Source organism: Pelodiscus sinensis, chromosome 5 (assembly GCF_052426305.1).
Source record: "Pelodiscus sinensis isolate ZL-2025 chromosome 5, ASM5242630v1, whole genome shotgun sequence".
Taxonomy (NCBI): domain Eukaryota; kingdom Metazoa; phylum Chordata; order Testudines; family Trionychidae; genus Pelodiscus; species Pelodiscus sinensis.
In genome coordinates, this window is record NC_143056.1 from 89,453,605 (window position 1) to 89,597,783 (window position 144,179).

The following is a 144,179-nucleotide window of genomic DNA, read 5'->3' on the forward strand; positions in this document are numbered from 1 at the left end:
AACAGTCACCAGCTGCAATGCTGCTGGCGATCCCCCAGTGACTCATCCTGGTTCTACTTGATTGGGAGTGAGTGCGAAATGAATTTCTTGCACGCTTGACGTTATCAATAGTTAACGTTGTTGTTATGCACCAGATCGTCTATGGGCGCCACATTCTTATGGGGGGAAAGCAGGTGAGGAGTTCACCTCTTCGTTGGTGTTTCTCCTCCAGGGGAAAAAGCTTATAGAATTGTTCTCTTGGTCCCGTTTGCTTTGGTTTCCTTTTGCTTTGTGCGTGGGCTCCAGAACTGGGCTAGTGATGGGAATATTAGCGGTTACATTCTTATCATTTCCCTCCTCTGCAACACCTACCTGCTGGTCAAACCTAACGGGGGTAGGAAGATTGGAGGTGCTGATAAACTCTAGGTGATCCCGGCTGGGAGGCTGATGAACTGTAGAGTTGACCCTTGCTTTGCAGATTTTTTTATTACTCAATTCCGGATGTTTTGCATACTCTGCCTTCTGCGCCTGGGCTTGACTAGTCTCTGGAACAAAAGGTGAATCGTTGTAAAGGTGGGTACTAACCGAGGTAACATTAGGTCACATCCTCCTCGGTCACGGCTGACAGGTCATTTTTCGCCTCTTCTGCAGTATCTTGAGCCGCTTGGTACTGAATAGGAAGAGCTGGGGAAGCGGTACTTTTATTTGTAGATAATCTAAGCACGATGCACAGAATCTCCTTTTCTTTCGCCCGTGTGCGATGCAAGTTTTTAAACGTGAGCTTTAATAAGGAAGTTTAAAAATGAGCACGGGGAGGTGTTTTAAAGTGTCCGAAACTAAAGGGAGCTTTCTTCAGATGTAATGTTGTGCTATGTTGTGCTTAGTAGCAACATATTTAAACTGGAAACAATCGGGACATTAGCTTTCTTTTTGAAAGGGAAATGGAAAAGGGGCATCATGTCCCTTCCAAACAGCGGATTGGTTCTAACCGAGAATTTGAGCTTCCAGGCGTAAATCAGGGCACTGTGATCTTTAATCACATCTGTTCTTTCTTTCTTTCTTTCTTTCTTATCGTGTATAAATGACTTCTGCCTTTGATCACAAACGCTATCGCTAGGGTGGCCGTCATTTATGTATGATTGAATGATATTTGATTTATTCAGTGATCTGTCCCCCTATCCCAACTCTAAAACGTTTTGAAGGTGTCCCGCAAAGGCTGAAAACCGTCTTTCTTGGTTTTCCGCTTCAGCTTCAGTACTGAAATTGTCACTGCGGATCCCACGTTGCATAGGTTTGCACCGGTACAGATGCCTCAGACTATGTTTACACGTGAATGCACATTTCTGCCCTGCTAGGCATAGGAAAGGCTGGAGTCCAACGAAGAGAAGGATGCCTGGGTAAAGCTTTTAAGGAAGAGAGCGGGGGGAGGAGAAAACAACACCCTAGGGTGTCCCCTGTGAAATGATGTCATCCAATCAATAGTTCGGGGGGCGGGGGAGTTGTGACTGATCTAACTCCTTCTATGAAATAGTCTCTATATTGGAATTGGAATTAGCGTATCGATTGGGCTGATAACAGAGACCTATAAAAAGGCAGGGGGATTGGCTTGGCATTTACTACATCCCTGAAGCATTTCGCTCAAAAAGCACCCAGCCACTGCCTATTTGAGTGGCACTTGCGCCTCCGTGTGCGCGTGGCGGTGTGTGTGTGTTTGCCTGGAGTCATCTTGCCATTTAAATAACCTGGGAAACATGTGGAGGAGCCTGTGCAAATCTCACACGTCTCTGGCTCTGCTGGGACTCTGCTTTGCGGTGGTCGTGAGATCTCTGCCTTTCTCGGATGCAGGGCCACATGTGAACTATGGCTGGGGGGAGCCTATTCGATTAAGGCACCTATACACCGCCAGCAGACACGGGCTGTTCAATTACTTCCTGAGGATCAGCAGTGATGGCAAAGTGGATGGCACCAGCATTCAGAGTCCTCACAGTAAGTACAGCGGACAGCTGCGCGCTTGCTGATGGACAGGCTCTGGGCTAAAGGCATGGAGCTCCGCTCCGTGGCTTCACTTAGCGAGGTTAGGAGGATGCACTGCGAATAGGCGAGCGTGCGCTTCAGTGCCTGACAGCTAGGGCTCTCGTGGGAAGGGAGCAGGAAGCGTTTCCCCTCGGATTACATGGGAAACGGAGCCCGGAGCGACGGTGGGGGGAACGCGGGTGCTTACGGCTTGCAAAAGGCGAGGCGCCCCCCTCCCCGCTTGAGTTAACGCTGTCCCTCCCGCTTGAGTTAACGCTGTCCCCCGTCCCCCCGGTTGAGTTAACGCTGCCCCCGTCCCCCGCTTGAGTTAACGCTGCCCCCGTCCCCCGCTTGAGTTAACGCTGCCCCCCCCGTCCCCCCGCTTGAGTTAACGCTGCCCCCCCCCCCGTCCCCCCGCTTGAGTTAACGCTGTGTTTGATTTTACTGCATAGGTCTGCTGGAAATCAGGGCTGTGGCAGTTCGCACGGTGGCGATCAAGGGCGTCCACAGTTCCCGGTACCTCTGCATGGAAGAAGACGGGAAGCTGCATGGACTTGTAAGTTATAGGCGACTGAACTGGGTCCCGTCCCCTCCCTCCCTCTCCGGGCACTGACTCAGCATGGGAAAGCCAATATGCAAATGGGGGGAAGGTTTGCATGCCCTCGCGGGGCTGGTGATGCTTTTATCAGAAGGCTTGAGCCGACCGCATCTTTGTTCTCCCATCAGACAGCATATTCAGGGTCTGACTTCCGCGCCCGAGAAAGGACATCAAAATGTATAATGAGGCAGGGTATGGATGTGTCTCTCGGCAAAGTACATACATAGATACATACTGCACGTTTATTCTAAGCTCTCCCTGAGAGAAAATAATGTGCAGGATGAAATGGTTCGGTTCTTTGATTAAAATGTCGACAGAACTATGAGATGTTTCCTTTTTCTCCTTAGTCACTAATTACTTTTTGTCACTAGTTGTGTCTAATGAAACTGTAACGTTTATTAGTGGAAATGTAAGCGTTTAGTGTCAAATGAAAAAATCCACTTTCCAAAATTTCGAATGCAACTAAAAATAAGGAGGACATCTAACATTTTCATTCTTTATTGCATCTTTCCCTTAACAATTTTCTATCTGGCTAGGTCTACACTGTGCTTCTTGCACAATAAGCCTTTTGTGCAAGAGTTTTTGCCCAAAAAATTCTTGCGCAAGAGCACGTCCACACCTCAAAGCACATCGCAAAAGCAATCTGCTTTTGCGCAAGAGAGCGTCCACACTACATGGACGCTCTTGCGTAAGAAAGCTCTAATGGCCATTCACAGAATGGCCATCAGAGCACCTGTACTTTTTCCCATAGGGGTTTCTTGCACAAGAACCCCCTCTGGAATGTCCATACTTGCCTTTTTGTGCAAGAACTCTCATGCAAAAGGGAGCTATGCCCCATAAAAGGAGGTTTACCTATGGCCCTCTGTTCTGTCATTGTACTCTTGATTTCCTTGCACAAAAGTGCATTTGAGGTGTGGACACTCCATGGGTTTTTTGCGCAAAAGCCTTGCAGTGTAGACGTAGTCTCTATGTTTGGTTAAAACAGAAAATAGGACCAAATAATGTTTACTATACACAGCTTATTTGATATGTGGAACTGGCAATTAAATGATACGGGTATATTTGTAATTATTTTCTTGCTATTCAGTGTAGGTATTCCGCAGAAGATTGTTCTTTCGAAGAAGGGATACGCCCAGATGGCTACCATACATATAGATCAAAGAAATATGGGGTTGCTATCTCTTTAAGTCATGCCAAACAGAAACAAGAATTCAAAGGAAAGGACTCTCTCCCACTCTCTCACTTCTTACTGGTGATCAACAAATCACCTGTAGGCTCATGGGAACCTAAGGACTATAGCAATTCTCTGACATGGTGTTAACACGTGCTTTTTTTGCCTAGCTATTCCAGCATATCTGATAGTTATATCAGAAATACAGTCCTGCTCTCATGAGACACCTGCAATACCTACTCAAAGGCATGATCAAAAGTTTCAGTGGGGTAGCTGTGTTAGTTTGTCACTGGAAAAACTTCAAAAACCACAAATAGTCTTGCAGCACCATAGAGACTAACAAAAAATGTAGATGGTATCATGAGCTTTCATGGGCACAACCCACTTCTTCAGATGTGCCCATGAAAGCTCATGATACCATCTACATTTTTTGTTAGTCTCTAAGGTGCTGCTAGACTATTTGTTGTTCTTTACATTTTTCAAAGGCATGAGTTAAGGAGAAAGGTCTAATTCATTGCCATGTAACTCCATTGAAGCTTCCTGAGTTGCATAGGTGGAAGGTGTGTTTTCCCCAGAGTGCCAGATAAGGCTCTATTTTACCTTTCTTAGCGAAACTCCTGCTGATTTCAACAGGAGAGGTGGGCCCAATAGCAAAATGTCCATTTGCTGGAGAGCAGGATCAGGCCCAGTTGAATTTTCGTTTGAATATCTAGGACAGAATTTGCCTTTCAAGTCTGAATCTTCTTGCTTTTATTGTCTAAAGTCAGACCCTCAATAAATTGAAAAAGTGAGGGAGGTAATCTGGTTTTAGGCTTAGACACCCATGAAAGGAAAGTGCCAGTTTGAAGTTTTTATTGTATGTCCAATCTGAAATACTCATAGATTGATAACTATAGATTGGATATTGCTTCCACTGAAGTCAGTGGGAGATTTCTCATTGATTTCCCTGGAAGTAGGCTCTTAATAGTTGTACTGTGCATTATTTTAATAATCTTGGATGAAGAGGGAGAGAACCTCCCTTAATTTGTGACTGTTGAACTATAGCAATAATTCATTATGTGAATTAATATTCTGAATAGATACGTGTTTAACAGTTATTAGCATACAGCCATGCAGACACCTTTATATGTACTGAGTCGAATCTTGTATGTCTTCTTACTCTATGAGAAGTCCCATTGACTTCAGCATTAATCCATACAAGTGAGGTGAGCAAAATTTGGCCCACAGAGAAAATGTGTCTCTAGAGTTGCATGCACTATCCTTTCCCTGCTTCCACTCTGTTCCATATGCCTTGTGTGTATGTGTATATTAAGGGATAGAGGAGGAAGTCAAGTACTACTGGCCTATGCTAACAGCTAATTATGATACCCCTACAGTGGCTAAAATGTGCTGTCTGCTTCTCACACACTCGCTTTGGAGTGACACAGGGAAACAAGTGATGCACAATATTTGCTGACTCCTGCACCTTGACCCACTACCCTAGTAGTTTGTTCAGGGCTCAATGGGAAATTTGTTCTCTTCACCTTCCTCATTTTTATTAGTATCTTACTCTGAAGATAATTCCATTGAAGGGAATGGAGAAATGTACTACTCAGTAAGGATTGGGAGGTAGTGTGGTGGGAAGGTACAATGACTGGGAGGTAAATAAGTAGGATCTAACACATTACTCCATCAGCAATTTCATTAACTTCAGTGAGACTTTCTGTGTGAATAATCTGGCCACCTGTAGAAGTAAAGTGTTTCACAATCTGGCCCTAGAATACATTCATTCAAAACAAATAATGTCCAAATTAATAAATATTGCAAATCTCAATCAGTGAGGAATAGCAATTTTTTTTGTTTTGCTTTTTCCCTTTAACATAAAAAGTACTTTTAAAAGGTGACGCTAGCATAGACTCCATTGTTGATGGTATTTGACAAAGCTAGATTTTTTTTTTACAACTGAAAAAGAAAGTCAAATGTGCTTGAGGTTATATTTTGACAGTCAGAGAGTTCATTTGAGAACACTCTTTTTTTTTAATCAAAGACCTAGACATAGCCAGCAATTTTCCTCATTGGCCCAGAGTTCATTCACCTTAAATGACTGAACCAGAAATAGCACCAGAATAATTACTTAAAAGATCTGGAAAAGTCTGGGATGATAACATAGAATCTCAATGTACTATATCTATGTTATAAACAATGTCTAAGATGAATTCTACGAATTGCTAGGGAGGTTATAAAATATATTATCCTATATAGAATCTTTATTGCTGTCTCAGTAGAACTGTTTGATAAGTTTAATGCCTGATGACAAAGAGACACTGTTCTAATACAGTTTTAGACAAGTTAATAAAATGATTAGGAGAAAACACTTGGTTTGCCCTTTTTATTGTTTTTTATTTATTAATTTTCTTTAGTTTAATACAGCCTATTATAAAATAAATTTCTTTCTGCAGTTCTGATCCTTGCAGACCTTACATAGGAAAATCTCCTTTGGGATTCATATTGAGTTTTATATGCAATAGACTGCTGGATTGATGGGTTCCTTAGCTATCTTGTGGTTATAATTAAAACATCAGCATTCATCCACACTTATTAAATGGAGGTCCCTACCAGAGGTTACCACAGTTTTCCCTAAAGTCAGAATGGAGCAGTCTAGAGCAGCTGTGTGGTAATACATGGAATAAAGACCATTGAGGATAATGGAATTACTCCCAGTGACTTCAAAGGGGTGTGAAATCTGGCCTTTTGTGACTCCTACTGCCTTTTTAAATGACTGTTTGAATTGTTAGATTGTTAGAATTCTATGAATATTATGGAGAGCATTAATCACTCTCTCATCAAGGAGAGTAATAGGATCAAGCACATAAAAGATTTATATCATATCTGATAAGTATCATATAAGATTTGATCTGAGGAAGTGGGTCTGGCCCACAAAAGCTCATCATCTAATAAACCATCTTGTTAGTCTTTAAAGTGCTACATAGTCCTGTATTTTGTTTCATATACATACCAGTAATTGTCTTCACTCCTTACTGTTCAGCTCAGGTATTCTACAGAAGATTGCTCCTTTGAAGAGGAGATACGCCCAGATGGCTACAATGTATATAAATCAAAGAAATATGGAATCTCTGTGTCCTTAAGTAGTGCCAAACAAAGACAACAATTCAAAGGAAAAGACTTTCTTCCATTGTCTCACTTCTTGCCTATGATCAATACAGTACCTGTGGAGTCAATGGATTTTGGAGAATATGGTGATTATAGTCATACTTTTGAATCAGATCTATTCTCTTCACCTCTCGAAACTGACAGCATGGATCCCTTTGGAATCACCTCTAAAATATCTCCAGTGAAGAGCCCCAGCTTTCAGAAATAATGCTCCTGTCTTTAAATATGATTTTGAAGAAATATTGCCAGGACCAAGATATTATTTGGCTTTTACAGTAGTAATATGTAGAATATGTAAATATTTAAGGTACGGTGCTAGTATTATTCTTGCAATATACTAAACTTGTAAGATATTAACACCTTTCTAAGGCTACACTCTAAAAAGCACCTATTTATGTTTTCATATCACATTTAGAAAAAATAATCTAAACAACAACTGCTTAACTGGTTCACCTCTGATAAAAATACACAACGTGCAGAAATTCCTTCTGTTTGGTGATGGCTGGGGTGATAAGATCACTAACATTTTTCTTCACCACTTTATTACTACTTATGCTTACCTGAGATTCCTGCTGATAGGAGCAAATGCAGCAAAAGATTTATATTCACAGGGAGGTTAATGACCTCTTCGTAGCCTTTCAAAGACAAATATTTGAAATAAAACATGATTGCAAAATCTAACAAACATTATCCTGTGAACTAAGGTTAAATCTGTCTCTTCAAAAAAACTGCTGCTGATGCTCTGGGACAACTTTCCATTTTAAACATTACAGTGAAAAACAATGCATAATGTAAAAGAAGAATTTTCTTCTCTTTTTTGATTATTAAATCTAAGGGCTCAGGATGGAAAACTGGATCTTTGATTCTTAATGGGCTCACCTGTGTTTGTTGGTAAATTCTTTGGGACCTGTATTATCCTTGTCCTGAGATAGAATTCCCACTAACATTAATGATAATTCTATTTATGGACTGAAAATTGTACAGAATCCATAATTATGTTCATCTGGTAGGGAACAAGAAGTAGAAACAGATTAACGTTCAGGTCATAAAAGTCCTGTGATATGTAAATATTCATAGCAATTGAAGGAAGAGACAGAAAATAAATGTTGTATAGGTCAAATTACTTTAAAATATGCTTTTATATTTTTCCTTAAAGCATCAGCAGACCTTTCAAGACACAAAGGGGCTGATCCTTCATCCATTGACTTTAACGTTTCAGAATTTTGATATGCAGTGAAGTGATTCTTGATGGTATATGATCCATAATGTATATATGATGTTTTCAATCCTGTTCTCCTATGTTAGCATTCCACCAAGAGAATAACAAATGGAATGTGAAATAACGAGTCCAGGAAAATTATCCTTTTCCAAGACTTCATTTATAATAGGTATTTCTATACAGAAAACTGTACTGGAAATGTTAGTATTTTCTTGACCTAGCACTTCATTACCAATGCAATATTTATAATTAATTTATTTGAAAACCTACATCTGTTTATTTTGTTACTGTTATTTATACTCAAAATTCTATTTATGTACTCATGAAGGTTTTTTTAGTTTTCACAAATTTTGTGAAGTTTTGTAATCATGAAATTACAATGAAAATAAAATTTGTTAATTTTCTGTGATTATGTCAGTAGTTTAGTGTATAAATTTGTAATAAAAATAATCCTCTCCAGCATAAAATCTGACTTTGCTTTAATAATTATGTGACATTTCCTCAGACTTAAAAGAGCTTTATAGACATTATTAAGTTCCATTATGCTTTTGGAAGGCAGGTAAGTGTTGTTATCCCCATTTTGTAAATGGGGAAACTGAGGCAGAGAAAAACAAAGAAACTTCACTCAACTCATGCAGTTAGTGACAGCTAAAAATAGAATATATACAAGCAGGACTTACAGTACATCTACACTGTGGACTAAAGTCAAGTTAAAATACGCAGCTTCAGCTAGGTTAATAGCGTAGCTGAAGTCAAAGTACGTTAACTCGGCTTTTGGTCTACACAGCAGGAAGTCAAAGGAAGAACACTCTTCCTTCAACTTCCCTTACTCTTTGTGAAATGAGGGTTACAGAAGTCAGCATAACATGCCCGTTATTTCAAAAATCATTTCAAAATAATGGGCTTGCTGTGTGGACACGCACTCTGTTATTTTAAAATAACATGAGTTACTTCTAAATAAGCATTCAGTGTAGACATAGCCTTCTTAGAGTATAGTTTTCAGGATATCAACAGTCTTTCTGTGGCAAATTAAACACAATCTGATTAGCACTGCTTATGGAAACCAGGCGGGCCAGATACAATTTTAAAGCAAGGAGGGGAGAGGCTGTACTTGTTGTGGAAAACGTCCAGAAGATGATTCACTAAATGTCTGAACTTAGAGTATAGTGAGCTCTCATCCATCTACATCATTCCCATTGACTTCAGTGGCTAGGCCCCAAAATCTGGTTCTCTGACATAACTTAATGAAGCTCTAGTTTAAACTCTGCTTTTCCTTTTATGAGAAAAAGAAAGAAAAATGCCCATGATCATGGATTCAGGACAGTTAATAAAGCTCTGCCCGGGTTAATTTTGCAGTAATGTCCTTCAAACATTTCTAAATTATTGAAAAGTGTGCAGTAGTTTTTCAGAAATAATTTAGGGACTTATGTACACTGGTAATTTACCGTTCTTCCAGCAGCCACATACTGGAGCATTTGTCTTACTGGAAATTCCTAGTTTAAACAAGCAAAGCAGGTAAAAGCTGTGATTTGCACCATTTGGTTTAAAACAGGGATAAACTGCAAAGATAAAAATAGCAGGTATGCACAAAAGAGTTGAATAGCTGCCTTGATGGCTGATCACTGATGACTGTAATTAGGCAAAACTCCCAGCATAGAAAGGTGATTCCAGTTTGAGTGCACTATTGTACCTGAACCTTAAGAGACATGAAATAAAGTGAATAAAATGTGTAGTGATTTTCATCCAAAGACCTCCAAACCATTCTACAAACTTTACAAGCAGATTTATCTATTAACAAATAAAGATCACTTAATCCACTTGTGAAATGCAGTCACCTCTGGAGAGGAGTGTTCTGTCTTTTAGGAAAAAAACCTATAACATTAACCAGCAGAAAACGCGGGGGAGGGCATTGGAGAAATGTTTAATTTTTCAGCAAGAAATTAAAAACTGAACATTTCTTTTGGAAAAGCTGCCACAGTGACTCATGGGAATTGTAGTTCAGATTCCTCAGGTCCCTTCTCTCCTCTATGAACTGGGATTCTGGAGTGGATTAGTACTCTATGGCGCACCATGGTCTCCTCTCTTGTTGTGAGTCCTCAGGCCATCGTGCATCATAGGAGATATTATCCAGTTTTACCTGCTTAATTTAGCACAAAACTTCCCAAAAAATGGTTTAGTCAAAAACCTAATTTTCCATCAAAAAATATTTTGATGGAAAAATTTTGACCAGCCCTACACAACAGTTTGGGACAGGTGTTATAGCTTCTAGAAAGGTGATGTTAATTGTCAAGAAACATAGTGACTCTTCAGAGAGTGGTTTAAAAAAATGGATCATAGAGCACATTTAATATGAGAAAAGAGCTCATGAGCTACACTGTGAATAAAAGAAGGTCTGATTAGGACCATACCTTTAAGAATAAATATATAGGTGATAGGGTCAGATAGCTAAATCCTTGGCTGCCAGAAGTGAGGACACAAACACTTGAGATGTGCCTGCATTAGATACACTATTTAATTAAAACTGGGATTTCAAGTAAATAGAATGTAACTATGCATCATGTTTGTCTAGAGCACAGAGGTTAATATCCTTACATTTTTTAAAAGTATCCTGAGATTACTGACCCGTGTACTGACAGCTTTGATATTACATCTCAGACCACCAGTACAACATCTCTAATTGTAATGGCATGGTAAGGTACTGGGTCAACGTTTACTCAGAGAGAAAAATCCCAAGAACTGATTTACCAACACCGTTTCCTGTAGCACTTACGTTTCCATTGGAGGTTTCCCATCCAAGAATTGTCTAGACTTGAATGCTTGTAGCCTAAGGTGGAATGGTTCCAGGAAAATATTTTTCTTACTATTAGACATCTGATTAGATCAGGAACTTTGCATACAAAACATCTAAACAGTATTGTACTGAGATGATTTTTAGGAATAATTTAGTTGGGTGTTGGACTCAATGGTCTCCTCACGTCTCTTCCAACCCTATGATTCTATAAACAACACAATCATCATAAATTACACAGTATAAACCAATGGGTAACCATAATTTGCTAAATGCTGTAAATTGTTGGCACTCTCTCTTTAGATTTTTAATTACATTTTACAGCCTTAAAACGTTTTAAAGGATCGGTGCCTGATGTCTGAGTGTGAATTTCCAGTTACAAGCTACAATCATTGTTCAAACTATGAATAGACAATAAAAGTGGAGATGGCGGACGTTTCTGTCTGGTGTCCTTGGAAAGCATGGAGGATTATGAATAATTCCTTTCAAGCAAATACCATAATACTAGAGTGATGGATGTTTGGGTACGTTTACACTGCCATGCTTATTTTGAAATAAGCTATTTCAGAAAAAATACTCCAAAATAGCTTATTTCGAAATAGCATGTGTACACTAGAGCGAATCCTCAAAATTAGTCCGAGGCAGGCTCTCCTAATGTATGGATGTGCTACCTTGATTTAGAGCCCCAGGAGGCACTAGGGAGTAATGACTTTGAATGGCCCTTGGGAGGAGCTATTTCGAAATAGCAGCAGTGGAACATCCATACCACTGCTATTCTAAAATAGCTCTTTCAGAATAGGTGTTATTCCCCATGGAATGAAATTTACAGAAGTTGGAATAAGCCATCCACTATTTTGAATTTTTTTCAAAATAACGGAATTGCTGTGTAGACACTCGCATTGTTATTTTGCAATAATGGCTGTTATTCCTAAATAACGTTGCTGTGTAGACACGCTCTTTGAGATAGAAGTACCAAGACCACATATTTGCCAAGTCTTTTGAGATACTGTATAGTTTGCCATAAGTGCTCTGTGCATCTAAGGAAGAGGCATTGTGGGAAGGTCTAAATCAATTTTTTCATCAAAAATGCTTTCACTGTGGGCAATTGCAGGCCTGATGAAAACAAATGCACTTCCCTTTAAGTCAACATGAGTGTAAAGTCAATAGGAGTTGCACTTATTTCCATTCAGAATACATTTTATCTTTTGTGTATGTTTTTTTTTTAACCCCATCAGATGGGGACCTCTCCTTGAATCTAAGGAATAGTGTGCTAAATCTGATAATAATGTATAGTCTTAAAGTGTACAGAAACTATTCCAAAATTTTGGTGTATAGGACACATATAATGACTCCTGAAATCAGAGGAAATGTTGTCACTTTACTTCCAGGCGAGAAAAATTAAGCCAAGACTAGAATGATTTAAATTAATTACATAGACTGAGATTTTCAAAGATGCCTAAGATTTCTGGATCTTAAATTCCATTTGGGAACAGAGCACCCAAATTCCTTAAGCATCTTTAAAAATCTCTGCTATATGTTTATTTGTTTCTGACAACCATAAATGAAGCTAAGCCACTTGATAGCTTTTAGAGAATCATTCAGAAATGCTTTAATATTCCCCCAACCCCACAAAAAAAAATAATTCCAGTGCTAGATGCCAAATAATCTTGTGAAATTAAAATATGAAAGGACTGTAAATTTTATTGGAAATATTGAGAATTATCACAACATTTCCAGTCAGAAAATGTCTGTAAGTCTTGTAAAATTTCATAAAACAATCAGGCTTTGGTGATTTACCTATGAAAAACTATTCATGAACATTTATTCACATTGTTTGATTCCATTGTATTTATTTTGGCTGTGTATGTATAACATTTCTTTTGTTCACATAAATCTAAGAAAGATCTTAGATTTCTATGGATCTGCATAGATACTTTTGAAAGTGCTATCAGTTTCTTTAGGATTAGTCAGGATTTTCCAACAATGAAATGATATTCCATGTATTCATGACAAGAGTAGGTTGATCTCCTACATCTTTAACTACAGGTTGAACCTCCCAAATCCAGGACTCTCTGGTCTGGCAACATCCATTGTCTGGCAGAGCCATGAATATTGCTGGACCAAAGTGCCCCAGAGGCTTGAGCGGGAGCTAACTGAGAGAATATGGAGACTGGGGAGATCCAGCTAGGTCAGCTGGGCCACGTGGCATTTGGAGAGTCCAGTCAGGGAACCCCAGGAACCAGGGTGAACAGGCAGCCCCGGCTGGGGAACCTCCCAGCTGAAGCAGGTCTAGTGGAGGTGGCAACCCTGGCTGGGGAACCCTAGAATCTCCAGTGGGAAGTGGGGACGGTCCTAGTAGTGGGGTGGGATGTCCGGGAACCCCCAGCAGCAGTAAGGCCAGTGTCAGCCCGGTGGTGGCCCCAGCAGGGAACCCCAGATAACACCCTCCAGCAGCAGGGCTAGCAGCAGCCAAGACGTGGTCCCTGAGGGATCCTGGGGCAGTGTACGGGCAGCAGGGTGAGGAGCCATGCCAGGCCAGGGTTAGCAGGGCCAGTGGCAGGGCAGGGAGCCCCAGGGAGAAGGCCCCAGAAGCAGGGAAGCCTGCAGGGGAGCACTGACCTCCTCTGGTCTGGCAGATTCCCTGGTTCGGGACAGCTTGGGTCCCAAGGGTGCTGGATCAGGGAAAAGCGTCTGAGGCCAATCTAGACGCACTTTTCCGCAAAAAAGCCCCAATCGCCATTTTCGCCATCGGGGCTTTTTTGCGGAAAACAAATCTCTGCTGTCTACACTGGCCCTTTTGCGTCAAAGTTTTTCAGAAAAAGACTTTTGCCCGAACGGGAGCAGCATAGTATTTCCGCAAAAGCACTGACAATCTAACATGAGATGGTCAGTGCTTTTGCGGAAATTCAAGTGGCCAGTGTAGACAGCTGGCAAGTTTTTCAGGAAAAGCAGCTGCTTTTCCGGAAAAAGTGGTCAGTCTAGACACAGCCTACTAGAGTTAAAGTTTGAGATCGAGACAGAGTGCGGGTGGGCAAAGTCCTGCAAATCCATGGATATCTGTATCTGCAGATTTGGATAGTCATCTCATTTTTGAGGCTATGGATATGGATATAAACGTGTATCTAGAACCCTGCAAATTTTCTGATATCTACTTTATATCCATAGGTATCTGTATTCATGGATGTCAGTGCGGATATCTTCAGTTAATTTTTGCAGATACAGATGTGGATATGGATACAAATTTTGTATTTATTCAGAGGTCTACGAATGGGACCTTGCAGGAAGGGATGAAGTGGGGGCAAGGGCCTGGAGCAGAGGGGGATCAAGCAACCTCTAGGACTACAGGAAATTGGTGCCAATGCTCATAGGGACTCTAGTAATACAAATAGTAAATAAACAAAAGAAATAAATAAGTACCCAGTGCATGATGCATCAATAGGAAGTCAACTTTCTTCATCATCCCTAAGCTTTGTGAAAGCTGGTGTTATTCTTTTCTCTATATAAAGAGTAACTCTAGGCTTTCAGTTCTAATGACTTTATTTTAGATATAAAGTAAATTCCAAAACAAGAAAGAACAAAAAAATAGTCTATATGAGAAAATGTGAATTATGTCTCTTCTGTACCAGACTGCATCTGAGCTGAACAGAAATGTAAAAAACAATGCCGCCTTAGGACAATTAATGTTGCAGGCTCAAGAAAACAAAATTATAATCCATAATGCATACTGACATATCTGCAAACATTAATCCCAACTCATCCAAAAAATAGGCCAGAACTTTAGCTGAGAATGTGGACTGATGGCTTAGAGAAAGCTTATTACTTATTTTGATCTATAGGAGGTGAGCAGACAACTCTTGGGAAATTGTCTCTGGTATGCATGTGACTTATATCAGAAAGTTTCATGACTTCTACAAAAAGCAGTAGTTTGTAATTCAGTTGTAAACTATTAAATTAATTGCTTTTATCTAAGTGTGCTGAAGTCTGTTTCATTTATAATCAATATAAGGACAACCAGCTATGACTCAGCTACTCACATAGAAATATAGATCACACTGGAACAGACTCGTCCACTTAGTTCAGCCTCACGTGATTTAAGGTAGAAACTTCAAAGGAAGGTGCAATGCTGCCTCATGGCTCTTGACAATCATGCAATACTATACTATGGAGAAAATACCTTCCTGACTCTATGAAATACTGTACCAAAGGGGAGATTTCTTTCTGACCTTATGCAATCCTGGAGCATGGGAAATATTTCTTCTGGATTTTGTGCAATATTGAGGCATTGTCTATGCCACACAGTTTTTAGCGACACGGTTGTGTCAAATCAGGTAGTATAAATGCTGTTTGTCTGCACGTTTTCCAACAAAATACTTCTACCCCCTACCATCAGGGTTTGCTTTGTTGATAAGTGAACGCTCCTAGGCTGTGTCTAGACTGCATCCCTTTTTCGTAAAAGGGATGCAAATTAGACATATCGCAATTGCAAATTAAGCGGGGATTTAAATCCCCCCGCTTCATTAGCATAAAAATGGCTGCCGCTTTTTTTCGGCATGGAGTTTTGCCAGAAAAAAGCACTAGTCTAGTCGTGGAACTTTCAGAAAATAAAGTCTTTTCTGAAAGATCCCTTATCCCTCATTTTAAGAGGGATAGACAAACATATTCAACCTCATTTTAAGAAGGATAAGGGATCTTTCGGAAAAGGCTTTATTTTCCGAAAGATCTGAGTCTAGACTGGCGCTTTTTTCCGGCAAAGCTCCATGCCGAAAAAAAGTGTCAGACATTTTTATGCTAATGAAGCGGGGGAGATTTAAATCCTCCGCTTCATTTGCAATTGCGATATGTCTAATTTGCATCCCTTTTACGGAAAAGGAATGCAGTCTAGTCACAGCCCTGGGGTATGTCTAGACTACATGGCTCCGTCGAGGGAGTCATGTAGATTTGTTTATTGGGCAAAGAGAAATGAAGCGGTGATTTAAATAATCGCCACTTCATTTACATTTAAATGGCTGCCGCGCTGAGCCGACAAACAGCTGATCAGCTGTTTGTTGGCTCAGCGCGCTAGTCTGGACACTACGCGGTCGACATCAAAGCCCTTTGTTGACCTCCCCGGTAAACCTCATCCCACGAGGAATAACGGGGTGGTCGACAAAGGGCTTTGATATCGACCGCGGAGCGTCCAGACTAGCGCGCTGAGCCGACAAACAGCTGATCAGCTGTTTGTCAGCTCAGCGCGGTAGCCCTTTAAATTTAAATGAAGCAGCGATTATTTAAATCACCGCTTCATTTCCCTTTGCCTACAACCCTAATCTACACGGCTCTGTCAATGGAGCCATGTAGTCTAGACACAGCCCTGCTGACCAAGCTTTGTTTACCCTGCCACAGCAAAACTTTTGTCTTGGGGGGAGGGGCAGCGTTAAACCTCTGTGAACAACAAAAGTTTTGTGATTCAATTGGCATTGTAGACAAACCCTAAGAAAGGCTTACCTCTCTTTAATGAGTGCAGCATAGGCCACATGATATTCAACTAGATGGACCAGTCTGCTCCAGAGCAGAGATCCTAAATTCCTATATGTTTATGAGTTACGAGTACTATTTTTCTTTGCCCTTGTTTATTCCTTTCAGCATGAAGATTGCCAGACCTTCCAAATTTCATCCAGGGTAGAGTAACAATACTGCTTTTCTATTCTTTAAATAGTTTAACTCACAACCATTGAGGAGGTTTAGTTATTGCCTCTGACAGTAAGTTATACAATTGTTGATGTTTAAAACATTATTACCTTTTATCCTTTTAACATGTATTATCTTTCCCGGAGTGGCTTCTTGTCATATGGGGAAAGATAAACAGCAGCACTTGACTGAGCTCCTTTACTCATAGTTGTGTATACCTTTATAATGTCTTTGCTATGCTTCTCTTTTCATGAGCGGGAGTCAGACTGGCTGATTTATGTACAGGCTTGTGCAGGAGGAAGAGCTGTGATGCTTCACCCCTGGTAGACCTCAGAGAGCTTGAGCTCCAGACATTGTGCATCCTTTCCTCTGAATGGTGCAATGTATTTGTTCACGGATCCTGTTCAGCCGACTGGTAGGGTGGTGCCATTGCTGCAGCTCTTTCCTGCTCACTTTGGGATGGTATACGTGCCTGGTGACATACAGAGAGAGGTGCTCCAGAATGAAGGGACAGCAATTGTCCTTTGTCTTTCAAAGAAAAGCATGACAAAATGAGGGGTTTTTTTAGTTCTTCCCTTTTCTGACCTCAAACATTTGCTTAGGGCTGAGGATTATTTAGCTCTAAATATACCTATCTTTTAAATTTCAGAATGTACAAGACTCCTCTGAATGCTTCCATGGCTCTAATCATGCCAGATGCTACCTCAAAAGAGAATGCACTTCACTTCATCTGTCCTTGCTTAACTGCGTATTACTTTAGAAATACTAAAGAAAACCTACATGGACAGGAACCAGCAGAATCTGGCAACCGTGCATGTGGGCAATGGCAAACAAAATATCTTGTGGGCCACACACTGAACCCTTATGGGATATGACTATCTGCCAGAGTAACTCTGCTGAAGGAGTGATATGAACGCTTCTCCCTTCATCCCAGGTAGCTAAAGGGCAGAGAAAAACAGAGCCTTATTAATAGAAACTTTAAAATAATACCACGTAGAGCCTGTAAGAAGAAATCCAATGTTTGCAAAGTATTAGGGAACAGGTTACAGAACAGAAATAGGTGAAATCAGAGCGATATGAAGTGGAAGAAAGTAATTCCAAGATAGAGGAGATGTAAATGCTATTTTGGACTCCAGTAAGAGCAACTTGCCTATGAAGATTTCTGATAACAGATGTGAGATTCTACCAGTTTCAGGCAAGGAGATGAATTTCAGCTTTCATACTTCTGATAAACCAAATTCTAGAAAGTTCTAAAGGAGGAGGTACAGAAGTCAAGCTGAAATGAGATGAAACCAGTAGTCTGTGGCTATGTCTACACTCGCGGCTTCTTGCGCAAATATGGCCGTTCTTGCGCAAGAACCCAGAAAACATCCACACTGCCCGACCGCTCTTGCGCAAGGAAATTTACAGTACAGCGTGGTAAGAGAGGGCTTCTTGCACAAGAGCTACACTCTTTTTTAACAGGTGTAAGCCCTCTTGTGCAGGAGCTCTTGCTCAACGAGGCAGTGTGGATGCTCGGCAGGGATTTGTTGTGCAAGAAAGCCCTATAGCTAAAATGGCCATCAGAGCTTTCTTGTGCAAGAGAGCATCTATACTGCCATAGGTGCTCCTGCACAAAAGCACAGCTTGCACATGGTAGTATGGATGTTTTCTTGCACAAGACTTCTTGAACAAGAACCCTTGCGCAGGATGTTCTTGTGCAAGAAGCCGCCAGTGTAGACATAGCCTGAGAGTTTGTTATGAAGAATATTATATTCCTGGTACATCTTTGTCTAACTTTATACATACATTAAAATAAAAAAATAGTATCTTTGTGTAAAAAATGAGACAGCACAAACCTGTATATAGTCATATAAAAGAAAAGTGGCATGATTCAACACAGCATTATAACAGTGTAAAAAAGCCAACAGTATAAGATGAAATGTAAGCATACAAGGATGCTAAAGTGAGCTTTCCTCGGGGGGGGGGGGGGGGTAGCTTTCACCTGTGGCATAACTAATTAACTGCCTCCCAGATTCAGGGGGCAGCACTAAGGCAAATAAGATGATAATATAATGAACTTCCAAGAGGGATGAGAGAACTCAGTCTGAGAGTAGAACCAAAGAGATTAGGTAGGTTTTGTTGGAAGATCCTGAGACTAGTATGTCAGAGGAATCAACTTAGGGTGACTGTCAAAATATTTCACAAAGGAACTGGGAACAAGGCCAGAAGATGGGTCGAAGAGAAGCCCTTAAAGGGCAGAATAACTTTATTTATTGGGATTTTTTAGGCAGTCTCTTGCTATCTTAAAAAAGGATTGTCATTTTTGGCACAGAGCAATCTGTGGAGAGCTAAGTAGTTCCACCTTGGGGAAAGAAACTGAGGCAGGGAGTTGCAGCACTGCAATACCTTATTAACAGAGGGTACTATTGGGCAGTAATGCTCCCCCCATCAGGTCCAATCCTGCAAATTTATCTATGTGGAAGATGGTGTCACATTCAAAGATTTGCCCAGCTGAATCTGACTGCACTGAATGAAGACTTGGTTTGTACAGGTTCAAATAAATCTTTTATTGGAGGAATGGTTGTTGTCAGTTGAGTGCATACAAGACTAACAGAAATTATAAATCAACCCATGTACACTCAGAAATACTGTCAATTTCATGTTAGAACACATATGTAGATGTCCTCATATTGCCACAACTTTTCCTTCCTAATTAAAAAAAAAAAAACACCAACAAAAAACCCAACAACATTCATGGTCATTTTGATCTGATTTTTCCATTGGAGTGGCAATTTTCCTCATCAGCTCAAAGTTGTAATCAAAATATTGCCTATTGATGCAGATACCAAAGTTATCGTTTAAAAAACATGCAGTAAAACACCAAATGCTAACCTAAATCATTCTGCATTAAATTGCCGATTGTAATGACTGGTTTGAAGTTTCATTACAAAAACGTGTCACTATTAGAAATCTGATTTTCTGGGGTTGTTTTTTAATTTCTGGATGCAGTTACACACACACACAGGCTAACTGCCTATGAGACATGAATACATGTCCCCTTTTATAATCTGAATGTCAAAACCTATTTTTTTCCTTTTAATCTTGTTTTTTCACTAGCTATTGCTTTATATATTTATAAATGGAAATCACCCATGCACCCTCTAGTGGTTAGTGAAAGAACTGATTTAACAGAAAAATGTGTAGATGCAGATCTTTTTTATTGTGCCACCCACAGTCCACTGATTGCTTTCACAGGTGAATTTCTTCAATTGTCATTCATTCACTTCCTCCTTTTCCCAATCTTTTCTCTTATCAAGTTAGCCACATTTTCCTGTTTTTGAAGCAACTGGAGTTCCATTTGTCAGAATGAGTAGAGGTAGTTATTTTTTAAATTTCAGAAATTGAGTAACAGTAGTCTGCAGTAAACCACTGAAGTAACAATAGCTAAATAAAACCGTGCAGTGACAGCCAAATTCAAACAAGCGCATGTCAGTATACAAGAAAAACAGATACAAGACAAGACGACTATGTTCCAACTCTAGGACAATTACAATTAATATTAGTCACTCTGTGCTCTGACTACCAAGGATCATTGCACTCGCCATTCATTTGAATTTTAAATGGAAAATACAATCAAGACTGAGGCAGTAGCGATGGGGATTGACAGCATCCTGGTCAGCTGGCCATTTCTGCACTGGCCACAGGGGATGGGCTCTGTGGCACGCCATGGGATAACGGTCCCCGAGAGGCTCTCTAGTCATCAAATGTCAATGGCCAGAACAGTGTTTCCTGGCCACCCCACTCTCCCCGTGCAGCCAGCGCTGTGCGCTAACGGGGCCGAGGGAACAGGATGCAGCACACGCCGCTGGCATGAGCGCTCGCTGGCTGTGTCCGCGGTGCCCAAGCACCGAGCGAGACGCTCCCCGCTCGGCCAGCGCGACTCGCCGGCCAGCAAGGCGCAGGGAGGGAAGGGGGCTCGGGCGGAAGCATCCAGGCCTCTCGAGGCAGGGGAAGGGAAGCGCGCGGCCCGCCCGCGAGCACACCGGGAGCAAAGACCCCTAAGACCCAGCCCTGGGCTCGAACCACGAACCCAGGCAGAGCAGTGAATGTGGCCGGGCGGCGGCCCTCAGGCAACACAGCAGGGCGGGGCTGGTGCAGAGAGAGGGAGCCGCTCTCGCCAGCGTCAGCAGCACAGGGACGCTCCCCCTTTGTCCGCCCCCTCGAGCCTGCGCACTAGAAGCACCTCGGCGCTGACTCCTCCGGCTCGCCGTTCCTTCCCAGCATGCCGTGCGGTGCACGGGCCCCGGGCCCTCGGGGAGATTCGTCGCGCTATGGAGGCGGCTGCCAGCGCTTCGGATTTGTTCGACGCTATCGTGATGGCGGAGGACAGGTGGGGCCGGCAGAGAAGAGCCCTGCCCGGGTGTCCCTCTTGGGGCTTCGCCCGGTGTCTCCCCTGCTAGGGGGGGGAGTAGGGGACGAGCAGCCTTTCCTGCCCAGGAGGGGAACGAACTTATTTCGCTGTGGCTACAGGCGGGGCGCTCTACCACCCCCGCCCCTCTTTGCCGGGGCGCGAGCCCGTGCGCGTGACAAGGCCGCAGTACGTTGCGCCCCAGCGTGACGGGAAACTGCCATCAGGTGGCCGGAAGTTCCTTCTGTGGCCTTATGGGAACGTTCTGCCGCGGTAGTCTGGGCCCTTGGGGGCCGCCTCCTTCGCTCAGCTCCGGCGGCGGGTGAACAGCAGGCCAGGAACGGCTGCTCCTTGCACATTTCCCAGCGCGCGCCGCGCCGGGAAGGTGCTGCAAGAAAGACGCTGGGCTGGCTGGGCTGCCCTCTCGCGTGCGAGCTGAAGGTGGGAAACGGGAGGGGGAAATGCTAAAAACTCAACAGCAGTAAAAGTTGTCCCGTCCTCTCCTACCTTCAGGGCCGGACCGAGCCAGTCCGGCGCCCCGGGCAGACAGTTTAATCGCGCCCCAGGGCGCGCGGAGCTGGCGACAACATGCTTTTCAGCCAGAGCTGAATAATCGAATATAATGTTTTTCATCTTTAAATTGTGTGATTTTTTTTTATGATCCAGTAAATGAAATTAGCTCTCCCGTGTCTCTCTAATACTACTATGTAGCAGATAGTGATGTGTTACTCCACTTTGTCTCATGAGTAGGCAGTCTGAAATTACTTAAATTACTTTGAAATCTGTTAGCATTGTAAAGGCAATATTTTAGTAAAAGTAATAAAATATTCAGTATTTTTGTGGCCTAGTATTTCTGTATTATGCCTTAGGTGATATTTAATTAGGATTAATTTTTATATTTATTTCTCCCTTTACAGATTTCATGGGGAAGGATATCAAGAAGGTTATGTTGAAGGAAGTCATGTTGGTGTTATTGAGGGAAGAAGATATGGAGCTATACATGGTGCCAGGATTGGGTCTGAGGTAAATGCTGAAACTTTTTAAGAATCAATGTGTTGCTGAGATTAGATGGTGTTGTACTGAAGTAGTGTCTGAGCAGAGTATGATGGGTTATGTATAGGGATGTGAATGAGTAGTTGACTACTTGATCGCTCACCCCCACCCTGTTGCTGCTCTGCACTCTTAAAGGGACAGAGGAGCTGGCACGCAAAGACACTGGCTCAGTCTCTGGTCCCCTGCCGGGTCTCAGGACAAACACCTCTCCTCGCCTCCCCTCGCCCCCCCCCCCCTCCCATTGCTACTCTGCATTCTGAAAGGGACAGAGCAGCCATCCTGCGGGGTTCAGCACAAGTCCTTCTTCCTTCTCCCCAATACCACTCTGCATTCTTAAAGGGACAGAGCAGCTGGTCTACAGGTCTCAGTACAAGCTCCCTTCAAGCTCCCCACTGCCACTTTGCATTCTGAAAGGGACAAAGAAGTGGCAGCCCATCCTGCGGATCTGTCTCCGCACATGCTGTCCCCCATTGCTGCTAAAAGAGAGAGCCCCCCTCCCTCCCCCCCCCCCCCAGGGTGGGCTGCTGCTTCTCTGTCCCTTTAAGAATTCAGATAGGCAGCAGAGGGGAGGTAGCGTGGGGGCTTGTTCTGAGACACACACCCCCCCCCCCCCCACGGGACCAGCCGCTGCTGCTCTGTCCCTTTCAGAATGCATAGTGGCAGCAGGGAGGGAGGGGGGTTGTCCTGAGATCTGGTGGGGTACCAGAGACTGAGCCAGTGTCTTTGCGCACCAGCTCCGCTCTGTCCCTTTTAAGAGTGCAGAGCGGCAATGATGGAACTGGGACGTCTTGTGCTGAGACCCAGAAATGAGTACTGTATCTGCCCTTCTTAATGACTAGTTGAGTAGTTGATGGAAATTCCATCAACTATTCAACTAGCAAATTAATCTCTATTTAACATCCCAAGTAATAAAACAATAAATGGTCTGGTAGCACTTTATAGAATAACAAAACATGTAGATGGTATCATGAGCTTTCATGAGTACAGTCCACTTTTTCAGATGGGCATCATAGTTTATGCATCTTAATAGAGAACAGAAGAAGAGAAACCCACTCCAGTGCATCCCAGGCTCTAGGTTCCCAACTGAATGTCTTAAGTTGACAGGGTTGTTCAGATGTTTTGTTTTTTGTTACTCACTTTTATTACACTTCTTACTGTAATGCTAACTTCACTGGACTACCCTACAGCCTACCTTGTCTCGGTATCTTAAGGTCCCAATCTGCTTGCACCCCAGTTTTCAGCTTTCTCCCTGTGACTTTGTCAAGTGTAGTATGTTTATAGTAATTAAAGGTGAACTATGTATTTTCCCCAGTTTCATAATTAAAAGAAAGCCTTAACCATTTTTGTTCAAATTCACTTTCAGGAATTAATTCAGCTCCAAAGATCAGGGTTTCAGAAAACGGAGTGACAGAAAACTGGCCATTAGAAAGAAGACTGTTGTGTAACTGAAAATGGCAGCCATCTCTTTCAATACAATAAACAATTAACTAGGCTAAGAATCTGATCTTTCAGTGTTGGCTGCAGAACTTTCTGATTTCATGTTATTGGTCTGCCTTAGAGGGCCATTGAAGACTGAAAAGGACTAGCAAAGGAGTGATAGTCAAGACAATTGTGTCCATACGAAACCTTTCAGAATTTGCTCCCTTATTTCAAAAAATGGTAGGTAAAGATTAGGGATGTTAACTGGTTTCCCAGTACTTGGGGAGCAGCCCCCGGCCAGCCTTGGGTGGAAGACTGCTCCAGGCCTACGTGGGACTGCCTCTTCTAGTCGTGCGTGGGGCTGCTGACTCTGCCTGCCCCCTCCGGGGATGGAAGAAGCCAGACTAAAGCAGCCCACCCTCCCCCATCTAACCAGTTTACTGGTTAAACTAAACATTTAACCAGTTAACTAATTAAACAGGATTTTACATCCATAGTACAGATATCCTGCCAAATTGCTTTCTTGGATGTATTTATAGGGAATAACATTTTCAAACTCCTGTGTGGCTTAGTCACTTAAGAGCTTAAGTCTCATTGAAAGCCGGTTGGACCTACGCTTCTTTTTTCCCCTACCCATCATACAGCTGGATTTGTGATTATGAAGCAGAAGTGTAGTGATAGAGGCACAAACGTTTAAGGGATCAAAGCAGATGACTTGTGGTGGGATATTTTGCAAAACTGTACTTTATATCACAACTTAAATTGAAGAGGTTCCGCACACTCTGATATTTTAGAAATAGCATAACAAAATGTTTTGATTTTCCTTTGCCACCTCTCCCCAGGATTTCCTTTTAGTAAATGAAGAATCTGGTGAGGTCTATGATTTGACTCTTATTGATGAGCTAGAATGTATTTTTTTAACTTACTGTTTATATTAATACAGCTAAAAATGATATTTTAAATTAAATTCTTATAAATTCACAGATTGGATACTATTTTGGATTTGCATTGACATGGCAGCATCTGCTTCACAGATCTGAAGAAGAAAAGCCCAGGTATGATTTTAAAAAAATAGTATGATGTGTTGTTAATATTGCCCTCAATTTCATAGTTTCTTGTCTCTAAGAAGAAATTTTTATAGAAATTTTATAATTTTTATAAGGTCTCTGGTAATGCCTGTTATGTATTTAAAAATGTACAAGAGGGACAATTGGTAGGTTTTTTTTCCCCTTTGCTTTGAAAGACTCAAACTGGTCAAATACACTGTCATGAGTTCTATTTAATTTTATTTCAAAAGAACTCCTCCTGTAATACATGCAAGAATGCCCTCTTAGCAGCTATGATGCAGAGAAAATTATACATTGTTACAATTGTAGATATTTTTTCAGTGAAACTACTAGTTGAACGTGCACTGAGTTCTCACTGCTAAAGATTGGCGGTCAGAATCTATGCAGCATCTTTGAGGTCTGTTTCCTTCAGACATGGTGTACTCCATATGCTAAGGCTGTGATGGGATCTGAATAGGATGTCTTTTTTTCCCTGCTGCATCCTGCTTGCACTGGGGAATTCTCTGCCTAGTTGTGGGACTATATGCAACTGCCATGAACTGTGTGGGGTAGGGCAGTAAAATCCTGGTTAATAAGGTAGTTGGTTAAACCTTAGTTTAACCAATTAAGTGGGATCCCGCATCCCCCTCCCCCATAGGGCTCAAGGCAGCAGGAGCCAGCAGCCTCACCCATGGGGGGTGTCTTCTGCTCTTCCCTTCCCCCCTGGTGTGCAAGGCTCCCAGCTGCTGCTGCCAGCTCCCATGGGTGGGAAGGCTAGCAGCAGGAGCCATGTCCACAGGGAAGGGGCTTGCTTCTGCTCCCTGCTGCCGCACGCATGAGGCTCCCAACTGCCACTGCCAGCACCTATGCACGGGGCAGTCAGCTCCTGTCTCTGGTCTCCTCCTGTGTGCAGGGCATTTGACTTCCAACCCTTGGGAGGGGCTGTTCCTGGGTACTGGTTAACTGGTACCCAATAAGCATCACCTAGGAAATCAGGGGTGGGGAACCTTTTTCGGATCAGGGGCCACACACACGTGACAAGCGACATGGCCCCCAACTGAGGAGAAAGAAACTCCCCACATTCCTCTTTCCCATGAGAGCCGGGGAGGGGAGGGGACAGCCTCATAGATTTTATGTGCTGCAGTCCTGTGGTGAAGCAGCAAGAGGGCTGGAGCACCAGTGTAGTCTCCCCAATGCCAGTGGGACTCTCAAAGCCTCAGGAGCCGGATCCAGGAAGCCTGGGGCCACATCCGGCCCCCAAGCCTGAGGTTCACCACCCCTGTAGTCAAGTTACCTGTTCACATCAGTGTGAGGCCACAGGAGAGTGGTAGAATTCCTTTGTGCCTGCTTCCTCTATTTGCTTGCTCTGCAGCATTAAGTTCAGTCGCAGGAGGCATGCAGAGCTGCAATCTTGATTCTAAGGAAAGGAGTCTGTTTCTTCTTCCCTCCCTCCCCAAGGATTTCTTTTTAGTAAATGACAAATCTGGTGAGGTCCATGGTTTGAATCTATTAATCGTGCCATCCTTTACCCCGAGTGGATTAGGTTCCATGCATCCAGGTATATTTAGCTAGCAGTCTTAGATAATTCAGGTCCTTTTTACATGACAGGACTGACAGGTTTGCTAGATACTTTAAAATTTCCATTTATATACCATCTTTCATTCCAAGTCTTCTAGATGATATATAATTTTATTCATATAATACTTGTCTAACAAAGTATTACAGATATTGTGCAATATAACAACTAAAATTAAATACTATAAATATACAAGATATAAACAAAACCTATATAAAATCATAAATTAAAATCTACGTTGCTTGAAAAGCTTTCTGAAAGGTAAAGGTATTTAAACTTGCTTTTAAAATAAGCCACTTCTGTTGTCGTCTTGTCATAAAGCATGTGTGATGGGAAGGAATATTCCAAAATACAGACAAGTTTCATATTCCAGAAAACCTGTGCTTCATACCAAAGAAAGTGGGTGTAAAAGGATATTTAGGAATCCCTCAATGAAGACCTGCGGGCTGTATCTACTTTTAAAATGCTAGCGTAGACATTCATTACAGTGACTGGAAAGGCATTCTCCATCTCACTTGGAGAGGCAGGAGCTAAGTAGATAGAACAATTATTTTAATATAGCATTGTGATTAGGAATGTAAGTGAGTAGTCAAATACTCGACTACCTAATAAATCTAAGCTTATGGGGTAGTCGAGTCTAGAACTCGACTACTTGCTCCCCCCCTTGTTGCCTCTGTGAGAAGCAGCAAGGTGGTGGGGAAGAAGCCAGTACTGGGGGAAGCCAGCTTAAAAGCTGGTTCCCCCCAGCCTCAACTCTGTGGTGCTGCCTTCCCCCTCAACTCCCCATCAGAGGTGGGAGGGGATTAGGGGAAATCTGTTGCGAAGCAGCACCTGTCTGCAGCCAGCCCCGGCTGCTGCAGATGGGGGCTGCTGATGGAGCAGCCTCTGTTTGTGGTGGCCAGCCTGGGCTGCCGCGAACGGGGGCTTCTGGACCTGGCGTGAGCCAGGACTGAGCAGTCCTGTCTTGTGTTGGTCCAGGACCGCTGCATCTCTGCATTTTAAATGTAGTAAGAGCCTGGCTCTTAAAATGCAGAGCTGTAGTAGTCCTGGAGCCTGGCTCTGGGAGCTACCCTCATTGCAGCTCTGCAGATTGGTCCCCCTTATCAGTTAATTGTGTAGTCAATATAAATTGTAACAACTACATGATTAGCCAAATAACCGCCCTTTAACTTTTTTAATAGTCTATGTCTCTCAGGTATCTGGATTTTTCACAACCCTGACAGATGTAGCTGCGCTGTTGTAAGTTTTTGGAGTAGACCAGCTCTTAGAGAGAATTTTAAATTCAGTTCACATTCACCTAATCAGCTAAGAAAGCAAATACAACAGGAATATGGATTTTCCACTGTCCATTTAGCTCATTAAGCTGTAAACATTCAGCATTTATTCAAATACTATGTATAATTCTTGATCTGGGCTGACTTTAAATGAGGTACCAGCTGTAATTCATAACTGATTTTTATTTAAGTGTTTGTGAGGGGAATAATTTATATAGAAATACAGATCTTATATAGACCTTAAAAATGTAATGTTTATGAAGAGGATGCTCACTTGAAACTTCTCTGTCAAGATGAAGATTCCAGAAAATAGTTGTTTGAACTATATACCAATTTCAGAAGAGGAAAGTATTATAATTGTCTTCTTGAAGAATGCAGGTGTTGAAAGTGATCAGACGTTCATACTTATATGTAATTTTGCTAAATGTTTGTTAAACTGGCTGTTTTCAAGGGTGCTGTTTTTACAGAATTTTTATATTGAACTTTTTGTAAACTGGTGACATAATGTCATCTGAAGATCTAGCTCTCAGAAGACCATGCTAGATTCCTCAAAAGTGAAAAGTGGTCCCATGTATTTGAATTGTTTGTTTGTTTGTGGGAGGATGCTGAGAATGGTCACAGACATAGCCTCTCTGTATAATGCAAAACATATACTCTTTTTTAAATTGCTGGTTTGAGTGGGAGTTTCCCAAAGTGATGCTTGCTAAGGGTGACCTGATTGGACTAAGTTTCGTGGTTCTAAGTTAAATCTTGCACCTGATTTATCTCAACACATTGGAGGAAGGCATTGCAAGGCCGAACAAAGCAAACTTTCCTAACCAATAAAATCAAATGGAAGTCTCCAGAAACTTTCAGGTCAACAAACCATCTGTGGAAAAGCTGACCTTCCAGAATATCCCAGACTGATCATCTCGGGGAGATGAGGTCACAACATTAATTACCAGGCTGCTCCAGTCTTTGGTCTTTTGCAGCACTGGAAGAAGACTCTGTAGAGAAGTGGTCTCCAATTTTTTTTATGTCCAAGATCACTTTCTGAATTTAAGGGCAATCCAAGGTCTACCCAACCCTTACCTAAACCCTGCACCACTCACTCCATCTCCTGTCTCTCAGTCACTCATTCCCTCCCACTTTCACTCACTTTCACCAGGATGGGGCAGGAGGCTGGGGTTCAAGAGAGGGTGCCAACTCTGGGCTGGATCAGAGAGATTTGCAGTGTGGGATGGTGTACTGGGCTGAGACTGGGGCAGCTAGTTGAGGTGTGGAGAGTGATGGGTGAAAGCTGTAGGAGAGAGTTTGGGTACAGGAGGAAGCTGCAGGCTGGGGCAGAGAATTGGGGTGCAGGAGAGGATGCTGACTCAAAGAGCGGGGTCAAGGCTAGGGCAACAGATTTAGGGTTGGGGGGGTATATGAGATGCTGGCTTTGAGAGGGAGTTCAGGGCAGGGACTTGGGGTGCAAAAGGGAATATGAGATGCTGGCTCTGGGAGGGGACCCAGGATGAGGCAAAGGGTTAGGGTGCTGGCTTTGGGAGGGGGCTCAGGGCTGAGGCTTTGGTTGCAGGTAGCAGTATGAGGCGCTGGCTATAGGAGAGGGCAGGGTGTTGGTGTGCATATTTTCTGTGGGCAGCTCCCCATTGGTGGTGCAGTGAAGCTGAGGCAGGCTCCCTGTCTGCTCCAGGCCCACTCTGCTCCCAGAAAGGGCTAACGTGGGGTAAGGGGGCATGAGCATATAGCTATGTCTAGACTACAGGGTGGTTTTTTTGTGTGTCCTTTTTTCGAAAAAACGTCACCTGCGTCTAAACTGCCACTATGTTCTTTCAAAATTAAATTGAAAGAACATGATGGTTTTTTGATAGCAGTAAACTTCATTTTATGATGAAGAATGCCTTTTTTTGAAAATTCTTTTGAAAAAAGGCGTTCTTGACTGCAAACAGGGCTTTTTCAGAAGAGAGCATTCAGATTGCCTGGGTGCTCTCTTTTGAAAAAGCAGATTGCTTTTTCAAAAAAGTTGTGGCTGTCTAGACAATCTCTTTTGAAAGAAACATGTAGTCTAGATGTACTGTAAGTGTGCTGCCATTTTCAGCTGGCATTGCACCCTCAGATCTCTGTTGGCCACAGTTCCCTGTTCACCAACCTCACTAATCGCATTGGCTGGGCTTAGAGGCAGGAATAGCACGCCAAGACTCCTCTGCCGGGGCCAAGCTGAATGTTTCTGGGAATGGACTGGCGGTATAGGGCCAGAGCAGGCAGGTAGCCTGCTGATCGTGATCAACTGGAAGATTCTCCAGGATCAACCAGTGAGTCACTGCTCTAGTATGAACCCTCATTAAAGAGTGTTTTCTGTCTAAAGTCCTGAGAGACTTGAGGGTGTCATCTATAATTTTTAGTAAATAAGAGTTGTTAAACTTCTGCCAAACAAAAGTATTCTGTTAAGTCTGTATTATTAGATTCTTGGTGGGGGAAATGAAGGTGAAGAGAGGAGGTAAGAGATACCACATAAAAATTGAAACTTGAGAAGGAAACTTTATAAGTTGCTCTGAGGTCCAGACATTAAATGATGGATAGGTTTTAGTTTTTAGTATTAATGAAATTAAATAATTACAGTGATTTTATGTGTAATTTGTTTTCTTGACTTGATAGTGTAGTTCAGTACTAATAGCTTAACTTTCGTGAGTATTTTAATACAGTTTAAGAGAAGATACTGACCTGGATACAGTGCAGTCTACCTCTAAAACCTTGGCCAGTTTCCCCTAATTAGTTCTGCACAGATGTCTAATTGCAGCTGTCTTTATTCACTTGATGCACACAGTGCATGTTAGTCTAAAGTGAATGCCACAATTATATAGCTCTTTGAGTATTTTGGAATTTGCTCTCAGTAATAACTATAACTATAGATTCCCATTTTCTTTTTAAATGTGATCTGTAGTTGACCGGAATTATTTTCTCAAGCCAGTGAGATGTAAGGGCATCAGTACTATTTCCAGAAGTAGTACCAGAGTGCTTGCAATTTCTGCTTGCCCTATCTGGAGAATGGCTTAATTACTTCAATTTTTTCCTTACTGCAACATAAGTATGTCTTGCAGAATCTTCTTGATGCCAAGAATTTGATTTTCTTAGTGCGTGCCCTGCCAAGTGGACTCTTATTTCTGCTGAATAGAAACACTAAAAGAAAATCTGTATTTTCTTTTTTTTGCAGTAAAAAAATAAAGGCTCTGGAATCATTGATAGGACTGATTCAGAAATACCCTTATGAAGACCCCACGTACGACAAACTTCATGAAGATCTGGAAAAAATCAGAGGAAAATTTAAACAGGTGTAGTATTTAGTTGTCATTTTAGCACAGAAGTAGTACAGTTTCTGAAAATACTGCAGTCTAAAATGACAGTAATATAAAGCTACATTTATATAGTTCTGAGTAATTATTTAGTAATCTTTCTAAGCTACTTGTATCCAGTTACAATTGTAATGTTTGTTCTACGCAGAGGTAAAATAAGGTGCAGTTCTCCAGTCCATGGCAAATGCAATAAACTTCATTCTAAAAGAAAAAAAGGCTAAAAATCCATATAATTCTTATTTGAGAGACTGCAATGGAAGGGAGAGGAGAAAAGAGAAGAAATGGGAAGGGTATCTTGTTACAAATTTACCTGAAATTAATATACACTTTAAAACACCTATGTGTTCTTTTTTTAGGTTTGCTCATTGCTAAATATTCAATCTGATTTTAAAATCAGTACTGAAAGATCTGCACTTACTTTTTGAGTATAACAGATGAAGATAAACATATATGAACAAGGAAGAAGCTTTAAGGAACGGATATCGAGAGAAGTGATTAACTATAAGAAATAATAAAGGCAGATAAAGTCAGAGTATAAACAGGTTTTTATTTTCCATAAGAGAGGGTAGAAGAGTAATGCAGTAGTGGAAAGGTATCCCTTTAATGTTTGCTGTGTCCCAATCTTACACGATCATTGTAACACAAGTGCATGTCCTGTTGAAAACAAAAATGAAAAATCTCCACATTCATGGAACACTTAATTCTATATTCATCATCTGTTTTTAATTTCAATGGGGAAAATAAATTGCTTCTGTAATGTTTTGTTTTATGATGCTCCCATGTTTATTATCTAAAGGATACATATTTCAAAACATTTATTGATCACTATGAATTACATATTTTGGGCAAATGTGCACAAAAAAGATAAGTTATTTTCCTTACCCGGAGGCACTTACAATAAAGAGCTATATTATTTTTGATGGTGAAAAGGTGAAGCAGAGGTGGGATAAAAGAGGAGGTGTATTAAACATGATTCTCAAAGCAGCTACAGCTCAAAACATAGACTATTGATACTTTGTTGTTGATTTTTCTGTATTATTTTCATGAGCTGTGACCACTGATATCTGATCCAGTGCAGAAAAAATACATTTGCACCTGAAAAAAGATTGAGATATACCAGTACAACTTAAAATAACTAATTAATGGTGAGGAGTGTGAGGTAATGTCTTTTACAGATCACTTCACCTACTTTGTCTCTGTCACATCAGGGAACAAAATGGCTACAAAAATACTGCAATATTTAAGTGATAAATTGTTTCCAAGATGGGAAATTAAGTTTTCAATTTCATTCAGAAAATGGATGCTGTTGGAATATGTAAGTGAATATTCAACTATGTTAGTTTAAAATAAACGCATTATTTTGTTAAAAAGATTTTCTGTATTTGGTGCTAGATACATGTGTAATTTTTCACAAATAGAATTTAATGGCATTTCTAGATGACATTTCACTACAATGTAGTGTATGTATATCTGTGGAGCTGCTTCATTTATGTGTCCGGGAATAACATTCCCATATATATGAGATGAATTTGGATATATTGGATTTTAGAATGAGAATATATATATAATATAGTATGATGAATTTTGATTTTAGAATATCTGTATCTATAAAATATCTATCTATAGATTTGATTTTGATCTATCAAAATTCATCATACTACTCAAAGTAGAGGGGTACAGCATTCCTTTTAAAATGTGTCTTCATCCTGCTTTCATATTTGAGATATGAAATGGGGATATTGCATTACCATTTTAGAAGATAAATTCTAAACTGGGATATATGCCAAATCTTTAAATTTTTGTTTGACATATATGCCAATGAACAGAGGTTAATTTTAATAGCCATGATGTTTTGACTTTTTTAATATCTGTTTACATGGTAAAGCATTTCAACACATCAGATATACAGAGTAATTTAGAGCCACCTACTGGAAGATGATATTATATCAACTCAAATATAAGATCTCTAAAAAGCAAAAATTGCAAGCAGTTACAAATATATCTTCTTACTGCTAAAATTGAGATGATCGAAAATGTATACACAACTAATTTTTAAATATGTTTATTATGGTGTAAAAATTTACATTCTTTTGAAATAAAGTATTAAGTTTATACTGCTATAGTTTGTATTGATTTTAATTAAGCCATAAAGAAAACAGAAAACATTCTAAAACAGAGAATTATAATGCATCGGAAAGAATTGTATGTCTAAGAATCCTGTTTATGAATATAAGTAAATGTATAAAAACAAAGTTTCTTCAGATAAATAGAAAACATAAGGGTTGTTAATCTTCAGTTACATTCAGTCAATATCAGTAAAAGTGGTTTCCACATTGAACACGTGCAGTAATAACATTAGTAAAAGTGTTTTTCATGGGAATTTTGAGGGTTTCCCTGCAGTAACTTTCACTGACAAATTTTAGAAGCAAAATAACATCCTAGAATGGTTTGTGCCAAAAAAGAGTGTGATGATGTGACTATTCCACACAGGCTCTGAATGGGTAAAAATAGTTGATTTACCCTGTGACAGGCTGCTGGAGGAGAGCCAGGGTTTGATAAAGACTAGCAGATGATAAAGCCCAGATGGGCAGAAGAAGGTTAATGTTGTATAAAGCCAGCAAGGAGAGAGCAGGAGAGTGTGATAGGAAGGAATTCTGCAGTCATTCCCTAGAGAGGGGGGTAGTTGGTAAGAGACAGGCTACACCTAGACTGCAGAGTCTACACAGCACCAAATTTCAAAAAAAACCTGTTCTTTCGACACATACCTTATGTCTCATAGAACATTCCTTGGACGTGGCATTACTTTTCTGGGATACCAAGGAGGAGGAGTTTGAGTTTGGGACAAAGTATAACTTGACTCCAGAAAAATGGAGAGAGACCAAGATGCTAGAAGCAAAAGAAAGGAAGTCAGACTAGTTGAGAGCAAATCCCTTGATAAGCCACAAGGAGGTGTGTCAGTTATGAGTAGTAAACCGTGTGACAAGCAATTTGAGGGCATCCCTCCATTATTTAGTTTCTAACTGAGCCCTTTGGCAGTCACCCCGAGCCGTCACCTGTAAACTCATGAAAAATGCTTAATTTTAATTTTCTATTTATTCAAATTTAATATATATTAGAAACAAAATAAATTAGCAGAAATTACCAATTAAAGAAAATATCACTCAAAACCGGAAAATGAACCTAAACTTTATACATACTTGAATGAGACCTGCAACATCAGTAAGTATATACCATTTTAAACTACAATTGTGCACCAGTTTTCTTTGATATCAAATTAAAGGGTTTGTTACATGTTGACTTCACCAAGGATGAAATGATGCAAACCATTTGCTGCCTGTGACTAATTTTGACTACTGTAAAATGTGGTTGATTGCAATCTCTGTATTATGTTCACCATGAAAATTCCAGAAACCAGTGAGGGGTTTTTTTTGGTGGTATGAAGAAAAAAAATGAAAGTCAACTCACTGTTCCTGTGCAACTTGGTATTGGCAGAGATAAATAGCAGGAGATACTGGACATCTGCGATGGATGTTCTCAAGATTTGGCTTACTATTGGCTCTTTACCTTGGATCTACAAAGGAGATTTTGGTTAGAAAATCACAGGAACCATACTGAGATCCACAAAGCCTTAGTGAAGCATCTAGAATACCTCTATAGCAAATGGAGTAGATAGGTACCTTAGGCCTTATTTTTATTAACTGCTGTAGCATCAATCCACCATGTGATCCACTGGCATTTGATTTATCATGTCTGCTTAAATGTGATAATCAATCTCCGAGCACTCTACCATTAACTCTGGTAGCTCATCAGAACGAGAAGAGAAGCTGGAGTCGATGGAAGAGAAGCCTTCACCGACCTTACTGCACGGAAGACACTGCAGTAAGTATGTCAACTTCAGCTTGCATAGATGAAGTTGGGTAGGTTACACTTAACCTCCCTGGTTGATCTAGACAAAGCTTTAGAATGAAATCCACAAAGCCTGCATCTCAGGTGGGGAGCTACCAAAGCTAGCCAATAGAAGATATTGCTAAGAAGAGTACTAAACTCTTCCCCTCCCTATCTGGCACCTAAGTCCAGGCTGCTAGTGATTCAAAAATCAATGGAAGATGGACAATAACCACCTCTGTTATTTTTGGGGCCCAATCAGCTGCCACCACATTCTACACTAAATAGCCAGGGAGAAAGGAGGCACTCCCTTGAAACCTTTTGCATGGGTAGGCTACCCACTTGAGATGTGGGAGACCCTCATAGTTGAAGTCCCTGTTATGTCTGATGAACAGATCTGGACAGGGATAGGCCACCTCTGTGGTAAGTGCACTAACTGCTAGGATATGGAGTCATTCTCCATCTTTGGTGCTTAGCTGTCCAAACTGTGCTGCACCGGCCTATGGCAGCGATTTAAAGGACCCAAAACTCATGTTCCCTTTGCTCCCCCACTCCTGCCATTGGCAAGGTTGCAAGGGGACAAAGGATACATTTTGCCACTGGGTTTCCTTATTAGCAGAATTCAGAGGAAGGGTGAGACTCAAGAATCCTGGGTTCCAATCCATGTTCTGAGAGGAATGTACTTGAATAGTTATATTACAAAACTCCTGTCCCCTCTGGCCTGTCTTTGATCTGCTCTTTCAAACACATACCGCCACCACCTCCTCGCTTCCTATTTAAGCTCCCTTCCTCATTCACTTTAACATGCTCCAATCCTCCCTGAACTTGGCTTCATGTCCCAAACTCTCCCAACATTCCTCAGAAGCCCAGCTTCTCAACCTTTGCATTCCAGTCAAGCTACTTCCTGCTTACTGTTGCTAGGGCACCACAGAAGTAGTTGTAGTCTGGCTGGTCCAGATCCAATCAATCTTATCTGAGACAAGTTAACAACTCTTGGCATTATCATGCTAACTTACTTTGGGTCTACAAGTAAATTTTAGAATGCCAGTTCAATCATGCCACATTCTATTTTGAAATTAAATTCCTACTACCAGTTGGACCTCCCTGCTCTGGAACCCTTGAGACCTGACTGGTCCTGGGTGAAAGTTTTTGCCAGACCAAGGGAGGTCATTTCTAGTTCCCCTGATACCATCCCCCTGATCCCTGGCCTGGCTGCCGGTTGGAGCCTACTGCTGGCCCCACTGCTCTGCCACTCTACCGGGCTTCCCAGCTCTGCTGGGCAGCTCTGCTGGGCAGCCCTGCTGCGATGCATTGGACTCTTGGCCTTGCTGGCATCTCACTGCAGGCAACCCTTTGCCTTGTATGGCCAGCTGCCAGCCTTCCACCAGGTCTCTCTAGTCCTGGAACATCCACGGTCAATATTGCTGAGCCAAAGAGTCCTGGTTTAGAGAAGTTCAACCTGTAGTGAGTAAAAACTCAAGAGACAGTAAATTGTAAGAAAATCCATGGAACTTGTGCAAAAGAAACTTGGGCTACTAACATTACTAGCTCTTTGGAATTACTTCATTTTATTAGAGGAAGAAAATGAAGACTTCTGGTTTAAGATACTCTTTTGGTGGTATTTTTAGTGAATAAACATTGGGAATCTCTTGTTTTGGAAGGTCTAGAAAAATAATTTAATTACTATATTTCTAGATACATTGGACACGTATATTAGGTCTCATACAATACAATTACTGAACTTTCTTTCTATAGAGAGTAGATTAAGACTGTGATACTTTAGAATTCTCATTCTAAAACACCAAAATATTTTTTTAGAGACTTACAGTGTATTTGTACTTATCTACAGTTCAGCTGTAAATAGAGAGATTCCACTTTTGGAACAAGAGGAGATATGTCAGCCACAAATTCACTCACAGCCTGATGTTCCAAAGTGCTTGGGGGACTTCAGAGGAGGGGATCTTATACCTAAAAAAAAAATTAGATGAATCTGAATTTGCAAGGTTTTTTTAAATTTTAGATGTATAAATTCTACTGTGTCAATGCCGTTTTTTCTGTGGCTGCATCTAAATTAAATGTCAAATGTGTACATCTGAATTTGCCATGTCAAATGTGGAATTTTACTTTCTATTGTGTGGTATAAGGTAAACTTTAATAATGATCAGATTCCACACTCAGGCATATCAATAAAAGAGTACAGTATTAAATTCAATTTATATTTATAAAAGATGAGCAACTAATGCCAGGATCTAATATTGACCTTGTGACACAAAAAATAATTAAATCTACATCTTTTATTACATGAAGTACTTAAAATTATGATTTAATAAGTAGTTATTTTTCCCAGTCCTTTCCCAAAATATAATGCAGTACTGTAGTACATGGATTCTAGATGCCCTGTTCAAATTTTTGATTAGCTTTAATTCTTGCATACTGAAGTACACTTAAAAGGGAATGGTGGAGATTTGAACGAATAGCATTTTCTCAAGATGAAAATAGTTATCAGCACTGTGTTGGGACTCATCATTGTGACTACTACCAAAATAATTTCCACCGTGATTATATTCCTAATCGTTGGTGTAATGCTGATATTTGTTCTATAAATGCTATTTAAAATATTTGGCACATACGAATTGCCATACTGGATTAGACTAGTTCATCTAATCTATATACCGTCTCTGAGGCTACATTGAGACTGCAGGCTTCTTTCAGAAGAAGCATTTCTTGAAGAGATCTTCCGAAAAAACTTCTTCTGAAAGAGAGCGTCCATACTGCCAAAATGCATTGAAAAAGCGATCTGCTGTTTTGAAAGATAGCATCCAAACTGAATGGATGCTATCTCGCATTTAAGCTGTGATTACTATGGGCGGAGTGGCCACCAGGGCACCTGTGCTTTTTCTTCTTTCGAAAGAACTCCCTTGTCCCTGTCTACACATGCCTTTTTCTGAAAGAGCTCTTTTGAGAAAAGACTTCTTCCTAGTAGTAAGAAGTTTACCAATGTCGGAAGAAAACCCCTGTTCTTTCAATATTTTTTTTTCAAAAGAACGTGATTGCAGTGTGGACGTAAGTGAAGTTTTTCGGAAAAACGGTCTTTTTCCGAAAAGAACTCTGTAGCGTAGACGTAACCTTATAGTGACCAGTTCTGGGCATTCCAGCTGAAAGTGTAAGAACCTTGGAGTAGGCAGATGTGAAGTAATCTGCTCCCAACATTCAATTGCGTACTTATCTCTAATAGCTTCAGAGGGGTAGTCTGTAACAGGAAAAACTTAAAAAACAACAAATAGACTAGTAGCACCTTAAAGACTAACAAAACATGTAGATGGTATCATGCGCTACATGTTTTGTTAGTCTTTAAAGGTGCTACTAGTCTGTTGTTTTTAAAGTTTTTTTTTTTTTTTTTTTTTAAATCTCTAAGGCTACGTCTACACTGGCGCGTTCTCACGCAAAAAATCTTTTGCGGAAGAGTTCTTCTGCAAAAACTCTTCCAGAAGAGAGCGTCTACACTGGCTTGTGCTTTTGCACAAGAGCATCCATTCCAGTGTAGACGCTGTCTTGCGCAAGCAAGCTCTGATAGCCATTTTAACCATAGGGCTTTCTTGCGCAAGAAATTCATGTTGCCTGTCTACACTGGCCTCTTGCGCAAGAACAGTTGTGCAAAAGGGCTTATTCCTGAGCGGGAGCATCAGAGTTCTGGTGCAAGAAGCCCTGATTTTATACATTAGAACGTCAGTTTACTTGCGCAAGAACACGCGGCCAGTGTAGACAGGCAGCAAGTTTTTGCGCAAGAGCGGCTGCTTTTGCACGAGATGGTGCCAGTGCAGACACAGCCTAATAGTTAGAGATTGGTTTAAGCCCTGTAGCATGACGTTCAGTCACTTGATGCATAGCACTCTATACAACAGTGTTGGAAGGGGAAAGCACCTCTGAGCTATAACTAAAAAGGTGAGAAGGTAAGACAGGGATTTTGGAAGTTTTTCATTTAACAAATAGTACTTTGTATTCTCAGATGAAATGTGTAAAAGGTGAAAATTAGGCCATAATTATATACTGATTCTAAAACTGCATGGTACAAAGTTTGTTTTAAAATGGTCTGGGGCAATCATGTATGCATGTAATTAACAAATATGGATGCTAGCATTTTGTACACACATTTTGGCATCTCAGAATTAAGTTGACGACTTCTAGGTACTTCATAGAAGCAGCATGTAGCTTTTGTCTTGAAAAGGTAGAAAGCAGCACTTCATCTATAGAGAATTTGCTCTGCAACTAAGACAGTGGCTTACTATACAGTTTGACACTAAAGATAATCGAAGTGACAATTATTGTTTGGAACATAATCTAAAATTAGATTGCACATGTTTAGCCAAATGTTTAGGTAGAAAAAGATTAAATCATGCCAATACATGCTCCCCATCTAGACTTTGTCCCAAACAGGATCGATACCAGCCTGTTTTACTGCTTTATTTAAATACTATATATAACAAAAAATTAATCTTCAGAATCCCAAAGAATAATCAACATTGCATAGAATCTTTCTTGAATGTAGAACTGTGAGTCAGCAGCCCTTTTATTTTTTTTATTTATTTATTTTTTTTAGTTGAAGCTATTGTTCCAGCAGCAAGCTTTACTGCTATTGTCCAGTGTTTGTCCAGCTCACGTTTACTGGACTGTGGGAACGGATTAGGGTTTCATGGCTTTTTTTTTCCCCTTCTTGCATAAACTCTTGATCAAAGACATTCCTTGGATGACAAAACACTGTATACTGTGTCACACAGTCCTGACCAGACTGCACGAACGGTAGTTTAAAAACACATGCCTACATTGTTCTCTTCTAACTGGCATTTTTTACAATATATGTGCGGACACACTCAATTTTTTGAGACCCATTTTACCTGCTTTAAATCCCCTCCTTAACTCCTCCCACCCACAACTCATTCATGGTAAACAGCTGCCAGTTTTTTAAAAACTTTTTAAAAAATGGAAAACTGGATTCTTCACTGACCAAATGCAAATAACAGATCTATGTGAATAGATAATGGCTCCACTTTTTAAATAGTTTGAAGTTACATCTGCTGAGTATTTGCTACCTGCAGGAAACCTCCAGTGTGATGTGGTCTGTGAGACTTCCAGTTTGGTCAAGCTCATCATGAACCCTGTATTGTCTTGGCACATTATTTCTGGTATACCTATGTAGGACAGATATAAATTGAAGTGCTGGGACAGAATCACAGTAGTTACATGTAATGGACATACAGGGTGGCCGACAGAATTGCTGGGCCCCTGGACAAGGCGAGGGGGCAGGTCTGTGTTCTCGGAAAGGAAGGGGTGGTACTGGACGCTAACGTGCCCCCACCAGGTCTTCAGCTCCACCACAGTGCTCCAGTGGCGATTGAAAGGGCCTGCATCAAGGAAGGTTTAGAAAAACTCCTGTCGGGGAGGTTAAACCCTGGAATAAATTGCCTAGGGAGGTTGTAGAATGTCCATCACTGGAGATATTTAAGAGCAGGTTGGATAGACATCTATCAGGAATGGTCTTGATGGTGCTTGGTCTTGCCGTGAGGGCAGGGGACTGGGCTGGATGATCTCTTGAGGTCCCTTCCAGTTCTAGTATTCTATGATTATACATCTATAAATTGTTGGTCACTCCTCAATTGGTGAAGGCCTGTTGAATGGGAGTACATTGGGGCTCCCTGGGATGCATAGGTACCTACAAGTGGGAAGCCCCCAAATACAGCTCATTGTTTATGCCAAGCTGGACTGAAGTGCAGGGAAAATGTTCTCTCTCAGAAAATTTTCTCCCAGTTCCTTTTACTGAACCGGAGACAAGTCATTTCCCAGGTTCTTCGGACTCGTGGAGGACAGACAGAAATAGTGTAGTCAGGATCACTGCAGCGGAAGCACAGCTGGTGCGCAAAGAATTGTTCTTTTTTTTAAGTAGCCATATGTCAATGAGCCAGATACGGCTATATTGATTCGATAAGTGGAACGTATGTCAAGGAATCAGTATGTGGAAAAGGAGGTTTCAGGGCCCCACTTCATTCCCAGATCAATTAAAGTGTCTGTGGGTGTGTCTGTGTGGACCACTTCATCTTTGATCTCTTCCCACGCATCCCACCAGAATTGATACTGCTGTGCTGCCTCATTCCACCTTGTGTTCACAGTGAGATGGCAGAAACATGCTGCATAGGAAGCAACAATCCCCAGCCCCTACAGTTTCCTTAGAGTGGCCTCAGCCAGACATGAATGATGTGAGTCTTCAGAGATTGCAGACACAGGCTGGAGGAAGGCATTCTAATTTGACACCACCGAGGGGTTACCCACCAGCAAGGGGGAGGCCAGCCCAATGCCTGCCCTGTCAGCTAGTTAATTATTAAGTCTGTATTGGCTGGGTCAGAGGCATAGGCCTGGGGATGCAATAAGAACTGAAACTGGCATTGGTTCCTGTAGCCCCAGAATTACTATAGACTCATTGAATTGTTTTGGAAGAGGTATCACCAGTGTTCCCTCTAAGCAGGGCCAGATTAAGCAGGGGGCTAGCCGGGCAGCTGGCCGGGGTGCCTCATGGCAGCTGTAAGGGGTGCTGCGTGCCTAACTGCGCAGCACCCCTTAGAGCTGCAATGAGGTGCCACACAATCCTGGGGCACAGGAATGGCTTGAGCTAGCCCTGCCTCTAAGCTCCGCAGTAGCACAGCTTCACAGGTGATTAATCAGCCAGTCAGCTGGGTGCATGGAGCCCTGAGCCTCTGGCTGGTCCAGGCTGATTAATCACCTGTGAAGCTGTGCTGCCTTGCAGCTTAGAGGTCTTTCTTCAGAACAGGCTGCACCCAAAATGCAGTGTTGGCTTACTTGTTTCCTCAACAGCTGGCTCTTTGAGGTCTGCTCCATAACTTGGGAGATGGGCAGCTCATTCAGGTGAGTCCAGTGCCTCTGGAGGCAGTGGTTGGCCTGATGGGTCCATTCCTCTTACACTGTGCCTACTCTCTTCACCATAGCTGTGTCTAGACTGGCCAGTTTTTCCAGAAAATCAGCCGCTTTTCCAGAAAAACTTGCCAGCTGTCTACACTGGCCGCTTGAATTTCCGCAAAAGCACTGACTTCCTACTGTAAGAAATCAGTGCTTCTTGCGGAAATACTATGCTGCTCCCGTTCAGGCAAAAGTCCTTTTGCGCAAAACGGCCAGTGTAGACAGCTCAGATTTGTTTTTCTCAAAATAGCCCCGATCGCCATTTTTGCGATCGGGGCTTTTTTGTGGAAAAGCGTGTCTAGATTGGCACGGACGCTTTTCCGCAAAAAGTGCTTTTTTCCAAAAATGCTTTTAACAGAAAACTTTTCCGTTAAAAGCATTTCTGGAAAATCATGCCAGTCTAGACGTAGCCCATTAGTATATGGTCTGTACAAATTGTCAGGACTGGGACATAGATGACCAGATGTAGTGGTCAGTGTAAAGTCCCTAAGCCAGTCAGAATGCAGAACCAGAAGGTCAAGAGCTGAGGTCAGGAACCAAGTCAGATACCAGGAATCAGGCCAGGTCAAGAAGCCAGGAAGTCAGGGTTAGGTGATAAGCAAGAGATCAGAAACCATGAGCCTAATCCTAAGAACTAGATCAGAAACAGGAGACAAGAGCAAGATGCATCGGATAAGCAGTCCCAAACATGGTGAGTCCAGTTTTAGGGACATCATGATCCTGCTTCTAACTTGAAGAGGAGCACTGTCAGGAATACTGGTGTTCTACCAATCAGGATTCCAGGATGGAGTCTCCTATGTGAACGTGTCTTCAAGGAGTCCCAGTTCTAGCTCATGCCAGCAAGGAGATTTGGATATGCGAAACTGGATATGAGACTTTCAGGTCATGGCAGTGGGCCCTGATCTTGCTCTTATTCAACTCAGTGAAAACTCTCATTGAGTTTGACAGTCAAAGATCCTCACCCAGTAATTCCTGCATCAAACCTATTTGTTTTTTAATCCTTTAATATGTTACATTGACTTTGGATAGCACTACTTTTTTTTTTATCAAAATGTCATTGGTAACTAGGTCAAATGCTTTACAACAAGGGTCAATAACCTTTCAGAGGTGGAGTGCCGAGATTTGACTTATTCCGAGTGCCAGTGGTACTTTTAAAATTCAATACTAGTTCTACTTACAGCAGCTTCATTAATAAATAAATTAAGATGCAGATCTTACCTTTTAGTGCAGGGATCATCAACCTTTCAGAAGCGGTGTACCGAGATTTAACTTATTCACAGATCTGTGGGCAGACTGGGTATGGTGACCTTATTTTCTGAACCAGCTGCAACTAGAGAGACTGATTTAATTTAAATTATGAAACAGATTATGTGTTTTAACTTTCTCATGTTAGTTTATCAAACTTCATTTAAAATAAAATAAAAGATGTCCAACACTAACAATTTCTATTTTTTTTATTTATGGCAGGGGTGGGGAACCTTTTTTGGGTCAGGCAGTTACTGACCCACAGAAATATCAGTTGGGGATCACACAAGTGAGAAACAAAAAACCTTCTCCAACCCCCACCCTCATCGATGTGGCTCCCAACTGACACACCACACTCCTCTGGTGTTCCTGCTCCATGGGGAAGGGGAAGGGACAGGCAGGACTGCGGTTCGGGGCTTCCCATAGCCTAGATTTGCTTTTCTGAAGAATGTTATGGACCCCCTTAGGTTCTAAGGTGAGGACAAAAATAAGGGGTTCAGTGTGTGGGATAGGGCTGGAGGGGTGCAGGATCTGGGCAGGAAGTGTGATGTAGGAGGGGGGTAACAGTGCGGGGTCTGGGTGGGTGGTAGGGCGTTTTCATGTTGCGTGGTAGGCAGGCACAATGCAGAGGTGGCAGCGAGGGAGGCTGCAGTGCAGGGTCTCCAGCTTGCGCGGCAGCCACCGGCACAGGGGAGAGCCAAGTAGGGGTCGCCCAGCACCTTGCCTGGTCCCTCGGGGCTGCCGGCGGGCCAGGTCAGCAGGTGCAGTGCCTTCTAGTGCAGGCTGAGTGCCAAGCTCTTGGCCAGCTCCCACAGCCCTTCGGGCCATAGGCGAACCAGCTGGCTGGCAGCAGCAGTAAAGGCCTCCAGGGCCTCAGCCATGTGGCCGGTGCGGGCCAGTCTGTCCCCCTAGCACAGGCAGAGGCTGTGTTCAGGCTGTGACAGCTTGACCAGCTGCGAACCGTTTTGGCTCCATGATGCCTGCTCCACTTGCCAGCAACTCCAAGGTGCAAAGATCCCCCGGACAGCAGTGGCCTAAAAGAGGCAGCACTGCCGGACATGGGGTCCCGCAAAGCAGAAGCAGTCCCGTGTGGGGAGGGAGGAGGCTGTGCAGAGTGCAGTGGTGGAGCAGGAGGTGGCAGAGACTCGCCCACAGCAATGCACATCGCAGCCAGCTCAGGGGTACCTCCAAGCAGAGCTACTGTGCACACAGCCTAACCTGCTGCTAGGGTAGGGAAAGGGCGCCAGCAGGTTAGGCTTCACGTGCTGCTTAAAATCAGCTCGTATGCCGCTCATGGCATGCATGCCGGGGGTTGCCGACCCCTGCTTTACAAGAATCTACATAAATTTTGTCAACAGAAACACCTGTGTCAACCAGAGTTGTGATCTAATTTTTAAAAAATCACATGTCTGACAAGACCTACTTTCCCATAAGCCAGTGACTGGCAATAATTTGAATCTTACTTTTTAAGTAGTAAGAATGCAAGTAGTATAAATTAAATTAGGATAAAAGAAATCCTGTGAAAAAATAGGAGTAACGTTAGTTCGAACCAAGGGGTTTGATTCGAACTAACACGTCCCGGAGCGCACTTCGTGGTTCAAATCAGCTGGCGAGTGGAATAGCACATGAGTGAGATTATGCTGATGAAGTGGGGGATATTTAAATCCCCGCTTCATTAGCAACTTCGGTCGGCTACATTTGCATCCCTAGCTCGAACTAGGGAGCAAGTGTAGAGGTACCCTGAAGGAATCATAAGTGCTATTTGTGGTAGCAGTTTGGGTGATGAGGATGCCTGTGCATTAAGTAACTCTAGTAAGACCACATCATTTTGCAATAAACTATCAGGTTATGACAACTTTCATATAAGTTTTGGTGGTGGTAAGTACATGAAAACTGTAGTACTCTGTGAAGTTCAATTGGCAGGTGTTACACTGGCCACATGCCAGTTGCCAAGGAAATGTATGAGTCAAATTCTAGAAGTTTTTATGATGGGGTAGGTGGGAAATAGATGTCTGCTTTTAGTCCAGATTCTTTGTTTGACTGCAGTAGCTGGTGAGAAATAATGTCCCCAATTTTCAAAACAGAGATTTGGGATTAAACATGGCCATTTATAATTCAACCTAATTTTAGTTTGGTATTCATATCTATGAAAAATGCACTGGATATGCATACATATACACCCGCTTCATTTGCTAAATGATCCAGCTTGTATCTACCATTGTTACTCTTTTAAGCTTAATTCAAATCTTCTTTTCCTATTTTTGTACATTGCCCTTTGCTAGTGTTAAGCTCTGTAAACAAAAAAAATTGTTTACCTTAATCCTTTATTTGAGCTAACAATGGTAATACACAATGGATGCAGGTGAGAAATAAGAATCTAACACGCCTGTCTTTGAAATACACTAGTCATTATCTAACGGGGATATTTCTGTTACTCTGATAAACTTAAAAGCTAGAAATAATTTTGTAGCATCAAAAGCCTAAATTATTTTACCTAGTAAAATCTACCAAATAGCATTGTCATCAGCTGCTTAGTTGAGACAGAGGCATAAAAGAAAATCTTTACCAAAACTAAACAAACTTTGACATTTAATATATACATCTCTATGAATTTGTGCTGACTGACCCATTGCCAAAATACCTGTTACTTCCTAGAGATGTTGAAGAATGAATTATTTAAACTGCAAACTTTAAAGCATGGAGTGTGGCCAGAAGAAAATGCCACATGGTTTGCTCACTGCAACAGGATCCAGTTGGTTAAAAACTGTGGTGTGCTGTTAAACTGCAAATTTACATTCACAAAGCTAATAAAAAACACAGCACACAGGCATTGGGTTTTACAAATTTTATTTCTAGACTTTAGTTCTTTTGCTGGAAACTTGTCTGTTACAGGTCTGTTGGTGACAATGTGCATTTCAGACCAGTGATGCCAATAAGTACAATATAAAAAATGTACAAATCTGAATTGCTTGCTTACTATAGATTGTTATAATAATGTGACAAATAAAGCATCTCTGTTGGCACATGAACCTGCTTATCAGGATTTGGCCTTTTAATACATCCATATTTAAAGAAATTTGCAGTACACACTGCCACTCAGTGTAACACATATAACCAACAACCACTAATGCAATAATCATGTTTGGTTCAGAGACACAGAGATGCCACAAACAGAAGTGTTCATGAGGTAAGCAGTAAGAAATGTTCCTGAAATTTGGACAGAATGTATCCAGTCCTCCTGGGTCCTGCGACTGCTAGTAGCATTGCAATGCTTTATTATACACTATGTAGGATCTTAACTGCGTTTGCCCTCAAAATGAGTTCTAATTCTGTTTTGGTTTAGCAGCATACAGGCAACAGCTAGATTATTCTTCAGCATACAACTCTGTTAGCTGGCTTATTTATGAGATTTACAGGCTTTTTTTAAATTAGCATTCTGCTATAATTAACAAAAAAACAAAACAAAACACCCTAGTATATTATAACAGATTAAACACACAAAATACTTAGAGTTCCAGAAGATAATCTATCATACCAAATGATGAGTCCCAGCTGATGGGAAACAACAAATAGCATATAAGAGTTATATTATAATGCACCTTTCATATATCAATGTGGCTAATAACACATCTTAAAACTACTATGATAATAAACCCCAGATCAGACAAAGAATCCAGCTTTATAAAACGCATAACAAAAAACTGACATTACTTGATCTTCTGAAATGTCTGCTGTTTTTAAATTAATGCAACCTAGTTGCGAATCGCGAGACCCATTCAGAATAATGTTCAATGCATTTCAGTTTGCAGCAGAACTATGAGGCACTGTATACGAACATTAAAACCTGGTCTAAACATGGTTAACTGAAGTATGAGGTATTGTGAAACAGGAACCTTTTTGGAATAGAGCAGTAATCACATTAAGTAAAAATTGATCACATAAAAAAAATCTACAAAAAATGATGTCAATAATATAATTTTCTATGAGAAAATTAAAACCTATAACATGGCAGTATATGACATTGTATAACAACAAAAAAACAAAAACAAAAAACTGATCCATAAAATAGCAGCAAAACACAATGACAAAGATACAGAAAGCAATGTTAATTTTTTTTTTCAAACCATGCTGGGAATTTATCCATAGCAGCTCAATAAAAATGGAGGTTCCACTCCTTTTTTTTCTTTTTTTTCCTTTCTTTTCTTTTTTAATTTTTTTTTTTTTTTTACAATCAACACCTTAGCGGCAGTTTTCTCACATACATTTCACCATCACATTCTCCTCGAGCATCAACTTCAACAGCTATGACCACCTCCCTTCAGCTACTTTCTAAAATAATAATAAAAAGATACATAGCCAAGATGTGCAAATTTTCTATTTGTAGCTAAATAAAAAGAAAAAAAAACCTGGGGGATATATTGGAATAAGAACTCCTTTCAAGTACACCAAATCTATTATTTTTTAACTATGGCGTTTCTGATGGTTAGTTTTTAGAAATGTCTAAGAAGGGGCCAAATATACTGTTTTTGAAAAGAGTGCCCTTTTTTCCTTAATAAGCTGTGTTAAAACTGCAACATCAAGGGTAGAAAGATTTTTTTTAAATCAAGGGGCGATTGCATTATTTTACAAATCATACTGGCCTTATGAACATCCTCTGCAATAAATATTCTTTTTAGCCTTAACTATAAATTATATATTTTAGTGTTTAAAAACCTTCAGTTGTAAAACATCTAGAGACAATCCTTAAACTACATGTCCTATATGTGAACCTTTAAGGCCCCTAATTTACAAATGTGAATTGGCACCAAAGGATTTCTAAACTTCAACTTTTCTATAGAAAAGGATAGGAAGATATCCTGGCAATTTGTGAATGCAATTTCTCTCACTGAAACACAACCTTCGAAAAAAAATCACCTTTCCTCTAACACCATAGTTAAATGCACTTGCTTTGCAATTCAAAGTTTGCACACAAGCACTAATATATTTCCAAACCATTCCATTTAAAAAAAAATTCCCACAATAAAAGAATGTATTTCCTATATCTAATGGACTGAAAGTGCTTTGAATGGAATGGTTTTAGAATATTTAAAAAAAAAAAAAAAAAAGACTAGGCTGTGGATTGAACCTGACCATAATGAGGCTGAATATCTGTTGGGTCAGACCAGCATTTTATACACAGGTAACTACAAAAATATGAAGATTACAAAAATATAATATATTATGTCAATATTTCGGTTTCTCTTTATAATAGAGTATCGTATGAGTAGTACATTGGGCCTTCCCCGACAATGCTAAGCTGGAACCCTACAAAAGCCTTATGCGCAGGCAATCCACAGGTACAAAAGATTAACATATAATAATGCTGTATACTAAAATACACTAACTAATGGGTTATGTTAACCATTTATAAGGTGAAGAGGATAAAAACCTAAGGAAATAAAATAAACATTTACAGATGAATTATAAAGTGACTAAATGCATAAGCAAGCAAGATACAGAAAAGCCTAGAACTGCGTTAAAGCTATGCTTTTTATAGGAAAAAAAACAGAGAATATGTCATTTTCTATTTTAAAAAACCCTCTTCTACTTTAAAAATGGTTCGTTGGTTGGTTTTGTTTGTTTATATGTAAGAAATGAAATCTAATACCTCCCCTGGAGACATTGTGTGTGTTAATGCCTATTTTTACAACATACAGACAAGAACACTTTAATATAAAAACTAGTTGATTATTATTGTATAAAATCCTCTATTTTTTGTAGCACAAACCCCTTGAGGTCATGCCAATATTATTTTTCCTTTTTTTAAGACAGTTTTGGGGTAATTTTGTTTGTTTGAAGTCACAGATGGAAGGGAGAAAGAGCAAGGAAAAAAATAACAAGAGTGAAGTTTTCCCTTCTGGTATAAAAATGTCCTGGAGAAAAAGGCTTCTGGGGGGAAGAGATCCTGATGCTGATTCCTTCTCAGATGCCCCTTTTTTCTATTTGCTCAGATTGCCAAAAAAAAAAAAAAAGAAAAAAAAAAGAAAAAAAAAGATTTGGAGAAGTCCACTTAAATGTTTACGTCTCGGACATCGGTGGGTGTGCAGGAAAGGTCTGCTTCATCCTCAACAGTCTTTGTTTCTGAAGATATGTTGTGTTGTTGTGCCTGGCGTAGACTGGATTCGAGGAGGGATTCAATCTGTTCTTGGCAAGCTCGTAAACAATCCTAGAGAAGATTAAAGAGGAGGGGGAACACAAACCTTTAGAAAATAATATAAAAACCATATTCTAAATGCCATTTAAAAAAAAAAGCAAATAAAAATATAACACTATTTATATGGGGGTGAGGTGGGATGATGACTGAGTAGCTCAAGAGGTTGGGCTGTAAGTTATTGAGTTGAAACCACTGCAGTTCAGCAACTAAATTTTCGCAGATTATGTCGAATGAGAGTGTAGTCACAGTTCATCTAACTGGGATAAATGTGCATCTCAACAAATTGCTACGACAGCAAATCCTAACTGGCCCAATGTTGTCAATCTCTAAGAGAAGCCAATGACTGAATAGGCCGTGGAGACTAAACTATAATGTCAGCCTTAGTAATGGTTCTTCCAGCTCTAAAATCACATTGGTGGGACAGTGCATTGAACCTTATGTTACTTCTGCCTCTTCTGTAAGTATTCTGGAGATAAACAGAGAGCTCTGTCTCCAAGGCTATCAATCTGGCATCTTTCATGAGCATTGTTTCATGCACCAAGTTTTTTGAAAAATCCTAATAGTCTCATTCTGATCTCATAGCAGTGTCACTCTGGAGTTACTAAAATGGGGTGAGATTAAGAATTAGGCCCAAGACTGTAGCGCTATATAATTTCTACCTTTAGGACAGAAATGCCTTGGCACTACGATCCATAAGTCATGTAATAAACAATGGCTGCCCAGCTAAGGAATGGCTAAATGTTGTTGAAAAGAGACTTTCAGATGAAAGATACTCCATAGATACAAAATATTAGTCATTAATATTATGATTATATTCAGCAATGGCCTGATCAGGTTAGCTAATTGATACTAACTCTGAAAGCATCTGAACAAAAAATGCAGCATTGCATAAGACCAACTTGGATGCAGGTCCTTCACAGCCTACCATCAGTCAGTAACCTCATGGCAGTGATTTTAGAAAACCCTGCTAACCTTTTAACTTGCTATTGCACTCACTGTCACAGACACCATGTAAAAGTGAGACCATTCTCTTTTCAGAGCTCTTAGCTAAATATGAGCTAGATCCTGCTAAGTACTGAGTGTCTTTTGTCTGCAGGACGGTGCCAAGCATTCTCCACTCCTGTTGACTTCCATGGAAATTAAGAACGCAAATGTCTCACAGGTTCAAATTTCATATGAATAAAAGAACCACCCCCTTCATCTCCTGTCCCCTGCCCAGCCTCAAAGTGTACAGTTAGGAATTGGCACATCAAGCATCCGAAATTGATTTATTCACAAAAAGCTGTTAGAGCTTCAATTTTATCTTCTAGTAAATGCAGGGTTAGATATTCTTAAGCGCCATACACATCCATTGCATGGGCATAGACCTAGAATGCCTTAAATAGGCAAAACAATTACACAGCATATTGCCAAAATTCCCTGGCTTGTTGTTTACTCATATCTTTATAACAAACACTGTGAGCTTTTCTCAGCATATTTAACTTTGTGTATTAAAGACTTTGAAGTTTTCTTTTAGTATTGCCTTTTCTGATTTAACCTATGACATGCGTTAGCCCTTGCGGTGAACCCAGTCTTCCATGATAAATTGCCGTCAAAAGTGTTAGGATGTGCATGACTGAGAATGAATGTTGTTTTCCTGAGAGGGTGACCTGCCTGCTGTTTTCTTTATCTTCCAGTTTCAATTCTGCCTTCATTCAGAGGCTTCTTGTGTGATCTACCAGCTTTTCACTGATTCCACTATCACAAGAACCTCCTCTGCCACCAATAAGGGCACATGGCATCTGGGGTAAAATAAGATTAGAAACCCAAGCAAACAATTCTCTGCAAGTCCTTTCTGAGAGAGGGAGGTTAATCCTACCTCTAAGCAGATCAGACCATCAGTTACAGCTCACTGAAAACACATAACCTATGACCTTTTCTAGTTTAAACCCTAGTGTAATATTTCCTCTTGACAGAGACCCACAGTATTTTAAATGACAAAAAGAAATGCCTCATATCCTAAAGTCATCACGCCTTTGACGCCTATATACCTCAGGCCTTCCCTGTGAGATCTCTAACAAGACTCTCCAAGATATGACAGATCATTTCTGACTTCTGATCCCACGGGACCCACATTTTAACTCCTGATTGCATGCATACCATCCATGACACACATAAATAGGTACGTAGAAATAGAAAGTAAATATAGTTTCTTTTTTTATTCCAGAAAGTTCAGGCTCTTTCAGGTTGACTCAGCAATAACTAGGCGGCAAGGTTCTCACTGAAAGCTAAAGTACAGTTGTTTCAGGGCAATTCCAACCCAGGCTGTTTTTGGAAACATCAAGTGTTTGAACACTGAAAACTGAAATGTGAACTAGTTTTGCTCATAAAATTAAACAAGGAATGAATACATTTTGTAAACAGCTTGGGGGAGGCATTCTATAAACTATTATTTTTTCCTTTTGGGTAGTTTAAAGGTGTTCTTTTGATCACAGAAATGAATCTTCAATCTGAGACTGGAGGAGTAGATTGAGTTATGAGTGTATACTGTTAAATACTATACAATCTTTACAGCTTACTGTAAACCAGCTTTCTGCTAAACTGCAATTTAATAAACAAAGTGGTGTTTGAACAAATTTGTTTTTGTTCAAATTATGTTTCAGGTAAATATTAAATGAACAGCTTCTCTGTGAGAATAAAGTTCTCAAAAATGCTACATACAAAGTAGAAAATGTATATAATACATTTTCATCATTAGCATAACATAATTGACATCCCAGTGTTACACTTAAAATTTTATTTTTCCATTCTACTCATAGCTTCTGAATACTGGAAGCAAATAAACTTGTGTGCTAGTCTGATAACTTCTCCCAACGACTTTTCTGCTTCACTACCCATATTTTCAATGCCCACAGTTTGCTCAAGGTCATAAGCCCTTCCTGGATTAATTAAGCTTTTCAGTGGGAAAAAAGGCCTACTAACTGATGTAGTCAGATACCTTTATTTAACATACACACTAGACATGATCAGATTGAAATTCAGTCCATCATAAGATTTAGGGTCATATCTAAAGAAAACAAACAACAACAAATCTATTTGGAAATCCTTTGTTATTGCCTGGCTCATTAAAAATAATAGACACATGTCTGAAGGTGTCTCTGGTGTGGGCAGGCAAGAGAAGCAAATTCCACTGCATTAACAGACAGCATGGAAACCCAATCTAATCTAGTTTAGCAAATTTCTGCCCTGGAAATGAATGTCAAGCAAAATTCAATCCATTTGGATGATGGGGTCAGTAACAGAATGATGGAAGACAGCCCAAGACTTCTAATTGTGATTATCTTACTTCTAATTACCACTGATCAAAGGCAGTATGGGAAACTGGACTCTTACCAACATAAACACTAACCATAAAAGAATTTCAATCAGGTGATATTGATTTTACTTTAGACTCAACTTTCTTGAGATGGAGGTAAAAAGTATCACTACAAAAACTGAAATCTAACAGCCCAGTTGCTCCAGCTTGCAAATACTCAGGAAAAGTGTTAACCATTTTGTCAAAATGCATCAGTCTAATAAATATTTCCAAACAATTGATTCCACGTGATACTAAATGTATAGCAATATGTGTCATCACTTGTGGATCAATGATCCAAGCAAAGTTACTAAGAAAACTTTTAAGGATCAGGACTAGTGTTTGATACATTAATTAATATATTTTATAAGAAATAAAGCAGTAAGCATCTAGTAATGGGATCCCTCTTTGTAAAAAATCAAGTAATTGTTAAATTCACAGACTAATTATAGCAGAGGGGATTGCACCTTTATTATAAACATGGGAACAGAAAGCATGTTAATACCGAAGACCAAGAAAGAAACAATAAAAAGGTAGGTGATCTTTTCTTTTTGAGGTGCTTTAAACAAATTTACACATAACTATGTGATATTTCTTATTTTACCAATGTAAAAACCTTATGTCTAACAATCAAAAAAGTTTCCTTCCCACACATCTTAAAGATCTTCCTTCTAATTCAGTTTGAATTTGCAAATTACTTATGAATAATAAAACTCAATGCCCAAAGTGATTTTACATCTAATTTAAGCTATTTTCCTTTTTCAAACACCTTCAGTGACCAAGTCAAATCATGTAAGGGCATATTGCAGTTCTACTAGTTACGGAGCTCTGTGATATGATAAAATCAAATTCCTGATTTTTTTTTATATATATATATAAAATAATATTTTCTTTTAAATCAGATATTCACTATCAGTGCTAATAGCAGGCAGCTTACTTGTATGTGATTCAAGTTTCTTGAATTGGATGGAGTTCAAGCATACACACACATAAGCACCTGCATTGTCCTAACAAATTAGCCAGAGTATTATGCGTATATTCCACTCCAGCAATGTAATACTTAAAGCATCTTTTTTCCATTTCTAAAGTGCAGTACTTAAGAGTATTTAACATTTCAGCACTAGTAAATTCTGCTCCTATTAATACTAAGGGCAAAAAAATCTGCTGAACAGAGTGGTATAGAATCTTGAAATAATTAGGGTAGGCAGAAAATCAGGAGCCGTGACATATCTGCCTGTGTTGGCGTCACTTAAATTCTATCAAAATACTACAAAAATATTCCCATGTTTGGGAACCAACCCTTATAATGCTTTCAAAGAAAAGTATTTTACTAACAATCATTTCAATTCTATGTATCATAGCCCCTTATATTAACTTGGGTGTCAGCTGTTTGGGTGTTAGCATGATTATATATCTTCAGTCTCAGTGGGGTAGCCATGTTAGTCTGTAACCTTAAAAAAAACGAGTTGGATAGGAAGATGATGTCTGGATTTTTGCGAGTTTTTTACTCCACTCAAGGTTATCAGAAGAAGTGGATTTTGCCCATGAAAGCTCATGATATGATATATATTTTTGTTAGCCTCTAAGGTGCCACAGGACTATTCATTGTTTTTATATAGTTTTTGATCACATAACATGACGGTTTTAACAGCATCTCAAAGATTCTGTTTCAAACCACAGGGTTGTCTTTATTTGACTCATTGTTCACTGCTTGGAGACCTCACAAGAACCTTTTTAAAGCATCTATTTATTGGTCTTCCACATTGTTACAAAACAAAGCTAAACTCTGCCCCAACTTCACACACCATTATGACATGGATCATTGATTTTAGGTCTTCCTTGTAGGCTCCCTTCCTGGCCCATTCACTCATGAAAGGTTTATTGCTTACTAGTTACTGATGTGCATCTCCTGGAAGCTGCAGGGCAAAAGGAGAGTCCTGTGAGGACCATCTACCTTGTTAGAATGTCATGGGACAAACATTTGTTCCAAAAGGGAATTCAATACCAGCTACTGTGCAGATCTAGCACGTAATAAACCAAATTAGATAATTAGATAAATGCCCTTTAAAAAAAGGCATTTCACACCACTTGGCACAATGAAGGGACTCAGGAGTGGTCAACGATAAGGTCAGAGATACCATGAGGTCTATTGCAATCTTAGTAACTATTTCCTTGTTTTATTTTAAAGCTTTGGTTCTATATAGACTGCTGGTTTAATAACCTACACACCAAATACAGCCTCGGCAACTGTCCTAAACCAATTTAAGAGTTTCCTTTGCTTTGCTGATGTCTGTCTAGGAAAATTAGAACTGGTCATGGTGCTTTTATCAATGAACTGTAGTAACATAATGTCTTATTATTACTGTATATAAGGATGACTAATAGTCACCGGGAAGAACAAAAGAGAATACATTTAAAAACCCACTTTCAGGCATTACTTTGATCAGAGTTTAACTGTCAAATCATATGCAACAGTGAGGAACTCATAAAACTCTAAGATAGAGAGACTGAAAGAATCACTTACCGGGTCACATTTGATAACTTGTGATAGGAAATGTGTCAGACATTGATAGGAGAGGAAAGTGTGATTGTTTCCCAGGTGAAGGCCTTGCACAGCTGCTACCACGCTCCCAGCTGCGATCATGGAAGGTGGGTTTGAAATAAATTTGACGTCTGTTTAAAGAGAGAAGGAAAAAAAGAAAGAGAATTGATTTATTTAGGAAGAGCTTGCTTGTCTCTCCTAAGGAGCAGATATGATTGCAAAATAACAAGTCTGAAGAGACTATAGGAATATAAACAAAGATTCCTCCTAATGTAACTTAACAACATAGGCAATTATGGTGCCCAATCCCACAAGCACTTATGCACATGAATAACTTTTCCTGAGTAAGAAAACCTTTTTATAGAGAGGCCTGAAAGACTAATCATTCCTTTGAGGGATTTTTAGGATATTAGGCCCTTATCCTGCAACACTTATAAATATATTTTATTTCAGTGAACAATTCTATTTAAATCAACAGGATTACTCACACAAGTAAACCTATTCACATTTTAAAACTTTTGCCAAATCAGGTGCATTATGTGATACATAAGCTGCCTCTGAATCACATACCATTTAAAATATCAACCTTTGCAATTACGTTAGAAATAGAGAAATGTGTAACTTGAATGTAAAACAAAAGCAAAAACAAACACCGGAGATTGAGACCACTTAAGCCTGTCAGTAGGTGAATATTCCATATTTAAATTAAGGCTTCGTCTTAAAATGCTTTGTCTCAACCTAGTCTCTTGTCAGCGGCTGCCATCTATCCTGGCAACAGGGATTTAATGTAAATGTGGCATAACTAAGTGACGGGGGTCCCAAGAATTGGCGGACAATCAGTTACATTCTGCAGTGACACCATGCTGACAAGAGGCTGGGCCCCCTTCCAGACTGCATTGCTGTAGGTCTCTCTACAAAACCACTCCCATGATTCCTTGAGGGGCCTATCTCTGCCATTAGAATGTTATTCCCCTTTTTTTTTAATAAGGGCAAATAATGAGGCATAATCCACATTTTAATGCTAAGGCTCTTTCTGCTCTACAGGAATGTGTTTGATTTCATAGCAAGTGCACCCTGTACCAAAGTATTAGGAGGAAAAGAAGTGTGTGGGGTACTAGTAAATGTTTAATTTTTTTAGGGAGAAAAGGGAAATAACATCTTATATACAATACCACGAGATACATTCCTTCCTCTTTTATCAAATGTACAACTTCTCCCTGGCTGTATAAACATACACTATCTGTCAAACCCATGAATTAAATCAAAGGCATGAAAAACTAAAGCTGAGAGGGCCCTATGGAACAACTTAAATATTAAATCGTTCATCTCCTTTATTATGAATTAATAACTTTTGTGCAAAGGCTTTAACAGTAAAAGCATGAGAGCTCTTTCTCTAGTATATAATAAATACGTATCATGGTAAGTATTATAGGTACAGTTTGGGATTTATCTCTGATTATCTATACCACGGACCTGTTCCATACCCACCTTCCAAAGGGCAATTTGCCTAGAACTTTATTAAATTGAAGTGCCTTCAAAATTAAATGGATGTGATTAAGTATGGAAGGGTTTTTTGTGTGATATGCTGCCAGCTAAAAGCCAATCAGTATCTAAACTCATGTCATATGAGATATATTTGAAAAAAGGTCTAACTTACCTCTTCTTTGCCCCTCCCCCTTTTCCCCAAAAGATTTGTAAATATATTCAGTTTGTTGCCAATACATGCATCCTATAGGCAGTATCTGATCTATCACTCATACGTTTTCTCAGGTACACTTAAAAATGAAAGGACTTCTGTCACTTTTAATAAGTCTGAAGATTTGATTCATCAAAATTTGGTTGTATACACGTGCCCAGTCACAGTGAATTACCTCCAATGTTTATTTAGTTTCTGTTCTACAGGAAATGGCCCAAAATGGCCAAAATTATGCAAGTTTAATGAGTCCATTTAGGCAGTAGCAAGTTTGGGATTCCTATTTTCTTTTTTCTTTTAAAGGGAGCAATAAACAAAAACATGAATCCATAGTCCCACCCTTATTCTGTCCAAGGTGGAAAAGTAATAATGAAGTTTAAATGACCAGTTTGTGTCTGTCCCCATAACCACTCCAGACAAGCAGGATGGACTGTCTTTTTGTTGCAACTCAACAAGGAATTATTTGTGGCAGAGGCCACTAATTTCAGCATATTAATCAGGGGGCCCCTCTGGCCTGTAATTGGATGCCCCCAAGTGAAGAGTGTGGCATCATTGTCAGCCTCCATCGCCTCATCTTGCGCTATTGAGCGCTCAGGAACAAGGGGGCTTCGGTGAGATGAATTAGACCTGACACAGCCACAATGGGGAAGGGGGCCCCATCAATTGAAGCACACATCCCCAGTAGCCTATCTGAGACTTCATCCAAAAAGAATAAACAACTTCAGCGTTGTTAAAAAGAGAGAGAGAGGGAGAGAGAGAGGGAGAGAGAGAGAGGGAGAGAGAGAGAGGGAGAGAGAGAGAGGGAGAGAGAGAGGGGCGGGGGGGGGGGGGGGAGAGGAGAGAGAAGAATGCCAGCCACCCTGAAGGGAGGACAAAGCAGGCATCTAGGCGCTGCAGAGCTTTAAAAAAATTCCTAACAAGGCGAGTCACCCCTTTTCCTTTTTAAATGGAGCAACAATTCCATCCGTCTGGAGAGCTGGGGGCTATGAATGAAAATCTTTTCATTGAGGCAAATCAAAACTGTGAACATAAATCACTTGCTGCAAGATGCAACAGGTTCCAACTGGTCACATACCTTGAGTCTCCCAATTTTATAAAGGCCAGAGAATAGAAGAATTGTAGCAAAGTTGTTTCAAAGCAGGGTCTTTCTTTCTTTCTCTCCACCAGGGATGAGGAAAGAAAGGAGAGAAGAAGAACAATAATCATAACATAAAGGGGCCTGTTATGTTTAGATAACCAGAGGGCCACAATAAAATGCTGAAGCTCCCAATATTTGTTCCTTTTCATTGTTTTGCTAGTATAGAGCTAGAGCTTTTCCTTAACTCTGTCTTAACTTGGGCCAAAAAAAGGCCTGTTTCCTTTTGAGTTATCCCTGCCTTGCTTGGCCATACCAAAACCCCATTCATTAAGATCAATTATGTGTTAACTTCAAACAAGCCCTGGTTATTTTTTTTTCTTTCTCTAATCTACCACAGCAAAATGCATCCTTTAGGGAAAATATATTTTAAAAATAAAACAAATCCCCTTCTATTTGACAGACAACTGAGGAGGGAGGGTAAAGGGAATTTCACTCAACATCACCTTTCTATGTAAGTTTTTCTATTAAGCGCAAATACACAAACACATCTTCAAACACTTCCCCTGTCTTCATTTGGTTAAACTTTTTTTTAAAGCTAGCAATTACTTTGCTGTGTCACCTCAAGTGATCTACCATTAGTTTAGGGCACATGTTGTATTGCAAGTAGCGCTCACAGAAGGCCTGACCCAAAGACCTCTGGAGTCAATTTCCCAGTGGCTCCCATGGGCTCTGGATCAGGCCCACAAAGTATTATCAGAAGTGCAACAAGCTTGCAATCCCTCTAGATTAGAGATGGCTAGAAAAAATATGACACAACCAAGAGTGAAGCTCAGATGCTTTTGAAGCCCCATGTTCTTCATCTTCATCCTGATTTCTGTCTAGGTATCACTAGCCAACAAGGGAGTCATCAGATGGGACAAAAACTAAATAAAAACCCAAAGCTAGTCAGAAGCTCTGTTCAGCTTTCCTTACTCAGGAACTATTGCCAAGGGCTTCAATGGAGTGCTGAATAGGGTACCCAGTGTTGGTGATCTTCATGCTCTTTTTAAAAGCTCAGTAAAATTTTCTGAACGTGGTTCACATTCGCTGGTCCATTTTCCACCTACCCATGTGGTATGAAGCATAGTGTTAAATATAGGCTCTGGATGTGCTTTCTAAAAGAACCATAACAACACTGACAGTAGATCAAAGTACTGGATTCTTAGCAAGGCTTCAACCTTTGAACTACTCTTGTTTTCATCATTATCACTGCCAGCACAACAACCTTGGTTAAACATCCCCATATCCAAAGGGGAGACTGGATAGCTAGAAACACCAGCTACAACTAACAATTCCAATGAGGCGAGCACGTATTAGAATTCACTGCAATCTCTTTGTCCCATCTAGAATCTCTATCTAAGAGAATACATTTGATTTTCCACAAATGTTTCAAACCCTTTAAAAAACTATCTGGAGAGGTTCTAGCACTCATATTAGGAACAATGCATTTTCCAGCCAATCAAACTTGTAAGCTGCGGGCCATTCTGTAGTTACACCTAGCATAAAGGCAAGGCTGAAACCTGACAATAATTTAAATATTTATCTTCGGGGGCTCTGGCTATTTCTCAGGGTCAGACACTTCAGTAGGCATGACTACATGAGGCCAATACATTCTTCTTCTTCTTTTTTTTTAAATGCTTATTATATTTCTTGAAACTTTCTACCGAATCCATCCCTGGGCTAACAACACTGAACACTAACTTGCATCAGGAATTAATTTGCCCTTTGGCTTTAAATACGCCCTAATTTTTCAAGTATAGAGACATTTTCTTCAGACTGAATGATTTACTATCATCATGCTCCTTTCACTTAATTATTTTTGGATATAATATTCATATACATAAAGGCAGTATTATTCAATCATTGCCAGTGAGTTATTAGCATCAACAAGATCCTCGACATTTATTTTTTGAGATGCTACAGGCTTCCCTTCAAAGGAACATTTGCTTTGGCTGCCTTTGATTCCTTTTTCTTTTGCCACCTTTGGGTTTCTCTTGCCACGCTAAGGGAAATCACATGGAATAAGAATTTTAAAGAAAAAAAAAAAACAATCCTTTTAGAACCACCTTTGTCCTGCCAGCCCCTCCACTCTTTCACATGAGAAGGGTGGTAAATGGAGATCATAAAAGCAGTGTTACTCTTCTGATCTCTTGCTCCCCATCTTAGTCGTGTTACGGTTCAATGAATAACCATGCATGCACTCACGCACACCATTTGTGCACGTAGAGTTTCAGGGAACTAGCACAAACACACACACACATAGTGCCCTTGAAACCAAAGATCAGGCCTCCGCAAACTTGGCCTGGGGAACAGTCAGTGTCTCTGGCTCCTCTAGAGTCCGCCCCTGCACATGCCTTCAGCAAAGCACGTGGCCAGCTGGGTGTGGACAGCAGACTCAGTCCTGTGCCAGAAAAGCCTCCGCACCATGTGCCCCTTCTGCAATCCACCATCTACCATCATGGGAAACAGGGCAACTTGAATGAGGGAGATTTTAAACATGCCAGTAGAATACACTCACATACAGTGCTAACCACATGCAAATTCTTCCTCCTAATGACTTTCAAAACTGCCTTAAAGTGAATCCACAAAGAGGAAGTCTCCCTCCAGGCCAGAGATTCTTTGGCAGGCGTACATAGGCCTAGATATACACTGGAAAAAGATCTAGTCGTTCTTTGAGATCGGTTTATTAAATCACTTTCCAAGAAGAATTTTATATATTTACATTAAATTCAGAAGAGAGGCATCTGCTCAGAAACTTACCTTTTGCAAAGTAATCCACTTCTGCAAATGGGGGACAACACTCAGGGCTTATATTATCTGCACTGAGTGCTGTGAACTTGCTGTATAGTAACTCTATGGGTAGTCTTAGGAGTTGGGGATAGGGTGAGTGTTGGGTTAGGGGGACATCATGCCATTTTAGTGTGCAGGGCATACCTGTAGCGCACAGAGCCACAAAAGTCTGGGCATGTTTACGGATGATTTGCTTGGTGTCCTCAGCCACAGGCATTTTAGTAAGGAAATGTTCAATGAAATCATGAGGGGTCATTGCAGCCAGATTCCATTTCAGCTTATTCACCAGAAACAGCTCCATTTGCTACAAAAACAAAAAGGAGGGAAGGGGGGAAAGAAGGAAAATGGTTAGAAGCTCTCCTTATGGACAGCTTTGAAATGTAGCAATTGCTTCTGAAGTAGTTTCGGTGACTTTGGTCTTTTTTTTTTTTTTACTGTATTCTGGAATCTTAACGCACTGGCAATCTTTTTGAGGCACTGACTTCTGCATGAGGGGGAAACTAGGACTAAAATACTACTCTTGCTAACTAGTGGTGCTGTTAAGGATGACTACCAGCAGGAGAGCACCTAGGTGAGGATGCCTTTTTGCATGCAACTACTGGAAAGACTTATCCTCGCCCAGCTGCCTTGAAACGCTCCATTAAATAGTCAAGTTGCTGAACGGCACATTCGGAACGCAAGAGGGCGCCAGTCACCCACGTTTTCCACGCTGGACTGGACTTTCTCTTAGGGTGAGGTAATAATGAGAGTATTGGGGTGGGGGGGGGGTTTCATTCGAACAATCTACGGTCTAATTTAGTCTGCAGTCCCTGAGCGTTTGCACAAGCCCGGGCTAAGGCGCGCGTGGGACCCCTTCATGCCAACTCCTTTGGGTTGGGGGAGGTGGGTGCACTCTCTCTGAGAGCCATGTAAGTTACATCTCCTGTCCCCATGTGCGAGTCAGGGAGTTAGCCTGGGAGCTGGAGCGGAACGAGCAATAATTCTACGGGGGTGAAATGCGCATAATGCTTCAGCGTGGCGGCGTGGGGGGGGGGCGGGGGAGGCAGGCTGGGCAGATCTGAAGAACAAGCCTGACGATTTTCTCTGTCGGGCGGGCTTATTTATGTGATTTAATTGTTTGTGTGTATTTCTCTTCCTCGCTCCTGCTCGTGCTTTTTTTTTCTCCCCCCAGACGAAAGAAACGTGAAATTACCAGTAACTCGTCGGGTCTAATAGAGTTATCGGTGTAAATGCACAGTTTTTCTGCGGTCAGAGGAATAGTTTCCTTCATTTTTGACGCCACAAACATGCAGGTAGCTCCCAGGAGTTGCAATCGGCTTTTCTTGAGGGGTTCAAACGATAAAAATCTGTCCAAATAATTCATAGCCAAGGGGAAAACCTCCTCTTCACATTTCTGCTCCTCGCAAACCTGGAAAAGGAGAGAGCTCGTTGAAACGACCAGTAATTGCATCCACTATTAAATCCAGTTATGCCTCCTCCCCCCACCCCCAACCAAAGCTTGAAGGGCAAGGCAGAGGATGGGGTTGACGGGGGAGAAATAAATTTCCCCAAAAGGAGAGGAGGGAAGACTTAAAAGAAACTGAAAGAGAAAGTCGCAAAGAGAGAAAGTGGGGAAATGTGGTGTGAAAAATCCGCAGGCGAGCTTTGGTAAAAATCTGGGTGCTCGCAGATCGGGAGTCGCTTTTTTTTAAAAAAAAGGACAAATAACTTGCAAAGTGATGCAGGGGCCCAGCTGGGCTCCCAGGGTTTTCTTTAATTATTATGATTATTATTTCTTATTTACTTGGGTGCAGCCGATCTTCTGCTTTGCTCGAGACACAAAGGTGGCGTCCGGAGCAGCCGCACCAGCCCCATTTCCCCAGACGTCATCTTTTCAAAAAATATTTAAAAATATTTAAAAAATCAGCCCAAGCTCCAAAAACGGCTGAAAATGACCCGGCGGGGGTCCTTTACCGATCCCCGTGCTGATGGGGCACCTAGGGGCGGTCAGGGAGATACCCCGAAATCAAACTCCCTCGTTCCCCCTCACCCTCTTCAGAAAAGCAACGTGCGACATTTCCTAGAGCAAGGGCAACGTGCTGCGCTTTCAAAAATTAATTAAAAATAGATCGCAGGCGTCCAAGGCTTCGGAAAAGGCATGAAAATGTAGCCCAGGCTCCCTAGATCCTGCTGGGGATGCCCTGGGACATGTCCTGCCAGGGGAGTGGGGCATTTGAACTGGATTTTGCCATGCGACCTTGCCGAAAGTTCCTGCAGCACAAGCATGTCTTTGAGGGGTGACCACAGCTCGCTCTCTGCTCTGAACAAAGAAACTTTCACCCTGCATTTCCCCCAGAAATGACAGAGCCCAACAGCCGATCCCCCTGTCCACAGCCCCAGCAGGGACCCCCATTTCTGGGACGCCCCCTGCCCCCCTTGGCTCGCTCCTGGGGACTTGCTAATTTTCTAATTATTAATAAACACTTTTGCTTTGCAATAAAAGAACAAAGATGGCGCATAATACTGGCACGGGCAGCACTTGCATACGTGTACATCGATATTAATTTAAAATAAAATCCCAATAAAATAGCTGGCGAGGTTTAATTGCTGCCCGAAGACAAGAGTGGGGCCTCGGGGTGCCTGGGAAGTTGCTGTGTTCATCTGGGATCCCAGAGGAGGCGTCTTAAGGGGGCTTTTTCCAGCTGGGGCTGTGAAACTTTGTTTTCTCTGGCACCGAGTTCATTTGAAAAGGTTCAAGGGAGCCCCCCCGCCCCAGAATTTATTTTTGTTTTAGAGATGGGGGTGCGGGGCTTGCTTTCCCGCTATGGAAGGCACCTCATTGTTAAGAAGCAAATAGAAGATAAGGGGATAAAAGCCATCACATTCTTGACTGTCAATATATAGCTCTAGCGTTACCTCCAATGCTGAAGGAAGCTTTTGGGGGGGGGGGCGAGGGGGCAGATTCTAGAACGGGGGAGCCATTCAGGGTTGGTTAATGCAGCAGCTTGCAAAGAAATCTCTGAAACATACAAACCTCCAGCATCCAAGTGGCAACTATTTTCCTCATATATGGCAAGATTTCCTTCTGCACGCACTTGAAGTAGGACACAGAGGGCGAGCAGGTCTCCTCTGCTTTCAGCATTGTCTGCAGAACCCTGTCATTGAGGAGGTTGGTATCTAGATAGGCTCTTCTGATGGTCTCCACTTCACAACACAGCAGCTGATGTTCCATGTCTGTCTCCTTCTTCCAAAGGCAGTTTTCTAAAGGACTGAGTCAGTCAGTCTCTCGCTCGCTTCCCCTTCCAGGAGTCCTTTGGATGCTGCTTGCTGCTACTGCCGCTACAGCCCTCTGGAGGCTGCAAAACTTTCTAACTTCCAACAAAAGTCTCCTGTATAGCCCCTGTGACGTTTACTGTTGTTAAGCAGAGATCAAAGCACAAGAGAGAATGAGACAGAGAGTGAGAGAGAAGCCAAAAGCAAGGGGCAGAGCCCTAAAGCCATCCCATAGGCTTTAAGTCCTTCCCCTTATACAGAAGCAAGGGTTTAATGCAAATGAGACAAGGGCTTGCTTTCTTCAAGGGAAGCAGAGAGGTGGGGGAAACCCAAATTGTCTCTTCAGCATATCATGCATAATTTTTAAAATCGAGAGAGTAATGCAGTGGGAGCCAAATGATGAATGGGACTAGGCCACACACAGTCAGGCATGGCTATAAATACAGGGAAGCTTATTTATTATCATTTTAGTGGGGGAGGGCAGCAGGACCATATTCATTATTATCACCCATCTCTAAATTAAACTAGCATTGTTTAAAAATAGGCTTTCAACCTGGCCTGCCAGGGCATGTAGAGGATTTTGTCCTTTTCCATTCCTTGTACCTACCCCCTCCCCCAACCTCACCAAGTCAGTGTAGATTTTTGCTGCATCCCCGAACTGAAAAGAAAGTTCCCCCTAGAATATTCAGGGTGCTTTTTTTAATATTAAGCTTTTACCCTAAAGACAGGGTAAGCAGAACACCGTGATAGCTCATCGAAGCTGCACTAAGAAAGCAGTTAACCCTAAGCAGGCAATAGATCAGATATCAACACCCCACCCCCACAGCACACATAACCAGTAACCACCCAGAACAATCCCAGCAAAATGGTGGCCAGCATTTCCTCCCGCACAGTTAACACCTAGAGGAAGAGGAATGCGAGGAAGGTGCTGATATTCACTGGGGTTATCAGGAGCCAGAGCCAAAGCCCATTTAAGTTAGCAACAGCCCTATCCACAGTTGTATTGTGGTCCCAGCATGGGAGACTTTACTTTCCCAAATAAAGCTATTTTAAATTTAAGAAACCTTTTTTTTTTTTACATTGAACACTTGTTAAAGGTCTTCCCTTTAATCTGAAACATTTTCAGAAAAGAGGCATTTAGGCCTGAAGGGATTTGGCTGCTTTTTGCATACGGGGAAAGTGCTACGGCTGAAGTCTTAGCCCCATCCCAGCCATAGCAAAACTCATTTCAATGGAGCAAGCATTTGTGTCTCGCTGGTGACTGTTTTGGGGGCTCATAGATATGGGGATCCACTTTGTCCTCTGCTTGCTGAACTGGTTCTCAGCCTGCCTGGCTGGGCACATCTTAATACATAATAATAATTAATACATTAATACCTGGCGCTTCTGCAGCCCTTCTCAAAGCATCTCCAGTTGGGTTAGATTGCATGAGGTTCACATGTATGAATGTATAACGTATACATAATTCTGCATAGCAATCCTTGTCCCTCTTGTACATGCAATGAGCTATATTGGATATATCGCTGCAGATCATAAGGCTATAGTTTTATTTATGTATAGTGTATATAACAGGCGATCTTCACATCTGACCTTTGTCTTGCCTATATTATGATGATACACAAAGGCTCCAGTCAGGATATTGGCCCCTGTTGTACTTGTCCACTGCTAGAATTTATGGGATTTTTTTTTTAACCAAGGAAAGAAATTCCTACCTATATAAATTATGTATCTTTTTTATTCCTGAAAAGTAGCAAATATGTTCCAATTTTTATTAAACAAACAAACAAACATTAAGCTCACCCTTTAAAGTCAATAAACTATTTGTCCATTAATCACAGACAAGTTCAGGGGTACATTTTGTTCAACAAATAGTTACATCGCTCCTTAATCTCAAACGTTTTTTCTAATGTGGATTTTTTTCCTTTCAAGCATTAGTGACATTTTCTAAGGCAGTATAATTTGGGGACCAGGCATTGCCTCTACCCCTCTGGTCACATTAGTGTTTCTCTCTGTTTATTTCTTGATCAATAAATCTTCCATCGGGGATCAACTACACTGATTCTCCATCCCTCCCCCATGCTCTGTTTGCTGCATGGAATTCTTGCTCTCCCGATGCATTTGCTGCTGCTTTTTTTTTCACGATGCGAACAAAGTTGTTTTTTCATTCATAAAAATCCGCATCGGTGTGGCAAGAGCCCTTGATTTATGAGGCGGAGTGGTATCAGCTACAGCTTTTCCGGAGCCCCCCTCCCACTACCACCCTCCAGCTGAGACCGCTGCACAGACAGACTGGCTTCTGCTGCGTGTGGCAATATTGCATGAACGAGATCGCCCACTTAAAACAAAATTGGCTCTAATTCCTGCAGGGAACCCCCACCCCCTAAAATGGGCTGAAATACAAGAGGAAACTGAAATTAGCATAAGCCAATAGGGGAATAGATCTGTTACCAGGCGGATCAGGCAGATCTGAACTAGGAACTTGCTTGATTTCTCTGACAAGAAAAGGGGACTGGTCAAAAGTGCAAGAGCTACAAAAAACCGTGAAAACTTGGATTGACTGAGGGAGGAAAAGTTTTATGACACTTTATGACACTTTATGAACCCTAAGTTCACACCGTTACTGATAGCCGGTGCCTACTGCTCTTTTACGGAAATAATTCTCCAAGATCAAAGCACAGTCATCAAAAGAATTATTTACTTGTGCCCAATTTAAAAATCTCGCCCTAATGCCGGGCAGAAAGACTTCTCAGCTCACTTTAGATCCTTGACAATGTTTAAAGGTGCACTTTGTCTTTCTGAAAGGCGGGTGATCTGCAGCCGATTTAGCTGTATTGCAAAGCAACATGCGAAATATAATTTAATTCATGACTAAAGAAGGAAAAAGCATTGCAGCATTTTCAGAACAGTTCGTGTCTGTCTCTTTATTACTCAAATGCAGGACAGACTTATAATTGCTGAAGGAGGGGGGAAGGTTTTTTTAACCTGTTAAAAAATCCATTTGGGTTGTTACCCACATGTCCAGGACTAGTCTTGTTCCTTGCTGTCTCTCCTAAGTGTGCACTTTTCACTCGAGCCCAGACGGAGGGAACCAGCCTTCTTTTGTTTGTAAGAATGCCATAAATTAAACAAACCACTTCCCACATGTGTAGGTGGAATCTCACCTTGGGCCAGATACCTGATCGGCAACTTAAAAGGGTTCCCCTCCCCCCCACTCATCCGTCAATGTTTTCCATTGTTAAACTTTTCCAATCGCTCATTGAAGGGGGGGAAAGGCTTCTTCCTCCACGCTCAAGTCTCCTTTTTCACAGTGCAGATTTCTGCAGTTCGTCTAACGTGCTGCCTCCTCAGCTCCCCAACCCCCAATTTTGTCCCCCGTTTTGTCTTTCGCAGCACGTGTTATTCCTAGCCTTAGTCTACTGGCAATTTCCATCAACGCCCAAAGCAAGCAGTTCTGTCTCCTTCTCCAGCTACGCACACATCCCAAGGCTTAAAAGAGTGGGCGTGCGGGAGAGGCGGTGTGGGAGGGTGGTCGGGAAAAGAGGGGGTGTGTGTGTTAAAAGCAAGGTGCCTGGTTCTTCTGGATCAAATTCACATGAGATCTTGGGCAGGACAAGGCTTTAGCAAGGGCCTAGTACCGATAGCGACATCCCAGGAAGGAGGGGAGGGGAGGGTAGAGGTGCAAAGTGGGAGTCCCCAAAATGACATAGGTCCCACCAGGCTCTGGCTAGAGCAGAACTAATGGAGCCAATGGGCCATTTCTATAATCACTCGCTTGCCTTTGGAGGCGGTCTTCTCTTGTGCCCTGAAAGTCCCGAGGGAAGGGGAAGGGGGGTGGGGGCTGTCGCACAATGCCAGGGGCAGCAAGATCCCACACAATCTCAAATTCCTAGTGGGCTACACGCCCTACTGAATGAGCCAGCGATGTGCTGCTGGAGTTTGCTTTGCAGCCAGTCGCTTTCCGGGGTTGAGTCACAACCTCAATTTAGTTCTACTTTCCGCTCTCTCCACTATATATATATATATACACACACACACACACACACACACACACACTTTTTAGATCAGCGCAGTAACCAATCCACTACACAATAGGAACGATTCGTGTGTTGTACGGTTGTGGAGGCAGCGCATTGCCCAGATCCGACTCCATTACTTAAACAGGACTTTTTTTTTTAGGCAAAGGTCCCTTGAAGAGCCCATGACGGGAAGAGGGTTCTATCGGAGATCTCTCAGCTCCGGACTGCGTGGGGCAGGAGGCGATGCACTCCGGATCTAGCCCCTCTTTCTTCACTCTACACAGACATGTACTGCTAGGGCTTGTCGTGTCTTGCCCTTGACGTTGAGTTGCATTATGTTCTTAGTGATGAACCTTCCCATCGCTTACCTAAGGATTTAGAAGAGATCTGGATGTTTAACGTGCCAAATCATTCTCCTTCTTCCTTTTCTCCCACTGCAAGAGGCTCATTTTTTATTGAACCATCCTGCAGAATCAAAGGACTTTGGGGAGGTTCTGTGATGCAGTTTCTAATGCTATAAGCTTCATTCTCTCCTCCGGGGCCAGTAGCCTCCCCAGGAATTGAAATGTGGGCGGGGGTGTTTGAATTTACAAGGGGGGTATCAGGGCCGATGAGGGGTGACACCGTGAGGGTGAAGGTGGGCTGTATGGCACCATAGTTCACAAAACTGCGGGGGGGGGGGGTGTTGGTGAAATTCAGCGGGGGTATACACTCCCATGGGGGGGGGGGATAGGGAAATCCCTGTCCGGGACAATCGAGTAACTGCAGAATCCAAACACTCCGGGGACTAGTAGTTTTCTGAACTGTGTTCTTGTTGCACAACGTGGTCGAAGTGGTTGCACACGCTCCATTCTGGAGGTCTCACATCATAATTACTGGATTCTGCTTTCCAAACACAAACAAAACCACCTTTCCCTTACACGTGGGCCACCCTGGTCACATCGTATTCTCACGAAAGGGTGCATCCAGATTCGCCAGGGCAATGCAAATAATTGCGATTGTTCTTGAATGAAAATCGGTAACCTTAGATATTGTCGGGCACAGAAAAGGTAAGTTTGTAACGGCATAATTATCCAGGTTCGTGCAGTGTCGCTGAATATTTTGGCATACATTAAGAAACCCCTTAGTGTTTACGTTTAGTTTTTAATAAAACCCTTTAAAAGAAAATAAAAATGATCTCAAAGGTCAATCTCCAGTATCCCATGCTACTGTCCAAAACCCTAAATATGTGTGTGTGTGTGTATGTGTGTGTGTGTCCCCAAAAACCCAAAGCCCACTAGCTAATGAATATTTTTGGTGAGTTCTGCGTTGAAGCCAGAGCTGGGGGAATATAGTATGCTATCGCTTTAATTGAGGCTTCTGTCTTCTGATCATTAAATGGAAGCGCTGCACATTCCTCACATTCCAGCCTGTGCCTAAGTTAACAAGCCCACATGGTTTCTCTTATCACCACCGTATGCCGTAATCTTTCGAAGAGGCGGACACATGAAACGTGAAAAGTATACAGCATCTTCTGCTGGCCACATGATCTACTGTTTGCGAGCTTTATTTATTTTGGAAAGTTTTGTTAACTCTGCACAAAGTTTTACGTAAGTAAAAGGTTTGCTTTTTGCAGCACAACTGATGTAATGTCAATGCTTTTACATATGAAAGCATTTTACACGCATGCTTTTACATTTATTACAAGTGTTATTGTTCAGTTCAAATTACAAATGAAGATCTAACTAAATCTATATGAATACCATTGAAGTTTAGCTATAAAATAACTGACATATGCACTGATGTCAGATCTAGGAGTAAGAGTATCACATCATAGACAATATATCATTTAAATAAAAAACTAGATAACATATCTTCACATTTTGCAGAATTACAATATTTAACTGACATGAGTTAATTCTCTTTACATTATCTTGAGAATTTGGTCTTCTATTATACTTTTGCACTTTATTTTACTTTTTGCAAAACCCTGTGCTATGTCTAATGATTCCATATTGCATTTAGTAGCACGCACAGACCTCTATCAGTGCTGGGAGTCCCCTTGTGCTATGTGTACTGTACAAGTAAAAGACCTCATCATAATCCTGCAAATTAATCCATGGAAACAGACCCTTGAAGTCAATGGGGCTCTGCACCAGCTGAGGTAGATCAGTTTGCAGGATCAGAACCTATCTGAAATGAGACATAGTAAAGGGAGGAAGAGCAGAGGGAAAAAATAGGTAGTGCAAACAGAATCATGCAATTGTGTGGGTAATGATGATCTGATTCCATGGTTAGGATCATGAAGTTAAAGAGTTTAGCATCATGTGGTTTCATAGGCCAAGATCACATGGTTATAAACCAGAGAAATGATCTGAAATAAATAGGATGAAATTGAATAAGGACAGATGCCAAGTGCCATTAGGAAGGGATAATGAATTGCACAAATACAAAATAGGAAATAACTGCTCAAGGAGTACTGCAGAAAAGAATCTGGGTGTTATAATGGGTCACAAGCTAAATATGAATCGAACAATGTAGCACCCTTGCAAAAGAAAATCAAACAATTCTGGGATGTATTAGTAGGAGTTTTCTAAGCAAGATATGAGAAGTCATTCTGCTGTTATATTTTACACTGATGAGGTCACAGGTGGAATTCTGGGTCCAGTTCTGGGTTCCATGCTTTAGGAAAGATGTGGACAATTGGAGAGTTCAGAAAAGAGGAACAAAAATGTTTAAAGGTCAACAAAACACGACCTCTGAAGACAGATTGAAAAAATTGGATTTGATTAGTTTGGCAAAGAGAGGAGAGAGAGGGGATATGATAGCAATTTTCAAGTATATAAAAAGTTGTTATAAAGAAGAGGATAGTGAATTGCTAAGTTTAACAACTGAGGATAGAAAGTATGATCTTAAATTATATCAAGGGAGATTTAGGTTAGACATTAGGAAATCTTCCTAACTGTAACGGTCACTGGACCAAGCTGCCAGGAATGGTCTAGAAGATAATAGGATGAATGCTTGTGTCTTCCTTCTTCGTGTTTATGCACATCTAGTTTCATAGGCTATGTCTCCACTACAGAGGTTTTTTCAGAAAAACAGATATTTTTCTGAAAAATCTTCACTTACATCCACACCACAATCGCATTCTTTCGAAATTTTTTTTGAAAGAACAGAGAGGGTTTCCAACATTGGTAAACCTCATTCTGTGAGGAAGAAACCTTTTTCTGAAAGAACTCTTTTGGAAAAAGGTGTGTGTGGAGGGGGAAGAGAGAGTTCTTTCGAAAGAAGAGGAAAGAGAAAAAAGCACAGGTGCTCTGGTGGTCACTCTGTCCATAGTAATCACAACTTAAATGTGAGTTAGTGTCCATTTAGTGTGGATGCTATCTTTTGAAAAAGCAGATCGCTTTTTTGATGCACTTTGGCAGTGTGGACGCTCTCTTTCGGAAGAAGTTTTTTCGGAAGATCTCTTCCGGAAAAGCGTCTTCTGAAAGAAGCCTGGAGTCTAGACATAGCCTTAGAGTCCAAGACCTGAAGAGACCACTGTGATCATCTAGTCTATCTGACCTTCTGTATAAAAAGGCCACAGAACTTCCTCAAAATAATGCCTAAATTGTGTATTTCAGAGCACCCAATCTTGATTTAAACATTGTCAGCGATAGAAAATCTACCATTATCCTTGGTAAATTGTTCTAGTCGTTAATATAGTAGAACCTCAAAGACAGGAACACCAGAGTCAGGAACTAAGCTAATTCGAACTAACGCGTCTAGAACTAAAAACTAGTTCGAATTAGCGCTTTGCTAATTCGTGGAGATGCTGTCTCAGGCTAGCCGAGGGCTGCGCTTAAAGTGACCCGACCCCCACCCCGGACAGACAGTTCTCAGGGGTGCCCCGCTTGCAAAGCAGTCCTGGCTTGGAGTGCCCGGAGTGCCCACACTGGGCACATCACAGCACTCGGCCATCAGCCTGGTTGCACTTGCCACAGGCTGCCATCTGGGGAGAGGAGGCAATTGGGGGGCTGCAGGAGAGCTTCCACCCCCAGAAGCCCGCAGAGCCAGCCCAGTCCTCCCCATCGGGGGTGAGTACCCCATTCCTCCCTCACCTCCTTCCACTTACCCTTCCCTAGCCCCTTTTCTTGATGTACAAAATAAAGGACAATTGTGTTCAAAAATGGAATTTGTCTTTATTGAACAAAACTGGGGGAGACTGGGAAAAGGAGGTGGGAGAGGGGAAGAGAGAGGCTGGGAGAGGGGAGGGCAACTAAAATGATCAGGGGTTGGGAACAGGTCCCATATGAAGAGAGGCTAAAGAGACTGGGACTTTTCAGCTTAGAAAAGAGGAGACGGAGGGGGGACAGGATAGAGGTCTCTAAAAGCAGGAGTTGGGTGGAGAGGGTGCATACAGAAAAGTTCTTCATTAGTTCCCATAAAGAAGGACTAGAGGACACCAAAGGAAAGGAATGGGTAGCAGGCTTCAAACTAGTAACAGAAAGTTGTTCTTCACAAAGCAAAGAGTCGTGGGCTACGTCTACACTGGCCCCTTTTCCGGAAGGGGCATGTAAATTTCACTAGTCGTCGTAGGGAAATCCGCGGGGGATTTAAATATCCCCCGCGGCATTTAAATAAAAATGTCCGCCGCTTTTTTCCGGCTTTTAAAAAAGCCGGAAAAGAGCGTCTAGACTGGCCCCGATCCTCCGGAAAAAGCGCCCTTTTCCGGAGGCTCTTATTCCTACTTCAAAGTCTTTTTATTTATTTAAATGCCGCGGGGGATATTTAAATCCCCCGCGGATTTCCCTACAATGACTAGTGAAATTTACATGCCCCTTCCGGAAAAGGGGCCAGTGTAGACGTAGCCAACCTGTGGAACTCCTTGCTGCAGGAGGCTGTGAAGGCTAGAACTGGAACAGAGTTTAAAGGGAAGTGAGATCAAGTCATGGAGGTTGGGTCCATGGAATGCTATTAGCCAGGGGGTAGAAATGGTGTCCCTGCCCAAGGTTTGTGGAAGGCTTGAGAGGGATGGCACGAGACAAATGGCTTGGTCACTGTCTTCGGTCCATCCCCTCCAAGGTCCGTAGGGTTGGCCGCTGTCGGCAGACAGGCTACTGGGCTAGATGGACCTTTGTTCTGACCCATGATGGCCATTGTAAGCTCAGGGCTCAGAGTCGGGGGTTTCAGTGGACCCCCTTGATTTTCATGCACACCTGCTCTTGGGTGGCCAGGCTGGCAGCTATCCTGCCCTAGCCGGCCACTTTCCTGTGCCTAGTGCGGAGATCGTGGATGAAGTCCACGATGTCCGCACTAGCCCAGGCAGGTGCCCGCCTCTTGTGGTCCCGGGCAAGCTCCCGGGAGCTGCCAGCCTGGTCCCGGGAAGAGGGGGAGGGCTGGGGGGCATTGGGTGGCTGGCTCGATCCGTGCCAGGTGCAGGGTCTGCTGGCTGGGTGCTGGCAGGCTTGCACCTGACACGGGCACCATGGCCAGCCCGTGTCCCTTTAAGGGGTCCGGGGCCGGGAGGGGGGCAATAGAGTTTTCCTGGTGTTGGCCAGAGTGGCCACCAGGGAAACCTGGGGAGGGCTAGCCTCCCACTAGTTCGAATTAAGGGGCTGCACACCCCTTAATTCAAACTAGCTAGTTCGAAATAGGCTTAATCCTCGTAAAATGAGGATTACCTAGTTCGAACTAAGCGCTCCGCTAGTTCGAATTAAGTTCAAACTAGCGGAGCGCTAGTGTAGCGCCTAGGAAAGTTAGTTCGAACTATCGTCTGTTAGTTCGAACTAACTCTGTAGTGTAGACATACCCTTATGGACTTACTGGGCAATGGATACCATGTGGAACTGGAAGTAATCAGTGAGGCAGCAGTGGAGGGGAGGGAGAAAAAATCCCAGATACTGGTACTGCCTCTGGGATTTAGCCATAGGAGAGGAGCAGGCCAGGGCTCTGGATCAGGATTACTTTGGACTCTTAGGGTATGTCTAGATTACATGCCTCTGCCGACAGAAACATGTAAAATAGGCTATCCGACATAGTCAATAAAACCAGGATTTAAATATCCCGGCTTCATTAAAATAAAAATGGCTGCTGCGCTGTGCCGGCTCAGCTGATCGTCGGCACAGCGTGCAAGTCAAGACGTGGATCAGTCGACAAGGAAAGCCTTTGTAGACCTCTCCATTATGCCTCATGAAATGAGGTTTACAGGTTTTTGAGGAAATTTCTGAACCAAGAGGTAGACATCACAAGGTGCACTGAGTCAGAGACATTAGCCCTTGTACAGTGAATAGTGTGGGAAAAAGAGTGAAGTGCTTGTAGGAATAAAAAGCATGTAAAGGAGCTGGGTATGCACCAATCACTGATGTCAAACAAAAACTTCTCTGGGTTTGATTCTTCAGGGCTTTGCATCTCAATGGGATGCACCTTTATGTCTTTGCTAATTGAGTGTAAAGTAGATTTAAAACACTGTTTTGATTTGGTTGCATTTTATATCCAATTGAAGCAAGTGTAAACAACTAAACAATGTGCAAAACATCGGTGAATCTGGACCTTATGTTTCTGTAGATCAGTAATGGAATTAAAAGCTGGAATTCACTTTCTTCACTGTATTCCTTTGTTATATATGGTCATGCCAATTCTCTTTCAGAATGTGATCTGAAGAAGTGGGTCTGGCCCACGAAAGCTCATCACCTATAAAACCATCTTGTTAGTCTTTAAAGTGCTACATATTTTTTTCTTTTGTTTTAAAAGATGAGGTTTTGTTTTAAAAGTCTCCAAGCAGACTTTAGAAATATTTAAACTTTCCTTTTGTTAATTGGTGTTTTCTTCCTTGGTCCTGTGACTACATAATTAATTGAAAGCACGTTCAAAATATCCATCCTATACATACTGTGTACTGTATTATTTTAGCTTAATCTTCAGGATTAAAATTATTTACTTCTGCTGTGTTTGGGGGATACCTTCAGGTTTTCAGCGCTGGGTTAGCAGATGGATTTTTTCCCTGTATCAGGAGTTCTTACTTGATCAATTGCCCATTACACTCTGTTGTTACAAAAGAGAATGCTGCAAGATATGTCAATAGCTTGTTATTTAACTTAGTTAAAATTTATTTTGTTGAGTAATTTTCATGTGTGTTCACACTGGGTACTAAATTGCTCAGATTTATAACTTTAAATTGTAGAAATATCTTATTGAAAACAATAGAAAGCCCACCTTCAGCATGCTTTATGTTTTTTTCATGGGACTAATGATGGAGATAAAAAGTGAGAACATTGCTACAAGTTGAAATAAAGTTAGAAATGTCAATGCTGATTAACAGCTGCATCAAATAATGTTTTAGTTCCAAATAATGAAATATTTGTGCATGGAGCTCACAGTTGGAATTATGATCAGATAAAATCAAAAGTACCTGCCAATATATCCATATTGACTTTACAAAATCAAGTCTCAGACAGGGTAGCTGTGTTAGTCTGTAACTTTAAAAAAATGAGTAGTCTTGTAGCACCTGAGAGACTAATATATATATTAATGGGCTTTTGAGAGCAAAACCCACTTCCTCAGATAAGACTTACCCATGAAAGCTTATGATTCTCTCTCTCTCTCTCTCTCTCTATATATTTGTTAGTCTCTAAGGGCATGTCTACACAGCAGTGCTATTTTGGAATAATTAAGGTTATTCCGAAATAACATAGTACACATCTATACTACAAGCCTTTATTTTGAAATACTGTAAGGTTGAACTAGAGGACTTCTTACTCTGACTCATGGTAACTATCATTTCATGAGGAGTCAGGGAAGTTGAAGGAAGAGTGTTCTTCCTTCGACTTCCTGCTGTGTAGACAGCACCAAAAGCCAAATTAAGCTTTTTTGACTTAAGCTACACAACTGACATAGCTGTAGTTGCATAGCTTAATTCGACGTTAGTCCTGCTGGGTAGATGTACCCTTAAGTGCTACAAGACTACTTGTTTTTACAAAATCAAGTACATTTAGAAATGTACTTAAATGAGATCCTGAACTTCTTCTCTTGATTTAAGTTCTTTAATTCCAAGATTAGGGCTTACAGAGATCTTAAATAAAAGCTGGGTTTTCATGGCCCCATGAGGGGATTTTAGCTCTTTGCAAAATTGTCAGCTCAGTAGGCTTGTTTAAATAAACTCTTAATACTGCTGTTTCATTTGATTGGGGTAGGAGGTGTTTTTAATACAGCCAGTCCCCGAGTTGCGAACGGTCGACTTACGACTGTTCGCAGTTACGACAGAAGCTGTCATAAATGGTGGACCCCAAGTTACAAATGCGATCCGCGCTTACGAACAGCGCGTGTAACTCTCTGGGGTCTGACTTATGAGCAAACCGAGTTACGACTAATTGCTTGGTCCGTAACCGGATCATAAGTCAGAGAGAGTCTGTACTAGACAACAGATTCAGAGTAAGGATGTTAAGGACTAGTCAAATAGTCGACTAGTCAATTCCAACCCCCCCACCTTGCTGCCTCTATCAGATAGAGGCAGCAAAGGGTAGGGGAGAGCTGGGGTACTTCAAAGAAGCAGTGCCACACAGCTGAGCCAAGGATCACCTGTGCTTTGAAACCCCATGACAGCGTTTCAAAGGGGCATCCACTGCACAGCTGATCTGCGGCTCAGCTGTGCGGGCAGGGGCAGATGATGGTTTTGCGGGGCCCCGGGCAGCATACTTCCGCGGGGCCCCCCCTTTGCCATGGCGCATGGGCAGTGACGCCATGCGCATGCGCAGCAGCGCCACGGCGCATGCGAGGGGCTTTCTGAACTGCGGGGCCTGGGGCGGCCACCCCGTTCACCCTGCCATATATCCGCCCCTGTGTGCGGGGCTGCCCCTTTAAAATGCCGAAGCACTGTGGAGCCCGGGGTCAGCTGGGGAGTCAGTCCCCAGTTAACCCTGGGTTCCAAGCAGCATTTCCCCAGAACCTGGGGAGTCCCCAGCTGACCCAGGGCTCCATGGCGCTGCCCCTTTGAAACTCTGAGGCGGCATTTCAAAGGGGCAGTCCCTGCACAGCTGAGCCAGGAATCAGCTGTGTGGTGCTGCCCCTTTGAACGCCTTCATTGTTTAGAAGGGGCAGCCACACAGCTGATCCTAGGCTCAGCTGTATGGCGTGGCCCCTTTGAAATGCTGAGGCGGTAGTTTAAAGGGGCAGTGCCACACAACTGATCCCGGGCTGAGTTGTGTGGCACAGCCCCTTTGAAACGCTGCCTCAGCATTTCAAAGGGGCAGCGCTGTGGAGCCCAGCGTCAGCTGGGGACTCCCCAGCTAATCCCCGGCTCTGTGTGGCATTTCAGCGAAACCCAGGATCAGCTCATGCAGCATAGGATGGAGCCCGGGGTCAGTGGGGGACTCTGAGTTTCCCACAGACCCCAGGCTCCATGGCATTGAAATGCACAAGGGTCCCCACAGGCATTTCAAAGGAGGAATGCGGAAGTGCCTATCGACTAGTCGAGTAGTTGATGGAAATTCCATCGACTACTCGAATAGTCAATTAACAGCAATTTAACATCCTTAATTCAGAGTGGAAACCAAGCTAACTGGTCTCAATTTTTCAATCATGAGTGCATCAGCCTGCTGAGAGGCAAGTTACGGATGGGCCTCATGGAGTTACATGGGAGCAACTAACAGAGATTCTCAGCTGGAAAATGGCACCATTGCCAAACCCACGAGTTTAAAAATCTGAAAACAAACCAAGATAAACCCATAATATTTATTTCAAACCAGAAACACATATAAAGTTCTTGCCAATGCACAAATCTGTGTCCCTTGCATGCATGCTGTGGCTTCACTGCTAACAGTACCATGTCTTGAAAAGACCAGGAGACTTACAAAAATATTCTGATAGATTACAGGAGGAGGACGGAGTTTTGCTTCTCATTTACTCAGGGTTGTCTGCTATAGATTTTGGAGAAGTCTTCTGACCCTCTTCAGAGACCCTTCAGACCTGTAGCTTTTTTGTTTTTGGCTCCATCCAAATTGCAGTTCAATCAAGCCTTGCCAAGTTTAAGCCTTGCATATACACAAGTACAGTGTGGGAATTTTAGTGGAAACAAAATGTCAATGGAAAAATAGGAAGTTTTTCACGAGAATCTTTTTCTTTTTTTCAGCAACTTTAATATGTGACTCAAAAACATCAAACAGTGATTTTCACTGGAAGAAATGGGTTTGATTATAAAACTATTAAGAATGGGACTAATCACATGTTTAAAGTTAGACTACTCATGTGCTTAAGCATCTTGTTGAATTAGGGCCTAAATATTAATAATATTAATTTGGGCTCCTAAATCTGAGTGATATTTACACATCCAGTCAGACAAGCATTTACCTTGACCTAAATAAAATAATATAAAAATACCAGTTGGAAGGACTCAACATGCATTAAAAATAAATGACAATATATGCAATTATATTTTTGTTCTGAATATGAAATGCTTATTTGATTTTTGCCAAGTGCAATCTGTTAGGAAAGGAACAGTTTTTATGTTGAGTAGAATACATTTATTTCTTCAGCTTATGATGGGCTACCTCTTTGTTTCAGATGGATACAGACAGACATGTTTGTGGGTGGGAGAATGTCATCAAAATTTGGCCTGTAGCTTCCCAAGGAAATGGGAAGGAGCATTATCTTCTAACCATCAACCTTTCACCCCTGGAAGGTATTCTGCCCAAATACTATGGGTAAAACTCTCAACCTATTAAAGTCAATTACTTCTAAGGGGACAGGATTTCACCCCATCTGTTTGGGGCAATATGAGGTTTTGGAAATGGTGCTCATCTGGAGAAAAGGCAAAACTGGAGAATTCTTCTGGAAGTTGTAATGTCTCCTGGTAAACTGGCTGATTTTGCAGGAGCAAATCCATTTGGACTGAGTGCTGCTCAGCTGAGCTTTTATGAAAACGTGGCCATTTCACAAAGGCTGTGCTTGCTGAGGACAACTTGGGGTCTGGGCAGACTCTGGGAATATGTGGAGCCTGTGTGGGGTATGTCAATGGAATCCTTGTCCATTATGCAGGAGTTGGAATGGGGGCTATTTATCTCCCAATGGAAAGATTTGGGGGAAACTCAGGGAAGGGCCAATATCCTTTCCTGCATGTTTTTTTGCAGAGGGGAAAGATCTGGACCTGTCTATTTTAGTTAATCACTGTGATATCTCAACACTTTACTGTGTGTCATCCTTTCACAATAAGGCCCTATACAAAGATACCTGTTTTTAAATAGAAAGCTTCCATTACTTCTAATATATTGTACCCACCAGACTAGAATCAAAAATCCAGCCTTTGATACATTATCTTGTTTATATCCATAATTCTCACATGAACCCACCTCTGTTCTTACTGGCTTTTGTTATAATTGTATAATCTAGTATGTTTTATGTTGGTGACCAATAAGTCTGGATGGAGCAGGATGTGTCTAGATTACAAGGAAAAGTCAGAAAAAGATACACAAATTATGAACCGCAATCTGTGTATCTTTTTCTGGTTTTCTTCCAAAAGAGGCTTTTCCAACATTTGCCCTGTCTACACAGGCTAAATGTCAGAAAAAAGTCTCTTTTGGAATATCCCTTCTTCCTCATAGAATAAGGTTTACAGGGATTCCAAAAAACCGCATCTCCTTTTCCAATTTTTTTTCTGGAAAAGCAGACATGTTCCTTGGATGTGGCAGAGCTTTTCAAGGATACCTTTGGTATCCCAGAAAAACTCTGCAGTCTAGACGTACCCTGAGTTGCTTATGCTAGTCCACTAGCCGGGTGGTTTAGACAAGAGGAGGGGAGTTGGGTCATGTTGGTATGCACAGATGCTCCTGGAGGATGATTGCAGAACCAAAAAACCCAAACCTATAGTTTTGCACCCATCTTTTTATATGTTTTAGTCCACAGATCCTGTCCCTTTGCCCTGTATAACCATGAGTCATCAGTAAAAGGCAGATGAGACTTTGATCTTCTTTTCTTGATGGGGCTTTTGTTTCTCTCTTTCTTGGGTGGGTGCTTTTGCAGAGCTCACCAGCTTTGTTCTTCCACCATCAAAGTGGTGCTGGCAGCTGGTCATTTAGACAGGCTGGCTTAGGGTACTGAGCCCATTGCTCACACACCCACATTCACACTTTTAAATGAGATTACAGACACACACCTAACATTAAACAGAGTTAAGGCAGTACAAAGTTGAAAATGGGGTTTCAGTTACAATAGGGAGTCACTGTAGTTACAATGTATTAACTGTTTAAAATAGGGTTTTAGTTACAATATAAAAAAAGTAACAATAACAGATATTTCAAAAATAATTCTTAACAGGTAACTAACAAATTCTTCCAAAAGTGGTTAACATTGTTTCATTTATAAAATCCCATTCTTAAAAAATTGGTCTACAATTCATGAGGTACATAACATCATATGGGTAGATATAATTCATTAAAAGGGTGATTTCCTTATTCAGCCCTACAAACTGAATCAAGGAACATCAGACAGTAAAATACAGTCTTGATGACATATTTCAGCTCTTGTAGACTATGGGCTATCTGATGGCAAGGTCCCTGCTGTACACCAGGACAGTTTGAAAGAACCAGTCTATTAGACTTAAAGGAACCCTATTGAATATTTTAAGTCCCAAATTTAGGGATTTTTTTTTAAAAAATGCATGTTGCATTTGTCTATTTGTGTGTATACTTGTAAAAACTATTACTTTTTTTTTCTTTTCTCATATAATTTCAAAGGATGTAAACATTCATGCTCAGAGTAGGAAACCTAGGAGTATTACTTTCTATAACCAGAAAGCAAAACTGATCATAATCAGGCAACTTTTATTCTCTAAACTGGGTGAAATGGAAAAAGTGAACAAGCCACAGAAACAGTGAAAAGGCTGATTTTAAAATTTCAATTTTGGATGTAATAATTATAATTAGTAATTAGTAGCAGAAGTAAAGAAAAGTGTTTTAGAGACTTTTTTTTATCTTTGCAATATCTCTTTAAAAGAGAGAAAAGGAAGTAAATGTTTGCAAAGAAATCCACCTCTAAATAGATTAATCATGTGGATAATTTCTTCATCAGTGACTTAATGTTCAGTGATACTTTAGAGTATGTCTACACTACACAGTTAATTTGAACTAACAGACGTTAGTTCCAATTAATTTTGATAGGCGCTACACAGGCAAAACGCTAGTTCGAACTTAATTCAAACTAGCGGAGCACTTAATTCGAACTAGGTAAACCTCATTCTACGAGGACTAACGCCTAGTTCAAATTAAGTAGTTCGAATTAAGGGCTGTGAAGCCACTTAATTCGAACTAATGGGAGGCTAGCCCTCCCCAGCTTGCCCTGGTGGCCACTCTGGGCACCACCAGGGAAACTTTTCTGCCCCCCTCCCGGCCCTGGAGCCCTTAAAGGGGCATGGTCTGGCTATGGTGCCTGTGCCAGGTGCGAGCCTGCCAGCACCCAGCCAGCAGACCCTGCACCTGGCACGGCATGAACCAGCCACCCGCTGCCACCCAGCCCTCAGCCTCTTCCCGGGACCAGGCAGGTGGCTCCCAGGAGACTGCTCGGGGCCGCAAGAGGTGGGCGCCCACCTGGTCTAGTGCGGAGATTGTGGACCTCATCCAGGTTTGGGGGGAAGCCTCCAATGTCCATGACGTCCGCACTAGGCACAGGAAAGTGGCCGTCTAGGGCAGGATAGCTGCCATCCTGGCCACCCAGGAGCAGGTTTGCATGAAAATCAAGGTGGTCTAGTGAGACCCCCGACCCTGAGCCCTGAGCTTAGAACATAAGAACATAAGAATAGCCATACTGGGTCAGACCAAAGTTCCATCTAGCCCAGTAGCCTGTCTGCCGACAGCGGCCAACACTAGGTACCCTGGAGGGGATGGACCGAAAACAATGACCAAGCCATTTGTCTCGAGCCGTCTATCTCCAGCCTTCCACAAACAGAAGCCAGGGACACCACTCCTACCCCCTGGATAATACCACTCCATGGACCCAACCTCCATGAATTTATCTCACTTCCCTTTAAACTCTGTTCTAGTTCTAGCCTTCACAGCCTCCTGCAGCAAGGAGTTCCACAGGTTGACTATTTGCTTTGTGAAGAAGAACTTTATGTTATTAGTTTGAAGCCTGCTACCCATTCATTTCATTTGGTGTCCTCTAGTCCTCCTATTATGGGAACTAATGAAGAACTTTTATTTATGCACCCTCTCCACACCACTCATTCTTTTATAGACCTCTATCATATCCCCCCTCAGTCTCCTCTTTTCTAAGCTGAAAAGTCTCAGTCTCTTTAGCCTCTCTTCATATGGGACCTGTTCCAAACCCCTGATCATTTTAGTTGCCCTCCCCCTCCCACCCTCTCTCTTCCCCTCTCCCACCTCCTTTTCCCAGTCTCCCCCAGTTTTGTTAAATAAAGAGAGTTTCTATTTTTGACCACACATGTCCTTTATTTTGTACATCAGGAAGGGGGGCTAGGGAGGGGTAAGTGGAAGGAAGTGAGGGAGGAATGGGGTACGAGTCCCCGATGAGGAGGACTGGGGTGGCTCTGTGGACTCTTCAGGGTGGAAACTCTCCTGCAGCCCCCCCGATTAAGCCCCTCCCGGATGGCAGCCTGCGGCAAGTGTAGCCAGGCTGATGGCCGAGTGCTGTGATGTGCCAAGTGTGGGCACTCAGGGCACTCCAAGCCAGGACTGCTTTGCAAGTGGGGAAACCCTGAAAACCGTCTGTCTGGGGTGGGGGTCGGGTGCCTTTAAGCACAGCCCTCGGCTAGCCTGAGACAGCAGCTCTACGCTCTAAGTCCTAATCTGATGCCCTGCCGGCACTCCTTCCAGCCATCCTTAAGCCCGGTTCAGGGTCCACTTAATGTGGACATGCTAGTTCGAATTAGCAAAATGCTAATTCGAACTAGTTTTTAGTTCTAGATGCACTAGTTTGAATTAGCTTAGTTCGAATTAACCAATTCGAATTAAGTTAATTCAAATTAATGCTGTAGTGTAGACATACCTTTGGGGTATGTCTACACTACAAAGTTAATTCGAACTAACTTAGTTTGAATTAGTTAATTTGAACTAAGCTAATTCGAACTAATGGCTCCAGACTAAAAAACTAGTTCTAATTAGCATTTTGCTAATTTGAACTAGCATGTCCACATTAAGTGGACCCTGAACCGGGATTAAGGATGGCCGGCAGGGCATCAGATTAGGACTTAGAGCGTGGAGATGCTGTCTCAGGCTAGCCGAGGGCTGTGCTTAAATGGTCCCGACTTCCACCCCAGACAAACAGTTCTCAGGGGTGCTCCACTTGCAAAGCAGTCCTGGCTTGGAGTGCCCGGACTACCCACACTGGGCACATCACAGCACTCGGCCATCAGACCAGCTGCACTTGCCGCAGGCTGCCATCTGAGGAGAGGGGGTAATTGGGGGGCTGCAGGAGAGTTTCCACCCCCAGAAGCCCGCAGAGCCAGCCCAGTCCTCCCCATCGGGGCTCGTACCCCATTCCTCCCTCACCTCCTTCCACTTACCCTTCCCTAGACCTCTTCTTGATGTACAAAATAAAGAAAACGTGTCTTCCAAAATGGAATCTGTCTTTATTGAACAAAACTGGGGGAGACTGGGAAAAGGAGGTGGGAGAGGGAAAGAGAGAGGCTGGGAGAGGGGAGGGCAACTAAAATGATCAAAGGTTGGGAACAGGTCCCATATGAAGAGAGGCTAAAGAGACTGGGACTTTTCATCTTAGAAAAGAGGAGACGGAGGGGATAAAGTGATGGAGGTTGGGTCCATGGAGTGCTATTAGCCAGGGGGTAGGAGTTGTGTCCCTGCCCAAGGTTTGTGGAAGGCTGGAGACGAATGGCACACAACAAATGGCTTGGTCACTGTCTTCGGTCCATCCACTCCAGGTTCCCTAGGGTTGGCTGCTGTCGGCAGACAGGCTACTGGGCTAGATGGACCTTTGGTCTGACCCAGGACGGCCATTGTAAGCTCAGGACTCAGGGTCGGGGGTCTCAGTGGACGCCCTTGATTCTCTTGCACACCTGCTCCTGGGTGGCCAGGCTGGCAGCTCTCCTGCCCTAGCCGGCCACTTTCCTGTGCCTAGTGCGGAGATCGTGGACGAGGTCCATGATGTCTGCACTAGCCCAGGAGGGTGCCCACCTCTTGCGGTCCCGGGCAAGCTCCCGGGAGCCGCCAGCCTGGTCCCGGGAAGAGGGGGAGGGCTGGGGGGCATCGGGTGGGTGGCTCAATCCGTGCCAGGTGCAGGGTCTGCTGCCTGGGTGCTGGCAGGCTTGCACCTGGCACGGGCATCATAGCCAGCCCGTGCCCCTTTAAGGGGTCCGGAGCCGGGAGGGGGGCAGATGAGTTTCCCTGGTGTTGGCCAGAGTGGCCACCAGGGAAAGCTGGGGAGGGCTAGCCTCCCACTAGTTCGAATTAAGGGGCTACACACCTCTTAATTCGAATTAGCTAGTTCGAACTAGGCTTAATCCTCGTAAAATTAGGTTTTCCTAGTTCGAACTAAGCGCTCCGCTAGTTCGAATTAAGTTCGAACTAGCGGAGCGCTAGTGTAGCGCCTATGAAAGTTAATTCAAACTAACGTCCGTTAGTTCGAATAAACTTTGTAGTGTAGACATACCCGTAAAGACTAACAAAATTACATAGGATCATGGGCTTTTGTGGGTAAAACCCCTTCATCAGATTAGTTTTACCTATGAATGCTCATGAACCTACATATTTTTGTTAGTCTCTACGGTGCCACAGGACTACTTGTTGTTTTTAAAGTTACCGACTAACACAGCTACCCCTCTGAGACTTTTTAATGTTCAGTGTTAACATACTGCAGTGCTTTTCTCTTATTCTGATGGTCTGTTCCTGTAACTTTGATAAATTGTTTATCTTGTTCTGCATGTGGTAGCGAGGGAACATATCACAGCTCACACAGCACTTAGAACAGACTAGATTATGCAACCTTTGCTCGCAGTAGGGAGCACTTGGATCCCAAGACTGCAAGGAGAGCCACGTGGGTGGATCCCTGCACCTACACAGAAGTCCTTTGATGTCACCCAGCTTCTGTACAGTCACAAGAGTCTGCCCATGTGTATTTCTTGCAGATAAAATTGTTTATCTTGTTCTGCATGTGATAAATAATAATAAATGAGCTCAGGTTATTCTTTACTTTGTTCTTTCTTAGAGATTTCTTGTCAAAGTATTATAAAATATTGGATGTACAAGTCAGATAGGAGATAAAAATAACTTATAATTTAGGGTATGTCTACACTACAGCACTAATTTGAACTAACTTAATTCGAATTAGTTAATTCGAACTAAGCTAATTCAAATTAGTGCATCTAGACCTAAAAACTAGTTCGAATTAACATTTTGCTAATTCGAACTAGCATGTCCACATTGAGTGGACCCTGAACCAAGGTTAAGAATGGCCGGAAGCAGTGCCAGCAGGGCATCAGATTAGGACTTAGAGCGTGGAGCTGCTGTCTCAGGCTATCCGAGGGCTGTGCTTAAAGGGACCCAACCCCCACCCCAGACAGACAGTTCTCAGGGGTTCCCCACTTGCAAAGCAGTCCTGGCTTGGAGTGCCCTGAGTGCCCACACTCAGCACATCACAGCACTCGGCCATCAGCCCGGCTGTACTTGCCGCAGGCTGCCATCCAGGGGGGGGGTCAATCGGGGGGCTGCAGGAGAGCTTCCACCCTGAGGAGCTCGCAGAGCCACCCCAGTCCTCCCCACTGGGGGCTCGTACCCCATTCCTCCCTCACACCCTTCCACTAACCCCTCCTTAGCCCCCCATTCCTGATGTACAAAATAAAAGACACTTGTGTTCAAAAATAGAAACTTTCTTTATTGAACAAAACTCGGGGAGACTGGGAAAAGGAGGTGGGAGAGGGGAAGAGAGAGTGGGAGAGGCGAGGGCAACTAAAATGATCGGGGGTTTGGAACAGGTCCCATATGAAGAGAGGCTAAAGAGACTGGGACTTTTCAGCTTAGAAAAGAGGAGACTGTGGAGGGATAAAAGCATGAGTGGTGTGGAGAGGGCGCATAAAGAAAAGTTCTTCATTAGTTCCCATAATAGAAGGACTAGAGGACACCAAATGAAATGAATGGGTAGCAGGCTTCAAACTAATAACAAAGTTCTTCTTCACAAATCAAATAGTCAGCCTGTGGAACTCCTTGCCGCAGGAGGATGTAAAGGCTAGAACTATAACAGAGTTTAAAGAGAAGTGAGATAAATTCATGGAGGTTGGGTCCATGGAGTGGTATTAGCCAGGGGGTAGAAATGGTGTCACTGGCCTCTGTTTGTGGAAGGCTGGAGATGGATGGCACGAGACCAATGGCTTGGTCATTGTCTTCGGTCCATCCCCTCCAGGGTCCCTAGTGTTGGCCGCTGTCAGCAGACAGGCTACTGGGCTAGATGGACCTTTGGTCTGACCCATTACGGCCATTCTAAGCTCAGGGCTCAGGGTCGGAGGTCTCACTGGACCACCCTGATTTTCATGCACACCTGCTCCTTGGTGGCCAGGCTGGCAGCTATCCTGCCCTGGACGGCCACTTTCCTGTGCCTACTGCGGAGGTCGTGGATGAGGTCCACGATGTCTGCACTAGACCAGGTGGGCGCCCGCCTCTTGCGGACCTGGGCAGGCTCCCGGGAGCCGCCAGCCTGGTCCCGGGAAGAGGCAGCGGGCTGGGTGGCAGCGGGTGGCTGGTTCGTGCCGTGCCAGGTGCAGGGTCTGCTGGCTGGGTGCTGGCAGGCTTGCACCTGGCACGGGCACCGTAGCCAGCCCGTGCCCCTTTAAGGGTTGCGGGGCCAGGAGGGGGGCAGACGAGTTTTCCTGGTGGTGCCCAGAGTGGCCACCAGGGAAAGCTGGGGAGGGCTAGCCTCCCACTAGTTCGAATTAAGTGGCTACACAGCCCTTAATTCGAAGTACTTAATTCGAACTTGGCATTAGTCCTTGTAGAATGAGGTTTACCTAGTTCGAATTAAGCGCTCCGCTAGTTCGAATTAAGTTCGAACTAGCGGTTTGCTAGTGTAGCGCCTATCAAAGTTAATTCGAACTAACGTCTGTTAATTCGAATTAACTTTGTAGTATAGACATACCCTTAAAGACTAAGGGTGTATCTAGACAGTGTGGCTATTTTGGGATATTGGAGGTATCCCGAGATAGCTATCCCACATCTTTTAAATGCACCTGTTATTTTGAATTTTTTTTTTAAATAACGGGCATGCTATTCCGGCATCCCTGTAACCCTCGTTACACGAGGGTTAAGGGATGTCTCAAAATAGCACTTTATTTCAAAATTTGGCATTGTGTAGACATGCCAAATATTGAAATAAGCTATTTCAAAATACAATCGAAATAAGATACACAATTTAGGTAGCGCAAATTGGGCATCTTATTTTGAGTTTAGGGTGCTGTGTAGATGCACCCTTAGAGACTGACTTTGCAAACCATTTTCTCCACTCCTGGTTATTCACATGAGTAATCCATGGGACTTGTGAGTAAAGGATTTCACTCCAGAGAGTAAAGGATTTCATGAGCATGCCCTAAGAACCCCAGTATATATATATATATATATATTTGCTTGCAGTTTGTAGAAAGGCGATGATCTGGATTTAGCCATTCTAACTGATGGGGTTGGAAGAGAAACAAGAAAATAACATTACTAGAGATGTTTCTTTCATCTATGTTTATGAAGATTCAAGTTATGCTTTGTTCAAAATGTTTGAAACTATTATATTACAAAGACTTGGTAAAATGATTAGGTTAACAACATTCTTCTGTAATACACATCATAAAGCCCTGTCAGTATGAAATGTAATGCTAAAAACATCCAATAATAACCTTCTCAGACTATTAAGATTTAAGGCTACAGTGTGGGAGTTTATTATAAAGGGACCCTGAAATGTTGTACTCTCTTAGGGTATGTCTACACTACAAAGTTAGTTCGAACTAACGGACGTTAGTTTGAACTAACTTTAATAGGCGCTACACTAGCGCTCCGCTAGTTTGAATTTAATTCGAACTAGCGGAGCGCTTAGTTCAAACTAGGAAAACCTCATTTTACGAGGATTAAGCCTAGTTCGAACTAGCTAGTTCGAATTAAGGGGTGTGTAGCCCCTTAATTCGAACTAGTGGGAGGCTAGCCCTCCCCAGCTTTCCCTGGTGGCCAACACCACGGAAACTCATCTGCCCCCCTCCCGGCCCCGGACCCCTTAAAGGGGCACGGGCTGGCTACGGTGCCCGTGCCAGGTGCAAGCCTGCCAGCACCCAGCCAGCAGACCCTGCACCTTGCATGGATCGAGCCACCCACCCGATGCCCCCCAGCCCTCCCCCTCTTCCCGGGACCAGGCTGGCGGCTCCCGGGAGCTTGCCCGGGACCGCAAGACGCGGGCACCCGCCTGGGCTAGTGCAGACATCGTGGACCTTGTCCACGATCTCCGCACTAGGCACAGGAAGGTGGCCGTCTAGGGCAGGAGAGCTGCCAGCCTGGCCACCCAGGAGCAGGTGTGCATGAAAATCAAGGGGGTCCACTGAGACCCCCGACCCTGAGCCCTGAGCTTACAATGGCCATACAGGGTCAGACCAAAGGTTAATCTAGCCCAGTAGCCTGTCTGCCGACAGCGGCCAAGCCTAGGGACCCTGGAGGGGATGGACCGAAGACAGTGACCAAGCCATTTGTCTCGAGCCATCCCTCTCCAGCCTTCCACAAACCTTGGGCAGGGACACCACTCCTACCCCCTGGATAATACCACTCCATGGACCCAACCTCCATGAATTTATCTCACTTCCCTTTAAACTCTGTTCTAATTCTAGCCTTCACAGCCTCCTGCAGCAAGGAGTTCCATAGGTTGACTCTTTACTTTGTGAAGAACAACTTTCTGTTTCTAGTTTGAAGCCTGCTACCCATTCCTTTCCTTTGGTGTCCTCTAGTCCTTCTTTATGGGAACTAATGAAGAACTTTTCTTGATGTACCCTCTCCACCCAACTCCTGCTTTTAGAGACCTCTATCCTGTCCCCCCTCCGTCTGCTCTTTTCTAAACTGAAAAGTCCCAGTCTCTTTAGCCTCTCTTCATATGGGACCTGTTCCCAACCCCTGATCATTTTAGTTGCCCTCTCCTCTCCCAGCCTCTCTCTTCCCCTCTCCCACCTCCTTTTCCCAGTCTCTCCCAGTTTTGTTCAATAAAGACAGATTCCATTTTTTAACACAATTGTCCTTTATTTTGTACATCAAGAAGAGGTCTAGGGAAGGGTAAGTGGAAGGAGGTGAGGGAGGAATGGGGTACTCACCCCTGATGGGGAGGACTGGGCTGGCTCTGCGGGATTCTGGGGGTGGAAACTCTCCTGCAGCCCCCCAATTACCCCCTCTCCCCAGATGGCAGCCTGTGGCAAGTGCAGCCGGTCTGACGGCCGAGTGCTGTGATTTGCCCAGTGTGGGTACTCCGGACAATCCAAGCCAGGACTGGTTTGCAAGTGGGGCACCCCTGAGAACTGTCTGTCCGGGGTGGGGGTCGGGACCCTTTAAGCACAGCCCTCGGCTAGCCTGAGACAGCATCTCCACGCTCTAAGTCCTCCTCTGATGCCCTGCCGGCACTGCTTCCGGCCATCCTTAAGCCTGGTTCAGGGTCCACTTAATGTGGACATGCTAGTTCGAATTAGCAAAACGCTAATTTGAACTAGTTTTTTAGGTTGGCTCCGTTAGTTCGAATTAGCTTAGTTCGAATTAACTAATTCGAACTAAGTTAGTTCGAATTAACGTTGTAGTGTAGACATACCCTTACATCAGCATATACTTTAAGTTAATGGTATTTCCCTCCCTAGGCTTTATTTGCTCCATAGTATGATGTAAATACTTGTTTTAGCTTTATCTATGTTCATGTACAGGGTGGGTTAGGTTTGCACTGGTTTCTGAAGAATCTAGTAAGAAGGGATTGAAGAACTCTATTCATTTTCCCTCAAAGGAATTTGAATACCTAAACTTCTGGAGTAGTGTATCCAAATCTGGGCACCTTACTATAGAAAGGATGTGGACACGTTGGAGAGGGTCGAGTAGAGGGCAATGGAAATGATGAGGGGGACTGGAGCACATGACCTACAAGGAGAAGCTGAGGGATTGGGGCTTATTTAGTCTGCAGAAGAGAATAGTGAGTGGGGATTTGATAGTAACCTTTAACTACCTGAAGGGTGGTTCCAAAGAGGATGGACAGAGAGTCTATGTCTACACTGGCAGGTTATTGCGCAAGAACATCTTGAGCAAGGGTTCTTGTGCCAGAACTCTTGCGCAAGAACATGTCCAAACTGCCATGTGGGAGATGTGCTTTTGCGCAAGAACATCCATGGCAGTGTGGACGTTCTCTTGCGCAAGAAAGCTCTGATGGCCATTTAAGCCATAGGGATTTCTTGCGCAAGAAACCCCGGTCGCGCGCATTATTAGTTCAAATCTCTTCTCCTTTTCTCTGGCAGAAAGGAGAGTGCTTATCCTGCATCCTTGGGAAATGCCCTAACCATTGGGCTCGAAGTCATAAGAGGGGTACCTCTTTTCTCCTCCTCCAGCCAGAGTTTGAATGAACCCAACCAAGCAAGTACCCTCTAAGTGTGCCTAGCAGATGGGGCCCATATGTGATTTAGGTAGCCTGACACCTGTCTCCTCTGGTTTGGGAATTGCTCTGGGGCTTAGCCAAGAAATTGGCATCTGGGAAGCCAGAGGAGGCAGCAGAATGCATGCTCAAGGCCTAGGGAACTTTTACTTTGAAAACGTAGCCACAAAGTGAATTTAGGTGCTTGCAGGGTTCAGCTGGAGTTGTGTGGATTACAGAAAACTCAAAACTTGGGCTTAGGGACTTTAACCTGAGTACTTTAGTCCATGGTTTAGGTTCCTAAGCTTCTTTATGGCTGAGTTTCAAACTGGAATTAAGGGCAATATCATGGACCTGATTCTTCTCCCGCATTGACTCCACTGATGCCAATGAAACTACTCCAGATTTAAATCTGGGTAAATGAGAAGAGAATCGGGCCCAGTGAATCTAATTAACAGAATACGGTTGATAATGCCTGTGAATTGGCAACTGGTACTTTGGGCGGGAAACTTTATCTGGCAGTGATGATAAAAAGTTTATGACTGAACAGCCAGTTTGAGTATATCACCCTTTAATTAGGATTGTCAACTTCAAAGATCAGGGACTTTGATTTTTCTTTATATCTATCTTGCTTGACTCTGCCAATATATGATTAATAGTACTTATACCAGAGTAGGTCTTCAGAGTAGGATCCTGCTTTGAGCTCCTCTTCCTGTAATCGATATAATTCTATAGAGAGAATGCAAGGTCATATTACTGTGAACTACCTCTTACACCATCTGAAACATATTTATGAAAAATGAAAACATGCTTTGATTTACTTTATTTCCCAGTGTAACTTTTCCTTGCATTGGCTTACTATCACTAGAGCCTACAGGAACCTACACACACACTAGGGCTACGTCTAGACTGGAATGATTTTCCGGAAATGCTTTTAACGGAAAAGTTTTCCATTAAAAGCATTTTCGGAAAAGAGCGTCTAGATTGGCACAGACGCTTTTCCGCAAAGGCACTTTTTGCGGAAAAGCGTCCGTGCCAATCTAGACGCACTTTTGTGCAAAAAAGCCCCGATCGCCATTTTTGCGATCGGGGCTTTTTTGGGCAAAACAAATCTCAGCTGTCTACACTGGCCCTTTTGCGCAAAAGTTTTGCACAAAAGGGACTTTTGCCCGAATGGGAGCAGCAGAGTATTTCTGCAAAAAGCACTGATTTTTTACAGTAGGAAGTCAGTGCTTTTGCGGAAATTCAAGTGGCCAGTGTAGACAGCTGGCAAGTTTTTCCGGAAAAGCAGCTGATTTTCTGGAAAAACTGGCCAGTCTAGACACAGCCTAGCAGGGTTTCCTTCTGAAGAAGATGGCTGATGTTAACCACTGATGCCCAGCACACGCAGCTGCTACTAATAGATTTTTACAGTTATTTAGTACTATTCATCTTGTATGATCCCAAAACACTTCACAAACTAATCACATTCAGCATCACTAAAAAGCAGACACCTCTGAGCACAAGTAGCAGCTAACCTGAATACAGTGCAACATAGATTGAAAAGAAAATGTTGTCTTAAGGCACTGAAGTAAATTCTCTCTCTTGTGTAAAGTGCCTTTGGACTATCAGTGTCTACAGGGAAAAGGGAAGATCTTGATTTGAGAGATAGAAAACTGTATGGGACTCAGTTTTTGTACCCCAGAGGGACAAGAATTTTAGTTAACCATCAGGATAAAGAATTCTAACGGATAGTTCCACTGAGTCCATGGATTTGAGTCCATGGATTTTTACCCCCATTGACTTCAGTGGAGTTTCTTTTGATGACTGGAGATCAATATCAGATCCGAGGGGTTAGAAACAGAAAGGGAGTTAGGCATTGTGACACTGCATTGCCACATCAGATTTTCAGGCACTTTGTCATACAGTGGAATCCATAGCACTGAGTTAGCCACCTAGACTTCGTGGCTACGTCTACACTGGCCCCTTTTCCGGAAGGGGCATGTAAATTTCACCAGTCGTCGTAGGGAAATCCGCGGGGGATTTAAATATCCCCCGCGGCATTTAAATAAAAATGTCCGCCGCTTTTTTCCGGCTTTTAAAAAAGAGCGTCTTACTTCAAAGTAAGAATAAGACCCTCCGGAAAAGGGCGCTTTTTCCGGAGGATCGGGGCCAGTGTAGACGCTCTTTTCCGGCTTTTTTAAAAGCCGGAAAAAAGCGGCGGACATTTTTATTTAAATGCCGCGGGGGATATTTAAATCCCCCGCGGATTTCCCTACGATGACTGGTGAAATTTACATGCCCCTTCCGGAAAAGGGGCCAGTGTAGACGTAGCCCCTATGTAATGCATGGGGAGAGTCAGACACCTAAGGATGGATTCACTAAAGCCAGATCACTGAGTGGGAAGCCGCCTGAGCTAGTTGGAAGGGCATGCAAAGGGGATGGGTGTGGCCGAAGATCTATCCCCCTCAAAGGTACTGAGTCTAAATCAGGGCTGGTGACAGACTTTCCAGGGCCCTGAGCAACGTGGGGGTGAGGCCCCCGAAAGTGGCGAGGCCTCAAGTGGAAGGGGTGAGGCTAGGAGCGAGCTTCCCCTGGATCACATCATGTGGGCCTCCAGCAGTGAGTTAAAGGACCCAGGATTGCAGCCAGTACTCCTGCCACAGTAGCAGTGGTGGCAGCCAGGAGCCCTAGGCCCCTTTTAAATAGCCAAGCCCCAGACATCTGCCCTTTTGCCCCCCACATTGGCGACCCTGGTCTAAGTCTAGGCTGGGTGGGTGGTACCTATCCCCAATTTGTTTTTTCTTAGTGATGACCTTTCATCTCATGGTTGTAACGTCTTCACTACCCCATATACTCTGTAATCTGTCTGGTAATACCCCATAACCAAAGGGTAGGGAGTGCTGCTTGGAGGGGAGATCCAAATTCATATCCCTGCTACACATCAGGCAGGTCAGCCAGTTCCTGGGTGTGTTATTTAACTACTAGGCTAAAAACTAGGAGGGAGCATCTTCTTCTCCTACTTGACTGTTTTGTGTGGGCTTAGGTATGTTTTGAGAACACCTATTGCATTCACCCCATAGGTAAGTCCCATTAGCACTTAGGTATGAGTGTCCAAATGCTTAGATTGGGGTGCCTGTGCACATGCCCCATTGGCAAAAACCTAGGTGTGTAGGGGACTTTAATGGTCAAAATTCAACTAATTATATATAGGGCACTTAGAAGCCTAAGTCTCAAGCCTACTACTCATTCACTTTCAATGAAACTAAGGGATGATCTACACTAAATCAATATAATTTATGCAACTTCAATTATGTGATCCACTTATTACAGGGGCTACACTGTGCTGTGTCAATGGGAGAGTGCCTCCCTTTGACTTCCCTTATACTTCTCAGGGAGAAGGAGTACACACAGGAGCAGCCCAAGGCCGGCTGCAGCAGCTGGTACCGTAGGCAGGGCGGCGCAATCAGCGCCCCTGCCTGCACGGCTGTCAATAGCCATGATGTCATCATCAGGTGCCTGGGCCAGCGGCACCCTACGCAGCTGCCTAGCTCACCTAGGCTCACGGACCGCCCTTGAGTACACAGATTGGTGAGAGAATGCTCCCCCATCAATTTAGTGTGTCTTCACTAAACCTGATAGGTTAAAACTTGCTGATCGATTACAGTAGTGCTGATCTACCAGCAAGTGAAGACATATTCGGTGGGTCTTAAGTGCCTATGACTCTTCTGAAAACAAAATGTAGCGGTCTGTGTCATCGGGGCCTTGCAAAGGTAAGAGGAACAATGCCTAGATGCCTTTAAAAAGCTGGGTGTCAGCCACTTTCAGAAGGCACTCAGGCCCAGATCCACAAAGGCCTTTAGGCTCCTAACTTCCACTGATTGCAACAAAAGTTAGGAACCTAAGTACCTTTGTAGATCTTAGCCGTGGTATTTTCTGAGATAGGCCCTAAACTAAGAGAGGCTGAGTGTATTACTAAGGTTGTGTCTACACTAGAGGGCTTAACTCAAAAAAAGCTACGTCAATTGTGTATCTTATTTCAAAATAGCTTATTTCAAAATAGGAAGGGGCTGCACAGCACTTATTTCGAAATAGAGCACTCTTCTTCCAACTTCCCTTATTCCTTGTACAATGAGGGTTACAGGAGTCAGAGCAAGAAATCCTCCAGCTTGACAGAATTTTGACACGATTTCGAAATAACTCCCTGCTGAGTAGATATGGACTAAGTTATTTTGGAATAGTGCTAGTTATTTCGAAATAGTGTTGCAGTGTAGACATACCCTAAGATGCTTGATCCCCAGATAAAGAGAGATGAGGAGGAGAATTAGTGTGCCAAGCACTTTACTTTCACTGCACACCTGCTGGTCAATCCTTGGAGCACCTTGATAGAGACTCAGGAGAATAAACTTTTGATGACTTTTCTGCTGCAATAGGAATTGTGTTGGATAGATCAAGCAAAAAGAAGTTGAGAGCGGAAGGAAGAATGGGGCATAGGATTCATCATACCATATCAGATCCATTAAGTTTCACATCTTGTGTCTGGCCATAACCAGTAAGCACATGGCTCACACAATGCTCTCAGACCTTCAGCTGTAGAAAGGGCCCATTTCACTGAGGCCATGTTGAAATGCTAATGTGATGTGGATTGTTTATATTCCAGAGCCATGTGGTATGCAGTAGGTGCTGCTTCTTGCAGGGAGAATGAACTCTATAGGGACTCAGGATTTTTTATTTTGCAACCCTGAAAAAGGAACATTACACCTCCTGTTTAACCAGGAAACTCCAGTCATTAATCCTGTAAACTCTTCCACAAATTCTTGCCTCAGTTCTGGAAACATTACCTATTCCTTCTCCTCGCAGAGTACTGAGCACCACCTTCCAGCTGGCCTGGTATAAAAGACCTTTGGGCTTTGCAAACATTGAGCTGAACCAAGTAGCTTCAGTGTAGGGTGCCAGATTTCTAACTAATACTTAGAGGAAGAAAACAAACTTCCAGCATCTCATTTGCGCAGTGTGTATTGGGAGGTAAAGGGAGAGTGAGAACGGAATTTCTACCTTAATCCTGCTAGTTTCCTCTCATCTCTTGGCGTATTAGACTTGATTAACTCTGAGGCTAAACCCGGGGAAGAGAGAACCATCAAACCTAGAAAGAAGGAATGAGATCTTGCTTCTTCCAAGATGAACTGGTGTTCCCACACAGGCACTCATCAAACCACATCTGTGAGGAGAAATTAGGTGCATTGTGTAGTGCATTGGACTCAGTTAAACATCTTTGCATGCTTTCCCACCTCACAATTAACAGCATTTTTGACATGCCATGTTGAACCAACAGGCTTTGTGAAAATTTCCAACTATTAATGAAAAGCCAGCAAAACACTTACCAGCCCTGAAATGGGAGACAAACATGTGAGCATCAGTGACTGCATTTTATTACCCTTTATAAAAAAAATATCTAACATCCTTTTATAGCAGTTATCTTAAGCCTTGTAACTCCATTTTAATATTGGTATTTGGGTTCTTCATGTGGAATACTGTAGCCATTTTTAATAGGCAATGGAAGATCTAAATTTGTACCTTTTTATCTGCCTGCCTGTTATACATACAATAGAGTTTTGCTAATCTGCACAACCTTTTATTGGCACTGAAAAATCAGTGGTCTCACTCTCCTTTTCAGGAAAGGCTTAATAGGTGGGTATTGTAATGAGATCTTTCCTGATTCTGTTAACTTATAAAATCTGTGACAATCCTTTGAGAAATCTACTATCCAATTTATTAACCAAACTAATTACAACTAAACGACACTTGTCAAATAGATGAACATGTGATGTTGCCTCTTCCCTGCTTTTTATTGTTTATCTTTTCTTATTTGGCAGTTTGCAACATTCAGTGGTTTGTAGTGGGCCTGCCAACCTTTTGTACAAGTTAGCAATGTTTTACAGTGGATTATCAGAACCTAAAGTTTCCTCCCATTTCTTATTCCAAAATATTTTCTTCTTTATTAAAATTAAAATGTTCCATAAATATTCTCTTTCAAATGGGAAACCTTTCAAAATACTTAACGAAAGGTTAGAAAAACAAGGCAAAAAATAAAAATCAATGTTGTGTATAAGGTCAAATTCTCTAAGGACCAGAACTTGCAAGGTGCTGAGCATTTCCCGGAAAGTGGAAGATCAAGCGGGGAGAAAATTTGTAGCTGATCCAATGAAGTGTCATCCCATAAAGACAATTTAAATCATGGAGGTGAAGGAAGGATGCATATATCCTGGTATAATCCCTTGTGTTTATGTACTTATCCCAGAATAAAAGTGTTTTTGGTAGTATAATTTATTATTCCCAGAGAACAGGTATAACACTTGTTGACTGAAACATTTTTTTTTCTTGGTATGGCTATGCCAGCAAAACTGTTTTCATGCAGACAAGGTCCTAAGATGAAAGGCACCCTAGAAATGCCTACAGTTAGAAAGATGGGGTGTCTGGTTGCCTAATTGGAATTATTCATGATGGTGCCATTCCCTCTTCCTCATTCAATTACTCAAAAGGCAGCAACAAAATGTGAGATTGAATATCGTACTTCACAGAGAACTGATGTACGCTTTGTCGACTGTGACATAATATTGACTGATAAATAAACCCATTGTATTAAAAAATGTTTACATTCCCAGGAAAAGTACGTTCACTGTAACTAAATATACTTAATGCTAATGTGATATGGATTGCAATGTGATCATTGTCTTAAATGAACCGAGAATGCAAACAAAAATAGATTAACCACAACTAAATTGTATTTATCTTCTTTGGCACAGCTAGCTCAATGATCAGTCATTTTCTGATCTAATATCATTGCCATCTCTCAGTGTCCCATGTAACTGCTATGGCTGAGGAAAGAAGTTCAAACAAGCTGAAGGCTGAAGTAGCAAAGAGGTATTACAATGGCAAGTCAGATCCCTAAAAGATGCAATACACCTATTAGCTGCATATTTCTTTGAGCCATGAAATTTAAGTCTTGATCAGATGGGGACATTAAAGAGTTCATGAGATCTTTTTATAAGGCATGGAGATGCCTGTCCTGGCAGAATTCTAATTGGGGTAATTACATTTTACTGATATTCACCCACCTGCATGGATTCTATTGAGTACTGTATTCATCACTTCTGGTGTTTAGTGCTGATGTGCTTAAGCCTTAATCTCAGTGGTTCATTTCATGGTGGATAAAGGAATCCCTGCATGCAATTTAAAGGGCTGAATGCAATTTAAATTTACTTTGAGCTTCTTACCCACATTCAGTGTCTTGGTGGCGTTGTCTACTATACCACCATGACACTGAATGTGGGTAAGAAGCTCTAAGTAGGCTTCTTTAAGGAGACCTTGCAGAAGAAAAGTAATAAACAAATGCCCTGTAAGAACATTAGCATTTAAAATAGTTTTAAAATTGATTTTCATTATATCCAATATTACAAAACATCAGGACCAACCAGATTCCCGCTGGACAAGTAATGTGGGAGATAAATAGTCAAAGCAAAAGCAATATTCTGTGCATATGCAGAAATGATTTTACATCCTTAACTATACTGAGAAAGATTGACTGTGATCAAGCTCAATGGGCTTAAATCTGATCTCACATTAAAGGCCTGATCCAAAGTGCATCATAGCCACTGGACCCAAGGAGTAGATAATTCAAGTCAACGGAGTTACATTGCTGTGAGACCAATGTAGATAAGATCAGAATTCAGATCATTATCTTTTTATGTAGACGGTATCATGAGCACATGAAAGCTCATGATACCATCTACATGTTTTGTTAGTCTATAAAGTGCTACCGGACTATTTCTTGTTTTTTCAGTTTACCTGTACAGACTAACTCGGGTACCCCCTGAAACTATTTTTTTATGCTTTGTCTTTTGCAAATTAATAGGAATTTTGTATTAAGGACTATACCCTCTGCCATCAATCATTTTGCAAAACTCCCTTTGGTTTCACTGGGAGCTCTGCATGTGGATTGATGGTTGGAGTATGGCCCATAGTAACACAGGGAAGAAGAAGATTACACATCTTTGTGCATGTAGCACATCTCTTTGTTTATGCAGCCAGAGGTAATCAGTCACTGTTAAAAGCATTTGCATAGAAATATCAATGGACTTTATGTGGTTTGAAAGCATGACAAGGCATGAAAATATAAACCAAAATTCTAAGAATGAGTTAAACAACCAAATTCTTAGGGAACATTAATGGATTATAGTATCTGTTACCAGTTTGCTCTCTTGTTCTTTCATCAAAAGCCATTACCTGTTGTTATTTTTGCTAGGATTATTTATTAGCATGATGCCTTATGCAAAATACCTCTATGGAAATACTGCAAACCAATAAGTAAGTAGGAATGAAGGATGCAAAGCTGCAGTTTTCCCATGGCCTGAAAATGACTCCCTCCCTGGCTTGGGGCAGCCACAGGTATGCTGTTAATTTTCAGTCCCCTTGCCAGAAGGCTATAAAATGCCTTTTCATCTTATGTTACATAAGTATCCAACAAATAAGAAGACTGTTATTACAAAGGCAACCACACTGAAAAAAAGGTTTCATTTACTCTGAATATTTGCATGAAAGACTTCTGATGTCTCTTTATGTCTTTGAGTTTGCTGAGTGCTCATGGAGAGGAAAAATACATCAAATTTTTTAAAAATATATCTTTGATGCAACTCCAAATCGAGATGTTGCTAGGAAACATATGATTTACTTTCAGTTAAATATGATGATCTTCCTTCTAAGATGATCTTTGACATTCTTTCTGCACAGTTGACAGCACTGTGGAGACAGTCTTAGTATTTAGTATGGTCTGGTGATTAAACACCTCGAGGAACCTTCTGAACTAACCTGAAAAAGGATCTATGTACAATCAGGGCTCAGAACTGTGAACTGCTGACTACCTCCTGTGAAGTGACAACTGTCAGGGTTGAAGGTTCTCAGAACTTCACAGAAGCTGCTCCGTAGCTTGCTGGATTGTGCCCTAATGTCTAAATCTGATGCTCTTTGAAATCAAGGGAAATATTCCCTTAACGTTCAGTGAGAGCAGAATCAGGCCCTATAGAAGAGTTTATGGTAAATATGTTGCTGTTTCCACGATGTCATATTCTTTAGGCAGACAAACTTGTAATTTCTCTGACAGTGAAATAAGTGAGGGAAATGGGGAACTAGGAGAGTGGTTCAGTTCAGCTTTTGCCAAACCTCTTCATACTGAAAGGATCCTTTCTGAAGTCATTCAGTTGTATTACATCCATCTACATCTTTAATGATTCTTAAAAGTACAGTTTAAATTAGAGTAAAAGGTATCTTCATCTGAACATTGCAGTTTCATATATTTAAGCCCAAAGTATGTTAAATAATATAAGTTTGAAGGAGAAATATCGGTCAGTCAATGTCTAAGTCTGGACCTAAGGAATCTCTGTTCCTCATTTCACAGTGAGAAATGGAAATGGTACTTATGTTGACAGTCTCATTGCCAACTGATGATACTCTCAGGGTATGTCTAGACTACATAGAAAAAACTGCCCTTTTTTCGAAAAAACTTCACCTGCATCCACATTGCAATTGTGTTCTTTCTACATTACATCGAAAGAAGGCAGGGTTTTTTCTACATTGGTGAACTTCAAATTACAAGGAAGAACGCCTTTTTCGAAAGAGCTCTTTTGTGTGGACTCAGAACAGGGACATTTTTCGAAAGAAGAGGCAATCAAAAAAGCACAGATGGCCTGGTGGCCATTCTGTGAATAGCAATCAGGGCTTTCTTTCAAGAGCATGTCCATGCAGTCTGGACGCTCGTTTTCGAATAAGCAGATTGCTTTTTCAATCCAGTTTTGAGGTTTTCAATCCAGTTTTCAATCCAGTTTTGAGGCAAGCTATTGAAAGAAGCTTGCAGTCTAGATGTATCCTCAAAAACACAAAAGATTAGAAACAGCGGGTCAGCAGTCAATGAAGTTAAGCCAATTTACACCAGCTGAGTATCTGTCCTTTGATTTTTATTGAGAGTGTTATCATTAATTAAGTTATTACATATTATAGTCATAATGTATTCTTTGTAATGCAGTGGCCCCAACTGAGGCTGGGAAATGGTTATGCTTGGTACAGTACATATATACATGTAGGCTACATATACATTGGCAAAATCTTGCCACCTGTCTACACTGGCTGCGAGTACTTGCGCAAGAACACTGACGTTCTAATGTATAAAATCAGTGCTTCTTGCGCTAATACTCTGACGCTCCTGCTCAGGGATAAGCCCTCTTGCGCAACTGTTCTTGCACAAGAGGCCAGTGTAGACAGGCAACATCAATTTCTTGCGCAAGAAAGCCCAATGTTTAAAATGGCCATTGGCGCTTTCTTGCGCAAGAGAGTGTCTACACTGGCACAGATGCCACATGCCAGTGTAGACACTTTCTTACTCAAATACTCTAACGCAAAAACTCTTGCATTAAAGAGTATTTGTGCAAAATCTTGCCAATATAGACGTAGCCATAGGGAATGGCCACACTAGGAAATTATTTTGAAATAACTTATTTCAAAATAATAACTCCCAAAATAACTGTTTTGAAATAGCGTGTTCACACTACAGGGAAGCCTCCAAATTAGCCTGAGTCAGGCTCTCTTGATGTGGATGCGCTACCTTGATTTAAAGCCCAAGGAAGCCCTGGGGAATAATTACTGTGAATGACTCTGGGGAGCAGTTATTTCAAAATAGCAAGCAGTGGAGTGTCCACATTGTTGCTATTTTGAAATAACTGTTTTGAAATTATTCCTCATGCAAAGCAGGAGTTATTATTTCAAAATAACAGGGTTGGTAGTGTGGACACTCTGCTTGTTATTTCAAAATAACTCCCAACTGTAGACCAGGCCTCAGAGACAGCCCTTGCCTTGACGTGCTTGTTTGTAAATACGCAAGAGAAAGGGTGGGAGAAAGGAAGTATTATTTATTATCTCAATTTTACAGATAGGTAACATAGAAACAGAAGAATTTATGCAGTTTGCCCCAAATCACCCAGGAATTCCATGGCAGAACCAAGGACTGAACATAGAACAGCAGTTGTCCCTGGGTAATGCCTTAACAGTAAGGTCAGCCTTCCTTCTGAGTGTGGCACAAGTGCTTCTTTCTCTGAAAGACTTTTCATGTATTACAAAATTCTGAGTCTGATCATTTTTACATTACTGTCATTCTTCCTGAAGACAAAAAGCCATGCATTGGACTTAGAGGTCTGGTTTTCCCATAGCTATTAACTATATGTCCTATCCACCCAACCCATGTAAAACATGACTTTTCAGTAATAACAAATGGCATTTCAAAAGCAAGAGATAAGACTGTCGATCATGCAATGTCCTGAGTGCCTACAATTCATTACCTACTCTCAGGTGATTTAAAAGTTACATGTAAATCCTTCTTCAGTTCTAATGCTAAGCATATCCAAGAACATAGATCACTTCAAAACTTTTAATGCCAGGGAAATAACGGTCTCCTCTAGCTCCAGAAATTGTCTATGCTCCTGGATTAATTGTATCTCACAATTGCCACCTTATCTCCTCCTACAAAGGTATCCAGTAACACTCTTTTCTGGGAAACATTTCATTTACACACCAAATAACATTTGCCAAGATGAGACCTTCCCAGCTAGTTTGTATTAGACCCAACTCATGCATCTACATTGTAAGATCAACAGGGCAGGAATTCTGTTCCTTGTTGCATACTCCTCTCCATGAATTCTCAGCGTGTGGTGGCAACACATTGAGTCCTAAAACCAACTTATTTTGCCACAGGACGATTACATTGATTTGGTGGGATCTTCCTGTTGCATAGAGTTGTTACAGAAGTTTCCACATTTCTTGTATTAAAAAATTCTGGGTCTGATCATTTTTACATGACTTCTATCAGCATATGGGTCATTGACAGCTTTCAGTTTTCAGGTTGCTCCTGGTTATGCTGGGCATTTTCCTGAAAAACAACTAGCCCAGGATTTGGGGAGAGTAAAGGTGAGTGTCCTGTTTTATCCTATCTTGCTCCAGGGGATAGGGCACTAGACTGGAAGGTCAGCTTTTTGCTCTGCCACTGGTCTACTCTGTAACCTTGGTCAAGTTTCTCTTTTTCTAACTATAAATGAAATTAACATTGCTTATCTCCTTTGTGAAGTGCTTTGAGATCTTTGACTGTAAAGCTCTAACTGATGCATCTTGATAAACTTGTTGGACTTCTCATTACATTGTTAGAAGAGATTCCTCCATATATTATGCAATTGCAAGATAAGCCAGGGAAGTCAGCTTGACAACTCTGTATGGATATAACATGGGCAAAGCCCACAGGCCTATTTACCTTCAGATCTATCAACATCCTATGATAAATGTTGCAATGCCCTCAAAAGACTTCTAACACATGCAGATGGGCAAGCAAATATATTCTGAAGATAAATCTATTATAAATGGACTTTGTTATTCTATCCTTCTTAGAGATCAAAGACTACTGCACTTGCAGTTAATAAAATGAAAACTATAATATAAAAATATAACAAATCTGCTCATCCAAGTTATACCAACTACATTTATGCATTTAAGAGACAAACAGATTAATATAAACAAATCAGGAATTCTAGCATGATCATTTACAAGAAACTTCATTATGGCTGCTGCCACACAAGAGGGGGGGCTTCTGCTCCCTGCACCTTTCCAGGATTTGGAGTCACATAGCCCCAGACTCAAACATTAGAAAGTCAGGAAATGTTAACATAAGTCCAACTCCAAAAGATGCTAGTGTTACAATAAAAAATATCAAATCACAAATCAGGAAAGAAGAGAGACAAAGTGGGTGAGGTAAAATCTTATGTTGGACCAATTTCTGTGGGTGAGAAAGACAAGCTTTTGAGCTTACACAGAGGTCTTCCTCTGGGACCAATATGGCTACAACATTACATAGACCTGGAAAAGCACAGTTAATGTGATTCTCTTCTTTTTCTCTGCCAGTTTCATCCAAGAGCCTGAGCAGTGCTGGTATTATATGAAGTGATCTGGTACATCACTTCACAGAACAAAAAAGAAATTGAATAACGTTTTATATATTTTTACACAGCTCGTTTTTGTATTGGACACTACTGATGAAACCTGTCATGGTTGAAGTGAATGACAAAAGTCCAAGTGGCTTCACTGGGGCCAGGATTCCATCTTAGATCTTAGCAGAGGCAATCCAGTGATACACATTTCATGTAGATAATGCTCAGAGATTTTACCTCTCTTTGAACAAAAAAGCATTATAAAAAAGTTGAAGGTGGAGATGAGGGGGCTATGCCTTGGGACCTCTCAACCAAACAATCTTAAATTTGCACCACAAAGGCTATGTGTAGACTAAAATGATTTAACGGAAAAAGGTATATAAATTGCACTCAGCAATTTGCGTACCTTTTTTCAATAATTTTTTTGGAAGAGGCTTTTCCAAAATTTGGCCTGTCTACACTGGGCCAAATTTCAGAAAGACCTTCTCTTTCGGAAGAGCCCTTCTTCCTCATGGATTGAGGAAGGCAGGGCTTCCGAAAGAGTGTGTCTGCTATTCCACACACACAAAAAAGTGGAAGAGCAGACGCATTCCCTGGATGCGGCGGAGTTTTTCCAGGATACCTCTGGAAAAACCCATAATGTAGACATATCCTAACTCTACCTTTGTGAAGACCAGGACTTTAACAGGGTTCAAAAAATAACTAGATAAATTCATAAAGATGAGGTCCATCAATGGCTGTTAGCAAGGATGGGTAGAAATGGTGTCCCTAGCCTCTGTTTGTCAGAGGCCGGAAATGGATGACAGGAGAAGGATCACTGGATGATTACCTGTTGTGTTCACTCCTTCTGGGGCATCTGGCAATGGCTGCCGTCAAAAGACAGGATACAGGTCTAGATGGACCTTTGATCTGACCCTGTATGGCCATTCTTATGTTATGTATGCCAATTCTGAAGCCAATCTGATGCCATATATGGATTTTGGAGAGGTTTTAAATATGTCTTGAAATATAATTTATTGTTCTTTCTTCCTTAACTATGAAATGACTAGCCATTATTTCCTAGCAATAAGTTACTTTCCCACATTGTTAATGGCAAAATATTAATATGTATCAGTCTAGAATAGATATTAAACTCTTCAGATGAGACTAATTCGACACCCATGCCATTTTCCTGGTTTCTATCCATAACATAATTTTCTTCTTCTCTCTCTCAGATTGAAAGCTATTTGACTAGCCATGCAATCCCACAAATAAGTGAACAGGGAACAAAACAATAACTTCTCCCAAGTAGCCTCTTGGCTGAAACAAAATCTTTCTTTAAATAAAGTGGGCGTATAATCTGGCTAAGTACTTATTTGGCAGCTCTAGGAGAACTACTCACCTGAATCCCTGGAAGCTTAGAGCCATATTGTGAAATGACACGGAGGTACAGATTAGTGGATAACCTGTGGCCTAGATTCTGACAATCAGTTTTTTCCCCACTCTTAGGAAGTCTCCAGGCTGAAAGCATCAGAGAAAAGTCCTCTTTGTTAGACAAATGTAATAATTCAGTTAGCTGTTTTCCAAAAAATGGAGAAGACCTTCGAATACACTAAAGTGGCTTAGATGCCTGAACCCTCTATCATCCATTTTAAAATGTAATCTCTTGTTGTCACTTACCAGGCCAGTTTAACAGTTGTGTGCATGAAACTGAGGATTCCAAAGCAGCTGTTTTCTGCTCAGTTCTACCAAATCACTGACAGGTGGAACCAAACCGGGGACTACTAAAGCTTAGTGTAAGAGCCTCTACCAAGGTAGCTAGAAAGCCAGCTGTCTTTCAGTTAAGGATGTAGAGCACACTCATTCTTTCTCTCTGTAAGAGCATATCTACACAGCAAGGCTAAAGCCGAAATAAGCTACGCAACTTGTGCTATGTCAATTGCATAGCTGAAATCAAAATAGGTTTTTTTGGTTTTGGCAGGAAGCAGGAAGTCTGGGGTAGAGCAGGAAGTCTGGGGTACAGCATTCTTCCTCCAACTTCCCTTACTCTTCGTAAAATGAAGGTTACAGATGTCGGAATAAGAAGTCCTCCATCTTGACATTATTTCCACATGCCAAAATAACTGCTTGCTGGGTAGACACGGACTATGTTATTTTGGAATAAGACCAGTTATTCTGAAATAATGCTGCTGTGTAGACATAGCTTAACTGATCTCAGTGCCATTATATGGGACAGTGAGCCACATCCAGTAGGTGTATGGGTTACAACTGCATGACCTGAATGGGAAACATAACTTTGGCCATGGTCCCTACCAAATGATTTAACCTTTTGTTGAGATTCAGATGCTTGGAGCGTTAGAGGTCCTGATTTTCAGTTTTGCTCTCACTGCTTTGTTCTGTCAAGCAGCCATAAAATCCCTGGATCTAGAGCCCTGAAGACTGGCAACATTTTTGGTTAGCACAGGACTACTGCAGTGTGTTGCACGTATTTATGCTAATGGTGAAATTGGCTGTGGTATGTAAATATTGAGCTGGTCGAAAAATGGGGGTGGAGAGGGAAAATCGAGTGAAATATATTTTCCATTTTCATTAACATGTTTCAATGGGAATGTTACAACTGTCTTTGATTATATAGTTAGTGTTGTACTTTGTATCCCCTGGTACTACCAGGGAAAGTTGTCACTGTTTTTCTGATTCTCGAAATAAATGTCATTAGAATGCAGTGAGAATGTGATTGTGGACATTTTACTTCAGTGTAATTCAGGAAGACCAACAAAGAGCTCTAAGGAGCTTCCATTCGATGTTGTGGCTGGCATGCCAGCTTGCAAATCTAAGACTGAAAGTATGTTCCAATCAAAGATGTCTATTCAGACTGACTTCAAAGAGAAAAATATGTGAACAGGTCAAGGAGTTTAATTTCCATGGCACTTGCACTTGTAACTCACATGTAGTGTACAATAATGACTTAAATGCCCATTGGCAATAATGTAATAGGAGATTTCTGTGGATAAGAAGAAAATGCATTGAAGGTAACAATCCCAGGCCAAATTCTGTTTCCAGTTACGTGTGTAACCCATTGAAGTGATATGATGTAATTGAGAGCATAATTTGGCCTACTGTTTTCAAGAGAGTGCTCTTATGAATGTTGATTTTATTGTTATGAATGAAGCTCTCTTTAGTTAGAGTCTGATCTTAGGCCAAGATTTTCCAAAGTGACTAGTGATTTGGGTTGCCTCAACTTTTGGGTGCCTGCCTACTTGAGATTCTTAAAGGAGCCTGATCAACATTTAAATTCAGCTGGAGCCATCCAGAGCAGAGCTCCGGTAAATATTTTCAAACCTGTGAGAGCCCTGCTTCCTCCCACAGGGCTCAAGCCACAAGCCCTGGAGCTTCACATTGGATTGTAGGTCCAAGCTTAGGCACCTTCTGTAGGGTAGAAACCCCAGTCCTCATCGTGTTCCTTCTCTCTCCCCCCAGAACTAAAGCCCCGAGCCTGGGCAGCTCACTTACCTGGGGCTTTGAGCTCTGGCATCTACACTCCCTGAAGCTGAAACACCAAATGGGAATCGGTCTGGGGAGCTCAGGGAAATAGTCTCTGAAAATTTAAGCCCTAATCCTGATTTTTAAACAGTGGGCAGCTCATCACTCTGTGAACATCATGTTTCTTTATGGTATTTTGTTGGCCACCCAAAAATGAGGGTACCCAAAATCACTAGTCACTTTTAAAAATTTTGACTTTACTATTAAAATCTTTTTTGAAAAATTTAAAGTAATTTTCATTAGAAAACACTGAGTTTAGTTTCATAAATCTCTAGTAAGAATTAGGGAAGAATCCGGCAAGAATATAAGTGCATGGGATATTTGCACAAAACTTTTTTTAATGATTTGTACATTTTCCTTCTAATCCGTATTCACTTTTCTCCATGAGATGATTCAGCTCAGCATATAAACTGTTGATAAATATATTTTCAGCTCATTTTACTAAGTATAATTGCATTTCCATATCAAAGTTCTTACATTTAGTATGCCCAAGCTTATTTTATTTGAAATAACTTCTCAAATTAGAAACCTGGAGTGTTTTCGTTAAGTAATGTTTTATCCGCAATATATCACCTTCATGTTATTTTTTAAGATGACTTCTTACACTTTACCTCTAGTTATCCCACAACTCATTGGATCTTATTTATTCTGGCCTTCTAATCTAACAGAACTTTTATGTTGTAACTTGTTGCTGTTCTTTCCCCAAGGATACATCATATGATTTTAAGCAAGTGCTGTATTTCAGTGTGCAGATATAAATTAGTTGATTGTTTCTAGTCACTCCCTAAATAGGTGTGGCAGTCGGGAATTCTTTACTTTCTGGCTGTACATCAGAATGTGTTTAACATGATTGATTCCACATAGAGTGTATTGATTGAAGAGAACTGATTGTGTTTCTTCTGAGTATGATATTGAAAAGGTGTAGGGAGTAAATAGTTGTAGTTTCCAAAAAATAGATTTTTTTACTTATTTGATTATATAGATCTAGAATGTAGAGATATTGGGCATTATTCTCCACTGGCCATCTATCGATCTATCTAATCTCAAAGAGCCACAATTCCTTCCTTCCTTCCTCCTTACTTCAGTGTGGCGGTAAGTTATCTCAGCATTACAGCATTAACTTACAGAGTGCATTTTATTTTTCCTCTTCTGCTTCAAAGGCTCTCCCAACTTTTCACTTCTCCCTCTACCTTCTCTGTTCACTTAAGGTGCATCTAAACAGCACCTTTAGCTTGAAATAAGCTTATTTTCATAGTTATTTCTATGCTATTTCGAAATAATTTGCTATCCCAAAGTTCCCCTTAAGCCTCGTGGAACAAGGGTTACTGGGATGTTGGAATAAACTACCCATTATTTTGAAATAATGGGATGCTTCAATAGATGCGGAATAACTATTTTGGGATATTTCTGGTATCCCAAAATAAGTCTGCAGTGTAGATTTACCCTTACCCACAGGTGAGAGTATGTGGAAAGTCTGGGCAAGGGAGTCTACACTAGAGCCAGAACAACGGTAACTGGCCAAGAGAGTCTTTCTTCCCTTTATTCTCTGTTTGGCCAAGTGAGATAAGGACACAATCTAATCTTATATGAATGCCTTCTGTTTCGGTAGTCATGTAGGGTATGTCTACACTACAAAGTTAATTCGAACTAACAGTCGTTAGTTCGAATTAACTTTGATAGGGGCTACACTAGCAAACCGCTAGTTCGAACTTAATTCGAACTAGCGGAGCGCTTAATTCGAACTAGGTAAACCTCATTCTAACGCCTAGTTCGAATTAAGTAGTTCAAATTAAGGGCTGTGTAGCCACTTAATTCGAACTAGTGGGAGGCTAGCCCTCCCCAGCTTGCCCTGGTGGCCACTGTGGGCACCACCAGGGAAACTCTTCTGCCCCCCTCCCGGCCCCGGAGCCCTTAAAGGGGCATGGGCTGGCTACGGTGCCTGTGCCAGGTGCAAGCCTGCCAGCACCCAGCCAGCAGACCCTGCACCTGGCACGGCTTGAGCCAGCCACCCGCTGCCACTCAGCCCTCCGCCTCTTCCTGGGACCAGGCTGGCAGCTCCTGGGAGCCTGCCCAGGTCCGCAAGAGGCGGGCGTCCACCTGGTCTACTGCGGACATTGTGGACCTCATCCATGACCACCGCACTAGGCACAGGAAAGTGACCATCTAGGGCAGGATTGCTGCCAGCCTAGCCACCCAGGAGCAGGTCTGCATGAAAATCAGGGTGGTCCAGTGAGACCCCCGACCCTGAGCCCTGAGCTTACAATGGCCATCATGGGTCAGACCAAAGGTCCATCTAGCCCAGTAGCCTGTCTGCCGACAGCGGCCAACCCTACGGACCTTGGAGGGGATGGACCGAAGACAGTGACCAAGCCATTTGTCTCGTGCCATCCATCTCCAGCCTTCCACAAACAGAGGCCAGGGACACCATTTCTACCCCCTGGCTAATACCACTCCATGGATCCAGCCTCCATGAATTTATCTAACTTCTCTTTAAACTCTGTTATAGTTCTAGCCTTCACAGCCTCCTGCAGCAAGGAGTTCTACAGGTTGACTCTTTGCTTTGTGAAGAAGAACTTTATGTTATTAATTGAAGCCTGCTACCCATTCATTACATTTGGTGTCCTCTAGTCCTTCTATTATGGGAACTAATGAAGAACTTTTCTTTATGCACCCTCTCCACACCACTCATACTTTTATAGATCTCTATCATATCCCCCTCAGTCTCCTCTTTTCTAAGCTGAAAAGTCCAAGTCTCTTTAGCCTCTCTTCATATGGGACCTGTTCCAAACCCCTGATCATTTTAGTTGCCCTCCCCTCTCCCACCCTCTCTCTTCCCTTCTCCCACCTTCTTTTCCCAGTCTCCCCAAGTTTTGTTCAATAAAGAGAGCTTCTATTTTTGAACACATGTGTCCTTTATTTTGTACATCAGAAAGGGGGCTCGGGAGGGGTAAGTGGAAGGGTGTGAGGGATGAATGGGGTATGAGCCCCCAATGGGGAGGACTGGGGTGGCTCTGCGGGCTCCTTGGAGTGGATGCTCTCTTGCAGTCCCCCGATTGACCCCCCTCCCCAGATGGCAGCCTGCAGCAAGTGCAGCTGGGCTGATGGCTGAGTGCTGTGATGTGCCGAGTGTGGGCATTCAGGGTACTCCAAACCAGGACTGCTTTGCTGTTTCTCATCGAGTTAGACAAGCGAGCGGGGAAACCTGAGAACTGTCTGTCCGGTGTGGGGGTCGGGTCCCTTTAAGCACAGCCCTCGGTTAGCCTGAGACAGCAGCTCAATGCTCTAAGTCCTAATCTGATGCCCTGCCGGCACTGCTTCCGGCCATCCTTAACCTCGGTTCAGGGTCCACTCAATGTGGACATGCTAGTTCCAATTAGCAAAATGCTAATTCAAACTAGTTTTTAGGTCTAGATGCACTAGTTCGAATTAGCTTAGTTCGAATTAACTAATTCAAAATAAGTTAGTTCGAATTAGTGCTATAGTCTATACATACCTGTACATATCCACTTTCTCTCACTTTTTTTTCTCTTTTTTTGCTTTGCAACCATTTTGCACGAGTATATTCTTTGCACAAGTATAACTTACTATAATTTGGCCTATTATTTTTTTCTAAATTGTATCCAAATTAATATAGGAATTCTATATTAATCATTGTTCTCCTTGATGTTTTATTTCCTGTGGAGCAAACTACGTTTTTCTGATTTTTCCACTCAATCTTCACAGATTGAGTATACCAGTATACCATTCATCATACATCTGAAGTGCCAGTTAGGCAGTGGATTTCCTATGGACTTGATCCATTACAGTATAGGCCTGAGGAACTATATTTTATTGTCCATGGTACCAGACTGATATTTTACTCGGGAGTAGGAATAGGATTTAGAGCCAATCATTTATTTAGCTGCTAAAACAAAAGCACCAGACAGTATTAATATTTATGTTCTGCTCTTTATAATTAGTATTTCCCCTGTACCGCATTGGTAATGTAATTATGGGGCCTATTTCTCCTTCCACAAAACACAAATAACTTTTCTTGAAGACAATGAGACTTATAGCCTCAAGAGGGGTTGAGAATTGGTGTGACATTCTACATCTTGGAGGAGAGTCCTGTAACTGCCATAATTCCTCATTTTTATATAATTGTAAGCTTACGTATCAAACATCCCTTGTAAAGTGTCAGGAGAAAGGTTATGATTTGCTGAAAATAATTACTTTATCCAGTGTCAGCTGCTGGGGAGGGACATAAAGGAGGAGGACCACTGGTCACATGACCACCCCCATGTTATTCCTCCCTATACCACCCATAGCCCAAGGGAGGGCTCCACCTCTTCTCATCCCCACCCCTCTGCAGTCCCTCCTCTTCCTGCTCCCACTCTGCTCCTCCTCTACCCCTCCTCTCATGCCACTACCACTGCTCTTCCCCTCCTTACTCCTGCTCTGCCCCCTCCCCCGGTCTCCTCCCATCCCTACTCTATTCCCAGCAGACTCCTGTTCCACTCCTCCCCCCAAGCTCCCTCCTGCTTGGTACTGTATAGACAGTAGGCATTCAGTTTTTGTGAAAGTTTTCATTTGTGCAAATAAATAAAAGATAGGATTTAGAATAAAGCCTAGACTGTGCATAACTTTTTACTAGTTTAATGGGTTAGGTGGCCTGATTTTTTCCCAAAGTCGTTATATCAATAACAGGCCCTAGTATAGACAGTTATATTAGTATAAAGGTTCATTAAACCAGTCTGGCTTATTCCCTGTCCCATTTGGAAATAGCTATGCCAATATAAAGCTGTAGAATAGAGTGGGAGGGGATGTTTGTACTGCTTTAACTATGCCAGTATAATTAAAGCTACACATCGTTTTTGTGCAGACAATCCTTAATGACTGTATTCACAGTTAAACACCTCTTTATTCCATTTACCATGTCTGATATAGATATTAAAATGGCCTCACTCATAAAGAAGAGTGATTCTGGAGTCAGATCTGCATGAATTTTGTCTCCGTGAAGAACCCTATTGTCTGAACAAGATTCCATGTAGATGGAAGGGTTAACCTGCAATGATTTCATTACTGAGTCAGAACTCCCCCTCCCCTCCTTTTGCCTATGGACAGTACTTTTTGATTGTTAACTTAATGGGAATAAATGTTGTTAGAAATCAGTAGTGTAGATTTTTGAGGGTGTAGCTCAATTTTCATACTGTATCATTTATGAGGATCATTTTACTAAACATGCTTTATCTTGACTTATATCCATTTACCCAAAGACTAGCAGGCTTAAAGACAGTGGGTTACATTCTCCTTTCATTTATATTTCTGTAAGTCTGAAATAACTCCACTGCTAAAAATGGGCCAGATCCTCTTTTCATGTAAAAGGTGCATCTACCCACAATCTGATTTACATTACCTCCATTAGGCTTACACCAGTTTTAAAAATAATCTAAGTGAGAGGAGAATCAGGTTTACTGAACCACATTCTGCTCTCAGGCCAGGTCAATACTAAAAGAGGAAGTTGCATTAAGATATACAACTCCTGCTATGTGAATAGTGTAACTGGAGTTGATGTACCTTAAGCCGAAATTCTACAATATTCCCACAGTGGGAGGTCAATAGGAGAAACTCTCCCATTGACTTCCCTTACTCCTCACAACCCCGTGGAGCACTGGGGTTGACAGAGCCATCAGCAGCAGCCAATTTAGCAGGTGCTTACTAGACCTGCTAAATCGAACCCTGGAAGATCTATCTCATGATCATCAATCTCCAGGTAAGAATAGACAAGCCCTCAGTAATATGGATTGAACTAAGAGCTGAATTAATCCTTTCAAGTGCAGTATTGTGTGAAAAACTGTATAGATGTGTTGAAGTATATAGCCCAATTTTGCACTATGAACTTTGAACAGTGTCAACTCTGGTTTGTCTGCTTTGAGCATCTAAGACAGTTATGTAGAAAGAGAAACACTCTTGCTTTGAAGTGACCTTCCCTGCTAGAATGATAAAAAGTAAATAAAGCATTGAGTTCAAGTATACAAAAGTTACTCTAGGTTTGCATTAGTTTATATATATATATAATATTCAGAATTTAATACAGGGGTAAGTAAAATCATCTGTTGATCCTTTTTGAACAAGTACATAGGAAATCTTCACGTGACTAGTTCTTAAATATCATAAGAAAGCAGATTAATTTGTTCCTGAGCACATTGTTCTACCAGGTAACAGATAACTTCCTGTGTTGAAAAGATGACTTGAAGATTTCATAGTGATAGTCCTGTAGAAAAAGGAAATATCATCTTCCAAACCTGCTGTGTCTTAAAGTAATCTATGAGAACTACCTCTAAGTCAAAATTGTACCCCTGCTAAGTGTTATCTAAGGTATTAGAAACATCTAGTACATATTAAATGTATACACCTTCTAAATTACTTTAGCTCTCTTTTTGGTTTAGAATTCATGTAGCTGGCTAATTTAGTTAAATCCTTCCTGCTAACAATAGTCAAATGTATCACTAACAATAGTACTAACTGCAAAATAAGAAATTAAAATGTTTATTATGGTCTAAAAGGGTATCATTTGCTGTAATTGTCACAGTGCTCAGATTATTTTCCATTTTAACAATAGGGCATCCCATAGAAACTACAGGGAAAGTGAATACTTTGGTGGAATGGGCATCCATTTTTTAAAGTTTGTCAATATTGTTCACATTATCGAGGATGTGGGGAAAGGAATTCTCAAATTCTGTTCTCATTTTCATGAATGTAAATCCAAACCAATAGTTAAATCAACGGATAGTAGAATTTACCCATCTTGATTAATACTATTGTAATAAAATAAAATGAAAAAAGTTGCATTAAAAATTCTAACAATTTAGTATAAATTGTCTGCAAAGCCTTCATTTTTATTTTTTCCAGGTTGCCCTTTCTTTTCCCCAGTCTCCCCTTTGCCTCTCCCATCTTTTGGCTTTAGCAACTGACCACAGAAAAGCCAGCACACGCAGGCTGTGTCTACACTGGCCACTTATTCCGGAAAAACAGCCGCTTTTCCAGAATAACTTGCCTGCTGTCTACACTGGCCGCTTGTGCTTTTTCATCAGTGCTTTTCCAGAAAAACTATGCTGCTCCCGTCCTGGCAAAAGTCCTTTTCTGGAAAACTGTTCTGGAAAAGGGCCAGAGTAGACAGCACAAATTTCTTTTCCGCAAAAAAGCCCCGATCGCAAAAATGACGATCGGGGCTTTTTTGCGGAAAAGCGCGTTTACATTGGCACGGACGCTTTTCCGGAAAAAGTGCTTTTCCGGAAAAGCATCCTGCCAATGTAGACGCGCTTTTTCTGGAAATACTTATAACGGAAAACTGTTCCGTTTTAAGCATTTCCGGAAAAGGGTGCCAGTGTAGACATAGCCTAAGGGTATGTCTACACTACAGAGTTTTTCCAAAACAACTTCAATTACGTCCACACTGCACTCACATTCTTTTGGAAAAAAATCAAAAGAACAAAGGATTTTTTCCAACATTGGTAAACCTCTTTCTACAAAGAAGAAACCTTTTTCCAAAAGAACAAGAACTCTTTTGGAAAAAGGCGTGTGTGAACGGGGAAGAGGGAGTTCTTTTGCAAGAAGAGGAAAGAAGAAAAAGCACAGGTGCTGTGATGGCCATTCCACCACGAAAAAGCAGATCACTGTTTCGATGTTCTTTGACAGTGTGGACACTCTCTTTCAGAAGAAGTTTTTTCGGAAGATCTTTTCTGGAAAAGCTTCTTCTGAAAGAAGCCTGCAGTCTAGACATAGCCTAAATGAAATCACACACCAAATACATAAGGGCAGCTTAGCAGTTTGGATAGGACAACAAAAAGCTACTAGAAAAAAGGTGTACTAGGGTAAGGTAGCAATCATCAGCGCTGATCTTTGACATGACTAACAGAGGAGGGATTATTCCTGAGCACAGTCCCTGTCTTTCACATTGTATAATATAGCCTGAACAAAATGAAGACAGAAAGACAACATAGATTCTTGTACTATACTCATCATGGTAGAATATGAGCACTAGATGTACTAGCATTGTGGTAGTACAGAGCTCATTCAACATAAAATATTGATGATCTGTGCTTCAAATCTGCATTAACTGAATGTTTGTACAAATAGTGGGCCAGATTCTCAGCATGGCTCCAGATCTGGTCCAATGAGTTTCAGAAGGGAAGTTCAAGACAGAACATTAAACATCTCCAAAGACAGTCACAAGGGAAGAAAGAAAGTGGCCATCTGGGACAGCAAGTTGGAAGAAACATGTCCTGTAGGCTTGTTTCTCCAAAGCATAGATGTCAGTAATCATTTATGTTTCCTTCCATCTGAAACAGCTGCCTGCCTGCATTTTGCTCACCAGACAGAAGCTAGTTCTGGACCTCTCGCTGCCTGTGCTTGTACATTCCCTATATTAATAATATCCCTGCCTATTTGTGTTGATGGGAGAGGATGTTACTTTCTTGCAACATATTTTTGGTGGCGACGTGAAACCCTAAAACATTCACGATATTAGTTTCAACTTCTTCCTGAAATTTGTCTGATTTCTTATCATCCCTAAGGAGGTGCTGTAATGCAGTCTCACTCGTGGTAATAGAAGTTCTAAGGCTTGACTCGAGAATTCCAATAGCTTTCTCCCAATTATTTGTGTTGTCGGAAGAGTCTCTCCTTGAAGATTCTCTCCGAGCTCTCATATCAAGCTTATTTACTAATCTTCTAGTAAGGCAGAGCTGAGTTTTCCATGACAATTCTTTACTTCAGAAAGCATGCTGTCATCTCTATATGGGCTACTGCAATTAATGAAATGCCAGCCAGCAGGTGGAGACGCGTGAAAGCATTCTCAGTCATAGACAGGCTGCTGTGACATTTCATTCCCATAGCTCTGGCCAAGCACTATAGCTGAGCAGGTCTAGAAAATATTGCTAGTAGTGCTTTGGAAAAGTTCAGAATTAAACTCTTGGATTGCTAACAACAAACATGTGACAGAGCAGCTCATGCTGTATGTCTCAAATTCACAAAGCCACAACAGAGTACCTTTCATATATCACTGAATCGTGAAGGGCAGATTGGTGTTGACTCCTATCCCAACCTTAATTTATTCAGTTTGTTCAGCAGCTAAGCGTTGTCTGTCAGCATGAGCTGTACTGAATGATGCAAGAAACCACACAATGTTCAGTATATGCAGATTCACGTATGAGCTTGTATTGTATAACGACAGGGCTTTTCATGGTTCAGTTCAGATACTCTCCAGATTTATTTGCACCTATTTTATCTAGAAGTCTGTATTAAAATCTCATGAGACTAATTTAGCTTCCTCTTCCAACCCTCCCCCCTCATATTTCCTCTTTCTGATCTGAGTGCAAATATCAAATATCACAATAATAGCTAGTTCTGAAATATTCCTGCCAAAATCAGGAAGTGCAGAAACATGCAGAAGTAAATGAAAAAACAGTAACAATAGCTCACTTTTGGGGATTGTTTCAGTATGAGTTTGGGGGCATAACTGAGGAGGATTCTTAATTTTCTTCAAACAAGTTAATCCATCTTTGTACTATAGGAAATTAAAACTTTACAAAGCTTCTGAGTAATGAAGGAGATTTAAGCCCTGATTCAGCAAAAAGCTTCAAGGCATACGCTTAATACTGTATAAAGCGGGTAACTAGTCCTACTGACTTCAGTGGAACTATTCACATTATTAAAATTAGGCACATGCTTAAGTACCTTGCTGAAGAGGGATCCCTGTGCAGACTTCACCTGTACCAGAAATTACTGCTATCAATTTGAAAAGGCTAAATTTATTATCAGCATCAGTGCCACACACACCAGTGACAGGCACTTTGAAATGAGGATCAAATAATAGATGATAAGCAAACAATAATAATAATAAAAATAATATTAACTCAGAAAATCACACTAGACACCTTGCAAACATGTTGTTCAAAAGAGTTCGTCCCCTGAATGCCACTATACTGAGAGATGAGATTGATGGTAATGATACTGTGATGCATGCTGCATTATTTTGCTGCCATAAGCAAATTCATGTTGCTCATCAATTGGTGATCAATACTCAGCTTTATTGTCTTATAACAAATTCTTATACTTCACTTAGATGAGATGAACAAAAACTTGTCATTTGCAAAGTTTACTTCTGCACATTTAAAATACTCGAATACTTCAGCCTTCTCTCTCTCTCAAGCCAGTCTCTACTCTTTGGACTCTTTATTTATTTTTTCTCTGATCTCCTGCTCTCCTCTCCTCAGAGGGTGGAGTTTAACATGCCTTTGAGGAGATAGCATACATACAAACTCCCTCAAACATAAACACACTTAAAGCACAGATTCATCACACTGTGTTTCCAAATGTGGAAACTGCATTCCAGCTGATCCCTTATCCAGTGGTTGTTAGCTTAGATGTTGAATGGACTTTCCTTAAAGTGAAGATTATAAAAACATACAGAGTGTTCAACAATGATTCATCAGCTCCTAAAGTCACTCGCATGAAGAACATTTGAGTTTGAAGTGACTCAGGCCTGGGACTTTCAGAATGCTGTGCAGGAATTTGCCACGTTGAGTCTACAAAACAGTCACATAAACTTAGCACTTCTTAGTCATCAAGGAAATCACTGAAGACTAAGAAACTTAGGTAATCTACATTTTTAACGTGTTTTAAGTTACATAAACTCTTCAAAATTAAAACCATTTTGCAGGCCATCCATCTAATTCTCCTCTCACTGTACCAGTTTTATACCAGCATAACTTCATTAACATCCATGTATTCATCCCAAATTACACCATTAGGAGGGAAAGAAGAATCAGACTTCATGAGCTATTGTTTGTCATTGGTTTTACAGAGTACAATAGATTTCACACAAACATGATAAGGTAGGGTTATTGCTATTATTCCTTGACCTATTCTGTCACCATAGGGGTAATCAGCTTTATTCTAGTTTGAAAACCAATGAGTTTAAATTGCCAGCCTTAGCCTGATGAGTTCTTTACTTCCAATTTGTATAGTTTTTCCTTGATAGATTTAATGATTATCTTAGATAATTCATATAATAGTATCTACTTTTTTTTTGCTCCATTTTCTTGATGGGCCTGGATTAGATAGATTCTTGAGTGAAAACTGTGGCGTTTGTTATTCAGGTATTCAGGGGAGGCAGAGACTCTACTCAAAAAGCTAATCAAGTACCTAGGACACTAATTTTCAATTCAAAAGGCTTGGGTTCGAGTCCTAGATCTACCACCTGTGTTTACTGTAACTTGGGTAAGTCATTTAATCTAAGACATGCTTTAGTTTACTATTTGTAAGATGACAATGATACGCGACTATAGTGGCATGAAGACTATCTGAATGCCACGGGAAAATCAAGAAGTCTTGTGGTACCTTAGGGTTTGTCTACACTACAGAGAACGATTGCCATTGTCACTCATCCAGGGTTTGAATTAGCGGGTCTTGTTAAAACAGCTAATTTGAACTGAGAGAAGCACTCCGGTCGATGCCGGTAGTCTTGCTTTCACAAGGAGTAAAGGAAGTCGAAGGAAGAGTGTTCTCACTTTGACTTCCTGCAGTGTGGAAAGCTCTAAAAGTTGGCTTTGTAATGCACTAACCAGTTACAGTATGTCTATATAGCAGGACTAAAGCTGAAATAAGTTACTCAACTTGAGCTATGTCAATTATGTAACTTAAGTTGAAATAGCTTATTTCAGCTTTTGGTGCTGTCTACTCAGCAGGAAGTCTGAGAAAGAGCACTTTTCCTTTGACTTTCCTTACTCCTCGTAAAATGAGGGTTACAGGAGTCAAAGTGAGAAATCCTCCAGCTCGACGTTATTTTGACATTATGTCGAAATAACTTCTTGTAGTTTAGGCATGGACTATGTAATTTCAGAATAATGTTAGTCATTCTGAAATAACAGTGCTATGTAGACGTACCTTTAATGTCTTTGTTCAAGCCCAGGGTAACAGTGTCAGATCTGTAGATGAATTCCAGTTGAACACTGTTCAATAGCACCTAGCCCTTTTTTAAAAGGATATTGTAGTACTGATTTTCTGGCTTCTAACGTGTATAAGGCTGAGTTATGATCTCAATTATTTCCTCACAACCTCTTTTAAATCAATGGAGTTGGTCTTCAATTGGTGTACATGAAGGTAGATCCATGGAAATCAATGGAGTTATTCTGATTTGCATCAGTAGAGGATCTGATCTGATGTGAGAACTTCAGAAAAAGACACAGAACTGTGTAACCCAGGGTGAATGTGAACTTAGCGAATCCCCAAGAGCTCTATAATATAATTTCTGGATGTACCACTGTGAAAAAGACTTCTGTGGAAAATATTTCTGACTTGGTTACAACTGTTCTATTAGTTAGATAGGCGTAGGCTATATTTGATATCTTACTTTCATGATAATTAATGTTTATCATCTTGGAGTGGTTTAGTTCAGAAAAATGTTTATATTTATTTAATTCATGCACACTGATCAGTGTATAAGATGAAAGAGCACAATTTAAATGAGCCCATTTTTTTGATCCCTGCAAATATTCTATACCCTTGATCAGGGTGGGGAACCAAAGGCCCGGGGGCAGAATGTGGCCACTGGCTTGCCTGGATCTGGCCCCAAGGTTCAGGGCTCAGCCCAGAATTGGGGAGCCACATTGGTGCTTCAGCCTCCCTGCTATCCTCTCGTGGGACTGGAGCACCCAAAATCTACTAGCCTGGGCCCCACAAGCCTCTGCTGCATGAGGGGAATCCGGAGAATGTCTGTCTTCTTTTCAGTCAGGGGCTGCCTCACTTCACTCCCTGACTTGCTTTTCACTTGTATGAGGTCTTCGACTAATTTTTCTGTGTGTCAGTGGCCTCCGACCCAAGAAAGGTTCCCCACCCTTGCCCTAGATGAAGAAGAACTCAAAAGCTTGTCTCTTTCACCACCAGAAATTGGGTTAATAAAAGATATTACATCTAGGCATGCAAAAAAAGGTTAATAATGCAATCATATAACCGTAAAAATCTTAGAAGTTACATGGTTACACACTGTGGGTTTTGCACTATAAAGTTTATACTGCAGAGTCCACAGTGAAGTTAGCTTCCCAGAACTGGGGCTGGCAGCCAGGAAGAGCTGGTGAACACTGGGAGCTGGCGTATGCCAGCCCTGCCTCTGGGGAGGTGCCTGCTGCCCCAAGAGCCAAAGCCAGCAGTGGGGGCAGCAGCCAGTTCCCTGGGAGTGGGACTGGCAGCCGGGAGCTGTCCCCACTCCTTTGGAAGAGCTGTGCTCTGGGCTGTTCAGTATAAGCTCTATATTGTGGAGCCTGCAGTGTGAGGTGACAGCTTCCCGGGAGCAGGGCCAGGAGCCGGAATGTCACCATAATGGAAACCACTACACAGCTACAACCTTGCATCCCTAATTACATCACCTACCTTGTCTCTCAAATAGCCCGGATGAATGGCCCACTTGTGAATGAGCTTTCAGACTTACAGTTTCATGGATCACATGGATGTCTATCGTATCTGTACATTAATGGGTATGTCTACACTACAAAGTTAATTCGAACTAACGGACGTTAGTTAGAATTAACTTTCATAGGCGCTACACTAGCGCTCCGCTAGTTCGCATTTAATTCGAACTAGTGGAGCGCTTAGTTTGAACTAGGTAAACCTCATTTTACGAGGACTAAGCCTAGTTCAAACTTACTAGTTCGAATTAAGGGGTGTGTAGCCCCTTAATTTGAACTAGTGGGAGGCTAGCCCTCCCCAGTTTTCCCTGGTGGCCACTCTGGCCAACACCAGGGAAACTCTATTGCCCCACTCCCAGCCCCGGACCCCTTAAAGGGACACGGGCTGGCTACGGTGCCCGTGCCAGGTGCAAGCCTGCCAGCACCCAGCCAGCAGACCCTGCACCTGTCACGGCTCGAGCCAGCCACTCGATGCCCCCCAGCCCTCCCCCTCTTCCCGGGATCAGGCTGGCGGCTCCCGGGAGCCTGCCCGGGACCGCAAGAGGCGGGCACCCGCCTGGTGTAGTGCGGACATCGTGGACCTCGTCCATGTCCTCCACACTAGGCACAGGAAAGTGGCCGTCTAGGGCAGGAGAGCTGCCAGCCTGGCCACCCAGGAGCAGGTGTGCATGAAAATCAAGGTGGTCCACTGAGACCCCTGACCCTGAGCCCTGAGCTTACAATGGCCGTACTGGGTCAGACCAAAGGTCCATCTAGCCCAGTAGCATGTCTCCCAACAGCGGCCAACCCTAAGGACCCTGGAGGGAATGGACCGAGACAGTGACCAAGCCATTTGTCTCGTTCCATCCATCTCCAGCCTTCCACAAACTTTGGGCAGGGACACCACTCCTACCCCCTGGCTAATACCACTCCATGGACCCAACCTCCATCACTTTATCTCACTTCTCTTTCAACTCTGTTCTAGTTCTAGGCTTCACAGCCTCCTGCAGCAAGGAGTTCCACAGGTTGACTCTTTGCTTTGTGAAGAAGAACTTTCTGTTACCTGTTTGAAGCCTGCTACCCATTCCTTTCCTTTGGTGTCCTCTGGTCCTTCTATTATGGGAACTAATGAAGAACTTTTCTTGATGTACCCTCTCCAAACCACTCATGCTTTTATAGACCTCTATCCTATCCCCCCTCAGTGTCCTCTTTTCTAAACTGAAAAGTCCCAGTCTCTTTAGCCTCTTTTCATATAGGACCTGTTCCAAACCCCTGATCATTGTAGTTGCCCTCCCCTCTCCCAGCCTCTCTCTTCCCCTCTCCCACCTCCTTTTCCCAGTCTCCCCCAGTTTTGTTCAATAAAGACAGATTCTATTTTTGACCACACATTTTCTTTATTTTGTACATCAGGAAGGGGGGCTAGGGAGGGTTAAGTGGAAGGAAGTGAGGGAGGAATGGGGTACGAGCCCCCGATGGGGAGGACTGGGCTGGCTCTGCGCGCTTCTGGGGGTGGAAGCTCTCCTGCAGCCCCCCAATTGCTCCCTCTCCCCAGATGGCAGCCTGCAGCAAGTGCAGCCGGTCTGATGGCCGAGTGCTGTGATGTGCCCAGTGTGGGTACTCCGGCAATCCAAGCCAGGACTGGTTTGCAAGCGGGGCACCCCTGAGAACTGTCTGTCCGGGGTGGGGGTCGGGTCCCTTTAAGCACAGCCCTTGGCTAGCCTGAGACAGCATCTCCACGCTCTAAGTCCTCCTCTGATGCCCTGCCGGCACTGCTTCCGGCCATCCGTAACCCCAGTTCAGGGTCCACTCAATGTGGACATGCTAGTTCAAATTAGCAAAACGCTAATTCAAACTAGTTTTTTAGTCTAGATGCGTTAGTTCGAATTAGCTTAGTTCAAATTAACTAATTCGAACTAAGTTAGTTCGAATTAGTGCTGTAGTGTAGACATACCCAATGATAGCACTTGGTTTATATTATAAACTTCTAAGTCAGTGGTGATGTTGTAAAGAAGGAACATTCCTATTATCATTTCATATGTTTTGAGCCTTTAAGTTTATATAATGCAAATACAATATAATTATACACATGGGAGTTCTGGTTTGGAAGAGGTCCTGCAGAATTCTCTGATAAAACAGGCCCCCAGCCACAAAAGCTACATCTAGTGATTTGATAGTCAAACATATATAATCACTTATGCTAAATTAAAGGCAATATCACCATATTAAAAGCTGCATATTGAAACCTATTATGTCATTTTTGGCCAACAAGTGAAAAATACTGTAAATCTAACCAAAATGCAGCCTTGAATAAACTTTGAATAGACTTTTCCAAAAGGTGCTCAGGGCGGTCAGTTATATAAAGCAACTGGACTATACAGGCAAGTACTCCAATAGGGTTATTGAAGGTGGCTTCATCTGAGCCCCAGTGTTTGGAATGAAGTTAGCACTCCTGATAATTTTTATGCTGCATCTGAAGTCTGTAAATGTACCTGCAACTTCAAGGGTGCTATAGCTAAACTTCATTTGGAACGATCTCATTGTGATGAATCATAGAGCTTCATTTTTTTTAAACTACACATCTCACTATTTAGGTAGGATTTTTCATTAGCTTTTCGAGTTAAAGTATGCAGCTTTTCGAAACTCACTAACCCTATTTCACTCCACGAGATATGAATCCCTTTTGGCTATGAACTTCCCGGGTAGAACCTCAGCTGGTGTAGCTTAGTGTAGCTGCATTGAAGGCAATGGAACTATACAGATTTACACCAGCTGAGGATCTGGCCCACAGCCAGTCCAAGTATAAATTCACAAAGCATAGAGTCATGTGAAACAAGGAAGTGACCTTTGTCAAAAATATTTTGGAAAGGAAAACCAAAAATGATGGATGTATCATTGGGGATGCGGGAGTGGAGCCTGACTCAAAGAAGACCTTGTAGAACTGCCAACCTTTCCAACAAAATGTGCTGCTACCATAGAGGGTAGGGAGGTTTCCCCATCACAAATGGAGCCACACCAAGTGCCGTAATAACAAATATGTATATTTTAATGGGCCATTTCATCAAGAACAGACTGAGCCTCTAAACCATTTGAGTTTGGCCTATCACAGATTAATGAGGGGCTTGCATTACAGACTCTGACAACACTGGCAGTAGGCCATGCTAGTCAACAAGTAAGACAATATATTAGAAAGGGAAGGACTTTTTACAGCGACCTTGGATGCTTACTAAGGGCCTTTTCCAAAGACCACTAAAGTCTCCAAGGTCAAATACTAAATAGTGAGGAAATGGGAAAGCTACAAACGTTGCAAATAACAGCCATTAATAACAGGGAATAATAGCTCAGTTGAATATCCTATACATTTTACATTTTATTGTATAAATTAATCGCAATAATATATTAAAGCTTACATTGAACCTAGGACAGAGGACTAAAAAGCCAATTTCAATAACCCTATTGAAGTACTTGCCTCTATAATCCAGTTTCTTTATACAGGACAGCAGACTAGAAAACATGCATACTTGCTACAAAGCTCAGTTAAAATTGTGTAATAGAAATGCAGCTGTGTAGCCAATTTTCTTCCACTATTTGATCTGAGGAAGTGGGCCTGGCCCACGAAAGCTCATCACCTAATAAACCATCTTGTTAGTCTTTAAAGTGCTACATAGTCCTGTTTTTTGTTAAAATTTGTGTGTGCAACATGGCCAAATCAATTGTAGGAGCAATATTGGTCATGGAAAATGTCTGACGTTCTAATGTTTGATCAGGAAAACTTATTTCTCCACTATCCTTTTTTTTCTTTTGTACCTAACCTCAGTCACTATTCCTAAATGAGGAGAAATGTTATTGATGCCAAATTTCAGGTTTCAAATTTCAGTCTTTCGCAGTTTTTTCTAAAAGTTGTCTAAAAATGATGATAAAGTTCTTAACTGAATTTTTTTTCTCGCTGTCCCAAAACCAGGAAAATGGCTGGTATTTTTCTCCAGCTTTTTGAAAATGTTCACTTCTGTGCAGAGTCTCAGTCCTGTTCTGGAATTTGGGGATTTTTAATATAAAATTTTGGGATTTTTTTAATATAAAAAGGCCTTCCCTTTCTAATATATTGTCTCCCTATGGACACAGGAGTCTGTGTTAGTACATTTCATTAAAGAATAGGGTCCAAGAATAGAAAAGATGAGCTGAAATACTGAATATCTTGGGATTTTTTTTGAGCATGTTAAATGGGTTTGTTTAGTGAAAACAGGCATTACCAAGATCCTCCGAGTATATGTAGCATTCTATATTACAGTGTATACCGTATGTTGTTTATATTATTAATTATTATGATTATTTATTATATTGCAGTATCTTATTACCATAACTCTTGTTTTTCCTTACACCATCCTCCACAACTATGTTCCATTCTCATATGGTGTCGCATCTAAAATTACGTTTTAAATTAATCAGGACTGAGACCGTATATATTTTTCTAATCTGTTCTGTTGTGCACCTAGCAAATTTCTGGGCACTATGTTAATTAATTAATTAATTAATTGATTGATACTATTTGTATTCCTGAAGTGCCCACAGTCTGCTAGGCACTATTCATATATGGAAAGAAGCTATCTTTGTGCTAAAAAGCTCCCAGTCTACTGCTACAACTGTTCATGTAAAGACCCTATTATAATTCACTTATATAAGACCGAGGGATAAATATGTATGTCTGACATTTTCTGGTTTAATGGCCTGATCTGTATTCTTTTCACAGTCCAATCTCTTATTAATTTCAATGGGAGTTTGAGATGTTCAAAGGAATGCAGGACTAAGAAAGAAATTCTGAAATGTAGCACTGCACTAATATAAGACTTCAAATTCAGACTTCTAAAGGCAATGCAGTGCCTATCGTAAGCTTTTTAATGCTTTAACTTTCTCATACATTTCCTCACAGAGCAGATTACGATATTTCTCTGATCGCTGACACTGAAAAACCTCAAGGAGCTTCTAAGTCCATTCCTTATTATTTAAAAAAAAAATCCTCCAGATAGTTGTTAAATAAGGAAAAATATCTTTAAAAATGAAGGGAAATTGATGAGTGTTTTTGGCCAGTAATTAAAGAAGGAGATTGTAGCCCCCTGTCCACCAGCCTGGATGTGGAAACACCCCCAGGATCACCTCCAGAGACGGAAAGCACAGCCCACCTTGCCCAAGAGATCCCCTCACCAAAGAGAGGTCTGGACTGTAAACCGTGTCTCGGCTTCCCCCAGAAGTTGTCCCCCCCATGCTGGGAACTGTGGCCTGGTACCTCCAGGAGGAGTGGTTCCCCTGTGGAGAGGCCTGAGTTGGGAACTGCAGCCTGACCATGGTTCAGCTGCAGGTCTGGGGGAAGCCGGGGGACACCTTCAAGCCCCAGCCAGCCCCTGAAGCACCGCACCTCCCCCCAGACCAACTGCCAGCTTTGTGGGGAGGGGTGGCAGCTGGAGGCCAGGAACAGCCCCCTGAGTGCTGCCCTCCCCCAGACAGGCTACAACAGAGGGGGAGGGGGCACAGCAAGCCCCCTCCAATCTCCCAACCCCCTGCCCTTAGCCCAACCCCATGCCCTGAGCCCTCCACGCCCTGCCCCGAGTCCTCGAGAAATAAAAAAAATCTGTTTATTCGAGCAAGAGACAGAAAAACTGCAAATATTGTCTATCAATAAGCTTTATCTAATGTTTGAATCACTTTCATTCTTTTATTAAGACAAACTTCTTTTTTTCCCTTTGTTTTTGAAAAATCTGCTCTTTACAAAATATAGACAGACCCGTCAGCTGAAACCAATGGCAGCTGTTGGTCCTCAGAACCTTTCCGTACCAGACCCTAAGGGTACGTCTAGACTACATGCCTCTGTCGCCAGAGGCATGTAGATGAGGCTACCAGGCATAGGAAAATGAAGCGGTGATTTAAATAATCGCCGCTTCATTTAAATTTACATGGCTGCTGCGCTGAGCCGATCAATTGTTTGTCGGCTCAGCGCGATAGTCTGGACGCGCAGGTGTCGACATCAAAGGCATTTGTCGACCGCCCAGGTAAACCTCATCCGAGGAGGCATACCTGGGTGGTCGACAAATGCCTTTGATGTCGACACCAGCGCGTCCAGACTACCGTGCTGAGCCGACAAACAGCTGATCGGTTCAGCGCGGCAGCCATGTAAATTTAAATGAAGCGGCGATTATTTAAATCGCCGCTTCATTTTCCTATGCCTGGTAGCCTAATCTACATGCCTCTGGCGACAGAGGCATGTAGTCTAGATGTATCCTGAGACCCATTTAGCATAATTCTCTTTAACAATCAGCAAAGCTGCAGAATTCTCAGCAGCCCGAAGAGCTGGACTGCATGGGTTCTTGCTCCCTATCTTCCAAAGGGCTTCCCTGGACATAACTGAACATTTTTCTATTGCTTTTTCCCTATGCCTCCAGGAGTTCTGAGTCTGCAGTGATATCACTCCAATTAGCCCTGTGGAAATGCCTATTTTTTCTTTGGCTACATTTTTCCTATATATTTCACCTTCATCATAAATGGACATTTAATGCCATTTAGCGGCAAAGCTGAGGACTGACTGAATGCAGAGCTCTTCCAGCAAGCCATTCATAATTCAAGCAGGTGTTTCTACATTTCAGGGACAATGGGAAATGCCTGGATCAGTTTTTCCCTTCCTCCCAGATGCAGATGCCATCATGGTAGAAGCCACAATCCCTTGTTCTAGAAACGGTAACAAAACACTGTCAATGGACTCTAGGGGTATGTCTAGACTACAGAGTTTTGTCGACAGAAGTTTTGTCGACAGATACTGTCGACAAAGCTTCTGTCGACAAAGAGCGTCTAGACTACATCCAGGTCTGTCGACAAAGCAAGCAACTTTGTCGACATAACAGTATGGATGCAAAGGACAGTGTAGATGCAATAATGACTTCTATCGACAGAACTCTGTCGACAAAAGGCGTTATTCCTCGTAGAATGAGGTTTACATACGTCGACAAAACTGCTGAGTTTTGTCGACGTTATGTCGACATAACTCAAAGGCAGTGTGGACGCAGGTATAGTTTTGTAGACAAAAGTCCACTTTTGTCGACAAAACCCTGTAGTCTAGACACACCCTAGGACTTGAACTGATAGAAAAAGTGGGATGCTACAAAAGACATTGTAGATATTATTGTCATGTCTCCCTATAAATAAAGAAAAATGTTGTATGTTATTCTTAGTGTAAATATCAAAAGGATCTCTGTACTTCAGGAAATATCAGGGTTCAAAAATATTAATTCCAGAAATCTCCTCATTATGTCCATAAACTCTTCCTGCTCCCTGCTAAAGTTCCACAAGCACACATTTCTGGCAGAATTTTTCAGGGACCAAGATGGTGGCACTTTGTGCCCTTCAAGATTGGGAATATTTTTTTTTAAACTGGACTTTCCAATTCATAATACTTTGGGCTAAACAGGATCTGAAATTTTGTCATTGCTTGAAGCTAGCTCTGGACTCTAATCCTCATTCAAATGCTATTGAAGTCAAAGGAAGAGGTGCCATCACTTTCACTCACTGGGCTTTGTATCAGTCACTTAGTCTCTATAACAGTGTTTCCCAAATGGTGAAAAGAAGGGTTCTATGCGAAAATTCCAGTACAATAACATTTTATAATTTAAAAAATAATTAATATTTAAGTATTTATTAATTTTATTGAAAACAATTTTCATTTGTGTTTGCCATGATGTGTCCCTGGGTAATGCCAGTTTAGCCAGAGAGTGGGGACGATGATGTCACTATTCAGCGCTGTGCGTACAGTCAGTCAGTGGTGCGATCGCCTGTTATATGCCACCATAAATCCCTGTACTCACTCTCAGTGGTCTAATTTTTCAGCTCCATATAGAAGACTGTTATTAGGGGTACCACAAAATTCTTTTGAGTTTGAAAAGGTTCCATGGCCAAATAAACTTGGGAAACACTGCTCTATAATAAGGATTTGTCTCCACTACAATGGGGATGGAGGCTGTGGAGATTGATCCACAGGCTATCAATTTATCATGTGTGCTTTAGATGTGATAAATTAATCTCTGAGGTTATGTCTACACTACAATGTTAATTCGAACTAACTTAGTTCAAATTAGTTAATTCGAACTAAGCTAATTCGAACTAACGGATCCAGACTAAAAAACTAGTTCGAATTAGCGTTTTGCTAATTAGAACTAGCATGTCCACATTAAGTGGACCCTGAACCGGGGTTACGGATGGCCGGAAGCAGTGCCGACAGGGCATCAGAGGAGGACTTAGAGCGTGGAGATGCTGTCTCAGGCTAGCCAAGGGCTGTGCTTAAAGGGTCCCGACCCCCACCCCGGACAGACAGTTCTCAGGGGTGCCCCGCTTGCAAACCAGTCCTGGCTTGGATTGCCCGGACTACCCACACTGGGCACATCACAGCACTCGGCCATCAGACCGGCTGCACTTGCCGCAGGCTGCCATCTGGGGAGAGGGGACAATCGGGGGGCTGCAGGAGAGCTTCCACCCCAGAAGCCCACAGAGCCAGCCCAGTCCTCCCCATCGGGGGCTCATGCGCCTTTCCTCCCTCACCTCCTTCCACTTACCCTTCCCTAGCCCCTCTTCTTGATGTACAAAATAAAGATAACGTGTCTTCCAAAATGGAATCTGTCTTTATTGAACAAAACTGGGGGAGACTGGGAAAAGGAGGTGGGAGAGGAGAAGAGAGAGGCTGGGAGAGGGGAGGGCAACTAAAATGATCAGGGGTTGGGAACAGGTCCCATATGAAGAGAGGCTAAAGAGACTGGGACTTTTCAGCTTAGAAAAGAGGAGACGGAGGGGGGACAGGATAGAGGTATCTAAAAGCAGGAGTTGGGTGGAGAGGGTGCATACAGAAAAGTTCTTCATTAGTTCTCATAAAGAAGGACTGGAGGACACCAAAGGAAAGGAATGGGTAGCAGGCTTCAAACTAGTAACAGAAAGTTCTTCTTCACAAAGCAAATAGTCAACCTGTGGAACTCCTTGCTGCAGGAGGCTGTGAAGGCTAGAACTAGAACAGAGTTTAAAGGGAAGTGAGATCAAGTCATGGAGGTTGGGTCCATGGAGTGGTATTAGCCAGTGGGTAGGAGTGGTGTCCCTGCCCAAGGATTGTGGAAGGCTGGAGATGGATGGCACGAGACAAATGGCTTGGTCACTGTCTTCGGTCCATCTCCTCCAGGATCCCTAGGGTTGGCCACTGTCGGCAGACAGGCTACTGGGCTAGATGGACCTTTGGTCTGACCCAGTACGGCCATTGTAAGCTCAGGGCTCAGTGTCGGGGGTCTCAGTGGACCCCCTTGATTCTCTTGCACACCTGCTCCTGGGTGGCCAGGCTGGCAGCTCTCCTGCCCTAGACGGCCACTTTCCTGTGCCTAGTGCGGAGGTCATGGATGAGGTCCACGATGTCTGCACTAGACCAGGCGGGTGCCCGCGTCTTGCGGTCCCGGGCAAGCTCCCGGGAGCCGCCAGCCTGGTCCTGGGAAGAGGGGGAGGGCTGGGGGGCATCGGGTGGCTGGCTTGATCCGTGCCAGGTGCAGGGTCTGCTGGCTGGGTGCTGGCAGGCTTGCACCTGGCACGGGCACCGTAGCCAGCCCGTGCCCCTTTAAGGGGTCTGGGGCCGGGAGGGGGGCAATAGAGTTTCCCTGGTGTTGGCCAGAGTGGCCACCAGGGAAAGCTGGGGAGGGCTAGCCTCCCACTAGTTCAAATTAAGGGGCTATACACCCCTTAATTCGAACTAGCTAGTTCGAACTAGGCTTAATCTTCGTAAAATGAGGTTTTCCTAGTTCGAACTAAGCACTCCGCTAGTTCGATTTAAATTCAAACTAGCGGAGCGCTAGTGTAGCGCCTATTAAAGTTAATTCAAACTAACGTCTGTTAGTTCGAATTAACTTTGTAGTGTAGACATACCCTGAGTGCTCTCCCATTCACGGTACTCCACCAGGATGAGAAGAGTAGCTGGTGTTATTGGGAGAGCAGCTCCCACCAACTTTACCGCACACAAGATACCACGGTAATTATATCGACTTCAGCTATATTATATGCATAGCTGAAGTTACATAGATTAGCTCAATTAGGGCAGGGGTTAGTGTAGACATGCCCTAACCCAGGAAAGCACTTAAGCATGTACTTAACTCTGAGTATTTGCTTAAGTCACATTTAACTCAAACGGATTTAAGCATGGGCTATCAGTTATACACATACTTAAGTGAATGCCTGAATTAGGATGTTTTTTAAAAGTTGGGTCTTCATTACTAAAAAACACATTAAAAATGGAATTCTTCAGGGAAAAAGGCCTGAGTAGACACGGTATGGTGGAGGAAATTAGCCATGTAATAGTGATAGATCCAGATTTCATTAAAAAAAAAAAGCTTGGAGTCATCAGAAGATAAAAATAACTCTGTAGAGACTTAAAAGCTTCAGACGGGTAGCCAAGTTAGTCTGTAACTGGAAAAAACCCACAATGAATAGTCTAGCAGCACCTTAAAGAGTAACAAAACATGTAGATGGTATCATGAGCTTTTTGGGTACAACCCACTTCTTCATGATAACATCTACATGTTTTGTTAGTCCTTAAAGTGCTGCTAGATTATTTGTTGTTTTTAAATTTTTTTTCTATAGAGACTGTAAGCTGCTAGGAATAGGAACTTTGATATTCTTACATGCTTTTAATACCTAGCACCAAACCCTTTCTGGATATGAGTGCTCAAAGTGAGATACTTATGTTCATATTTGAAGAAGTTGCATAAGGGGGATTAGTGGATGCTCAACATGTTTGAAAAAAGAACCAATACTAGTTTAGTGATTGTGATTTTTAAGGTCATCTAATGATTGTGAAAATTTGAGAATTATTATAACCGGAAGCATGCAGTACATTGCACAGAATTCTGTTTGGGATTGATCCTATATCCAGCAATACCGCCCAGGTCTTCGAATAATTGAATAGTTATATTACAACGATTTAGCCAGTTTTAAATACCTTTTCATATCCCTGGGAGATCTTTTGGGCTGGAGCTGAAATTGAAATTATAAAGGGAAATCTCTTCACTTTTGAAGGCAATGGGCAACTTTTATAGTAACAAATTCCGATTGACCACATACATGTCCACTGCATGGTCAGCTAAACTGAACTTCTAGTCTTTGCACGTCATCTGCTGTATTGATTTCTTTTGACTTTTTTAAAGCTTTCAATTATGCGCAAAATAAATGAGTCTGTTTCTTTAGGTCCATTAATTATTACATTCCATTTACATTTTCTGTTTATTTTCTCCCTCTCTCTATGGAAGCTATTGAAGGTCTGATGATTCAGAATGCTCTGGGAACACTATGTGGCTTTCCTTCTTGTTTGTCCATTGTAACAGAGCTCATTTTTCAGTGGAGGTTTCCCATTATTTCCAGGAAAAATGTGGTCAAACCCATGTACTCCCAAACCTTTTGATCTCCTGAATCCTCTTCATATCCCAGATAAAAAAGTCAGTGATTAAGACAGAGTTCCTAAAAGGACACATAGTCAGGCTTCTCTTTGACCAAAATGGTTTCCCAGTGAATCAAACCTTTCTCAGCTCAGGGGGGGCTCCACAATAGGCCCTGAAAAGATGGATAGAGCAATTGTCCTGTTTAGTGATCCACGAAAGGAAAGGGGTCCTTGGTGAAGGGAGACCTACACTAAGTCTGACCTGACACTGCAGGAGTAAGACAATAAAAGGTCAAGGAGACTAACGAGAGGAAAAATGCAGACAATAGGTGCCACAGCTAGCACACAGCTCCTGCCACACAGACTATGGGGCAGCAACGTTAACTGCCTCAGACATGTGAAGGGGAAGTGAAGCGGAAAGAACTTGAAGTTTCCTTCTTAAGAATTGTGGCCCAGAATCTTCAGGATTTACCCAGGCCTCACAAAGAGGTCAAAGTGGCACAGCTAGACCTGAGATGAATAAAAAATAAAGATTATCTAATTGGAGAGGAGAAAATATATAGATGTTTTATAGGCTTGAATTTAAAAGGCAACAATTTGTCAGCTTCTGCAGAAAATTTACACGAGACACATTTTGGGAGGGCGTAGTAGGGGGAATTTTTGCTTAATTCTATAATTATGATGATTCCTATGTATGTGAGGCTTTTTTTTTTTTTTTTTTTTTTTAAGCTGTGGAAAGATTCTGAGTTCAACCTAGCAGGCTTCAGCACTGAGAACTTCCTCAAGTACTCAGCAATTGTCTCTTTCTCTACGTGAAAGAATCCTTGTTCTTGTGATCTGTCTGGAGACAAAAGGAGGAATCTTAGTGGCTTCTGCATGTATCCCTGTTGTCAATGGCATCTCCATTATCACTTCTTTGTAGCTAGGCCTTGCCCTCATTAAAGTGAACAGCCCCTTCCTACACAGGTTAGGTGAATACTCTAAATACTATTTTTGCATTATACATAAACAGACCAATCTTTAGAGATGTTAACAACTGCCTGCTGCTCCCCAGTAACATTTAAAAGCTTAATCATAGGATGCAGGAAGAAAATCTTCCCTAGTTCTATTTTTCATATAAATGGGGAAACATTTTTGCCATTTAAATCACATTCTTCAGCTTTTCAGTGACCCTGTCTGATCTTTAGACTGGAGACATACAAGCACTGACATTTATCAGAGTATCATTTCCAGGATGTGAACTGGCAAGCGGAGGAAAGGTTTTACTAAGCTTTTCAGGTCTTCTTAAATACATCCTTTTAAAGATAAATAGCACAATGCAAACACAGCCTTCATTTGTATGGTATCTTGTAGCAACTTCATCCCCCCCTAGCAATTTTTTTTTACCAAGTTTAATACAATTACTGAGATAATGGATTGGGAATGTCAACTGGTGGGCAGAGCCTAAGTCTGGAAAGCAGGGCAACTGATTTCTATTCCCAGTTTTGCTGCTAGCTTATCTGTGACCTTGAACAAACCACAAAATCTCTCCCAGTCTCAATTTCCTCAGATGAAAGATGGATAATAATACACACCTTTTAAGGTAAATGTAGATTTTGGACTACAGGTGCTATTACATATTAAGGGATATTCCTTATTACTTATCTATTTTATTACAAATAAGAGGGAGGGAAAATTAAAGATGTTAGGTGACAAGCTGTATATTATTCAGCTGACAGATGACTAGCAAAAAACACATAATTTAGTAGGATTTGTTTTTTAAGATGATTCAACCAAAATCAAGTTATTTTAAGAGTCATCTAGATTGGGTAATGACTTTGTGGAAGAGAGTAGACGATAATTTCCTGTCTAGCTCTGATTCTTCTACTTTTGAAACTACTTATCCAAGTTCAAAGTGTGCTCCCTCCCAGACAAGGAAGCTGGATTCCACGCTGGAACTATTATACTATGTTTCTGTAGTCATATTTTATTTTGCTGCCAATTTTTTTAGCTCTGCAGAACCCTAGGTATACATGGCACTTAACAGACAATTTAAAGACAGCTTTTTGCCCCAAGATACCTGCAGTTTAAAGTTCTGCATTTGCTCCCTTTGAAGTCAAAAAGAAAAACGTGCATAATTCTACTCAAAATTAAACTGAAAAGGGGCAAATCTTGAAATGGTCTGCATTTAAGGTTGCCATCTTTGTATTTCAAAAATAAGGGACTGGTTTTTTAGGACTCCCATCCCACATTTGTTCTCCAGCACAGCAGAAATGCATTGCACCTACTTTGTTTGGCCTTATGTGGCCAATATACAGTTACCAACAGTCCTTTATTTTTTCATCTCTTAACAAGATCTGAAATTGCTGAGCACTGCTAAAAGCAGCAAGAAGCACTCTTCATAAATGTAGTTGAGTACTGCTTCTTTTTCTTGTTATCATCATCATCAATATCAGGAGGAGAGCTGGAATGGGAGTTCTGAACAAGAAAGCAAAGACTAGATGGAACTAGCTCTACATTTCCTTAGTGATCTGTACATATTCCAACATGGGTCTCTGAAGAGGAAGATGGAAGGGGAAAGGGGAGGAGGTCACTATAAACCAGGGCATAGTCGATGCTTTTGGCACATCATGGATTCACATAGCCCAATACCACATGGCTGGGAAAGGTGACAGCGGGCAACTCCACCATCACTGATTTTGGCTTGGAATTCCTTCCCTCAGCCTTGCTGGGTTGAAACTTAGCTTCCAGCAAGTAAAGTAGTTTCATCTAGTCTTTGCTTTCTTATTCAGAATTGGCCCCATAGAGCATGATTTTCTGATCTGCTATTGTCTCCATCATTTGAAGGAGGTGTAATAATAACAATTTAAAAACCCTACCATCCATAAGAAGGGATATTAATTTTTCCACTCATTCTGATGAACAGGCCTTTATAGTCAGGATTTTTCTGTATTATAATCAGCCAACAAAAGCAATATCATGTGACTAATTACACAGTATGAAGGAGCAAATCCAATCCCCTTTTCTGCAGCTGAGGAGGGTACTTGTGAAGTACCCTTGGAAACTTGATACCATTTTGATAGGTTACAAAGATGGTTGATAATGGCAAGCACATAAATATAATATGCTTAGATTTCTGGCTTGGAAGCAAACATTTGACTTAATACCACATTACATTGTGATCAAGATACTAAAAAGATACACAATCAACAAAGAACATTTGAAATACTGTAGATTAAAAGCTAGCTGATAGATCTAAATTATAATTGCAAACGGCTCATCGTCAAGTGGGTATGTTTCTAGTAGGATCCCACAGAGCTCAGTTCTTGTCCCTAGGCTATTTTCCTCCTTTCCTTTGAGGCTAAACAAGATCTAAGATTTTTGTCACTGCATGAAGGAAGCTCTTGTCTCTGGTCCTCAACCAAAGCCCACTGAAGTCAATGGAAGAAGTGGAATCAGCTTCATTGGGCTGTGGATCAGTCCCTTATTCTTTAATTCAGGAAAAGCACTTCAGCATGTAGTTAACTTTGAGTGTTTGCTTAAGTCTTATTTACCTCAAAGGGATTTTGGTTATTGGCCATATGCTATTTAACATTTTTATCAGTGACCTGGAAGAAACCATAAAATCATCACTGTTGATATTTGTTGATACAAAGTTTGGGGAAGGAATAAATAGTGAAGAGAATAGATCAGTCATACAAAGCAATATCAATCACTTGTTTTGTTGGGCACAGGCAAACAACATGGCTATGTCTACACTTGCGGCTTCTTGCTCAAGTACGGCCATTCTTGCGGAAGAATCCGCAGAGCTTCCACACTGCCTGCCTACTCTTGCGCAAGGAAATTTACAGTAGGGCGTGGTAAGAGAGCGCTTCTTGCGCAAGCTACACTCTTTTTTAACAGCATAAGCCCTCTTGCGCAGGCGCTCTTGCGCAAGAGGGCAGGGTGGACGCTTGGCAGGGAATTCTTGCGCAAAAAATCCCTATGGCTAAAATGGCCATCAGAGTTTTCTTGCGCAAGAGAGCATCCACACTGCCATGGATGCTCTTGTGCAAAAGCACATCTCCCACATGGCAGTGTGGACGTTTTGTTGCGCAGGAGTTCTTGCACAAGAACCCTTGCGCAAGATTTTCTTGCGCAAGAAGCTGCCAGTGTAGACATGCTTTAGTATGAGAGAATCACAGAATATTAGAACTGCAAGGAACTGCACTCATAGCAGGACCAACTATCATCTGACCATCCCTGACATGTGTTTGTCTAACCTGCTCTTAAAAATCTCCAATGATGGAGACTCCACAACCTCCCTAGGCAATTCATTCCAGCACTTAACCACCCTGACAGTTAGGCTTAACATAAATGTATATATCTAGGAACAAAGAATAAAGTGCATACCTACAGGCCTACTACTCTATGCTGGGACTCTGTAAAGGATTTGGAGGTCATGGGACATAATAATCCATATATGAACTTCCAGTGTAATACTGTGGCCAAAAAGAGCAATGCAATCCTTGAATGTATAAACAGGAGAATATTGAGTAGTAGTGAGATTATATTACTCAATATTTGCCATTGGTGGAAACTCCTACTGCAATATTGTGTCTATCTTTGGTGTCCACAGTTTAAAAAGGATGTTGATAAACTGGAAAAAGCTTAGAGAAGAGTCCCATGATAGATGAAAAGATTTAAGAACATGCCTTACACTCAGTGACAGACTCATAGAGCTACACCAATTTAGCTTAACAAAGAGAAGGTCAAGGTGTGACTTGATTACAGTCTTTAGGCACATGCATAGGGGACAGAAATTTGATAATTTACGGTCTTATTTACCCTACGAGATTAGGTCAAATTTATTAAAGTCAATTTTGTTAGCATCAGATTTTATAAAGTCAGTGCACGTCCCCACTGTGGACAAGTGTTCGACATAGTATGATGCATTGCATCCCCAGAGGGGTGGCTACCATAGACTTTTGCAGGGATGCACTGCCCCACAGTTCCTGCCACTCCTTTGCATTCTGGGTTAATCTTACAATACCTGATGAGACAATGACAGTGCAGTGTATGGTTCTGGGTACATGTCATGAGTATCCCATAATGCATTCATCTCCTCTCTCCCTCTGCCTGAAATCAGTGGCAAACAGTCTTTTCATGCCCTTTTTTCCATGGTTATCCATGAAGATGCCAAGTCAGGACAAGCATAGACTTCAGTCAGCTGCAAAGTGCTATGACAATCATAGAAAATACCTTGTGCCTTATGCTCAGGCTGTCCAGAACCTAGGCAGAAGCTGCCATAGCAATGAAGAATGTGAGGAGGCCATGAATACAGACATGTATAAAACACTTGAGTGGAGCAATGGGCCGATGCTGGTGGCAGTTGCTCCTGTTGACACAGTGGAACGCCAGTTCTAGTGATGTCAGACAAGCACAGACTGGTGGGACTGCATAGTTATGCAGCTATGGGATGATGAGCAGCGGCTGCAAAAGTTTCACATGCATAACGCCACATTCTTGGGACTGTGCGAATTGCTTTTCCCTGCCCTCAAGTGCAGCAATACCAGAATGAGACCTGCTCTGACAGCTGAGAAGACAGTGACAATAGTCATGTGGAAGCTTGCAATGCTAGACAGGTACAGGTCAGTTGGGAGTTAGTTTGGAGTGGAGAAATCTACAGTGGGGGCTGTTGTGATCCAAGCAGCCAAGTCAATCAATACCCTTCTGCTAGGAAGGGACATGACTCTGAGAAATGTGCAGGACATAGTAGAGGACTTTGCCGCAGTGGTTTTTCCTAAGTGTGGTGGGGCGATAAACGGGACACAAATCCCTGTATTGGCACCTGATCACCTTGCCAAGGAATGACACGAACCACAATGGGTACAGTCAATGGTGACTAGCGACAAAGGAAGGACGGGGGGAATCGGCATCACCTCTCCCCACCTTTTCGCCTCGCTCTCACTCTGCCCTTGCTTCATCTTCCCTGCCTCGTTCTTCCCAGCACTTCTCAGAGCAGCATGGCTGGGGAGAGCCACTGCATGGGCCGGAGCCACCAGCCTCTGCTTTCCCTGCTGCTGCTACTTGTGAGTGTGTGTGTGTGGGGGGGAGGGGGGGCATACAGTGCAGACTTATGCTGCTGGTGCTGGTCCCTCCTGCCTCAAAGGGGTGCATGTGATCCTATGTGAACCCCCCCATGCATTGCTCATCGGGATACCGGTGGATCACAAGGGCCGTTTCATCAACATCAACATCAACGTGGGATGGTGGGGAAAGGTGCATGATGTGCACATCTTTAGGAACGCCTGCCTCTTCAGAAAGCTACAAGACCAGAAAATTACCATTAGAGGCATTGAAGTGCCAATAGTGATCCTTGGAGACCCAGCCTATTCCTTACTCCCTTGGAGTATGTCTACACTACAGCGCTAATTCGAACTAACTTAGTTCGAATTAGTTAATTCAAACTAAGCTAATTCGAACTAACGCATCTAGATCTAAAAACTAGTTTGAATTAGCGTGTTGCTAATTCGAACTAGCGCGTCCACACCGATTGGACGCAGGGGCGCATTTAAGGGCGGCTGAAACCGGTTCTGGCAGGGCATCAGGTCAGTAGTTGCTTTGTGTGGCTGCTGTCTGAGGCTATCTAAGGCTCGTGCTTAAAGGGACCCCCCCGGACAGCCGGTTCTCAGCTTTTCCTGCTTGCTTGCCCACCTCGCCGAGGGACAGCAAAGCGTTGGTCTCTGTGCCCGTCTGTGTCGGTGCTTCCCTTCGGGGGGGCCGCCGCAGGTGGCAACATGGAGCCAGAGCTCGCCCTGCACCTTATGGTGCACTTTCTGGACTTGCTGCTGCAAGCCTGCCAGCAATGGCTCGAGGCTGCCTGGCACCACCTGGTGAACGTCAGCCCCCTGCCTCTCCGCCTGGCCGCCCTGGGGGCCATGGAGGAGCCGCGGCGGCGCCCCAGCACCGGCGTGCCCCGCCGCGTCTGATGTCTGGACACCAGCAGCGACTGGTGGGACCGCATCATCCTGGAGCGCTGGGAAGACTGACAGTGGACCCAGAACTTCAGGATGAGGAGGGACACCTTCCTGGAGCTCTGCAAGTGGCTCGCCCCTGCTCTGCGCAGAAGGGACACTCACTTGAGGCCTGCCATCCCCCTCCAGAAGCGGGTGGCCATCGCCCTCTGGAAGCTCTCCACGCCGGACAGCTACCGATCCGTCGGGAACCAGTTCGGCGTGGGGAGATCCACCGTCGGAGCGGTGCTCATGCAGGTATGGCACTCATCAGCCACTGCGCCGGAGGGGAGGGGGGCTGTAAGGAGGGGATGGGCCGCCCCAGGGACAAAGGGGGGGAGAGAGGAGGCGAAAGCGCCCTGCACCGGAGGGGTCGGTCTGTCCCGGCCGTACTACACGCCGCCAGGGGGGTTACTTCTGGGAGTGGGGCGCGGGGCATTACCAGGGCACGAATGCTCCCAGCCACCCGGGCGCCCCACTGATTGGCGCTTTGCTGTGTCTCTCTCCGCAGGTGGTCAAGGCCATAAACCGGGTGCTGCTCCGCAGGGTGGTCCGCCTCGCCGACCCGGGCGCCGTCATCCGGGGATTCGGCACCCTCGGCTTCCCCAACTGCGGGGGGGGCCATCGACGGGACGCACATCCCTATCCGTGCCCCGGAACACCAGGCGTCCCGGTACGTCAACCGCAAGGGGTACTTCTCCTTGATCCTGCAGGCCGCGTGTGACCACCGGGGCCAGTTCACGGACATTAATGTGGGCTGGTCCGGCAAAGCACACGACGCCCGGGTGTACCGCAACTCCTCCGTGTGCCAGCGGCTGCAGGACGGGACCTTCTTCCCCGACCTCCACATCAGGGTCGGGGACGTGGACATGCCCGTGTGCCTGGTGGGGGATGCTGCCTACCCACTGCAGCCGTGGCTCATGAAGCCCTTCACGGGGCACCTCAATCCCTCCCGCCAGGCCTTCAATGCCAGGCTCACCAGGGCCCGCATTGTGGTGGAGGGGGCCTTCGGGCGACTGAAAGCCCGCTTTCGATGCCTCCTCACCCGTCTGGACCTGGCCGAGCACAACATCCCTCCCGTGGTGGCAGCATGTTGTGTGCTCCACAATTTATGTGAGAGAAAGGGGGAGGCTTTCCTGCCAGCCTGGATGCCTGAGGCTGACCGCATGGCTGGCCACTACGGTCAGCCCCGCACCGCCGCCGTCCGGGAAGCCCAGCGGGGGGCCGTCCGGATCCGGGAAGCCCTGCGGGAGAGCTTCCTGGTGGAGGAGGAGGACTGACCTCTCCCTGCATGCCCCACTGGGGCCTTCTTCCACCCTACCCCCTTCCGCTTTCCCCTCCCTACCTACTGTCAAATAAAGACACCTGTTTTTCAAACAAAAACGTCTTTTTATTTAACATAACTGGGGTGGGGGGAGGGAGGAAAGAGGGTGGGAGAGGGGAGGGGGAAACCTGGGACGAGGGAGCTGGAAGGGGAGGGAAGGGAGGAAGGGAAAGGAAAGCTCAGGGGTGGGGGTCTGGCTGCCTCTCCTGTCTCGCAACACTGCGGGTCCGGGGGCGTCAGTGGGAAATGGTTGTGGAGGGTGGGGCAGGAGGGACGGGGGGTGTGGAGGAAGCAGGAGCAGGAGGGGGAGCAGGGGGAGGAGGAGGGGGAGCAGGGAGAGCAGGAGGAGCAGGAGGAATTGGGAAGCAGAGCAGGCTCTGGAGGTGGCCTCGCAGGGCACGGCCCTGCTCCTCCAGTGCCTCCAAGCTCCTCCGGCGCAACCTCAGGTCCTCCTGGACCCAGTGGTCCTGGATACAGAGCTGTTGCTCCAGGAACCGGAGGTGCCACCTCTCGTACTCCTCCTGGTTCCTGGCTCTCCTGCTGGCCCGGGCGCGGACGGCTGCTGCAGGCGGGGTGGTGCGCCCTGCAGTCCCAGGTGCTGCGGCTGTGGTGAAACAAGAACAGTTGTCAATTACCCCAGGGGCCCAGGTGTGTGAAACCCAGCTCCCCTCTGCAAGGCCAGGGCCCCTGCAGGATCCCCAGCTGCTGCTCCGTGGTGGGCAAGGCCCAGGAGCACGGTCCCTGGGCTCCCTCTCGCACCGGCCCCCCGTACACATAAGGGGATCACAATGGTACTCACATGTGGATGCCTCCCCGGCCTCGGACGACACAGGCGAGCAGCTCTGTGGGGTGCCTCGGGGGTCCTGGGTCCTGGGCAGGCTGCTGGTAGGCTCCTGGCTCTCGGAGCCCTCCTCCTCCTCCTCCTCCTCCTCCTCTGTCTCTGGGAGCGGTCCCTCTGCCCCGGGGTCTATCACGTCCCCGGGGGCAGGGATGGCATGAGCCCCCAGGAGGCGGTCCAGAGCCTGGAAGTGGGGGCACGCCTCCGGGTTGGCCCCTGGCAGGCAGGCCTGGGAGTAGGACTGCCGCAGGTCCTTGATTTTCCAGCGCACCTGCTCCCGGCTGCGCTGGTGGCCCCTGGCAGCCAGGCTGGCAGCCATGCGGCCGTAGACTGCTGCTTTCCTGTGGCTAGTGTGGAGATCGTGGACATTGGAGGCTTCCCCCCAAACCTCGATGAGGTCCACGATCTCCGCACTAGACCACGCGGGCGCCCGCCTCTTGCGGCCCCGGGCATGGTCCTGGGAGCCGCCAGGCTGGTCCCGGGAAGAGGGGGAGGGCTGGGTGTCATCGGGTGGCTGGCTCATGGGGTGTCAGCCGCTGGGTGTGCTGGCACGGGTGCTGGCAGCCTTGCAACTGGCACAAACTGTGTAGCCAGCCCGTGGCCCTTTAAGGGCTCCGGGGCCGGGAGGGGGCAGTAGAGTTTCCCTGGTGTTGGCCAGAGTGGCCACCAGGGCAAGCTGGGAAGGGCTAGCCTCCCACTAGTTCGAATTAAGGGTCTACACAGCCCTTAATTCGAACTAGTAAATTCGAACTAGGCTTAATCCTCGTGGAATGAGGATTACCTAGTTCGAACTAAGCGCTCCGTTAGTTCGAATTAAATTCGAACTAACGGAGCGCTAGTGTAGCGCCTATGAAAGTTAGTTCGAACTAACGTCTTTGAAGTAGGAACATACTTTGAAGTAGGAATAAGATCCTCCGGAAAAGGGCTTTTTTTCCGGGAGGATCGGGGCCAGTGTAGACGCTCTTTTCCGGCTTTTTTAAAAGCCGGAAAAAAAGCGGCGGACAATTTTATTTAAATGCCGCGAGGGATACTTAAATCCCCCGCGGATTTCCCTATTACGGCTTCTGAAATTAACATGCCCCTTCCGGAAAAGGGGCCAGTGTAAACGTAGCCATAGTGTAGACCAGATCTATGGCTCCTCAATTTAGCAGCAAACATATAAGAAGATTCAATGTCTGGGTTTTGTCAAATTCAGACTGGAAATAAAGTGCAAATTTGTAACACTATCTGTAATTAACCATTGGAACAAGAGTTGTTGCTGCAGTGGTTTCGCTACCCTTGAATATTTTAAAAGCAAGTTGGGCCTTTTGCTAAAAGACATTGCTATAGTTCAAACAGAAATTAATTCAGGGAAATCCTATGGCTTATGTTACACTCAAGCTCAGACTCACACTTGATCACGGTGGTTTCTTTTGACCTTATACTCTATCAACCTTTGAAGAGGAACCAGATCAGTTCTTCTGTGTGAGGTGTGACTTAAATGAGAGTAACTGTACTGAAAGTTGGTATCATGGGGGCATGTGAACTAGGTAAGGGAGTCTTGCCCCTTCCACCTGAAGCCCCACCTTCTCCTCCCCCTGCCAAAGCCTAGAGTCCCCTCACTGTGATCCCCAGCCTGCCCTAGGCCACCCCAGGCTAGTGCCCCCAGGCTCAGAGTGCCGGGAGGGTATGTGGTGTGGCCCCAGCTGCCCCCAACACCAGATTGCCAGGAGCATGGGTGGCATGCCTCCCATCCCCAAAGCACCGAGTGGGCAACAATGCCCCAGGGATAGGTGAATTGGCAGGAGCAGGTCTGGGGGTGGAGTAAAGACAGGGCCTCCCAGAGCCTATGACACCCATAACCCATGGTTAGATCTGACTGGAGGTGGTATGGGTACACAAGGGAACACTTCAAGTGAGTAGCCTTTATGCTCTGCTGCCTGAAGTGGAAGATTAACCTACAAGCCATCTTCCTGGGTGTCATCTCAATGCCCAGCCTTGCTATTTAGGCCAAGTGTTATGATCTGCAATTGCCCTGGACAGTGAAGGTGATTAAGCAATAGACAGTGTTGTCTTCAAGCTGTCATTGTCAAGTCCAAATTGAGTCTCAAGTCACTACAGTTCAAATCTCAAATCGAGTCTCAAGTCCCTAAAGTCACTTTTGAGTCGAGTCTCAAGTCTTAATTTTAAAAATGTCAAGTCACTTTTGTACAAACCATCAATATCGCCATTTTCTGATAATTTTTTCACCAAGTCAATTTAACAAAATTAGCAAGTCTCAAGTTGAGTCTCAAGTCCCAAACAATGAGCCCGAGTCGAGTCTCAAGTCGAGTCACCTAGGTGACTTAAGTCGGACTTGAGTTCAAGTTATGGGACTCAAGTCAACAACTCTGGCAATAGGTGTGGAGAATAGTTCATACATAGTTCATCTCATGTCTATGAGATAATGATATTAGGGGTGATAATTGCGGAAGCTATCTTTGTAATGGGTAAGAAAATTAGCATCTTTGTTAAGGCCCATTCGTAAAGTGTCAAATTTAAGCATGAATGACAGTATCTTACCCATTACAAAGATAGCTTCGCCAATTATCACCCCTAATATCATTATCTCATAGACTCTAACCTCCCCCCTCACCTCCCCTTTGTTCTAAAATCTGATTTGTCAAATTTATATGTGTTCACTTTTTTTATTGTATCCCTTTGGTATATATGGTCATGCCAATTTTCTTCCACAATTTGATCTGAGGAAGTGGGTCTGGCCCACGAAAGCTCATCACCTAATAAACCATCTTGTTAGTCTTTAAAGTGCTGCATAGTCCTGTCTTCTGTTTAAGAAAATCAAGTCTGTGAATATGTGGCAAACAGAAAAGGAGGCTAGATTAGTTGAATAAACTGTTTGCTGCAAATGATTTGCCCAGTTGGAGATATATTTTTAGTTAATGTTCTTATATTGAAATTCCCCCTGAATTGAAACTCATCCGAGGAATTAAAAAAATCACACGAAGTTTCTGAACTATAAAAAATAAAAGTCATTAGGATTTTTCAAAGGCTTTGTTTTTATCACTAGGAATGACTTTGCTAATGAAATGGAAGTTTGTTACATTAGACCCAAGGCCTAATGTTTTATTACTCCTGAGCACTTTGATCTTAAATTTGGACCAAATACTGTAATCAAGCAACACTCAATATTCCTACTGATATCAGTGTGAGTGCCACATATAGTCTTGATGCAGAATAAGATAATTATGGAAAGGAGCATGTATTCTTGCATAATGTGTTCAGAGTTATACAGCCCACACGAGACCATGCCCCTAGAATGCAGTGTAAGTCTGCCTGAATTTTATCTAAAAACGGAAGCAACGGAAACAACAAAAATGACTTTAACCATAAATATCTGTTATTTAGAACTCATTCATAACTCTCCAAGCATTTTACAAAGGAGAGCAGTATCTTTAATTTCATTTTTCAGATGGGA

General features: G+C 42.6%; 3 protein-coding genes across 3 annotated transcripts; 2 read left to right on the top strand and 1 right to left on the bottom strand.

The window, feature by feature from the left end:
* The first annotated feature begins 1,541 nt into the window (after positions 1 to 1,541).
* Positions 1,542 to 7,162, top strand: FGF19 (fibroblast growth factor 19). The gene is made up of 3 exons (XM_006111467.5): positions 1,542 to 1,965; positions 2,445 to 2,548; positions 6,787 to 7,162. The coding sequence occupies exons 1-3, from the start codon at positions 1,731 to 1,733 to the stop codon at positions 7,117 to 7,119; spliced, it is 672 nt and encodes a 223-aa protein (XP_006111529.1). The 5' UTR covers positions 1,542 to 1,730; the 3' UTR covers positions 7,120 to 7,162.
* A 13,485-nt stretch (positions 7,163 to 20,647) lies between these two features.
* LTO1 (LTO1 maturation factor of ABCE1) lies at positions 20,648 to 32,795 on the top strand. The gene is made up of 5 exons (XM_006111468.5): positions 20,648 to 20,957; positions 21,893 to 21,998; positions 24,432 to 24,502; positions 30,537 to 30,654; positions 31,032 to 32,795. The coding sequence occupies exons 1-5, from the start codon at positions 20,674 to 20,676 to the stop codon at positions 31,098 to 31,100; spliced, it is 648 nt and encodes a 215-aa protein (XP_006111530.2). The 5' UTR covers positions 20,648 to 20,673; the 3' UTR covers positions 31,101 to 32,795.
* A 12,803-nt stretch (positions 32,796 to 45,598) lies between these two features.
* Positions 45,599 to 63,892, bottom strand: CCND1 (cyclin D1). Its single transcript, XM_006111469.5, has 5 exons — positions 63,451 to 63,892; positions 61,630 to 61,845; positions 60,582 to 60,741; positions 54,820 to 54,968; positions 45,599 to 48,973 (listed from the first exon to the last, which is right to left on the bottom strand). Exons 1-5 carry the CDS (start codon positions 63,646 to 63,648, stop codon positions 48,818 to 48,820), a joined length of 879 nt encoding a protein of 292 aa, XP_006111531.1. The 5' UTR covers positions 63,649 to 63,892; the 3' UTR covers positions 45,599 to 48,817.
* Positions 63,893 to 144,179: the final 80,287 nt, after the last annotated feature.

What these genes read in the sequence shown, in the direction of transcription:
- FGF19 (XM_006111467.5), top strand. Translation starts at nt 1,731, where the DNA reads ATGTGGAGGAGCCTGTGCAAATCTCACACGTCTCTGGCTCTGCTGGGA. An exon ending in CAGCATTCAGAGTCCTCACA is followed by an intron (nt 1,966 to 2,444) that starts GTAAGTACAGCG and finishes TTTACTGCATAG; the next exon opens with GTCTGCTGGAAATCAGGGCT. An exon ending in ACGGGAAGCTGCATGGACTT is followed by an intron (nt 2,549 to 6,786) that starts GTAAGTTATAGG and finishes CTTACTGTTCAG; the next exon opens with CTCAGGTATTCTACAGAAGA.
- CCND1 (XM_006111469.5), bottom strand. Translation starts at nt 63,648, where the DNA reads ATGGAACATCAGCTGCTGTGTTGTGAAGTGGAGACCATCAGAAGAGCC. An exon ending in TTGCCACTTGGATGCTGGAG is followed by an intron (nt 61,846 to 63,450) that starts GTTTGTATGTTT and finishes CTCCTTTTCCAG; the next exon opens with GTTTGCGAGGAGCAGAAATG. An exon ending in TGTGGCTCTGTGCGCTACAG is followed by an intron (nt 54,969 to 60,581) that starts GTATGCCCTGCA and finishes CTCTTTAAACAG; the next exon opens with ACGTCAAATTTATTTCAAAC.
- LTO1 (XM_006111468.5), top strand. Translation starts at nt 20,674, where the DNA reads ATGTGGCCGGGCGGCGGCCCTCAGGCAACACAGCAGGGCGGGGCTGGT. An exon ending in TCTGAAGAAGAAAAGCCCAG is followed by an intron (nt 24,503 to 30,536) that starts GTATGATTTTAA and finishes TTTTTTTTGCAG; the next exon opens with TAAAAAAATAAAGGCTCTGG. An exon ending in TCAGAGGAAAATTTAAACAG is followed by an intron (nt 30,655 to 31,031) that starts GTGTAGTATTTA and finishes TTCTTTTTTTAG; the next exon opens with GTTTGCTCATTGCTAAATAT.